This window comes from Cryptomeria japonica, chromosome 6 (genome assembly GCF_030272615.1).
Source record: "Cryptomeria japonica chromosome 6, Sugi_1.0, whole genome shotgun sequence".
NCBI lineage: Eukaryota > Viridiplantae > Streptophyta > Pinopsida > Cupressales > Cupressaceae > Cryptomeria > Cryptomeria japonica.
This window is the reverse complement of record NC_081410.1, coordinates 248,188,121-248,332,299: the sequence shown is the minus strand read 5'-3', so window position 1 is coordinate 248,332,299 and position 144,179 is coordinate 248,188,121. Positions and strand designations below refer to the sequence as shown.

General features: G+C 38.7%; 1 protein-coding gene across 1 annotated transcript; it reads left to right on the top strand.

The window, feature by feature from the left end:
- The first annotated feature begins 53,949 nt into the window (after positions 1-53,949).
- On the top strand, positions 53,950-140,491 carry LOC131079764 (D-glycerate 3-kinase, chloroplastic). Its single transcript, XM_058017807.2, has 11 exons — positions 53,950-54,684; positions 114,822-114,901; positions 115,021-115,072; positions 115,216-115,257; positions 115,464-115,542; positions 115,836-115,867; positions 115,966-116,034; positions 116,493-116,567; positions 139,815-139,931; positions 140,029-140,079; positions 140,169-140,491. Exons 1-11 carry the CDS (start codon positions 54,115-54,117, stop codon positions 140,304-140,306), a joined length of 1,305 nt encoding a protein of 434 aa, XP_057873790.1. The 5' UTR covers positions 53,950-54,114; the 3' UTR covers positions 140,307-140,491.
- Positions 140,492-144,179: the final 3,688 nt, after the last annotated feature.

Here is a 144,179-nt window from a genome sequence, read left to right as displayed (position 1 = left end):
AGCTGCAAGTGCTTCATCCTCCAGACCTACCAAAATTCTTAGTGAAAATTCTTCTAGTGAGGATGAGGATGCCACTATAAAGGTTACAATGAAAACCCCTGTAGCACGAGGGCTTGCGTTCAAAGGTAAAAAGAAGAAAAATCCAACACAAGAAACAATGGCTAAGGGAAAGAAGAAGGGTAAGCTCCCTGGGGTTACCTTGAAAGAGCCAGCATCACAAAAGTCATCTCTAAAAAGAAAAAATGGAAGAAATATAAAACTCATGTTGCAATGTAGAAAATGAAGAAACCAGTTGCAGAAATGATCCAATCTAGCTAGAAAAGGAAGAAACTAGAAAAAACTTCTAAAGGAAAATGACCTACAAGGACCAGTCATTGGTTGACAAAAAAATTTAAGAGAAAAATAGTTGTAGGAGAGGAAATTTATATTTAGAGCTCTGATACTAAAAAGGAAGAATCTCCTCAAAGGCATTCTCCTATAATTCCATCTCCATCTTCCTCCTCTAGTGAGGAAGAAAAACAAGAAATGCCTCATTTAGAGGAATTGTCAGAAGAAGAGTTGAAAAAGGATTCAAGAGAGAAAGAGTCAAGAGATGTGGCATTTTATGAAACAAGAAATGTAGCTCAGATCATGTTAGAAACAGAGACACGAGGTGGTGAAGAAGAAGAAGTCATGAAAGAAGAAGAAGCTACATAAGAAGAAGAAGTTGCAGAAGAAGAAGAAGGTGCAGAAGAAGAATCATTATTTCATTCTAGAGAGATTCAGATTAACCTAAATATAGGATATGCTTCCAACCCTCAACAAATTCACAATGAAAAAACTATTGTTGAGAAGGAAACTATTGCATTTGGGCTAGTGAACTTGGTTGAAGCTGCTAAAAAGGTGAATCAAGAAGAGAAAAGGACAAAGGTTATGGTACATAAGCACAATCCACCCTCATTTTCTTGGGCCTTAATTGCTATTGACTTTTTGAAATTGTTAGAAAAGAGGGAGGAGGAATGGAGAAGGGAGAGAGAAGTGTTAGAAGAAAAACTAAGAAAAAAAGATTAAGAGATAAATAGGTTGGAGGATAGAATATCTAACATATTTCTACTCTATTGCCTCAGGAAATTGAGTGTAGGCCACCTTCTAGGATATATTCCCTTTATTTGAAAGAATTGCATCTTTCTTACAAAATAGGCAGGGAGTTGTCTGGATTAAGTTCATCATTAATGACCCCTAAATAATTCATCAATGCTTATAACACCTCCTCTGCCTAGCAGAGAAATTCGCTTTGTGATTTTTATCTTCACAATTATGCCATTCCATATACTCCACATTGGAATTCATTACTCTCAATTGGAGATATTAACCTAAGGGCATTTATGTCCTATATTCAAAATGAAAACACTAGAGGTGAGCAAGCCAAGGAGTATATGGACATGAAACAAATTGTTCCTTTACCATTAAGGACTAAGGTAGGAGATCCAGATGAAATATATTACAGATGGATTCAACTTACTATTGTACTAGAGGTTAAGAGAAGGATCATTTCATTAAGTGAAGAAGTTTACAATGAATAGAACAGATGGCAGGGACAACAAGTAGAACGGTATATGGACATCTAGCTCGAAGATGGAATTGGCTACCTGAGGATCTGAAAAGAATGGAGCCTCATTCCATCAGAAATTATCATGCAGCACTCAGAAGATCAACTACTTACATTCACTTGGGACAAAATCAGCAAGAAAAATGGATACCCTTGATCTTCCAGCCACCTATGCTATGGTGGCATGTTCCACATTGGGAAGAATTATAGTATTATAATGTGGAACAAGAAAAGGACAGATGGGAGAATTTCAAGAAGGATCAAGGGTTCTATTAGAGCCCTATTGCCAAGACTATAGGAGAAAATTTAGTTGTTGATTTCAAACTACTTACTTGGAAGGAAAATCATAAAACTTCTATCGGTGGACCAGCAAAACCTTCCGTTAGGGGGTGTGATGAGCCTTAGTTTTATGCTCTTATTTGCATACATCTTGATATCTTTTAGGACTTTTTATATTTGTTGATGGACTTTATATCATGCTTTAACTGACCTTATGGACCTATTTTGATAATCATGTCACCTAAATCTTAAGACCTTTATTTTGACAAAACCATGAAAATTATGAATGCAAGTATAAGTATTTATTGTTTTTGTGTGATTAATGAATGTGTGCAATGAATGATCATGAAATGTAGATGGAATGCTTGCTCTAATCCTTGTGGTGTAGCTATGTGGAAACATTCTTTGAGATGAAATGAGGCTTAATTTATAGGAGCATAGTAACGTGAGAAAAGACTCAACAGCAAGGCGAGAAAAGGTCAAGGATTGTTGTAACTTGGGCACTAGCTATCCAAGCTCATTAAGGAATCCGCAAAACAATCATGATTCATTATAGTTTTTCTAATGGTTATGGTGGATGTTAGAGATTATATAGGGAAGATCTATGGATGTTCAAGATCAGGGTAAAGCCCTAATTGTCTTAGTTTTCCTAGATTTTGTAGTTTAATAAAAGCTTCCACCTAGATATTGGGAAGTGGAGCGACTCTTATGGGATTTTTTGTAAGGATGGATGCTATAAATCCTTCATGCATTCATTAGATAGTTAGTTACTATGTTTCTTATCAAGAAATGTTATGTTGTTCACTTGATTTCTAAATAAAGAACATATCTACTTTCTGAACAAGTTTATGATGTTTTAATATGGTTGTGCGAGTTCAATAAGTTAGTTTCTATTATCACTTTCATTCTAGAAGACTCACCCAAGGGGGCCCACTTGGTGAGGATTTTGTCTGGTTATCTTTTATGCATTTTTTCTTTTGAGTTATTTAATTTTGTTATATTGAATTGCTCGATGTCTGCTCCTGCAGCCATAGACTGTTACCTTGTGTCTGTTCTTGCAACCACAATAGAACAGAATAGTTGTTTCTATAGAAGTTAGAAGAATTTATATACTGATAGTAGAAGTTAGTATAATTTTCCTGATTTATGATTTTAAAAGTAATTTTGTTTCCTATAAATATTTATTTAGCATTTTCATTCACTTAGAATAGGATAGACTTGATCTTAGACACTCTTGGTGCATATACCTTGCAGTCCCATTTCAAGTTGTACATCCTCAGATTGATAGATAAATGAGTTAGGGTAATGGGGTTTCCATAACTACTCAGTTAGTAACTTTTGTCTCTAAGTTGAGTACTAAGTTGTGTATAACATCCATTGTTTTGAACCAACAAACCCTACCCACACAAGACCAACTCCTATTAGGACCCCAACTTGTCCATACGCATAACTCACAATGATAAAAATATAATTACCAACCCAAGGGACTTCAAGAAACCCTTGAAGAGACTCTTCAACATAGGCAAATCACTATCCTTCACCCTCGCATCCACCCAAAAGACCATAAAGGAAACTTGTTGGTATATCACTGGTTCACTGTGGCAACCACAACTTTGTTTAGGACAGTCATAATAATTTGAGTCAAATCCTCTCACCAAGGATTCCTATCACCTTAAAAGGTTACTAAGTACCCCCACATACCTTTCCCAAGTGTCCTTCACTCTCCAAACCCTTTCTTTTCATCATATTCAAAAAATCTCAGGTTACCAGTTTATTAGGACAGCAATATACCCAGTTTTAGGACAGTCATAAAAATGATGAGATTTTTTACCAATCAAGGGCCTCAAAGACTTGATAAGGGTCTACACTAACCCCTCACACCCCTATAAACCTTCACCCAACCTTTGGGAATCCAACTTTTCATACACACTAACCTTACACCATTAAATTCGTTGTCTTTTCTGACTGAGACCCAAAAAAATCAGAACTTTGCATTATTTTTGCACATGCTAACTTTATTATGGGGCCCTAAAAGCATAAAAAAATGAAAGAGAATAACAAAATACAACTCCTCACCCATTTTGGGCTTCTTTCATGGGTGAGAAGTAAGTTTTTTACATTTTATTAAGCCATTGTGAACCCTAGGGCAGGGTATGGCAGTTTTTACAAAAATTAATGTATCTCCTTCAAAACGTGATAAAATCAAATGAAACAAAAACTAAATTTTATGGGATTTACTCCTCTTTCATGAAAAAAATGTTTCCAATTCCAAGAGACACATTTTCATAGAGAAATATACAACATATCAGACCGTTACGCCTGAAATTCACAGAGAATTTGTAGGGAACTCCAAATGTTTTATTGATTTTCTCTCCCAATACATTCATATCAACTCTAATCCCTCCTTGGTCAAGGGAAGAGCCTTTTAAAGAGTTTAAAACCTTCCCCAATGGTAACAACTTAAATTTGAACTGGTATTAACAAACTAATACCTAATCACCAATGTGGTGCAAAATCACTTTTGACAACTTTTGCCATTCTTGACAATTTTTATACAACTTGACTCATTGTCAAAAATAGGACCTCTATGGCCTCAAACCATTATCAATATATTCAAATAGGTCCAAATAACCTTTATACATTATTAAATACCACATTTTATTCCTTGACACACTTTCACCCAATAATGACAACTTTGACAATATTGAGACAACACGCCTACAACCTGAAATCAATCATTACAAATTGACTTTCAAGGACCTTATAACATGAATAATGGTCATTCATGACTTTATTACATCTTGACCTGACATGAAACTTGAAATAACTCAACATGGCTAAAAAGAAGCATATGGCCACCTATGTGCTCCTACACCATACACCCCCCCTAAACGAAAACACATGTCCCATGAGTGCCACCCTGCTCCATGCTGCTATGTGACTCCATGAACACCTAAAACACAAGGATACAAAACAGTATACAAACACATATCAGATATAAGGGGGTTAAAAACCATTTCCATATTTGGTTCACACCTAGAGGTATCATTTGGTACTTGCACTTGCACTCTCTCCATGTCATCTTCAGTCCTTCCACCTTGGACCAGACCCTCTAAACCTGCAAACTTGGTTTTTTCAGTGATCTTATCCTCCACAAGTGGACACATCATTATCCCAATTAGTATACCATCATCCAACCTTGCTGTCCTAGTGCACTCAAGCCTTGAAATGGATGTAACTTCTTCACTCTCCAAGGGTTCTCTCTTACCAAATATAACAATCTTGGTTTTACCTTTCCCTTTCTCTTTTTCCTGCAAAGAAGTGAGTCTAAAAGCCTTTCCATCCTTATTGATTAGGTAGGTGTTCTCTCTACCATCATACATTGACTGTATATCAAATTTCCATGGTCTTCCCAATAACAAATGGCAACAATCCATTGGAAATTTCATCACATAATACCCTATATTTGTACTCACCAATCTAAAACGCAACAAATTCTTTCTCATTCACCAATAACGACTGATTATCATTTACCCAAGAGGCTTTATCAGGTGCTTCATAAGGTATCCTATCTAGATTCAACTTATCTACCATCTTCCTAGATACCATGTTATCTTGTGAACCTGAATCAATGACAACTTTGCATACCTTACCTCTACATTTGCATGTAGTCCTGACTAAACTCCTCCTTTGACTTTTGTCTTTCTCTTAAGGTGACTGCAACAAAGTCCTTACCATCAAATCCTCTCCATCATCTTCTGGCATAACTTGGATAGGAGGAGAGTTGACACTCTCACCCTCCTCTTCTTGCACATAATGGACTCTCCTTTCATTTTGTCTCTCACCACCACTTGATGTGGATCCTTTCCTTCCAAGACATTTAAATTATGGGTATCCAAACTATTGACAATTGTAGCATCTACCTATAAAGTTACTTGAGTTCCTTCCTTGTCCAAATCTGTCTCTCGAACATCTTGCATCGACACTTTGTTCCTTACCCTTGCTTGCTTCCTCTTGTTCTCTGCATGGTTGCTTGTGTTGGCATTATGTGAACCAGTATGTGGACATAATGATATTGTATGTTGTCATTGATGTCAATATACTGAAGAAGTGAGAACCAGCATATGAGAGAACTAGTAGAACATTGTGAACCGGCATTAGTGCCAAAGTGAAGCGATGTGTTTGTTCATGATGAACCTGCATATAGTTATGGGAACCGGCATATGGAAGTATTGTATGACTACCGGTTGGTAGTCTCAACTTCAGGGTTTTCGGTTGATGTGCTTCAAGCCTGTGTGGCTCAACCGATGACATTGTGTGATGAGTTAGCATTGTAATGAAGAACAGATCATGTCGCCATGTCAGCCTTGTGTGTGTGAAGGATCTTGCATGAAGGAGATTATTCCTATCTACCTTGGGAATGTGCGAAGTTTGTAAAATGGTGATAACATGTGATGGGTTATTAGCCGCCATGAAATCGGTGAAAATGGACGATGGAGAATGTCTTGAGATTGGATCAAGACTGTTGCAATTAATGGAGTGTTCTCAACGGTCAGGATTGACCAATTTGAATTCCTTAACCTAACAGGTTTAGGGTTTAGGGTTTATGCTACCGACCTATCTGTTTTCCTATAAGGTCGATGTTGTGTCTCTTTCTGAGGTTGTTGGCAAAAGTTTTGTGTGTGTATCCAAGAGAAGGGATACGTGATTCTTGCCAGACCAAAAGAAGAGAAGTGATACTTGCATAGTGTAAGTGCAGAAGGTGAAGAGGAGCTTAAGCTGATCTGCATTGGCAATGAGTGTTGTTACTAGATCATTGTAATACTTGTTGATCTCTAACCACCTCAACAGTTGGAAAATCCCTTAACAGGGTAGCCTTAACCGGCTTGCTGTAAATCCTTTAACAGGGTAATTCAAAGCTATTGAGTTTGAAATCCTTTAGCTATTGAGTTCTTGAAATCCTCTAACAAGGTAACCTTTAATAGGGTTTAACCCTTAACCAAGTATTGTAGCCATCCCTTAACCGAGTGATCTCTAACAGGATCAGTTCCTAGCAGAACCTATTGTAATGTCTCTAACCGAACAAGTCAAAAACAGCTTGTGGGTATTCATCCCCACCGTGGTTTTTCCCAGTTGGGTTTCCATGTGAAAAATATGTGTGTCATGTGTGATGCTTTTATCTTGTGATGCTTTCCTATTGTCTGTCAAGCATATGATGGTTTTGTGTTTTATGCCTATCAATAAAACATGTTGAACTAGCTGTTATTATGATCTGATGATAGATTACCTATTTATGCATAAGGGTGAAATGGTAGTGTAGTCTTGAGTTGAGTGAAAAGCTAAGTGTGTAACTAGTTAATGCTTGTCTCAGTCATTCTTAGCTTTACCGGTTACACTCTATTTCAAACCGGTGTGACTGCTTTCCAGTCATTTGAAGTGTCTGTTGTCAAACTGGTTTAGGACTGTATTTTTGCCTGTACTGATTCACCCCCCCCCCCCCTCTCAATATTGGGTTAGTACTATCAGTGCATCATTGAGTTATCAATTGGTATCAGAGCATACTCCAGGTCCTCTATGCTATAGGCTTAACCGCTTGAGGTAAAGATCCTATTCTAATGATGAAGAGGGAAGGTCCAAAGTTTAACAGAGAAAATTTCAGTATGCTCAACACTGGAGCTATTTTGAGACTGCCTATGTTGCTCCTACCGGTACCCTTACCGATGACCAAAAGAGAGAGATGCAAGAGAATGGGCAAGTCATGGAAGCCATAATTAGTAGTTTATCTGACATTGATTTTATTGATGTTCAGGATAAGGTAAATCCCAAAGAGGTATGGGATACTCTTGAAAATATTTATGGCAGTGATGAGCATGTAAAATAGGCTAAGGAAGAAAGCCTTAGAGGGAAGTTTGAAGATATGCGGATGGTTGAAGGTGAGACCATTCAACATTATGGAATAAGAATCAAAACTGTTGTTGGAGATATCAAGAGTACAGGTGGTAAAATAGAAGATGCCACTATGGTAAGCAAAGTCCTGAGATCCCTATTGTCGGTCTATGTAATAAGGGTTGATGCTATTCAAGAGCTAAGATCAATAGACAAGACTAAGGTATCTCTAGACTCCATCATTGCAAAGTTGATAGCCTATGAGCTAAATAGTTTCGATGGCAGTGTTCAAAAGACTAAATCAACTTTTAAAGCTTCTGCAATACCATCCAGAAAAGGAAAAGAAGCTAGCACTAGTGGTGAACCAAGACAGGGTAGAGAAATGGATGATGAGGAGATTCTGATGGCATTTGAAGCTCTCCTTTCCAAGAAACTTCCTAAAGGAACTAGCAAATACAGAGGTAAGCTACCTTTGAAATGCTTCTCTTGTAACCGGATAGGACATATTGTTGTAAACTGTCCTAATGGCGACAACAAGGACAAACCGGAAAGGTTCAAGAAATTCAAAGGAGGAAACCAGAGAAACTGTTTTGTGGCAGTTGATGAAGGTGTCACGGATGAAGAATCAGAGGATGAAGAAAATGAAGATATTGTGTTTGTTGTTGTCAAGGAAGATGTGTCAGACAAGAAGGCTCTTATCTCTCGGTTTGATCATTCCAATGAGTGGATCATTGACAATGGTTGTTCTCACCATATGACTGGTGACCGGAGCAAGTTTCTATCATTGGAGGAGTATGATGGTGGTGTGGTTCGCTTTGGCAATGATGCACCATGCATGGTCAAAGGCAGAGGGTCCATCTCTCTGAATGGAAAGAGTAGTACTGACAATGTGTATTGGGTTGATGGTCTTAGACACAACCTTCTGAGTGTTGCCCAGCTGAATGACAGTCGCCTCACTCTGGAATTCAAGAATGGAGTTTGCAGAATCAAAGGAAAGAATGGTGAATTGGTGGCCACCGGCATGCAGACCAAAGGTAACCTATTTCATCTAAATGCAAATATAAGTACATGTCTTATGGCTAAATTTGATGATAGTTGGATATGGCATAGGAGACTCTGCCATGTAAACTTTGATAACATTGTGAAGGCTAGCAAGATCAAGGCAGTTAGAGGGTTGCCAGTGCTAAGCAAACCAGATAATACCTTGTGCAGAGAGTGTCAATTGGGTAAATTGTCTTCCTCAACCTTTAAAGGTAAATCTTTCACTGCTAACAACTTGCTTGACCTTGTGCATACTGATTTGTGTGGTCCTATGAAAACTAGAAGTGTGCAGGGTGATAGGTACTTCATGATTCTCACTAATGACTTCTCAAGAATGATGTGGGTCACATTCTTGAAAGACAAGTCTGAAGCCTTTGTAAAGTTTAAAGCTTTCAGAGCATTAGTGGAGAAGGAAAGCGGTAAAAGGATCAAGTGCCTGAGAACTGATCAAGGAGGGGAATTCACTTCCGGTGAATTCAACAAGTACTGTGAAGAACATGGCATCAAGAGGCAATTGTCTGCCCCCCAGACTCCACAGTAGAATGGCCTAGCAGAGAGGAATAACCAGACTATGGTTGAAGCAGCTAGAACCATGTTGATTCAAAGAAAGGTAGCTCACACCTTTTGGAGAGAAGCGATGAGCACTGCAATCTAGACAATGAACCGGGTACTCATCAAGAAAGGTAAGGATAAAACTCCTTATGAGTATTGGACCGGTAAGACACCTATGGTCTGCTACTTTAGAGTGTTTGGTAGCAAATGTTACATCAAGAGGAGTGAACACCAGAGCAAATTTGATGCAAAATGTGATGAGGGAATATTCCTAGGATATTCCACCAAGAGTAAAGCTCTCAAGTGTTTCAACAATAGGACTCAGAGAATTATGGAAAGCATCAATGTAAGAGTTGATGAAACCTCTGAGAAAACTGAGGAAACCGGTAGTGAGCAAGCGGTAGACAAACCTATTGCAACCTTCTGGGAACTAGTTGATAGCCAACCAAGTACCAGTAACAATGTTCCTACACTGACAAATGTAGATGTTGATACTGATGGAGATGAGGATGAAGAAGAAAAGCAAGAGGAATCTATCAAGACCATTCCTTGGTATGTCAAGTTGAATCATGATCCTAAGCAGATCATAGGAGATAAGGATGCAGGAATCCTTACAAGAAGAAAGGTCAGAGAAAACTCATGTATGATCTCTGAATTTGAGCCTAAAACATTCAAAGAGGCACATAAAGATGAAGACTGGATCAAGGCAATGGAAGAGGAACTTGACCAGATAGAGAAAAATGGTACATGGTCTTTGGTACCCAGACTGGAGCATAAAAATCTCATTGGTACCAAATGGGTCTTCAAAAATAAGCTGAATGAGGATGGCACAGTGATTAGAAACAAAGCCAGATTGGTATGCAAAGGATATGCTCAAGAAAAAGGAGAAGACTATGGAGAAACCTTTGCTCCTATAGCGAAATTGGAAGGGGTCCGTATGCTTCTTGCATATGTAGCTTTTAAAGGTTTCAAAGTATATCAAATGGATGTAAAATTTGCATTCCTAAATGGTGTACTTGAAGAGGAGGTGTATATTTTGCAACCAAATGGGTTTGCCCTATCTAAAGATAGTGACATGGTATGTAGGCTACATAAAGCCTTATATGGACTAAAGCAGGCGCCTAGGCATGGTATGAACGTCTGCATTCCCATCTTGTGAAGATTGGATTTGAGAGAACAAGTGAAGATAGCAATATCTACTTGAAGTCTGAAAGAGATCAGATCCTGATCTATGAGGTATTTGTTGATGACATTATCTTTGGTGGAGATGACAAGATGAGTCATGAGTTTGTAGATGAGATGAAGAAAGAGTTTGAAATGTCACTCATAGGGGAGATTAAATTCTTCATTGGACTGCAGATCTAGCAGATGAAGGATGGAATCTTTATCTCTCAGTCCAAGTATGTCAAAGAGGTGTTGAAGACCTTTGGCATGGAAGATAGAAAATCGGTTGGTACACTGATGGTGACTGGTTGTAAACTATCCAAAGAGGATGACTCAGCATTGGTTGATGAGAAGGAATACTGATCAATGATTGGTAAATTGGATTATGTAGTGCATAGCAGACCGGATATTGCACATGCAATTGGCATTACTACAAGATTTCATAAAAGCCCAAGAGAATCTCACTTGGTTGTAGTCAAGCGGATTCTTAGGTATCTAAAGGGAACTATTGACTATGGATTGTGGTATCCTTATAGCAAGGATTTCAACTTGAAAGTATACACAGATGTTGATTGGGCAGGCAATATAGATGACCGAAAAAGCACAACCGGTGGTGCATTCTTTCTTGGTGGTAGACTAGTCTCATGGATGAGTAAGAAGCAGAGTTGTATCTCTTAGTCTACAGCAGAAGCAGAGTACGTTGTAGCTTTTATGAACTGCACTCAAACAATTTGGATGAAGCGTGTATTAAATGGCTTCAAAGTTCCTGTATCTGAACTGGTAAGTATATTTTGTGACAATACTAGTGCAATTAATATCTCCAAGAATCCGATTTTACATTCTAGAACCAAGCACTTTGAGCTTAAGTATCATTTCTTAAGGGAAAAGGTTCAGAACAAAGAGATTGCACTGGAACATGTTTCCAGTAAGGAGCAGTTAGTAGACATATTCACCAAGCCTCTCCCAAAGACTACATTTATGTACTTAAGAGGTGAATTAGGGGTGTTGCCCCTTCAGGAGGTAAACTAAAAGCATATGCTCCACATCAGTCAGGTAGTGCATAGTCAAATTTATTTTGGATTGATGTGTTGAAGGATGCTACTCCTCAGGGGGAGCAACATAATGGAACAAGGAAGCTTTTGCCTCCACTTTAGCATTGTTGTCAAAGGGGGAGAAGATGTGAAGTGGAGAAGATATCTTTGTTTATTGCCATCAATGCCAAAGGGGGAGATTGTTGGCATTATGTGAACCGGTATGTGGACATAATGATATTGTATGTTGTCATTAATGTCAATATGCTGAAGAAGTGAGAACCGGCATATGAGAGAACCGGTAGAACACTATGAACCGACGTTAGTGCCAAAGTGAAGCGGTGTGTTTGTTCATGATGAACTGACATATAGTTATGGGAACCAACATATGGAAGTATTGTATGACTACTGGTTGGTAGTCTCAACTTCAAAGTTTCCGGTTGATGTGCTTCAAGCCTATGTGGCTCAATCGGTGACATTGTGTGATGAGTTAGCATTGTAATGAAGAACAGATCATGTCGCCACGTCAGCCTTGTGCGCATGAAGGATCTTGCATGAAGGAGATTATTCCTATCTATCTCAGGAATGTGCGAAGTCTATAAAACGGTGATAACGTGTGATGGGTTATCAGCCGCCATGAAATCGGTGAAAATGGACGATGGAGAATGTCTTGAGATTGGATCAAGATTGTTGCAATTAATGGAGTGTTCTCAATGGTTAGGATTGAACCTTTTGAATTCCTTAACCTAATAGGTTTAGGGTTTAGGGTTTATGCTACTGACCTATATTTTTTCGTATAAGGTCAATGTTGTGTCTCTTTTTGAGGTTGTTGGCAAAAGTTGTGTGTGTTTATCCAAGAAAAGGGATACGTGATTCTTGCCAGACCAAAAGAAGAGAAGTGATACCTGCAAAGTGTAAGTGCAGAAGGTGAAGAGGAGCTTAAGTGGATTTGCATTGGCATTGAGTGTTGTTACTAGATCATTGTAATACCTGTTGATCTCTAACCAACTCAATGGTTGGAAAATCCCATAACAAGGTAGCCTTAACCGGCTTGCTGTAAATCCTTTAACAGGGTAATTCAAAGCTATTGAGTTCGAAATCATTTAGCTATTGAGTTCTTGAAATCCTCTAACAAGGTAACCTTTAACAAGGTTTAACCCTTAACCGGGTATTGTAGCCATCCCTTAACCGAGTGATCTCTAACAGGATTGGTTCCTAGCAGAACCTATTGTAATGTCTCTAACCAGACAAGGCTCCTAACAGAGTGGACTTCTAAAGAGTTCAAAAACAGCTTGTGGGTATTCATCCCCACTGTGGTTTTTCCCAGTTGGGTTTCCACATGAAAAATATGTGTGTCATGTGTGATGCTTTTATCTTGTGATGCTTTCCTATTGTCTGTCAAGCATATGATGGTTCTGTGTTTTATGCCTGTCAATAAAACATGTTGAACTAGTTGTTATTATAATCTGATGATAGATTACCTATTTATGCATAAGGGTGAAATGGTAGTGTAGTCTTGAGTTGAGTGAAAAGATAAGTGTTTAACCAGTTAATGCTTGTCTCAGTCATTCTTAGCTTTACCGGTTTCACTCTGTTTCAAACCGGTGTCACTGCTTGCTAGTCATTTGAAGTGTTTGTTGTCAAACCGGTTTAGGACTGTATTTTTGCCTGTACTGATTCACCCCGCCCCCCTCTCAGTACCGGGTTAGTACTATCAGTTCATCATTGAGTTATCAACTTGATTGTAGAAAAGGATCCCCTTCCTCTTGTGTTGCTACCTCTTCCTCTATTAGACTTAACTTGCCTTATCTTTATCTTCTCCTCCACCCTAATAGCCAATTGAAAACATTCTTCCACAATTCTTGGCTTAGCAACAACCAATTCATCTTGTATGTTAAACCTAAAGACACCAAGGTATCTAGCCACTTTTTCAACTTCATTTTCATCTCTTCCTACCCTTATTATTAACTTATAAAACTCATCAGTGTATGTCTTCAAATCTAAATCCTTTTGTTTTAAACTTTGCAATTTCTTAAAAAATTGAACTTCATAATCTCTACGAAGGAATTTACCTTTTAGTTTTGCAACCATCCTATCCCAAGATGTTATCTTGGATTTTCCTCTCTTTTTCCTCTTAGATTGTTCATAATTCCATCATAGAATTTCATTTCCCTTTAGTTTGGTCTTTGTCACCTTGATCATTTGATCATCAGGTACATCTTCACTTTCAAAGTAGGTATACATGGCTACAATCCAATCTATTAGTTCCTCCTCATTGAGATTCCCACCATACAAATTTAAATCAACCATTACCTTATATTGGTCACTTCTCATTGCGTTTAGCAACCTGATTGTCAGCTGCTCTTCAAGATCCATCTGCTCTTTCTCCTCTGCCTCTTGGGACTCTTCTTCTTCCTCCCCATCACTCGCATCTCCCATGTCAATATTTCTTCTCTAATTTGACTCCAAGGCTTCAAGCCTTGCCAACACAACATTGTAAGACTCTTGCAACCTGGTATTCTTCTCTCTCAACTCCTTTAACTCTTTGGTAGTACCAACATGCTTAGGAGACATATTGACCCCACAACTGTTAACCTTCCTCAAGCAATGTTTCACCAATCTCCCACAAGAGATCTACTCACTAGATCCGATACCACTTTCATGTAGAGAATCCAACAAACACAACAAACTATGGATATATTTCTCCCAACTCACCTATTCAAATAGGTGTCAACTCTTCACAAACTCTCAAGAGCCCTCACAAGGCTAATAAGTGCTCAATAGGCTTCAATACCCCAAAAGTATACTCATGTCTCCCAAACCTTGTATAGCCACTGGAATTCGTTATATTGGGTTCAAAAATATTTTTAAGGCCAATATGAGTCTCTCCAGCCCCCTGATCACACCAAACCCTTAAACCCTATTCACACAAGACCAACTCCTATTAGGACCCCAACTTGTCCATAATCATAACTCACAATGACAAAAAGATATTCACCAACCCAAGGGACTTCAAGAAAAACTTTAATATACTCTTAAACATAGAAAAATAACCATCCTTCACCCTACCATCCACCCTAAAGACCATAAAGAAAACTTGCTACTATATCATTGGTTCATTGTTGCAGCGACAACTTTGTTTAGGATGGTCATAATAACTTGAGTCAAATCCTCTCACCAAGGCTTCCTATCACCTTCAGAGGTTAATAAGGATCCCTAAGCACCTTTCCCAAGTGTCCTCCACTCTCCAAACCCTTTCTTTACATCATATTCACAAAATCTCGGGTTACCAATTCATTAGGACAACAATATACCCAATTTTAGGAGTCATAAAAATGATGAGAATTTTGACCAATAAAGGGCCTAAAAGACTTGATAAGGGTCTAAAATAACCCCTCAAACCCCTCCAAACCTTTACCCAACCTCTGGGAATCCAAATTTGCAAACACACCACCCTTACACCATTAAATTCATTGTCTTTTCTGACTGAGACTCAGAAAATCAAAAATTTGCACCATTTTTGTACATGCTAAATTCATTATGGGGATCTGAAAGAATAAAAACATGAAAGATAATAAAAAAAAATACAACTCCTCACCCATTTTGGGCTTCTTTCATGGGTGAGAAGTAAGGTTTTTACATTTTATTACTGTGAACCCTAGGGCAGGGTTTGGCAATTTTTACAAAAAATAATGTATCTCCTTCAAAACGTGATGAAATCAAATGAAACAAAAACCAAATTTTATAGGATTCACTCCTCTTTCATGAAAAAAAGGTTTATAATTTCAAGAGACATGTTTTCATAGAGAAATATACAGCAGATCAGACTGTTACGCCTGAAATCACAAAGAATTTGCAGAAAACTCAAAATTCTTTATTGATTTTCTCTTCCAATACATTCATATAATCTCTAACCCCTCATCGGTTGAAAGAAGAGACTTTTAAATATTTTAAAACCTTTCCCAATGGTTACAACTGAAATTTGAATTGTTATTAATAAACTAACACCTAATCACCAATGTGGTGCAAAATTGCTTTTGATAACTTTTGCAATTCTTGACAATTTTTACACAACTTGACTCATTGTCCAAAATAGGACCTCTATGACCTCAAACAATTATGAATACATTAAAATAGGTCCAAATGAACTTTATAAATGATTAAACACCCCATTTTATGCTTTGACACACTTTCACCCAATAATGACAACTTTGATAATATTGAGACAACACACCTACAACCTGAACTCAGTCATTACAAATTGGCCTTCAAGGATCGTATTACATGAAGAATGGTCATTCATGACCTTATTACATCTTGACATGACATGAAACTTGAAATAACTCAATATGGCCAAAAAGAAGCATATGGCCACCTAGGTGCTCCTGCACCATATTTACACCCTACTATCACTGGGGCATACTGGGGCAGAAAATTTTCTAGTTTTCTTTGAAACAACATCATTTTGACATTGTCTCAAAGAGGGGAAAATGTAGGCACCTAAAAATTTCTCATATATTAAGATAATTATTCATCTTATTAATTAAATAATTATGTAATTATTTAATTAAGCTAATTCATATTCTTTTGAATTAATTCTAATCATCACATTTAAATCTTACTAATTATTCAATTTTGGTCTTAATCAATTAATAATCTAATCCCCTTTCATATTATTAATTAAATATTTATTATTTAATTAATTTTGATATTAATACCTTTGTAATGTCCTGAAATTGCACTCCTTGCATTTTTTTACTGCATTTGGGTCTTCGCCTTAGTGTTTGCGCCCCTTGGTTTGATCAGAGACCTGATTATGCTCACACATGTCAAAAAATTCATGCAACTCAATGATGCACCCTGTCTGCACCTTGATCCTACCCCAAATTAGGGAAATACTAGGGCATGGAACCCTGGTCCCCCTTAATGAGGACCTATCTTGGGCCCCTCCCCCTAACCTATCTGAAATTTGAAGCAGAAAAATCCCCTCTATGATAGCTCATGCTGGAAAATTAATCAATTAATCATACCGACAAGTATATAAAAGGGTTTTTACCTCTCATTTTAACATGCATCCATCTATCATGCACACACAAGAGATCAAGCATTCAAGCATTCAAGAGAAATTGAGCATTTTCAGTCTTCCTTCAAGCTTTGGAGCAACAATATAGTTAAGATTTCAGGCATTGAAGAGGAGATCATCATTCTAATTCATGAAATCATAATTCCATGTGGAGGCAAGAAAAAATTCACAAGGAGGTATAAGCATTTCATTTTGATTCAATTCAACATCCCCTCAATGAGGAGGATTTCTACTTTCAGACCTTTCAATTACATTATTTCAACCACTTGGTTAATTCCAAAACTGGAGTTTGACCTAAAGGCAAACCCCTATTCCCAACACATTTCCCTTTCCTTTTGTGTGCAGGAAGCAAGTGCGTAGCTATTCTTCTGGAATTAAGCTTTATTTGCAGAGACAAAAAAACCATATTCGATGCGCGGAAAGTTCAAAGGACGGATAAGAGGGTGACCCGATCCGAACACATGGTCCTTGCAACTTTTGGCAAATTTCACGGATCAGCTCTGAATCATCACAAACTTCTCAGATCCAGGTGCACGATGAAATCTCGAACCTGAAGCTCGTTGTTTTCTCATATTTGTCTTCATTTCCAGCACTTAGTCTTAATTCAACTAGTCAACTTACACAAGAGGGTCAATCACATTCCAAACACAATCAATCTACTCATTATTTAGTCCTTGCATCATTTAGGATTGGATCTAGTAGATTCATCCCCTCTTTTGAATGTAAAGTCCCCCCAAGTGAAAATTGAGCTTAGTGAATTCTCCCTTCCTTGTGGTGAATTTGCTAAGCTTGCAATTTTCCACTTTACAACCTTTAATTAATTAATTTTTATTGTTTAATTAAATTCAATTTATAATAATTAATTAATTTCTTTAAATGATTTAATTAGCTAATTTACTCTTCTAAGTCAGAGTCAAATTCTAATTTCCCCAAATTCTAATTTCAATTAATTTCAATGAATGTGCATTTCAATTTCATGATTTCGAAAATCTAAATGCAAGTCAAATGCAAATCAAATTGAATTTCAAATAAAAAATCATATAGCACATGCTAAAATCCTAACTAATCAATCTATTTTGTCATCTCACCAATTAACTCAGTTAACTCCTCAATCACCTTTTCTAACTCCCAATTATCTGTTTCTAACAATGCAATCAAATCAGTTAACTTAGTTAACTAATCAATCTATCTAGTCATTTGATCAATCGGTTGGTTGTTCCAAGTGATTTTTCAAGTTTCCCTAGGAATTAGCCTTCTTCTTTCAATAAGAACCTAATATCATTGGCCAATTGATGAGGATTCATCAATAGGGTGAATAATCCCACTACACTTTGGGATCTGTAAAATCCAAGCAAGTTGGCCTTTTACAATACCTATGGACCCTCTATCAATTCAACTGGCATTGAATTATAACAAATGATTCTCAACAATGTTGAAGCAGAATGTAAATGATCATATTTAGAATTGGCCCTATTATGTCATTTACATATGATATTTATAACTGAGAACAAAATCATTAAATAAAAATAAACAACTAAACAAATAGAAAGAAATGATTTAAACTTGTCGTGGTTACTAAACATACATATCTCCAGACTAGTGCATTATTCATGGGCACAAATGCATACTTCTGACAAATCAAAATAGGCTACAATCACACTTCTGAATGTATATGTCTTTACAAATATATTTCATTATCATTCACATGAATCATTATTTAACAATCACATAGGTATCCTAAAGCCATTATAATACGTAGTCAGAATTTAGTTTCTTCCTTAAAGAAAACCTAACTACCATATCACACATCAACAAGAAATTTGCAGAGACAATTTTAATCGTCCTTGACAAATGAAATCATATAACCAAAATACAACAGATGTGAGACAATTCAATAGAACATTTATATTAATTCCTTGCACGTGGAACAGTTCAATCTGCCAAAAAACAAACTTTTGTATCAAGAACAAACTTACTATGTCATTTAAAAAATATTTTTAAAACCCCTACAAAATGACCCTAAAATCCCTTTTATAGAAAAACAAGGGAGCGTCAAGCTTTAGGTCAATTTTGCCACTTGTCATTCTCTAAATGAGTGGATGATCTAAAGATATCCCTCAAACCCAAAAATTCCTACTCCTAGGAAATGGAACATGGAATATTGAAAATCGATTAACATCTCATGATTACATTCTTGTTACAATCAAAATCACTATTTAAACACTTAGAGACCAGAAAAAAAGGAAACTGGTAGAAAGGTAAGCAGGAACAACAACTTGTTAAATCAAATGAAAATAACCAACTAGGACTATTGGAAGAAGGATACTAGTATCTTCTTAAGGCTTCCCATGATGACCAGTGATTATTGATCTGGAAAGGTCTTTATTCATACTTCTGGTTGTCCTTATGAGTTTGTTATTTCCTCAATTTCTTTAACAACATGATATTTTTCATGCCAATTGTGCACTTCGAAACTTGCTGGCCAATCAAACTGTCTAATAGCATTAACTTTACTAGGAGAATCCTTGTACCTACTGTCCCCAACTAATCTTACATCCCTAATAAAATTCACATACGTCACATCAATTGAGATGAATTTGTCCATAGCAGTATAATAGATTGACTCAAAAAGATAACCTCCATCTCCCATTTTTTGGACAACTAATTCAACAACAACTTCATACTCCCTTTTCCAATCATGATAAGGTTTTACCTCTGATCTTTCATTGCACAGGCTAGGTATGGTCCAATGTTGTATCTCTTTTAATACTTTTATCTTCTCTTTCATCACCTTCTCCCTTCCTTCAAGATATTGAATTTCTTTAACCATCAGTTCGTAAGTTTTGCACATGTTAACAACTTGTTGAGGGGGCTTAGGCATATATTAGGCAGCTACTCCGAAGTTGTGAATCTTGGGACCTAATGGTCTCTAGGCTTGGTAAAGTTCTTTCAATTCCTTCAAAGTATTTTGTAAATAAGTAACTCCCTCAGAGAGAATAAGGAAGGATTCATACACGTCTTCCAAATTATCTAAAATGGACTTCAAAAGATGAAAGAGTTCTCTCTACTATTGTGATCACTTTATCCTTATCCATTGCATTTACCTAGGATATCTCCTCCTCCTTTATCCTTAATTGATGTTACACATCCTACAACTCTCTCTTCAGAGTAACCAATTCCTCTTGTACAGACGAAGACTCACCTGGCTGGATTATAACAGGAGGTTCAAAAGTTCTTCTTGCAATGGCCTTTCTCAATCGAGCATTTTCTATTAGAACCTTTTTATATGAAGCATGTATTTTTTCTCTCTCTCTTTGGAGGGCAATGATCTCATTTTGTTGCAATTCTATTGCATCCCTAGCTAACATAGTTGAGTGCATTGTTATTGTGGTAGCCTCTACTATGGTCATATCTTGCAATGTTCTAATTATAGCCCCATCCTTTCCCTTTTCCTCTACTCCTGTGAGTAATTGAGGTCTATCAGTGTCTGGTGCTCTTACCCATTGTGTAAGAGCTTTGAGAGTTGGATGTTAATCGAACCCTGTAACATTCCCATATTTACTTAATTCAACTGCAAATAATGGATCTCTTTATTGCCTTCTCTGCTCCAGTAAGAACACATTCTCCAAATTCCATCCTAGGACCAACAACATCCCCCTTTCCTTTACAATTTGTCTTGCTTCATCAGGAGCAAGATGATCCAAATTTATGTCTTCCAAGGTTGCATTCTCTGGTAATCCCTTTTCAAGCCCTCTTACCTTCAACCATAAAACTTTGAACTCTGGTCTTTTAATGAAATCGTCTTCTAGCATAATGGCATGAGCAACAATATCTCACTCATCTTCACATTCTTCAATGGGAATCTCTATTGAGCTCTATGATATGGTCAGGCTCTTCTTTAGGGTCCTCATTCCTTGGAGGTGATCTAAGTGGTGTTGATAGGAATTTTGACACACCTAGCATGCAAGCTTTATGAGATAAAGCTTCTCCTAAAAGAGGACAAGAAACTTAGAAATTCCTAGCCTTCCAAGGTCTCTTTAGTTGGGTCACAGCGGTGCATGGAAACTCAGAGCTCACATATTTTGTGGCAATCAAGGGGTTTGCTGGTAACACAAAATACATAGGTCTTTCTTCTTGATTATATATTTTTTGTGTTTTATGTTTTACTATTTTCACTAAGAAATCAATATCAAAAGATAGATCTATTGGCAACAACAAGGAAAACTGAGAGGGAGGAAGGGGTGAATCAATTTTCACCGGATTAAACCAATTAAGCACAATCTCAAATATAATCAACTGCAGCAAAAAAAAAGATAACAACAGTAATAGCAACATGCATAACACCAATATTTTTGACGTGGAAAACCCGATTAAGGGAAAAACCACAGTGGGAACCTACTGACAATAAGATGATACTCTACAGTAGTATGTGTAAATATTACAATGGGGAATACACATGCATTCAGGAACATTGCCTAGAGCTCACTACTCAAATTACAATGACCCAAAAGGTTCCAACCCTTAGGGAAGGTTCACTAACTTAAAAAAAGATTCGGATTACAATCTGAAAAGAATGAACTGCAAAGATAGCATCTGCTAATACCTAATGACAATTCTGGTTAAGCTCATTTGTCTGTCCTTCACCAATCTCTGCTCAATACACCACAGTGAAGGATGAATTCATTTTATCACACATACACCACTCTCTGATAATGCATACACAACACCAACACCCAAATTACATGAATACTACACCCATTTATACAAATCATCAACCTTGACTACAAGGTCGGCCAAACCCTTACACCTAATTACAAATTTACATCATCCGATACATAAATAAACCACCGGACCAATACAATGACAAACATAAAATGGACCTAAATCAATTCTCCAAACACTCAACACCACCAAAAATCTCGCCAAGACCAATCGCAACACCTTACACCACCAAAATACCGCATAACATGAAGAATGTCACCGAACCAAAAAGATCATCAAGAACTCACACAATAATCAATGCAGATCACCAAGACAAATAGGAAATGATTAGGAAACACCAACAAGAATGCTAGAACCATCCGCAATAGCTGCACCAATATCACTTATTCAAATCTTCATTGATCAATACGCTAACACTCAAGAACACATAACAACAACAACTGGAATAAAAAAGAGATTTCAGAGCACCAAATCATGAACCATCTGAAATAAAGATACACATGAACATCCAAAATACTCTTGCAAATCTACAACCAAAGATATGATCATACCAAAGCACAACGGATCAAATACCAGACTCTGTCAGTCACTAAACAGCAAGACCAAACCTCAAACCAGATCAAATGATATGATCAAGTAAACTTCTGGATCACTGAAACCAATAAGGAAAGTAGAGACACTAGAGATATTTCATATTGAACCACAAATCCAAATCAATTCTTAGCAATCACCGGAACACCAAACAACTCTTTGAAACACAAAACACCAGAATATATTGACATCAATGACAACAACATATCCTAGTAGCACCAATATCCAACAATCTCCCCCTTTGGCATTGATGGAAACATATGAATGTGAAAAATAATCAATGCAAAGGAATAAATCAACATTAGAAAATTCCAACAAACTCCTCCTAAGATCATGCACACAAAGCTCCAAAGATAAGGCAGTTTTTCAAATGTATCTCTCCCCCTTTGACATCAATGCCAAAGATATGAACTAACATAATCTCTCCCTATGATAAATTCATAGCTCTGAACAACTCACTGACTACTCTGGCTGAGTAGCAGCACCAACTCATCAACTCGGATAAAGAAATAAGACTGTGAAGTCCACTGGATTGATGCATCTCAATGCACTTAGTTCTCATTAGGAGGGATAGAGACCCCTAACTTGTCTCTCAAATAAATAAATGTATATGTTGGACAAAGCTTAGTGAAACTATCTGCAATATGATCTTTTGTAGATACATACTCTAGTTTTATTTCTTCATCACTAACGTTTTCCCTCAAGAAATGATAATAAATTGATATATGTTTTGTTTTAGAATCCAATACCATATTCTTGGAAATATTAATAGCACTTGAGTTGTCATAGTAAATAATAGTAGGTTCATCGTACACAACTAATGTCTTTCAGCATCTATTTCATCCAAACTACCTGAGTACAATTGCTACCCGCAGTAATGTACTCAACTTTAGCACTATATAGAGATATAGTATCTTTTTTCTTGCTTGCCCATGGAAACAACTTCTTTCATAGAAAGAAAGCTCCACCGGTAGTGCTCTTCTGGTCATCTACATCACCTGCCCAATAAGCATCAGTATAGGCACATAGCATGAAATCATCATTCTTTGGATACCACAACCCATAATCAATAGTTCCCTTCAAATATCTGAAAAGCCTTTTAACAACAGTAACATGAGTCTCTTTAGGATCAGATTGAAATCTCACACAAAGACAAATAACATGCATAATATTCAATCTAGTTTGAGTTAGGTACAACAGTCCACCAACTATAGATCTATACAAGGTCTGATTCACTTTCTGAGATTCATCATTTTTAGACAGTTTGCATCTAGTCACCATAGGAGTTCCAACAGGTTTAGGATCAGCTAACCCAAATTTCTTTAACAGTTCCTTCACATACTTAGATTGAGAAATGAAAATACCTTTACCAGTCCAAGTAATCTGCAATCCTAAGAAGAATTTCATCACACTAATCATAGACATATCAAACTCCTTTTGTATATCATCAGCAAAATTCATACTCAAATCATCATCTCCCCAAAAATAATGTCATCCACAAATACTTCAACAATCAAAATGTTATCATTCCAAACCTTAAAGTATAAGTTACTGTCAGCAGTACCTTTACAAAATCCCCACTTCATCAAATACTTATCTAGTCTTGCATACTAGGCTCTAGGGGCTTGCTTAAGCCCATACAGTGCTTTCTTCAATCTGCATACCATGTCTTCTTCATTTGATAAATAAAATCCTTTTGGTTTCTCAATGTATACTTCCTCCTCAAGATCACCATTCAAAAAGGTTGACTTGACATCTATCTGATAAACCTTAAAAAAATTTGTCAGCAGCATATGCAAGTAGCAATCTAACAGCTTCAATCCTAGCTACAGGAGAAAAAGTTTCTTCATAATCAATACCTTTCATCTGAGAATATCCCTTGCATACTAATATTGCATTATTTCTTACTACTTCATCGACTTCATTCAATTTATTCTGGATCACCCATTTAGTGCCAATCACATTCTTGTCTTTAGGTCTCAAAACAAGCTCCCAAGTGTTATTCTTCTCACTTTGATTCAACTCTTCTTTCATAGCTTTTATCAAATTCTTATCCTTACATGCTTCAACAACATCTTCAGGTTCAATTTTAGAAATCAGGCATATCTCTTTAGCAGCAAGCCTTCTTCTAGTAATCACACCCTTGTTCTTATCACAAATAATCTGATTCTTAGAATGATTCAATTTCACATACTTTAGACTCTTCAGATTATTCTAACTCTTAGGCTCTTGAACTTCTTCACCGACAACAACAATATCTGGATTAACTGTCTCTACCAGATCATTTTGCTTCAGGATCTCAGTCTATACAGGCTTGAAAACAATATCCTGATCATCAATTTCATATCCACATGCTCTAATTTGCTTTCCAAAAAATTCATCAATATTCACATTTGCAATTTCCACTATCTTCTTCAACCTCTTATTGTAACACCGGTAGGTCTTGCTCGTAGTAGAATATCCCAAGAAGATTCCTTCATCACATCTTGCATCAAACTTTCCTATATCCTCATCTCTTTTGATATAACATTTTCTTACAAAAACTTTGAAATATCTAACTGTAGGAACATGACCAAACCATAGCTCATAAGGATTCTTACCAAAATCACCTTTTATATGCACCCAGTTGAATGTGTAAACAACAGTGCTAACAACTTCCTTCCAAAAGGTTTTCATGACATTCCCTTCAATCAACATCATTCTAGCATCATCCAAGATTGTTTTGTTCTTCCTTTCAACAACTCCATTCTTGTGAGGGGTTCTAGGAGCAGATTATTGTCTTCTAATTCCATTCCTCTCATAGAATGTATCAAACTCTCCTGATGTAAATTATCCTCCTCTGTCAGATCTCAGACACTTTAGCTTCAACCCTGTCCCAGTTTCCACCTTTTCTTTGAATATCTTGAATTTCTCCAATGCTTGTGATTTCTCCCTTAGAAAAGTCACCCACATCATTATAGGGTTGTAATCAATTAGCAACATGAAATACTTGTCACCCTACATGCTTCTCTCTCTTGTAGGACCACATAAGTCAGTATGCACAAGATCTAACAGTCCATTAGATGTATACAACTTGATTTTAAATGATGTTCTTGTTTTCTTTCCCAACTGACATTCTTTACATATCAGATTAGAAGGCTTCACAATCTTAGGAAAATCTCTAATAGCCTAAGTAGAGCTTATCCTTATCATGTAGTCAATATTAAGATGACACATCCTCTTATGCCACAACCAACTTTCTTCTATTTCAGCAATCAAACAACTTCTCTCACCAACATTCCAGTGAAAGATATTACCTTTAGTTTTAGTCTCTGTTGCAATCTCTATATCGGAGGCATTTAGAATCTTGCATTTACCATTCTTGAATTGAAAATCATATCCCTTGTCAACCATCTATCCAACACTCAAAAGATTATGCTTTAAACCTTCAACATATAAGACATCATCAGTATTATTCTTACCATCAAAAGATATAGAACCTTTACCACGAATCACACAAGCTTTATCATCACCAAATATTACTATACCACCATCATACCTTTACATATTCACAAATTTACTTTTATCACCTTTCATATGATGTGAACAACCGTTGTCAATTACCCATTCATCTTTCTCTTAAATCTTAGCAGCCAAAATTTCTCCTCAACAATGCAACTTGTAGGATTCACTGGTACCAGATCATCTTCTTTGATAGCAATAAATACAAATTCATCTCCTAAATTCCCATTGTCTGATTCCTCATTTGTCACACCTTCATCAGTAGCATAATAGCATCTCTACTGATTTTTGTACTTCTAGTGGGGCTTGTAGGGTTTATCATGCTTATCATGCCTCTCATATCTATCATTCTTATCAAATCTATCATGTCTTTCATGCTTATCATACCTAGGCATTCTCTCAGGACACCTAGAAGCAATAATGTCCTATCTTATTACAAGAGAAACATTTCAAAGGTAACTTTCCATCATACTTACCGACTCCCTTAGGTAATCTTCGAGAAATAAGTGTTTCTAGCTCATCCAACTCTTTCTCCTGCTCTTCCATCTCTCTCTCATATCCTGAAACCCTAGAAGAACTCTCTCTTAGATCATATAGTTGCTTCCTGGATACATAGGCTTTAAATGTAGTCTCAGATTTACCATGTGATTATTCATATTCGCTCAACTCAAATGCAACCATCTTATCAACCAACATATCTCTTGTCATAGTAGTCACACTCTGGATCTCATCAATAGCAGCAAATTTAGCTTTATAAGCAAAAGGCAAGGATCTCAACACCTTAGTAACAATCTCATCTTCCTCAAGAGTTCCACTGGCACATTTGATGTTCATAATAAGCTCATTCACTTTAGCCATAAAGGAAGTTATGTTCTCATCTTCTCCCATCTTCAGTGTCATATTTTCCCTTCAAGATCTACAACTTAGAAACTTTAACTTGTGCATCTCCTTCATACAAGACCTCTAGCTTTTTCCATATCTCATGTGTAGTCTGAAGTCCCATCACATTAGTCATCTCTAAATCAGTCAAGGCACTCAACAATGCTTCCTTAGCCCTTATGTTATGTTCAGCTTCCTTGATTTCATCAGCAGTGACCAATCCATTCGAAGGAACATTCTAGACATTCTTTATAATCTTCCAATAATCTTCACCAAGATGAACTTCCATCTGGTCCTTCCATATAGTATAATTGTTTCCATCAAATCTAGGACTCTCCTTCTTAAACACATGGGCTGCCATCCCGGGTCTCCTCAAGCGGTTAAGCTTCTTTCGGAGGATCTAGCTCTGATACCACTAGTTGAAAACAACAAGGAAGGAAAAGTGAGAGGGGGGGTGAATCAGTTTTCATTGTATTAAACCAATTAAGCACAATCTCATATTTGATCAACTGCAGCAAAAAAAAGATAACAAAAATAATAGCAACACACATAACACCAATATATTTGACATGGAAAACCCGGTTAAGGGAAAACCCACAGTGGGAACCTACCCACAATAAGATGGTACTCTATAGTAGTATGTGTAAATATTACAATGGGGAATGCACATGCATTCAGGCACACTGCCTAGAGCTCACTTCTCAAATTACAATGACCCAGAAGGCTCCAACCCTCAAGGAAGGTTCACTACCTTACAAAAACATTCAGACTACAATCCGAAAAGAATGAACTGGAAAGATAGCATCTGCTAATGCCTAATGACAGTTTTGGTTAATCTCATTTGTCTGCCCTTCACCAATATCTTCTCAATACACCACATCGAAGGATGAATTCATTTGATAGCACATACACCACTCTCTGATAATGCAGACACAACACAAACACCCAAATTACATGAATACTACACCCATTTATACAAATCATCAACCTTGACTACAAGGTCGGCCAGACACTTAACACCTAATTATAAATTTACATCACTCGATACATAAATCAACCACCAGACCAATACAATGATAAAGTTAGAATAACATAGACCTAAATCAAATCTTCAAACACTCATCATCACCTGAAATCTTTCCAAGACCAACTGCAACACGTTACACCACCAAAATACTGCATAACACAAAGAATGTCACCAGACCAAAAAGTGTTAGGATTCCCATAGATACTGAGAGGGGGGGTGAATCAGTATCTAACCAATGAATTGAATTTCTTATTTTGAAACATGTAAAACATATTATAACAGTGTACTGGTATGCAAGAAATAATGCAATAAACAGAATTAAAAGTAACCACATGAAAAACACACCATAACACAATGATTTAATGAGGAAACCCGGTGTGGGAAAAACCTCGGTGGGATTTGTGACCCACAATATTCACTTACTAGCCAATAAGAGAATATTACTGCTACAAGAGGGGCCTACACATGCAGGAAGGCCAACTGCCTAGAGCTCACTGCTCAATGGGAAGTCTCACTGGCTTACAATGATGGATTATATAAATCCAATATCTTGTACTGCTTCAAAATAGCATCTATAATGCCAGATCCAGTACCAGTTTCTGCTCTGCTTCTTACATAAACCCTTGACCTATAATTTGCATAATAGGTCTGCCTTATTTCACTTAAATACAATCTTCTTCCTTACTTTTAAATGTTCTACAATGATCTCTCTTATATATGAGTCATTTTACAATGATTCCAAGTCGGCTTACAAATATTTTACAATAATAAATAAAATATAATATAATAAAAATCTTGTCGGCCTCTGTGCCGGTATGCTTCCTTTCTCTGCAGGCACCGGTGGTCTGAGTGTCGGTGTAGAGTCTAATATTGCTAGTGCCGGTGTAATGCCTTGCTGGTGCCATAGGATTGTAAGGTTGCCATCAATGACAAAACCTTCAATCACCTACAATGTCTCATTGGAGTGTGCATATGCCAACAATCTCCCCCTTTGGCATTGATGGCAACACTCATGAGAAAATTCAAAAGTGTATCCAAAACTTGTAATCCAAAAATGTTTCCAAAAATATGCTACCAAAAAATATAAGAGCTCCCCCTGAGCAGATAAGTCTTCTGCTAGTTATTTTCTCATACTACTACTCCCCCTTTGGCATTAATGACAAAGGTTGCCAAGATGTTAGTAGAGTTGTAGTCTTGCTCAACCTTGTAACTAGGTGGTTACAATTTGAAAAAGATCTACCAAAATCAATTTTATACTTTCCATAAACTTCGTGTTGTCCTTTATTGTTGTCTCCGTTCTTTTAACTGTACTGGTGAGGTGCTGCATATGCTCTATCGGTGTTCTCTGTCCCTGTGCTAGTGCCTCAGATATTTCCTTCTGTAATGATGCTAGATAGTCCAATCTTGGACTCAATCTAGTCTCAAATGTTTTGTCTTATTTACTATTCTCTCCTTTTCTCTTTCTAACTTAAGTAATTCTTCCTCAAAACTTGTTATCCTTTGCTCAAAAATTGATAATGTATCAGATGAGTTAACAAAATTGTCTGCAAGTTTATTGATTTCATCCTGTACCTTGCTCATTTTCTTATCTATGTCTACTGTCAAAAATTTTGTCTTGCAAGTATCTTTGTACAAAGTTTTAAATTCCTTTAATAAGTTACATAGTTCCAGTAGAAGTGTGTCAAATTCCCTAGTACACTTCTTTATCTGATCTTCAAAGAATTTTTGCTTTTCAATTTCTACCTTACCCTTCAATGTCTCTTCTTTTATTTGCTCAATAGTCACTGTGTTCTCAGTGATGTATCTACACAAAGTATCAAGTTGTCTTAAAGAATCCTTATTGTCTATGTTACAGTTAGGAGCTATTACCTTCAAAATTGGGATTGTGTCATCTATAGCTTTGTAAGCCTGTGAACTACAATATGTTATCTTTTTGATGGAGTCCAAAAGTACTTCAATTACATTCTAAATTCCGTAGTGGAGGAAGTAACCAAGCTTGCAGTGACCTCTGGTAGGTCAGTCTGTGTTTCCATTTCTTTAAGCAATGGTTTTTTATCTTCTCCTATTGCCGGTGGCACTGTTTCCATGTGAACCTGTTCCTGTTTCGGAGCCTGTTGCTCTACTTGTCTCCCTGTTTTAGTCTCAGTCTGAGTCTCTACGTATTGCTCTGTGTTATCAACTTCAACTTTCCTTTCAATATTGTCAATGTTGTCAGTTGCCGGTGGCTCACTAGCCATATCAGTCTTGCTAGTTGATTCTTTGTCTATCACGATGTGACCTTTGTGTATCAACATCAACTGTGTATAGTACCTCAAGATTAGGATTTGTATCCTCTGTGTCCATACTCTCATCTGTCGATTGATCTTCATTAGTTGTTACCGGTGATGTAATTTGAGGTGGTGGGGATAATTTATCTTTTACTTTGATGCTCGGAGGTCCACCAACCTTTCCTTTTCCCTTGTCTCTCTCCTTCTGGTATACCTTTATTGGTTTGGGGTTCCTGTACTCTTCCTATTTTTCTTTCTCAACAAGAAATATGTCCCATGCATTTTTTGTTTCCTCTGTTACTTCATTCACTCTTCCAACCATTAATGCAATATGTTGGTGTGCAGTAGAGAATACTGACCAGTTGGCTTCTGCAATTAAGTCAACTATCTCCTTAGGTGAGTTTACTGGGTAAACAACAAGTAACTTTTCAATTTTGATTTTCTTATCAAGCTCTACAACGGCTTGTCTTCTTTCTTCCAGTCTTTTGAACAATTCATCTGGTAGATCATCTATTACTTCCATTAAGAACTTCTTATAGATGTCCATGTGTAAAATAACACTGTTTTCAACTTGTTCTTTGTCATCGACTGACAGTGTATCATAGACTTTTCCTATGTTTTTGAGTTTCCCTTCCTCTATGATTTCATATAGAAAATTGTTAAGAGGGGCCATGATTTCTTTAGTCTTCTTCTTCTTTGGTGTCAACTTTTTCTTTGGTGTTGTCTTTTTAACCGGAGACCTTACTGCATGTTGTTTTTGTCTAGTCCTTCTAGGCGAAGGTGTGGATGTTGGTGAAGGATCCCTTTTCCTTACAACTCTTTTGAAAGCTGCAGGCATGTCACTCTCTGAAGAAGTAGCTACTGATGATAGGTGAGTCTCAGGCTATAGAGTTCCTAACTCATCCTCAATGATACCGATATGTTTTAATACATCTTCTTTAATAGCCTTAGCTTGTCTAGAACCTCTTCTCACAACTGCTTCGACCTTTTTCACTCTCTTCTTATATTGAATTTGTTTTTCTATGGTCTCAGCACTACCAAATACTTCTTCCTTTGGTTCATTTGGTGCTTCCAGAAGTGCTTTAGCATAAGTTTCAATTATATGATCATCAGTCTCATAGCCCATCTCTGTTACCCAAATTGTTCTTGGGATGACTGCTTCCATCCAGATCTCATCCTTTTTTATTACAAAACATATATCATCTTTGTATTTGTTGACAATTTTCTGTGATAGTCTGATTCTTTTGTTCATCCTAACCTTTAGTGCTTGAAAATAGTCATGAATGTTCTTTTCTTTGTTCTCACCCATGTTGTTGAATAGGTCTGTTAAATGTTTTCCTACTGGTATATCAAATCCAAGGTTCTTATGGCCAATACCGGGAACCTATTTAGTTATGTGTAGCATCAAGCATACAAGTAGATTTCCAAATCTAAATGTTACTTTCTTATCCTTCTTGATTTTGCCTAAGTTATCAATCAACTCATCTTTTAACCATTCACATACATCAATTTTCACATTGTCTTTAACCATGTCATAAGCACTTTTAATGCATAAACTGGAAAATGAGTTAAGTCTATTTGCATGAGTTTTTTTGTACCCTAAAATCATGTTAACAAATCTCACATTTATATCAATCACATCATTAACCCTCAGAGACCTTCTGTCTGATGTTGCACCAGTTAAGTTCATTACTAGGTCATTGGAGACCTTCTTAGTCTTGTCTGGTCTATTATCGATGGAAGGTAACCCTGTTACTGCTTTCACAGCTTCCTTTGTTATTTTGCATACTGAATCAAGCCAAAAGAATGAACCATGTACCCTACTTAAAATTATCCTAATCACCTCCTTGGGAAATTCAAGAATGCAGAGGATTTCAGTGAATCCTAGGGTTTCAACAATTTTATGTTCAGGTTTTACATTACCAGAATTGTCACATATAACAGTTTTATACATGCTTTTAATTTCTTCATCTCCTAATTCCTCTATGTTGCAATGAATATATATTCGGGGATCTTCTGCGAAAACAACTCCCTTTAGAATTTGGGAAAAAGCACCTACATTAACATCTTTCTTAGCTACCTCGGGAACTAGCTGAAATACGGGCCTAGGGCATTTTATAACCTTGACTACTGTAGGGTTTGCTATGAATTTAGGTGCAGAGGAGGATGCCATGATGATAAATACCTTTTTCTTCCTTTGGATGGATTGATTGCCGAAGTGCTTTGCCTCTTTGCTTGAAATCCCTTAGCTCTGCAAATTTCGCGCTCTTTGAATGTTTGAAATCTCAGTGAAGTGAAATGGAGCCAAAACCACAAATTTATAATGTTTATTTGCCATCTACCACATTTAATGTATGTCGGTTAAGTAGTCACTTAACATTGTCTGCCGGTATAGAAGTAATTTCCAACTTCTCACCATTAACCGAGGGAATTATAGACTTAACTTGAGTTTCTTTTTCATCATTCTCATTTTGCATCTTTTCACAAAGTTCTCTTCTCTTGTTTCTTGAAATGGTAAGATTTTCTTGAAGTGCCTGAATGATATCATGGACTGCCTTTAGATCATCTTCTAGTTTGATTTTTTTTAGTTTCTCTACATCATAGTCTGAAAGAGCTGCTTCTAGTTGCTTCATCAGATTTTCCATATCTACCGATGTCAATATCTTCCTCGAGTTGTTAGGCTTCTTAAAATAGAGGACCAGGCTCTGATACCAATTGTTAGGATTCCCACAGATACTGAGAGGGGGGGGGTGAATCAGTATCTAACCGGTGAATTAAATTTCTTATTTTGAAACATGTATAACATATTATAACACTGTATTGGTATGCAAGAAATAATGCAATAAACATAATTAAAAGTAACCACATGAAAAACACACCATAACACAATGATTTAATGAGGAAACCCGGTGTGGGAAAAACCTCGGTGGGATTTGTGACCCACAATATTCACTTACTGGCCAATAAGAGAATATTACTGCTACAAGAGGGGCCTACACATGCAGGAAGGCCAACTACCTAGAGCTCACTGCTCAATGGGAAGTCTCACTAACTTACAATGATGGATTATATAAATCCAGTATCTTGTACTGCTTCAAAATAGCATCTATAATGCCAGATCCAGTACCAGTTTCTGCTCTGCTTCTTACATAAACCCTTAACCTATAATTCGCATAATAGGTCTGCCTTATTTCGCCTAAATACAATCTTCTTCCTTACTTTTAAATGTTCTACAATGATCTCTCTTATATAAGAGTCATTTTACAATGATGCCAAGTTGGCTTACAAAGATTTTACAATAATAAATAAAATATAATATAATAAAAATCTTGTCGGCCTCTGTGCCGGTATGCTTCCTTTCTCTGCTGGTGTTGGTGGTCTGAGTGTCGGTGTAGAGTCTGATCTTGCTAGTGCTGGTGTAATGCCTTGTCGGTGCCATAGGATTGTAAGGTTGCCATCAATGAAAAAACCTTCAATCACCTACAATGTCTCATTGGAGTGTGCATATGCCAACAAAAAGATCATCAAGAACTCACACAATAATCATTGTGGACCACCAAGACAAATAGGACATGATTAAGAAACACCAACAAGCACATTAGAACCATCCACAATAGCTGCACCAACACCACTTATTCAAATCTTCATCGATTAGCACGCTAACACTCAAGAACACATAGCAACAACAACTCGGATAAGAAAGACAGCTTCCAGAGCACCAAATCATGAACCATCTGAAATAAAGATACACATGAACATCCAAAACACTGTCCCAAATCCACAACCAAAGATATGATCATACCGGAGCACAACAAATCAAATACCAAACTCTGCCAGCCACTAAACAAAAATACCAAACCTAAAACCGGATCAAATGATATGATCAAGTAAACTTTTGGATCACTGAAACCAATACGGAATGAAGTAGAGACACGAGAGATACTTCATACTGAACCACAAATCCAAATCAATTCTCAGCAATCACCAGAACACCAAACAACTCTCTGCAACACAAAACACTAGAATATGTCGACATCAATGAGAACAATATATCCTAGCAACATCAATATCCAACAAGATCAGGGTAACAAGAGATAACAAAGTCAATACAGATAGCTAAGTGAATTATGAAATTGATGCATCTAAGTAAAGTATTATCAATAACATCCAAAACAATAATCAAGTAACTTTTATAATAAGCATGCAAATCTAATCAACTCGCATACATATGGAATGAGATATTGGAGATCATAAAATTACACTATCACCTCATCCTCATACACCATTTACATGCGTGATATGATTCATTAAATGACAAATCTGAAATACTAAATTGTTGATTAAAATGAAAGAAGATACCGGACTATGAGAGACATCAATCACGAAGACACATTTGTAGACCATGCAATCCACAAGTTGATTATATTGATTTGAAAAGTAATAAGGGTGTTACAGTAACACAATAACTATAAGAATAAAGTTGCATCAAAAGTTAAATTTCCTAACTACTAGCCTTGAATCATCAATTCTTGGACCCTCAAAATGGCCTGATTCATTACAATTTATAGTGCCTCAATCCCTATAACCTTGGAGCAACTACAACCTAAAATCTAGTTACAAAATGATGGAGGTTGCAGTTTACATGCAAGTCATTGCTCATGAACCTCAGTTAGATGTCATTACATATAGGATAACAATGAGTCTTCTTCAAGTGTGACATCATTTACATCTCACGCATATGTTGTGCTTTTATGGTAGTGGTGATAAGTGTATTTTGATCTTTCCCTCGAACTACTGTTCTCATCAAGAATTTGCCTCATTCCTTGGGGTATACTAAGGGTTGTCTTTGTGTTTAGTGCTTGTTCTTCCTATAACTATGATAGTTGTCAATGTAGCATTCTACTAAATTGTGAGGTGGATTTTGCACATGCTCAATTTAGAATTTGGAAACTCAGAGATTCTCCCTATGTTCCTCCATTGCATCAACCAAGTTGTCCATTGTTTGTGTAGTATGGTAAGACTGGAGGATCAAGTGCATATACCTATCCATGACAGAGACATAAAACTCCACGGTTGAGGAGAAGTACTATGATACATATGCTTCCCATTGTCAAGTACTTCCTCCTATTTGAGTGACCCTGACGTTTATGTAAGACTGCTTCAATCTACACAAGAGAATATGCATAATTAGTGCCTTAGGAGATTGATTTAACAACAATTGACTTCAAAATCCTGGAGTTCTGGGGTTCCAAGGTCTTAAGAAACCTTCATTCATGATTTTGGGATCCCATGGTTTTGGGGTCCCGAAGCTTGAAGACTCAACAAAGGAGGTCACCTTGGAGAGTCCCGAAACTTCAGGGTGACTTTGGCAAGAAAACTCAGCACTTCAGGATCCTAGAGCTCCGAGGTCCCCAAATAATCAAAGAGGTAAATGGGAGGACTTTGGAATCTTGGGGGTCTGGGGTTCCAAAGTCCTCAAAAAGGCATTGGGGATCTAACTCCAAGACTCTAGAAACCCGAAGTGCTGAAGTGCTCAAGGAACAACTTAGGAACAACCTTCGGGGTTCCAAATTTGGAAGGGAAAAGCTTCAAGGATATCCAAAATTCTGGGAACTGGGGTTCCGAAGTTGGGAGGGCAAAGCTTCAAGGAACTCCGAAATTCTAGGAACCCAGGGTTCCAGAGTAGAAATATGCCAAAGGTCTAGGATCTCGAAGACTCGGGATCTCAGAGCAGGGAAGGATCAAAAGACCCTAATTATCAAAGAAGATCGACTTAATAAAAAAGATGAAACCCTAAACTAAGGAAAAAAAAATGAAAACAAGCACACAAAACCAAGAAAAGGAAAAGGTAGGAGGATAAGATCCTTCTTGAACAAGGAGGAAGCAAAACATGAAATGCGCCATAGGAAAGTTGAATCGCCAGATGGAAGGGAAGAGAGGAACTTGAAAACTTCAGTGCACGAATGAGCTGAAATGACCCCCTTTGCACTATATATACCCCCCGACAATTGCACGACCCAAAGCACAGGAGCCTTTGAGATTTCGGGATTCCAGAGTCTCGGAGGTCAAAAACAAATTGACATCAGAAGTCCAGAGTTTTGTAACTCCAAAGAAAAACAAGTGAAACAAGGAGAACTTGGGTTCCGAAAATCCAGGATCCCGAGGCTCCGACAGGTGAACAAGGAAACACTTCAAGATTCTAGGATTCCAAAGTTCCTGAGGCCAATAAGAAAGCAACCTCGGGATTCTGGAGTCCTAACACTCTGAAAAAACAAACAAACGAAGAGAACCCAGGATTCCACAAATTTGGTATCCTGGGTCTCCAACAAAGGAACAAGACAAGACTTCAGGATTTCGAGGTTCCGGAGTTTTGAAATCTTTCAAAAACAACAAAGGGGACCTTAGAATTTTGGGAACCCAAAATTCTAAAGCCAGACCAAGACTTACCTCGGGATCCCGAGATTTTGAGGTTCTAAAGCAAGAAACAAAAAGACAGAGACATGCTTCGAGGCTTTGAGAACCCGAAACTCCAGAGTGGCAAAACAAGGAAGACAAGGGGGAAAGGGAAAACAATGAGAAAACAAAACAAAATAAGGGGGGACTCGCATTTTCAAACAACAACAACAAAAATGATGGGGAAGAGTATGTAGGGCATAATAAGTGTCTGCTTAACTTCCTCTTCATAAATATTCAGCTTCTTTAGGACACTCGCAGCTTCACTGGTTTCTCCCCTTGAAGAATAATCTTCTTGATGAACCAATGGCACTCCTTCACCTTCAGCCTTTTTTTGTATCTCCTCAAGTAAATGCTTTGTTGATCCTTCAACTGATTTCTCTTGAATTGCTTCTTGTCCCCTCTATTTCTCACTCAATTCATATTTTCCTTCATAAATCAATTGAAAATTATCAAACGTAGCCTCTATTCTCTCTATTTCTCTCCACTTGTTGGGAAAATGGTGTTGTACACCTTGCATAATAATGTTTCATTGATGTATTATTTTGTTATTGTGTGAGGTGGACATGGAATTACATTGTAATATCATATTGTATTGTTGCACCTAGGAGCACCTAGATGGACGTGCAACATGTAGAGACTCATTTGGAATATTCTTGTAACCACTTGATGAATTGTATTGATACATTGGTATTATTATATTATATTTATTTAATATTGGGGAATGTAATTGTGATGAAGTGCCCAATATTAAATGTGGGTCAAGGGTAGGTAGAAAAAATATTATATTTTACTGTCACATGGTTTTGGGTGCATGGTTTTGATGTAATACCACTTGGTGGTTTTGTGGGAGCTTGTGTTTATAAAAGCAACCACAAGGGTAGTTGTTTGGGTTGGTCAGCTAGCCAAGTTAGCATTTGTGAAGAAGGAAACATGGCATGGGATGTGTGGATTCATGTTTGTTCACATGGAGTGCTTGTTGATGGTTGGGTTTCAGAAGTTTTCCATAGTTGTATTGTAATGGATGCATTGTTGATAATACATGGTGGATGATGCTTTTGGAGGCTGGGTTTTTCCCTCACGAGGGTTTTCCCAGGGTATATCTTGTGTCACATTTTCATGGGTATGTTGTCTATTCTTTGCATATGGATTCTATGTGTTGATTTGATTAAGATCTAAATTGGGATATGTGGAAATTGTCATAAAGTTGGCTGCAAGTTTTCTTACAAGTGGTATCAGAGCTATATGGTTTTATGGTGTTATAACTGTAGATGTTGAATGCATGAAATAATCAAAAGACAAGACAAGATCTGAGGGTTTTTTGCAGGTTGTGGGTTGCAGATCTGGTGTTATAAAAATTTGTTTCAAAATGGGTTTCCATTGATTTGTATTTTGGGGGTTTTGGGGGTGGAGTTTCAGATTTGGCCCCATGGGACAAACCAAACCCCATGGTTGTGATCAGAGAGGCTAAGGGAGGAATTTTGATATATAACTCAACCCGTTTTGATGACAATGATTTGAGTTTGAATTTTATTTTTTTAGCCCGACGGTCATACAATCGTATGGACTGGATGTCATCAGAAAAATAAAAAATAAAATATTTCCCTGCATATTAACCCATCGTCTTTTGTTTAATAAAAAAATAAGTTGAAAAATTAAAAAAATTTGATGATTTTTTTTTTGTTGGGGGGGGCGGGGTTGTGCCCACCCCTGTACCCCACTGTTGTGATAATGGTGGTACACCATTGTCCGCAGACAATGGTGGTACCACCACCGCCCGTGGGAGTGGTGGTATCCCCACTATCCGCGTCAGCGGAGGGGGCCCAATCTCGTGGGGAACCCCGGGGTGGGATAAACCCCAAAACAAACTTTTAAAAAAATAAAAATTCCACCAATTGTTTTTATGAGGTTTTTTATTAAAATAAAAACTTTGAATTTTTAAAATGTTGTCAATATATAATGTACATGCCATATATTATATGTCTAATGTATGATCAAGTCTGGGACCTACCATGATTTAGTAAAAACATTGGAAAATATTAGATAAGGCATATTGGGAGAAAACTTTGTAAAATAATTTTTATGGCATATTGGAGATTTTTTTGGAGTCCATGCTTGCATATTTAGCCTTATTAGATGTTTTTCTTCTACAGAGAATAACTTGGGTATATGGTGTCAGTTTTTCAACTTCTTATAGTTGTTGGAAAGGTGATTCAGTGTAATTCATGATTATATGATTAGTTTTTCCATATTTTGTTGTTTGGGTAGTGAAATTTTACCTGGAAGTGGCATTTACCTTTATGGCTTTGAGAGGTCATAACTTGAGCATATGGAGTTGGATTTTTGACTTCGAATAGTCGACGGAAAGCTCTTGGAGAGCACTACACTTTGGTTCAGATTTGGAGCAGGTTTGAGATGATTTATTTGTTGATATTTTGATATGCATTGTTCATGGGTTCTCTTGACAATGCTGACATTATGAGTTTACGACATGCTACACATTGGAGATTTGATTTGATGTCATTGTATACTTAGTGTTGTATCTCATATTGCTCTTATGATGACATGGATATCAATTTGGTTTGGGTATGTATGTTGCATTCGTTGGTCTACAAGTTGTGCAGTTTTGTGAGCGGTCTATACTTACAGGATTGCACCTATCACTTGGATATGGGTTGTCTATGCCCATAAACCTTTCATTGTTGATGCATATTCAGATTGGTGGCTTGGTTTAGTCACATGGTTTGTTGATTTTGTTCTCATGGTGAGGAGGAGAGATGTTGTTACCAGGTACAATCATGATGGGGGACCTACATGGTTGACTATGTGATGCTGATAGGTTGGACACACTGAGTTAGATGCTTGCTTCATGGATGTGATCATGATACTATGGTTGTTCCTTATGTTTAGGGACTTTGGCATGACATGGTTGGATTTGCAGGTGCTTTGATTGATGATTATTTGATTGGATTCCTAATTGATATGGTGATTTATCTTCTTGTTTGAGGATCATGGTTACTTTGAGTTCTTTGATTGTTAGATGCATTTGATTGATTCTCATGTTAGAGGATAGTTTTATCATATTGTCATGGATAGCTTGTATACACTTTTAGTGGGAGCTTTTGACAGTGTGATGTGGCAGTGTAGGATTTGATCCTGATTGTTTGTTTGATGGTTTTGTATCTTCTTGAGAAGGAGTTCATGGTTTACTTGATATGTTGACATTTCAGTTGTATGTGTGTAGACCTGGATGATCTTCATTTAGGAGATGGTTATCTTGATGCTATGGAGAGCTCGGTATAATGGTTTAATGGGAGCTTGTAGCAGTGATGTGTATTCACCATTTGATGGTGGATGATCTTCTTAGTGTACAGATATTTGGAGGATGCCTTAGATCCCGTTGTTGCAGAAGGGTCTTTCACATTTGTGGGTACACTTATCAGAGATGGTGATCTTCATGATATTTGAGGATGTTTACATCTTGAGGGCTTAAGGAGTCCTTGGTTGAGTTGTGGTTTATGCTTTCATTTGACATGTTATCCTTGTTTGATAGGACAGTTGATATTATGTCATGGTGCACTCTTGATTCTAGATTAGATTTTTGGCATGGTATGGTTATTTGACATGTCCGTATGGAGCATGCTATCTCTTTGATTGAGATGGATCGATCATGTTGTCATGTTTATGTTCCTGATTCTACGGTTAGAGATTTGACATTGATCTTGGTGGTTCTCTTTGTATTGGGTACATGATCATTTTCTTGATTACTTCATGGTGGTGCTATGTTGCATTTGGAGTTTGGCATGGATTGATTGGTTACAGGTACTCATGGATACTTGGAGACATAGGTGATGCTAATATTCTCTTGTGATTAGAGATATGTGTTGGAATGGTTGATGGTTTCAATAGGAAGTCCGAGGAGCATTCACCTGGTATGGACTTGAGAAGAGAATGTTCTTAGATGAGTCATGATGACTTGGGTATCTTGGATGAGCATTCTCATTCCCACTCTTGGTCTACTCGGCGGTTTACTACTTGAGAGGTATTTCCCATTGTTCCTTTCAGGTGCATTATGTTATGCTTATCTTTCATAGATATGGATCTTGAGCTATGGAGATGTTTAGTTCTAGAGGGTTCATTTGAGAGATGTATGGCATTGTTTATCTCCTTGTGCAATTGAGTTATTATTATGATGGTGACAGTCATTGATATTAGTTTGGGAGATTGTTTTCATTGGGCATATTCCCTTGGGATTGGGAATTGATATTAGTTTGATTGTCTTTGTTATGAGAGGCTTAGATCCATGTTGATTACATGTTATATATGTTTTTTTGGTCCAAGGGACTGAATGATGTTTGGGTGTTGTTATGCTTTTCATGTGGGGTTTTATGGAGAAGATCATACTTGACATAGTTGGTATTTAGAGGTATGTGTAGAAGGACATGCTACAATTTGCAATGTTTCTCTCTTTGTTTCAGTTATCTTCCTGGATTTTCGTATTCACATTAAATTGGTTTGAGGTTGTTTGGAGCTATGTGTTGATTAGTTTGTATTCATGATATGCCATGTGGGAGATGACATTGCAGTTCCTTTATCTCTTTCTTTTGTTGGTGTGGACAACATGGGAGAATGTTGGAGACCTAGTGTGAGAGTGGTACTTGCAGGTCATCAATTTACATGATGCTCATATTGATGTGGATGTTCTTGATACTACATGGTTACACTTCTATGATATGTTGTTAGTGGATTCATTTCTGATATTGAAATTACCTATGCAGTGGGAGTTCCTTGGTGTACATACATGGCAGGTATTGCACTTGGGGATTATGGTTGCATATGTTGATGAGATGTTATTCACTTGGTTTGTATGCCTTGGAGGCATGTATAGTTGATGTGTTAGCACTTGTTGTGGGTGTTATTTCAGCTATGTAAATAGCTACCTTTGCATTGGATACCTTTGGATTAGTGTTTATGTTCAGATATTAGTTGGTGCAAGACTTATCATGTTGCGACAGATTGGGTGGCTTTCTCTTTGGATGGCCTTTTCATGTCTAGTGGCATTGGCAGTGGCATGATGGAGGGTGGGAGCATTCATGTACGAGATGGTGGTCACTTTATTTCTTGTTTCAGGTATCTTGATTGAGCATGTGGAGCACTTGAATTCCATGATGGTATATGTGCGTTCTGATATCAGTCTCTTGTTCGTGTGACATATTACTTATTGGCCCTTATGCAATGTATACAACAAGTGGGAGAATGTTGGGAAAATGGTGTTGTACACCTTGCATAATAATGTTTCATTGATGTATTATTTCATTATTGTGTGAGATGGACATGGAATTTTGTAATATCATATTGTATTGTTGCACATAGTAGCACCTAGATGGACATGCAACATGTAGAGATTCCTTTGGAATATTCTTGTAACAACTTGATGAGTTGTATTGATACATTGGTATTATTATATTGTATTTATTTAATATTAGGGAATGCAATTGTGATGAAGTACCCAATATTAAATGTGGGTCAAGGGTAGGTAGGAAAAATATTATATTTTATTGTCACATGGTTTTGGGCACATGGTTTTGATGTAATGCCAATTGGTGGTTTTGTGGGAGCTTGTGTTTATAAAAGCAACCACAATGGTAGTTTTTTGGGTTGGTCAGTTAGCCAGATTAGCATTTATGAAGGAGGAATCATGGCATGGGATGTGTGGATTCATGCTTGTTCACATGGAGTGCTTGTTGATGGCTTGTTGATGACTAGGTTTCAGAAGCTTTCTATAGTTGTATTGTAATAGATGCATTGCTGATAATACATGGTGGATGATGCTTTTGGAGGCTGGGTTTTTTCCTCATGAGGGTTTTCCCATGGTATATCTTATGTCACATTTTCATGGGTATGTTGTCTATTCTTTGCATATGGATTCTATGTGTTGATTGATTAAGATCTAAATTGGGCTATATGGAAATTGTCATAAAGTTGGTTGCAAGTTTCCTTACATTATTATTGTAAAACCCATGAAAATTTGAGTATTGTTTCCTCATTTCGTTGTCAATTCTAACTAGGATAGACCATTTCTTCCTTCTCTGGATAACAATAGTAGTATCGACATAACTTCTTATTGCATCTTCATGGTAATCGATCTCATTAACACAATTGCCATCTTTTAAATGCTTACTTTTCAGCCAGTTCATAAGACCCTCAAGGTCATAATTCCTTTGAGTCCTAAACCTCGGAGCATATCTTGCAATGTGTAAGTTTGTAATTTTTCCAAGACCTTGTGACCAATGGAAAAGTCACCAAATTAAGTTGACTATGGGAGGAAGGATCCCTTTCTATGACCAAACATGTATGTCACTTCCATCCATAAGAATTGCCACATGAACTCGAGGAAAGCCAACCTTGGGGAAACATACATTGGCAACTCATGTGGTGGTTGAGGACAACCATATACCCTAATAAGAATATAATATGAGAATAAGAACCAATCACCAAAGTTGAACCTTCCTTCATTATCCATCCTTCTATACATGGGTCTTAGGAAATCCATGACCTTTGCTGGTATCCTATCCATTTCATACCCCATCCAATGCATAATTCTTATCACATAGTGCTGGTGGAAAGTGATGTATTATGCCATATTTGATTTTCAATCCCATATATAACACCACCTTTGGATTGGGTATGGGATACCTTGATTGTCATAAAACCTTAACTGAAGCTCTCCAACCCACTCATACTCATGCTAAAATAGAATAAGATGACAAAACAATGAGGAGAACTTGAATTTGACTTCCCGTAGGGTCTTGTATCATCCTCAACATCCCCTCATGAATTTGCCTAGAAATGTATGGTGAGAAATTAAAATCCCAATTGACATACTTGTGCTAAACTCTCATTGTTATCAACATCATTCACACTGAAATCTTGTCCTTAGCATCCATTCCTAGAATTTGACACTGAGGATAATATGTCTTAATGACATACACCTCAAATTTGTCAACAAAGAAGGGCTCCTTTTCAAAAGGTGGAATGGGAAGAGAATTGAAATGCCAATCCTTAGGCCTAAAAACAGGCACCTCACAATCTTTGTATGTTTTTATCTTCCTTTTATAATCTTCCTCAAGGGTGCCATGGTCAATCTCAACCTGACCTAGTCCAGTCAAACAAAAATAGTTGATGATTGTAAATTCACTTATATCTACTAGGATATGACCCTCTGCATCTCTTACTATTCTTGAAGCCGTATCATACTTAGTAGATAAATACATGATCAAGTCTACTTCATCAAATACATCAGGCACAATCAGTCAAGCCATGTTTAGAAACCATGGGTTGCATTTGAGGGTAGGCTTGTCCCCATTCCTGTAGAAGTAGGAAAACAACTTCCATCCTCTTTTAGGAATATCTACATCTCCACATTGAACACAAATATCTATAAAACTTTCACTGTCACTATTAATCATGGTGGATTGAGGTAAAACCTAAAGAAGGTCTTGGCACAAGACCCCTCTAGTTCTAGTAGGAGATGGCGAAGCCTCCACATTTACTTTAGGCTTCTGGGCATGTTCTTCTAATATCTCCACAGGGACTTTATGCTCGTCATTTAGAACCTCTTCGACCTGGTTTCTTCTCAACGATACTCACATCCTTTTTCTTTCTAGGGGATCTTTTCTTCTTTTCCTTCGGTGTTGATGCTTCTCCTTGCTCTATTTTTCGTTTCCTAGAAGTCCTTGGTTTCACTACTTCTTCATGAACTATAGGCTCAACCTGAATACTTTCTGGTTGTTCGGGATTCTCTTCTATTATCACTATAGGAGGAGCTTTTGGATGTGTATGCATTGTGTCCTTATTTTTCCCCTTTTTTTTACTTGCAGAAGATTTTCCCTTCTTTGGCTTTTTACAAACTAGATAAGACTAGGGTTCTCTAAATTTTTGCTTCAAATTTAGAAAATTCAATCCTTTAAAAGCATGCTTAATTCTTAGTGAAGCAAAGAAGGAGGTTTACTTACTATTATCTAGCTCAACAGTTGCAAGTAACTCGCAATCTCTAGAATTTTGAAATCATGGATATTTGCTTTGTGCTCCTAGTTGGCTCTCTTTGAATTTCTAAGTGCAACACATTAAAGGTCATCTCAAAGGTCATCGCTTAAGGTTTTTTGCAATTAGCTCAATATCACATCCCTTCAACATTAATTGGCATGAGACTGCATATGACTATAGGTGGTCGTGCAAAACTTTAAAACTTGACTGTGGATCTATACCATCTCATCAAATCCAATAGTCAATTCTACTTCGTAACCTTCACCATGGAAATTATCTCCTCAAACCTGCCAAGTGTGCTCATCCATGTGAAAAAATTCATGGGAATATGAGCCTTTTACTATCTCATCTTATCTTTCATGCACCCAAAAAAACTACTTTCAGCAAAATTATCACATCGTGGGAACTCAAGGTCATCAATGCTTAGAATCACTTCACTTTCCTTTCCCCACATACCCGTGCATCACCTTTGGGAGAGGTTGACAACATTGCGAGAACTTAAGACTAACATCTTGCATATATTTGGAACTAGACTGCATCCTGGAAACCCGTTATATGCAATGGGACCATTATAAACCCAGCGCGGGTAACTAGGGTAGCCCTTTGAAAAGGTAAAATGTTTTGGTGTATGAAATCATGGTCATAAGGTTGATCAAGAGGCAACTCACTAGAAAAGCATCCTAAAGATGAAGATAGGGACGGTTACCGCATGAAGAAGAACCCATAAAATGAAACTTAAGTGATAGATAATAAGCCAAATAGGTCAAAGAATGAATATAACCAAAGGTCGCTCAAGAGACATATCTCAAACATTCACTTAGGAAATTCAAAGGTTACATTCCTGGGAACATGGCAATTGAGCAAGGGACACACACTCACTGGTCCTAACATAATCTATTCGGTTGACTCATCAATCTATTGTCACAATCTATTCAGTTCAACTTTCAATCAGTTGTTCAATTCTCTTCAGTTCCATCTCTCAATCGATCTCCAAAAATCTATAAATTGAGCTCAATTCTCCCAATTTTCTTAATCACAAACTTCTAATCTTTGTGCCATTTTGCACATTAATCATTGCAACACTGAGATCTAGCATTACACAAGGAAGAGAAGAACAATGGAAGCCATATTGCAAATAGGGAGTTCTCATTTGATTGATTGTCTAATTTGCATGCTTTTATTGATTTGCATTTAAGATTTGTTAATTAGTTGGGCTTTTCATGATTTCCCTTACCCTAATTAGCATTATCCAATGATGATTTCTGACGTGAAAACAAAATGGTCTCAATCCTCCTAAACTTTCAAGAAGAGAGGAGATAGGTATGATTTAAATAGTAAGAGTGGTAAGGGATTCAAGGGTAATCATCAGGATTCTAGAGGAGATAGAAAAGGGTTCAAGAACTCTAGGGGGTGTTACACTTATGGAGGTGAACACTATGCTAAACAATGCCCAACAAATACTCAAGGAGGGCTACAACAAAGATAATTCTCAGCCAACTCAACAAACAACATTTCAGTAGAGGATTCATGCTACAGTAGATAACTGACAAGCAAAGTACCTGATCACACCGATCGAGACCACATGTATACTCCATGGGAACCCCATAATAGTTCTTATTGATATTGGAGCTACATAAAATTTATCTCTCTTAGGATATTAAGTAAATTTCCTAAAAGAGATGGTTTTATGGCTAGTTCATGGATTGTAGAATATGAAAACCAATCAAGAACTCAAGTAGAGCAGTGCCTATTTGAGGCTAGGGTTGAGCTTCCTAGCTTCAAAATAGAAGCTAACCTTTACATAACACCCTTAGGCTTGTATGATATCATCCTATGAATGAACTGGTTATGGAAGCATAGAGCTAGGGTTGAGTGTTTTGTCAAGACAATAAAGTGCTTAAATGACTTAGGGAATAAGGTGTTCTTGCAAGGCACCCGACATGAGGTCAAATTATGACAACGCAATCCAATTAAAGTGGAGTGAAAGGAAAGGATGCCAAATTTTTGAAGTCAAAATGAAAGAATTAAATGAATACGAGGATGTTAGGTTCCACAATGAAATGATGATTTATGAGACAAATTATCATAGTGGAGTAGACTCTAGGGAGAAAGGAAGACAAGAGGGGTATTTTGAAGATAAATATCCCTGTCTTCAAAATTATGGGAATGTGTATCCCAAATAATTACCTAGATTACCACCTATGAGAGTATTGGATTTCTCTATAGAGTTAGTGCCAAGAGCAGATCCTATATCAAAAGATCCTTATAGAATGACAACTGTTGAACTCATGGAGTTAAAAACACAATTGTAAGAGTTATTGAGTAAGGGGCTGAGTAGACCCAGTGTGTCATCATGGGGGGCACCTATAATATTTGTCAAGAAGAAGAATGGTACCCTTAGCCTATGAATTGACTACAAGATGTTGCAAAAAATAACAATGAGAAACAAGTATCCTTTGCCATGCATTGATGATTTGTTTGATCAAATGCAAGGAGTTGCAATCTTTTCCAAAATACATCTACGGTCAAGGTATCATCAACATAGGCTTAAAGATGAGGATATTTACAAGACGACTTTTAGAACTTGCTATGGACACCACGAGTTCATCATGCTACCTTTTGAGCTTAACAACGCCCCAACCACATTCATGAACTTGATATATAGCACATTCCATTATTGTCTCGACAAATTTGCGTTGGTGTTCTTAGAAGACATTTTAATATACTCTAAAAACAAGGAAGAACACTTGCCACACTTGCAAATAGTCCTACAATACCCATGAGAGCACAAATTGTACCAAAAGTTGTCTAAATACACTTTCTTTCAAGAAGAGGTGTAATATCTAGGGCATATCGTCTTTTCTAAGGGTATAGCTATGGATCTAGCCAAGATAAAAGCTATTTCAGAATGGCCAACCCCTAGAAATGTGAAAGAATTAAGAAGATTTATGGACTTGGTAGGATATTATAGGAAGTTCATAATGAACTTCTTGCGAATAGCCTATTCCATAAGCTCGCTCCAAAGGAAAAGGATATGATTTGAGTGGACCAAAAGGTGCCAGAAGGCTTTTGAATTCCTCAAGGAGAAATTGACCACGAAACCGATATTAAAGGTGCTAGATCCAAAGGGACATTTTATGGTGGTAACTAATGCATCTAGAGAAGGATTGGGCGGAGTCCTAATGCAGGATGGGCAAGTGATAGCCTATGAGTCCCAAAAATTAAAGAACTATGAGTAGAATTATGCGCCACATGATTTAGAACTTGCCACAATTGTTTAAAATTTATAGATGTGGTGTCACTACCTTTTAGGAAATCCTTTTGAACTCTGATTTGATCACCAATGGTTAAAATACATTTTCACTCAACCAAATCCTAATGCTTGTCAGAGGAGGTGGATGGAATTGATTTCAAACTATGATTTTGAGATCAAATACATAAAGGAAAAAGAAAATCGAGTGGCAGATGCTTTGAGCCACATACATCATGTAATTGCCATGGTTTTAGTCCATACAAATTTCAAGAACCGAGTGCTCTAGTAGCTAGAGGGTGACATATATTACCAGTAGGTAAAAAAATGCCCTTCAAGTTAATCGGCAAGACTCTAGATACGAGGGAATCATATTTGAATATGATGGATTACTAATATATCAAGGTAGAAGGTACATGCTAGAATCCATAGAGCTAAGAACCTTAGTATGGAAGGAGGTGAACTCAACACCATACTTGGGACACCTAAGGGTTACTAAACTCCTAGCAGACATTAAACCCCTATATTTTTGGAAGGGTATGAAAAAGGATGTTGCAAGGTTTGTAGCCAGTTACTTCGAATGTTAGAGGGTGAAGGCAGAGCACCAAAACCTAACATATTTGTTACAACCTAATGTTGTGCTAGAATGGAAGTGACAGATAATTAGTATAGACTTCATCCAAGGATTGCCCATGTCCAGAAACAAGCATAATGATATACTAGTAGTGGTTGATAGGCTTATTAAGGTAGCCCATTTTATACCCAGAAATTTAACTAATGGAGCACCCATTATATAGACCATAAATTTGTTCAAGAAATATTTAGACTACGTGGGGTACTAGAAAAAATAATTTTAGATACAGATGCTAGAATGACATCTTGATTTTGGCAAACCTTGTTTGCAGCTTTAGGTACTCAACTAGACATTAGTTTATCCTATCATCCAAAAATAGATGACCAAACAAAAAGGGTCAATCAAGTTCTAAAAGATCTTTTGAGAATAGTACAAATGTGAATATTGCCTACCCTTGGTTAAATTTTCTTATAACAATTTCCACCAGTCGTCCATAAAGATGGCACCATTTGAGGCACTATACGGAAGGAGGTGTAGACCTTTTATCAACTTGGATAAGTTGGAAGATATTATAACCCTTGGTCCTAAAATGCTCTCAGAAATGGAGAACAAGTCAAGTTGATTAGAAAAAGGTTAGCAGAAGCTAACAATTGGTAGAAAGGCTATTCAAATGCAAAACAAACAAGTAGGCAATTTGAGGTGGGTGAGAAAATACTCCTGTGAGTTAACCCTCATAAAAGAGCCATCAAATTTGGGAAATCATCAAAGCTTGCACTCCAATATGTAGGACCATTTGAGGTTCTAGAAGTCATCAACCGAGTCGCATACAAAATTTCTCTACCACAAGCTCTCGCCCATTTTCATGATGTATTTCATGTATCTTACCCTAAAAAGTATATATCGGATTTTGCACATATGATTGATTGGAATTCTTTGTAGACCCAGGAGTGTTCATGATTGAGCCACTTAGGGTGCTCAAGGTAGGTAATCATCACTTATGTAATAGAGAAGTCAAGCAATGTAAGGGCCAATGGGACCAATACTTTGTTGACAGTGCAACCTAGAAGGATTATTATGAAATCCACCAGAGGTTTCCTCACTTGTTTAATGTTTACAATAGTTGAACCATTTTGCAAATGTTTGGATAACAAATATTTCATTTTGATGCTAATGTTGATACTTTAAATCATCGAGGATGATGACTCACAAGGGGAAGGATATGTTACATCCCTCTTGTTCACTATTACTATGCTATGTTTTTAATGCATGAATATGTGATGTTATTTAATATCTTTAAATAGTGGTTCAAAATACTAATGTGAATGATTTCATTTGAAAAATCATTGTTTTATTGAGCTATTAAATCATGTTTATACATGTTAGAACTAATTATGAGATTTTGGACTAACTACATTATTTTGACCTAGTGGTTGTAGGAAATTCATCATCTTCTATGAAGGAGGGAAAGTATCATCGAGTATTGGAAGTAAGTAGGTGAAGGGTCAAGTTGTCATTCGAGTCTCTAAAACCTACAAGTAGTATTGGTCATGTCATGTTTTCACGATAGAGCCTAGAGATGAGGAGTTGTGAACTAGGTACCTTATTTGGTTAACTCTAGATAGTTAGTCGAGTTGTTTGGGTTCCTTCTTACCTTGAACTCATGATGTTGACTTAAGCCATCAAATAACTAAGCTCAACTAAAAAAGGAATTGATAATCATTTCAAATTTAAACTTTAATTTAATTATAATGTATTTGATACATAAATGATTATGAGTGTACAATATAAGGAATACATATATATGTGCGACATGTTAATGTGACACAAGTATATATATACATGTACTTAAATATATTTGTATACCACATATAATATGCGTCATAGTCATGTAAGTGTCAATAATGATACTAGAGAACTTATTAATCAATTGTTACTTAAATATAATGGGCAAAGGCCATGCTCAAAAATATGTGAGCAACTATATTATATCAATCATATTACTTATGAAAAAGTAACTATATGATGACCATATTCTCTTTCAAGTTGGGGATAGACTATATTGATCAACCGCATTCAATATTGTGGAAGTGATAATAAGCCAATACGAGGATAATAGAATCCAAGGCTAAGGCAATGATAGTATAATGAATTAAGCAAAATCATGAGAAGGTGGTGCCAAATACTTATGTTAATCTGTCAACTATTAAAGCCAATGTAAGGAGTTTCTAAAACTCACTATCGTGAGTGAAAGAATCCTTTGTATTTGATTTGAAATTCATTGAAATGAAATTGGAACTCAATGAAATAAAACATAATAACTATAACAACTTTAATCGAGTGGGGATTAGATAAAATGTTGACAAAGCCTTGTTTAATGACACACGTGGGATAAGAATACGAAATTTGGTTCTGCAAAATTGATGGGAGCTAAGTGAATGATACACAATGCCAAAAGAAAATACTAACATAGCTGAGGATAGATTGGAAGAAGGTTGGAGAAGCACACAATCCAATCATGCTTGAAAGCAAGCTTATTGCCAAGTTACACATTATAATTTCATCCATTTAATTTAGATATTTGGAAAGTAGATAACTAAAATGAATGGTTTTGATAGAAGTTCTTTCATGAATAGAGGGAAATAGCTTCAATAAGTTCATGAATCTTTTATTGCAATGCATGATAAAGAATAGCTAAGAAAACCATAGCTTATTTGTTAAATATCAAGGCCATAGCAACATGTTTTCATACCTTGTTGAGCCTTCTAAAAAATGGTAGAGAAAATTAACATAAGTAAACTAATATGAATTTATTAATTTTTATTTCCTAAATGCTGCATTGAGCACGTTTATGTATTCAGAAATTACTCAGAAAGAAGGAAGCTTTATCGCAGTAAATATATGATATCATCTCTATGTTGAGTGAACAATTGAAGGCTCTTTGATAGCTTGAGAAATAAAACAGACACACCTAGAAATGAAAACAAATATTAGAATCAAGCATAAACTTACTTGAACCAATTCATATAAAAAGAAGTATAGATTAACTTAACAAGATTCATGAATCGATTCTGAAATACAAAAGAGAGATCTAACACAAAGTTTCATGTCTGTTGTAAATAAGTATACAACTGTCTCATATTGTAAGTCATGGTGCAATACACATAAGTAAAGATAATGGTAGTGAAGTCCTTGACTGAAGACTCATACTTGTAATCATGAGGAGGTAGATATGCAAATTCATTATCACAAGGATGGAGCCAATAGTACATAACAATAAATAATCATGTTAGTTAATATGAACTTATTATGAATGATAGATGACCGTAATTTACATCACTACAAGTTTGCACCTAGAATGGTATAGAGTGTTAAACTTAGAGCCTAGTGAGTCTTTAGTTATTCCAGTATGCAGTTAGCATAAGAGATAGCGTTAATGGTTAGTAAGACTGGACAAGCCATACATTGGTTATGACTCTCTCATATTGTAAGTCATGGTGCAATACACATAAGTAAAGATAATGGTAGTGAAGTCCTTGACTGGAGACTCATACTCGTAATCATGAGGAGGTAGATATGCAAACTCGTGATCACAAGGATGGAGCCAATAGTACATAACAATAAATAATCAGGTTACTTAATATGAACTTATTATGAATGATAGATGACCATAATTCACATCACTACAAGTTTTCACCTAGAATGGTATAGAGTGGTAAACTTAGAGCCCAATGAGTCTCTATTTATTCCAGTATGCAGTTAGCATAAGAGATAACGTTAATGGTTAGTAAGACTGAACAAGCCATACATTGGTTATGACTCTCTCATATTGTAAGTCATGGTGCAATACACATAAGTAAAGATAATGGTAGTGAAGTCCTTGACTGGAGACTCATACTCGTAATCATGAGGAGGTAGATATGCAAACTCATGATCACAAGGATGGAGCCAATAGTACATAACAATAAATAATCAGGTTACTTAATATGAACTTATTATGAATGATAGATGACCATAATTCACATCACTACAAGTTTTCACCTAGAATGGTATAGAGTGGTAAACTTAGAGCCCAATGAGTCTCTAGTTATTCCAGTATGCAGTTAGCATAAGAGATAACTTTAATGGTTAGTAAGATTGAACAAGCCATACATTGGTTCTAACCAAGTAGGGTGGTGAACGTAGACTATACGTTTAATTATGTTTGCAATTATGAAAACATTTTGCCAAGGTCACGTTGCACTAAGCGAGCATTTGTTAGTTCACATGGTCCAGATTCACCACCTAGTCAAAGGTCATACTAGTTAGGAGGTACCTATGTTGTGTGACTAAATAAAGTTATGTAGGGTCAAAATATTGGTCTCATATGGTATTAGACCAATTAACTTGCTTATACCCTTGTGAAGGGTAAGATTTATTTCAATAGAAAGATGTGCAAAAGATTGCCAGGTCTATGGTTGGGTGGTAAATCGGCCTAATGATACTTTCCCTCTAGTTAATCACTTTGCAAGATAAAGGAAACTGAATGAATTATCAAATGTTGTAAACTCTAAACTCCTTTTGTACTTTATAAGTAATGTACTCAAATTTAGATTAGTTCTTGAATTGTTTATAAGCTCTTTACTTGTCCTTTTATAATAGTTATTACTACTTTCTTGTAGAAAAGTGAATTATTTTTCATGTACTTGTATAACAAAAAAATTATTATAATTCTATGTTGTTCTATGTTCTGCCATTTAAATTGTTATTATTGTTAGATTGCATTATTGTTCAACTCAGTAGATGTCGCTTGTTATAGTGAGATATAATCAACACGAGGCTAACAAGAAAGCAATGTAGCTGGGTCTAATAAAAAAGGGTGAGCATTAACTAGCTGAATGGAGGAGGGATATCTCCATTGAGAATACATCCTCATCTATTATATAAAATATCACAAAAGTGTCGAGGATGGATAGATGATGTGTTACAAAAGAGAGGAAATAATCAAAATTTTAAATATATGGATGCATATTAACCAAGGAATAAGGCCTAAAAGGATCCATTAGGCTAGGGTGGGAGGTTTAGGTAAAAGATATGTCACTATGCAATACCCAAACCTTTAGCAGGGTGCAATAAACATGCGTAAATGAAACACATCCAATAAGATATTTGAAAATGAATGATTGTACCAAATTTTTATTAGATATAAAGATCATAAAAGTGAAGTCATAACTCTAAGGTCAAACCTTAGGGTGCGCAACATGAACTCACAAAAAATATAAAAGCCAAATAACCTTTTCTTTAATGTTAATTTAAGCTAATTAAATAAATACAAGCTTGAATAAGCCATAATTAACCTAGATTAAGATACAAATAGTTGGGAATGATAAAGTGCATAAATTAGTACCATTGTAGGAAATAGAATGCAAAGGGAGGTGTGTGCTTAACTCTTTAACTATGAAGAATCATTTAGCTTGATGCATGTAGATTCCATTACCTCAATATTGAAAATCAATGCTCTTTGTCTAATACACACCTCAAAACTATAATTATTATACACTACTATGATCCAATTCACTTCAAAACTATAATGTTGTTTGTGATTGACTTCACATGCTACATCCTATTCTCTGGTGTAAATTTGCTTTGTAACTTATTTATCTAATCTTAATGACTATACACTCCTATGACCTGATTCATTGAAATTTCTATTCTATGCTCATACATAAAGATAGGTGATATTCAAAAATAGCTTGAGAAATTGTTGTATCACAAGTACCAAGTTATTGTATGTTGACCTCCTTGATTTTGTTGGCTTTATAATTATGGAGAAGATTGAAAACCATTCTTCAATTATTCAAGATGTTCTAAAATTATTTGATGTAGAATTATGTTCCTTTTAATTCTCCAAAAATATATATATATACTTTTAAAATAATTTCTAAATATGAATTGGTTATGAATTAATCCACATTAAATGCATTTAAATAACAACATAATAACATCTTCACTTGTGATGCAGGCCCTTGCGAGATGACGATACCAAATTCCAACGGCTATCGGCAAGACAAAAAACTTGTGGCTTGAAGCTGATAGCACATATTCTCCGATATCTACCTCGCTTGATCATTCAAATATATTCACATGTTAGCCATAGCCAGGCTCTTTAACGTGTGAGTTCCTGATTGCCTTGAGCATAATACAATGCATCTTGAATCAGCATTGCTGGACGCTCACCTCTGCAATTCAGCTCCTAAACTCACGCCAAATGGCTTCAATCAATCAAACCCCAACCTTAAGAATCGGGGGAAGCTTCCCCAATTTTTTTTCGCAAGCGACCGTGCAGCCCCTCGAATAAGGGCCACATTTGCCAATCCACGCGTGAAAAATTTCCACTATTGTAACGTCAGAACCTCAGAGACGTCACAATGTGGTTTTGTAGGAGACAGAGCCTCGAGATCGGACAAGATACTAGCGAGGAGTTTGCCAAGCACAGTGAACGCCGGCGCAATGGCTGACTTGTACACATTTATACGCGGAGGGCCGCTGGTGGAGAAGACAGTGGAGGTGAGCGAAGACAATATTGGGGAGTGGCTCGAGTGCGGAAGCCGTGTTTGCCGGCTTTTAGGGTTTGATGAGCATCTTCTCACCCCCGAGCAGAAGGCGAGGGTTTTTCATTATTACGCGCCTGTCTATCTCTGGTGCCAACGCCAATTGTCGCATCACAGGGACAAGTTTCAACATGATGGTCACTCACACATTCCTCCCTTAGTCGTATGTATTTTCTGCTTCGCTATTGTTTTGTTTTCAATTCGTAAATTCATCACTTCCACTTTGGATAATATTTCATGGCACAAAACATTTTTATCTCTTCATATTATGAAATTCTTTTATATGCTTATTTATTGATGGTAAGGTCATATCTTATTCAAATATTGAAATTGGGACAAATTGAAATTACAAAGATATTTAATTACAAGCAGTTTCGAAATAAAAGCCACAAGCCACAGTCTTATACAATATGATCTGAATTCAGTAAGGAATTCGTTAACAATACAAGGTAAGCAGAAACCTGCAAGTGTTGCTCAACAAGATGGACAATAGCAAGAACTCGAAGAGCCAGAGTTGTATGCATCAAAAGTCCCATTATTTTATCCAAAACTGAGTTTTAAACATCAACATGGAATTCCAATAGTCTTTGAAATCCAACGGATTTGAAATGAAGAGTCTTTGCAAAATAAAATAACAACAAATTACAAATTTTCAAAAAAACTAGGAATTTAGGTACTCCAACTTGGTGGGGCCATAACTTTCAGCTCATAACTCGAAATTTGAAACGGCTTACACCGTTGGAAAGGCCTCAAACAGAACTAATTTCAGTCCCTTAACACTATTACCTTCGGCATATTGAGTTAAAAGATTGACAACACTTTCAACTCCAAGTTTCGCTCCGAAGGTCTTCGAAAATGCGATTTACTAAAATGTAGAAAATACTGAAAAATTAGATTTTTGGTATTTCTCAATTTTATCACCTCCGGTTTGTTCTGGATCACATCCTCAAAAGCCTCCAGATCACGATATCATCTTAGTTGAGGCTATAGCCTTTCCAGTTGAAGTGGCTGTGATGATTCAGCTGTTAGGTTATTTGAAGAGAATAGAGAACATGGAAGGACACCACTGGACCAGAGTAGTAGTAGGAAAAAGTAAAACAGAAGACAAAATATATGGATGAAACAAAATAAGTTTAACAAATGGATGAATAAATAAGGAATTAACATGCAAGAGTGCTCAAATAAATGTGGAAGTCAAAAGGTATGTGAGAGAGAGGAAAATCTGTAATGCGGATAAGACAACTCAGACGTCAAAAGGAATATTATGTTAAGCAATTCAATCCTACAGTTGACCACAAGAAAAAGCACTAAATAGGAGTGGATATAAAATGGAAAATGATAGTGCTTATAGCCCAACTAAGAACTAGCACACACCGTCATAGGTACGAAATGGAGAATAGGAGAACACCCAAAGAGAAGTGGGTTGAGAGGGTTTGTCATCTCTACACATCAGGATCAGTAAAAACAAAATGGCATTACATTATGGAGTGTATGCTTATAAGGACATTTGAATCAATTATGTAATACTCTAACAATAAAGACTTTAATTGCTTTGTTTGAGGAAGAACGGATAACAAAGACGATAGATTACTTGATCAAAATTTATAGTAGAAGAACCATGATTAGCAAGGAAATAGAGGACATTCAAAAATAGGGGCTGTGGTTTGATGGTTGGTGCTTTTTGTTGGTTATTGTATAGTTCAACTCTCAAGTCCCACAAACATCCTAGTCTCGTGGACGTTTTTGAAGACTTTCGTATCATTCATCATTTGTTACAAATAGTTTGACATATGTTAATATTTCGGGTAGGTGAAACCAATCAACAAAATCTACTACAGATTTAGCTATAGTGTTTTTAAGAAATATGAGACATACCGATTTTTTGTAGTGTCATTCACCTTTTTTGTATGTCAAATACAAAAAGCTTGAAGCTTGCTTCCATGGGTGGTGGTTGGTGCTTTTTGTTGGTTATTGCATAGTTCAACTCTCGGGTCCCATAGACTTCCCAGTTTTGTGGATGTCATTAAAAACTTTTGTATCATTCATCATTTGGTACAAATAGTTCTGACATATGTTAATATTTTGTGTAGGTGAAACCAATCAACAAAATCTACTACAGATTTAGCTATAGTGTTTTTAAGAAATATGAGACATACCAATTTTTTGTAGGGTGTGTCATTCACCTTTTTTGTATATCAAATACAAAAAGCTTGAAGCTTGCTTCCATGGGTGTTGCAATTGGGTTGATTTCATTCAATCGTTGTGAACTTCTCAAGTAACTTCTTAGCATACTTTGTTTGAGAGATAAAAAGTAAAACACAACCTTGGGTTTACCATACTTTCAATCGAAGAATTTAATGCAACGAGCCAAGATCAGTCATATCAAATGACTTATTTAGTTCTTTCTTCACTTGAGAAATCACCTTCTCATAACTGCCAGTGATAACAATATCATCGAGATATATGATAGGATTACAATTTCTCTATGCTCTTTTCAGATGTACAAGTTATAATCTCAAAGATTACAATAAAAACTGTGTTCATATATGTTCATCAATCTTGATGTGCCATGCACAAGATGCTTGCTTCAAGTCATACAAAGATTTGACTAATTTATATACCTGATTTTCTTTGTCTTTGACTACAAATCCTTCAAATTGATTCAGGTAGGTTCCTTTTTAAGATCAACATTTAGAAATGCACTTTTGACATCCATCTAATGGTGGTGCTGACTAAACTGTGTGGCAAACTGAAAAACAGGCCCGATTGTTTCTAATATTGTCACTGCAATAAAAGTCAGTCCATAGTCAATGCCTTCCTTTTGTGCATATTTTGCTACTATTTGAGCTTTGTATTTGTCAACAATTCTGTTTACCTTTTACTTTATTTGGAATAACCACTTGCAGCCTATGGTTTTCTTTTTCTGCTAGGAGATCAACAGGCTCCCTTGTGTGGTTTCTCATGAGCGCATTTCTGTTCTTTCAGTTCTGAAGATTGAACCACCGTGCTCATTTAAGCTAAATTTACCTCTTCTTAAGATATGTTTTTGGACTGCTCCATATTTTTCCACACCTTCCAGGTTTGCCTTTGGATTTTGTTGAGCAATGAACGCCAGGATCATTCTGATCACTGGATCTAGCATTTCTTTAATTTAGGTTCTTAGAATCTGTTTCTTCTTCTTCTTCCTCAAGATCATTTTCTTCTCCATCGAAGTCTTCTTTGATGTCTTTCTTCACATTATTTTCCTCCAACAAGATAGCTGCAGGTTCATGTTTAAGATCTTCTTCAAATATCACATCTTTGCTTATGTGCATCTTTTGAGTTGTAGGATCAACTGGATTATAGACCTTAGAATTTTACTATACCGAAGAATGATACATGGAGTTTTTTTTTTATCAAGTTTGTTCTATGTTTGTTTTGGAACATGTACATAACTTTTGCTCCCAAAATATGCAGATGATTTGTCGTTGGTATTCTACTTGACCAAGTTTATTTGGGGGTGACACCATCCAAAGGTTTTGTCGGTACTTCTTTGAGAAAGTACAATGGTGCGTGGTTACAACTTGAGCCCCAAATTACCTCTCTATATTTATGCCATCGAGCATGCAGTGCATCACCCCTTGGATGATTCTATCCTTCATTTAGCAACTCCATTTTGTTGTGCATTACAAGTAGTTGTCAAGCCGGGTGCCTTGTATTGAACAACATTGCACAAACACTTTGGACATGTACTCCCTCTCTTAATCTCCGTGGAGTGTTTTCATGAAATGGCATGCTTCTTTTTCCACTTCAGCCTTGAAACACTTGTTGCAATGTCGTTGCTTGTAGTGTCCCTTTCTTGGATTACCTTGTAATTTTCTCGAAACTTACAAAATCCAAACGAAACAAGGAATTGTTGACGTGTATTTTGTACACAATCATACACAGAATAAAATACCCAAAGGCATCTTATCCTCTCTTGAATAAAGTCGCTAACTGCTGAAGATATCGCAAGAAGGATCAATTAGGATGACTCCAATGTTCTTTTTGGTAGGGTCTCTACGTGTGGATAAGCACCAGTGATCGTTGTGATTTGCTGTGTCCTCAAGGGGCCTTACGTTGCCAAAGATTTTACTAAACTAAAGAAGCTTTTACAAAAAAATAACAAAAGGATAGGGTTTTGCAAGAGGTCTAATCTAGTCTAACCCTAAGAATGACTTCATGTGGACAAGACTTGGCAAGATTCTACCAACTTCAATTTTGCCATAAAGTAACAACTCAATTGAAATTGATGCGATCTTCTAAGGTAACAAATGGTTCTTCAACACATCAAAGATTAAAGACACTACCACGAAGGTACATATCCAAGATACAATAACGATTGAAGGTTAAGTGATTCGAGTATTCTCCAGTCGACCACGCAAGGCGTTCCTACAATCAGCAAGAAGCTAGTGGTTTGGAAAGCGAATCCTACCAAAGATCAAGTCCAACACTTTGTCCTTCGAATTAACACACTACTTTGATTGAGAATGATTCAAGAAAATTGAACAACCATGAAGATAACCAAGAAAATTGCAACAAAACACCATAACTTCAATATTTCATTGATTTCAAAGTCATCATGTACAACAATTGTTTGAATTCTTTCTTCAAAGCTCAATCTTGCTACGAAAGTAAATTGCTTCTAAACTCTAATCTCTCATCAATAATCTAATCTTCTTCTTACATCTAATTCTTATTATGAAAATGAAATGAAATGAGGGTATAAATAGCATCCTCAATTACAATGAATGGTCCAGATCAAAAGCAGATCAACGGTCAAGATCATGACACCTAAACCCTAATTAGGGTTTGTTACAAAAGTTCCCCTTTTATTGCACAACATTAAATGCATAGCCAATTATTAAATTTGGCACGAAAATCTAGGAGACATAAAACCAATGACAACTAAGGTGCCATGTCATCTATAACAACCTCTCATCTAGAATCTTATTCCCTTTCCAATTCTCTTTTTTAGCATATGCAATGAATCTTGACACGATTCCTTCGATCTCAGCAATTGGAATCTCGGGAAGATTCTTCATTCTTTCTTCCAAGTGGATGACCTGATCAAATGCATCTAGAAGAGCTGCGTCCCATGTAAGTTCAAGTTCTTTAGTCTTTTCAATCAGGAGCATGGTAGCAAACATCTGGTCCTGTTGCTCATCTGTGATATTAGCGTCCTTGCAAAAGATGACCTTGATTCTATCCTCCAATTCCTGCAAATCCACATCTGTCTCAACTTCGATCCTCCTGCCAAGAATGATACGTAGTACCTCAAATACTCTGTCCTGGATCGGGTTGATCACCTCCTCAACATGGCTACATCTAGTACTGATGTCCTCAAAGAGAACTTCCTTCATCTGGAGTAAGGTTGACCACTGAAGTAAACTGTGAGGTCCTCCATCCATAATCTTTTCCTGCGCTAAGACCTTCCTCGATGTTTGTCTGATTACCTTCAAGACAGGAATGATAACCTCTTTGGTATGAGCAAAAGCAGCTACTGTTATCATCAAGTCGTGGATAATCTCAAGAACCTGGATAGCCCTATGAATAGTCTTCATCATCCTTGTTGTAAATTCTACGGCAACTGTATGAGATTTGTCCATCCAAGTACTCATACGCTGGACCATACTCTTGAATCTCTCTGCCTCACCAATTGATTGAAGGGGAAGTGCCTGTATGGGTGATCTTGCTGGATCCTGACGTCCTAAAGGTTGATTGAGATGGCTGAAATATGTTCTCCATGCACCAACCTCTCTCTCAAGCTTCCTATTCTTCTCCATTTCTTCCCTAAGTTTGTCTTTCAAGGCCTCAAATGAATCGGTGGCATCATCAAGTGTCTGCTCGGCTGTGGATGGACCTAGCTCAAATGTCTCTATATCATATTCTTCTGCTAAGATCTTGCCTTCATACTTGTCCACTGCCGGTGTAGCTATCTGCAACTTTCTGGATCCAGTTTCATCTCTAATCATCTTGGACATCTTGGTAGCCTTCCTCTTTTCTGTCACTTCCTGGGAATGTCTGACAAGGCTCTCCAAGTCAATTACATTGTCTTCATCTTCAATCACGATCACCTTAGTTAATCTTTCCTTCAACCAATCTGGGATGGCAGATCTTGTCTCTTTAACCTGTATTTCCTTGGGCAATTCTTCTTCTCTGGGAGGAGATGTTACTTCATTATCTTCCCCATCTTCATGCAACTCATTGTCTTGAAGAGATCCACCTGTTGCCTGTCCTTCTTTATCATTCTGTACCATTGACTCCATAGAATCTTCCACTTCAAGTGTCCTCTTCTCAGGTCGAGAAGATGTGCCGGATGAACGATCTCGGTTGGCCCCTTGCTTCTTCTTGGAAGATTCTCTCTTTTCAGGTCTCTCTTTCCTCTTCGAGCCTCTTGGATGGAGATCGCCTTCACTTGCACTTCGAAGGTTGCCTTCATTTGTATTTCTGGGATTAGGATTACCTTCGCTTACACTAGCTCCACCTTCGGCTGGTTTCTCTTCCAAAGTGAAAGTCATAGCTATGCCTTGCTCTCTCAACTTCTGATGCTGCACATCAACCCATTTGCGAGTACAAGACAAGACTGGAGCCATCAAAGCATCTAGATCCACGACCTCGGGCTCATTCCAATCTAACCTTACTGATTTGCTTTCTCGATCATAGGATGACTGGAGATGTCTGCCACTGTCTTGAGCTTGGTCGACCACTCTGTAAATCTTGCATTTCCTGATGAAATCCAAAGGCAATCTAGAATGCATCTTTCTTTTCACTTCAAGATCGTCTAAGAGATTCATCATAAAATCTTCTATCTGAAATTCATGCTTAAACTTCCTACCGACTGTCTCCTCTATATATCCATGTGGATCAAAGCTTTCTCTCAAGGCAAAGGATGAAAAAGAATACAAAGCTAACTCCTTCTCTGCGTCATCCATGGCTAAAGCATTAGGACATACCTCAACTGAATTGCCTAAGATGATAGGTACAGGAACTCCATTTCCATGTCTGTGTCTGAATGCCTTCGCATAAGCTGCCAACTGTCTTGTTACCTCAAGTAACACTATTCTGTCTGTCGGATATCTCGGCAACATGTATGGAGGTGAAGGACATCCATGAACTCTGATATAAGTAAACTTCGGAAATTGGATAAACCAAGCACCGTACCTCTTTACTAGTTCCTGTGCATCCTGTGATAATCTGTTGTGAATCCCACCTTGCAACGTCCTCGTGATGTTCATCGTGAAGGTATCATTAACTAACTTGTAGTTGCTTCCTGGCGGATGATGCAAGTGGACATAGGAATCACAAACTCTGACCTCGCCGGGTCCTCTTCCAATCACTCCTCTGTGAGGTAGTCCTGCATACTCAAAGCTCCTAATCAAAGCATATATGACGTATGAACTCATGTGGAAGGACTTGGTAGCCTTTAGTCTCCTCAACTGTACGTCCAAGCAATGGCTAATCATCCTAGCCCAATGAATTGTTCCTTTTCCCTGAACTATCACCTGGATAAAGTAGAACATCCACCTTTCAAAGTAAAAGGCTTGAGGGGCTCCTGTGACTCGGTTGAGCATTGTAATCAAATCTCTGTACTCCTCCTGGAAATCAATCCTATGTGGTGTGTTCGGGATCTTGCTCAGGCGAGGACGACTCTTGAGTAACCAGTTCTTGTTGATGATGCTTAGGCAAGCATCTGGATCATCTTCGTACATGGACCTGGCTCCTTCGATGCTCTTGTATATCATATCCCTGTGCTCTGGAAGATGGAAAGCCTCACTTATAGCCTCTTCTGAAAGATAAGCTAAAGTGTTTCCTTCCTTGGACACGATTGTTCTGGATTGAGGATCATAATGACGAGCACACTCGATCATCAACTCATGGCATTGTACTGCTGGAGGGAAGCCGGCCGCCTTAATGATGCCACTTTCAATTATTCTCCGGGCGACAGGTGATGGCTTACCAATGTAGGGGACCTCTCGAAACTTCTTCGTGCTGAAGTTGCCCAAGTTGGTATCTCCAATGTTGCTCCATTTAGACACGATCTTGGTCTCCACTTCTTCGGTCTTTTGATCTTCCTTCATGAGAGCTGGACGACTGGTGGATGCTCCCGCCTTCGGGGTCGCCATACCTACACAACATTTCATAATAAGTAACTAGATATTGCAATGCATAACATAGATTAGATTAAAGATTAGGAAACTTCATGATAAGTCCTTGAGTTATCATTTCCTAAAAACGATTGAGCTACTGGAATTCAAAATTTCAAAATTCAAAATTTGAAGCTATGACGATCAAAATTCAAAATTCAAAACAAGGGATCTTCGCCATACCTCACTTGAGAGTTTAACTCTAAAATGCAAAAAAGAAGAAAATCGCCTAGGCAAAACTCGAAATTTGGTGGCTTCAACGTGATCTCTCTCAAGCTAGCAACTTCGCCACCTTTGGGGGTCTTTGACGTAGTCTTGGCAAGTTCGCCTCACTTGAAACTAAGCTCGCACTCCCCTTTGAAGATGATGTTCGCACCTTCCTTTAATGAAATTCGCACTTCTCCTTTATGAAATTCGCTCCTTGTAAATACAAATCGCATACCTCTTTGTCTTCTCCAAATCGCATATGAATGAGAGTGAAATAATGATTTGAAAATGAAATTATCACCTTCCCTTTATAGGCGCTTACCTTATGTATTACCTTAGGCCGACTTTGCCAAAATAAAGAAATTAAAACAATTTTTAAATAAATAACAAGGGCCGACTTTTATAAAATATTTAAATCCAAGCGCTCCAATAATAATTAATTCATTTAATGCCTTTGCAATTAATTAATTCGATTTTTAAAATAGGCAAAATTAATTAATTAAATATCCAAGCGCAATTTTTAAATGCTATCAATTTGATTTATCGATTTTTTTCTAGCATTTAATAAAATTTAAAAAAATTGTTTTAGCGCCAAAAATTAGGAGAAGGGAAAGATACAAACCCCATCGCTCTGGTCCCTGGGAGAGGGACAGGAGCGAATTATCCTTTTGACCTTGATTCTTGTGCCTTTGACGTTCGAAACCTCCATCTTCATGTTGAAACTGGCATTTTTGCTAAGAATTTCAAACTTGATTAACTTGGTTTTGTGGATGAGTGCCTTTTATGACCATTATCGCCCTGGTCCCTTGGTGAGGGACAGGAGCGAACTTTATGCTCTAGCCAACTTTTGCTATCTTTCAACCTTCGCTTCTTGTTCATTGCCTTCCAAACGATATCTTCGACCTTGTGTAACCTGGCTTTGTCACGATGAAAATCGCCCTGGTCCTTGACTGAGGGACAAGAGCGAATTTGTCTCCTTGTTCAAATTGATCACCATTTGACGTTTGGTTTCCTCTCATATCATCTTCTCAAGACGCCTTAGACCTTGTGCAACCTTGTACGTCCTTGACTTGGAGTGATTTGAACTTGAATGGAAGGCAAGATAATCATCATTTCGCCCTGGTCCCTGGCTGAGGGACAGGAGCGAATTTGCATTTTCAAGCTCAACTACACTTTGCCGATTGCCAAATTTATCTTCAATGGTCTCGTTATGTATCCTTTCATTCATCTTTGGCTTGGAATTTATTCAAACTTGGCAAGAAATTGACCTAAGGCAAAAATCGCTCTGGTCCCTGACTGAGGGACAGGAGCGCCTAGGCCAATTTGAGTCTCCTATTGATGTCTTGTAATCTTCAATTTGTATTCAACGGGTTCATTTCATCCTCCTTTCTTGCTTCAAACTCAAAACTTGCTCAATCTTCACCCAAATTTTTCCCTATGAGGAATTTCGCTCTGGTCCCTGGGAGAGGGACGGGAGCTACACTGAATTTCGCCCTGGTCCCTGACTGAGGGACAGGAGCGAACTTTGCATTTTTGGTCCGTTTTCCTTCACGAAGGCACTTAAAGTTATATTCAATTGATAAAACATATCTCCTTTGATCTCTTCAAATCGTCAAGTTGTTCAAATCCTGCAAGGACAAGGCAATGTTTGATTTTGAGCTTCGGTCCTTCACTGAGGGACAGGAGCGATTTTTACTCCTGGGACATTTCCACGCTTGTGAAATTCTTCAAATTATATTCAACGGAAAGATTATGCCTCCCTTTATCACTTCCACTTTGAAATTCGTTTGGATCCTGCAAGGACAGTAAGATTTTTGAAAACGAGCTCCAGTCCTTCACTGAGGGACAGGAGCGATTTTGCTCCTACAGGCCAAAATATCATGATTTCGGGACTACAATCACTTCACAAGGCAAAAACAAGACCTTTCCAATACCCGGGATCAAATATCAAAATTTTCAAAATTTGGTCAAAATCATTCAATTGGACAAAATTCGCAATTTCATCATTCACACTTAGACAAATTTAGACTCTTCATTCAAAATTCCAATTGAAAATAGACCAACTCACTTAGCCTCTGGCGAATTCACTTTATTCAAAATTGCATCCTACGAAAGGAAGCTTGAAAAACTCTCAAGATTGACTGGATTTTGGCCTGAAAACGACAAAACAGAAACCCTAAGGCTTGACCCTTAATCCAGACAACTGACAAACTACCAAAACCCTAAAAAGCAGAGAAAAAGAACAGGCAAAACGAGCAAAAAGAAGGGGCCCCCATTTGCATGGGGCGATGTGTGAAATGGTCACAACAGGAACATAACTTAGTTAGAGAGATAATTGTTACCTAAGAATAGAATGAGGTAAGTCTGTGTTGGAAACCTGCAACCAAGTTAGATAATAATGTAGACATAATACATATAACATATCCATCTCTAGGGTTAAAGGAGAAACACACTTATTGGACATAAATCCAAACAATCTCATAGGCTCAACCATAACGAGGATGGAGATAGGATGGTCATGATGAGGTGCCCTAAATATCTTTGGCCGTAGGCCGAAGAGCTCCCTCTTGGCCTCATAAGGTCCTTAATCATGCTCATGAGGTGGTGTACCTAGCAAAGCCTATGCATTTTTCCCCTCCATCATGCTATTCTTCTCTCCCCTTATGATTGAGGATCCCCTTTCTTGTCTACCTCAATATCTAATCCCTATAGAGTTTGGAGGGAAGATTGCAATAGGGTGCCCTTGATTCAACTCTAGGCCCAAGGTTAGGACCTTATCCTCCTTGGCCTCATGTGGTCCTTAACCATCATCATGAGGCGGTCTTGTGGTCCTTAACCAATGGTCCTTAACGATCTTTACGAGGTGCCATACCTAGTAAGGAAGCTTTCACCATTCCCCCTATCGTGTCCCTTATCCCTCCACCACAATTGGAGACATCAATAACATACAAATTATGCATCACAATACACAAACATTATGCACCATTATCTTTATTATCAATATACATAGAGCATGTTTGCAAGGATACGAAGTGCATGGATATTAGATTATTCCAAGAAAGTAGTTTATAAATGCATAAATATTGTAAGTGCATAAATATTACAAGTGCATGGATATTATAAGTGCATATTATTATATTGTTTTCATCTATTCATACCAAATCGCAAGGGTTAATGTCCTCCGTGTTGGATGCTTGAGATCTGATGTTTCTTCCCTCCCCCACCCTCCCCCTCCTCAAATGAAACCTTCTTCCTTTTATATCTTCCATTGTGAGGGAGAAGTCACACCCCTTCAACATGCTTGCCCTTTGAAAGAGTCACAACCTTTCACAATCACCACCCTTCAAAAGAGTCACAACCTTTCATAATTTGTGTCCTCCCTTGGAAGAGACTTCCTTATTTACTTCCCATTCCTTACCCTTCGAAAGAGTCACAACCTTTCACAATCACCACCCTTCAAAAGAGTCACAACCTTTCATAATTTGTGTCCTCCCTTGGAAGAGACTTCCTTATTTACTTCCCATTCCTTACCCTTCGAAAGAGTCACAACCTTTCACAATCACCACCCTTCAAAAGAGTCACAACCTTTCATAATTTGTGTCCTCCCTCTGAAGAGACTTCCTTATTTACTTCCCATTCCTTCTTCCATTGACTCTTCTTTGATTCACATGCTTCCTTCTTTCTTTTCTCCTCCCTGTCCCCTCTCAAATGAGGTTCTCTTCTACCTTTTATATCTCATGTTCAAGGTAGTCACAACTTTTCATTTCATTCCTTTTGACCATTCATTAACTTAGTGAAATCTTAATTATATTTAATTTTATATTTCAATTTAAATGTCATATTTATTCTTCTATATTTTAATTTTATTATTATTATTTATTGTTAAATCCTATTTAAAAGTGGGGATGTTACAGTCCGCCCTTCCCAAAATTGCTTGTCCTCAAGCAATGTCATATCTTTTTTTGGTTCACTCTAGTTATTCTCATATTCTAGATCAGCCAAAAATAGAAATCTCACGATGATAGGAATATGTTTATAGTAATCATAGATATTCACAAAGTAGACATGCTAGAAACACATCAGGTATGAACCAAACACAAAGCATACACACGGGTATATGCAAATACAAGCATACACACAAATATGCAGGCTGGCAAGATTATGCTTTGATACCATTTGTAATGTCGTTTTTCTAGATTACCTTGTAATTTGCCCTAAATTCACAAAATCCAAACGAAACAAGGAACATAACTTACTTAGAGAGATAATCCTTACCTAAGAATAGAATGAGGTAAGTCTGTCTTGGAAACTTGCAACGAAGTTAGATAATAATGTAGACATAATACATATAATGCATCCATCTCTAGGGTTAGAGGAGAAACACATTTATTGCACATAAATCCAAATGATCTCATTGGCTCAACCATAATTAGGATGGAGATAGGATGATCATGATGAGGTGCCCTAAATATCTCTAGCCCTAGGCCCAAGAGAAGAAACCTTGTCACTCTTGGCCTCATGTGGTCCTGTTGTGACCATTTCACACATCGCCCCATTAAAATGGGGACCCCCTCTTTTTTGCTCGGTTTTTCCTGTTCTCTCTGCTTTTAGGGTTTTGAGTAAGTGAGTGAGTCGTCTAGATTAGGGCTAAGCCTTAGGGTTTCCTTTTTGATATTTTCAAGCCGAAGTCCAGTCAAATTTTGAAAGTTTATTGAGCATTCTCGCATGGATTGCAATTTTGAAATAGGATGAGTCTGTCAGGATGTCAGGTGTGTCTGTCTAGGTCCAGTCGGAATTTTGAAAGCAAGTCCAAATTTTACCTAAGTGTTGATGATGGAATTGTGCAATTTTGTCCGGGTGAAATTTTGACCAAATTTTGGAAAGTTTGATAATTGACCCCTGGCCTTGGAGATGATCTAATTATGCCTTGTGAAGTGACTGAAAGCCTAAATTCTTGATATTTTGGCCTATGGAGGTAAAATCGCTCCTGTCCCTCTCCCAGGGACCAGGGCGAAATTGGTATTTTATGCATCTTGGTTATTGACTTGTTTCATTTGTCTTGTGCGGGGTCGCCAGGAGATGCAATCGAGCATAAATTGAAGGTTTTGAAGATTTTTTGAGACTCAAAATGGCAAATTTTTTAAGGTTTAAGGCCAAATCGCTCCTGTTCCTCTCTCAGGGACCAGGGCGAAATGGTTTACTTAGGGCATTTTGGGCCTTAATTGATCGAACTGGAGCATCAAGAACGCAATAAGGGATGAAATCAACATAATGGAGCACCCAGACTTAGTCGTTTGCAATGAAAAGTTGAACATTTGACCTTAAGGACAAAAATCGCTCCTGTCCCTCACTGAAGGACCGGAGCTTGTTTTCTCAAAATTGCACTGTCCTTGCAGGGCCAAGACAATTTTTGGATTGGAAGAGGTCAAGGAGGGCATGTTTTGTCCATTGAATATAATTTGAAGTAATTTGCAAACGAGGAAATATGCTAAGATGACAAAATCGCTCCTGTCCCTCACTGAAGGACCGGAGCTTGAACACCAAGTTTGCCTTATTCTTGCAAGATTAAATGATTTCATGACTTGGAACAGATCAAGTAGAGTACGTTTTTCCCATTGAATATAACTTGGATGGACCACGAAGGAGAAAATCAACCCAAGAGTCAAGTTCGCTCCTGTCCCTCAGTTAGGGACCAGGGTGAATTTTCAAGATAGCTCCTGTCCCTCTCCAAGGGACCAGAGCGATTTTCTTAAAAGACAAGTTTTTAGCAAGAGCGAAACAAGTTTCAAGTTTGACATGAAGGAAGGAAGGCGTGATCACCCCGTTGAAGATGATTTTGAAAGTTGGCGAAACACAAATAAGCTTATAAATGCAAAATCGCTCCTGTCCCTCTCCAAGGGACCAGGGCGAAATCTTGGTTATCTAGCCTCTCCCTCCGAATTTGAATGGGTCCAAGACAAGACATGAAGTCAAAATGATGTTTGGAATGCTTTAAAGGGGAACGAAGTTGCAAAGGACCACAGAACTTGATGGAATTGCCTAAATCGCTCCTGTCCCTCTCCTAGGGACCAGAGCGAACTCTTCAAGTGTGCCTAATTTTAGAGTATTACTATCGTTTGCAAGACTCAAGAAGGAATAAGACACAACGTTTTTCGCTTAGAAGGCAATTGGAAGTCGATATGATCAAGGGTTTGCACAAAGAACAAAGTGGCGCTCCTGTCCTTCAGTCAAGGACCAAGGCGATTTCTATGAAATCAAACATCTCCCTCCAGAATCACGCCAAGGCAAGAATTGTGCATAGTGAAGAACGCCTTTCGATGATGATAAACAAGGAATTGACCCCAAGGCTCGGCAAATTTTGGCTAAAATGTAAAGTTCGCTCCTGTCCCTCAGTCAAGGACCAGGGCGAAAATCTCCAAAATATCAAGTTTGCTTTGCAAAGGACAAGATTGGCATGCATAGAACAAACAAAGATGATCATTGCCTACCTCGCAAGTTGATTTGGCGATTCAAAAAACAAAGACCAAGGAGTAAAAGCAAAAATCGCTCCTGTCCCTCACCAAGGGACCAGAGCGAAAAGGGTCTAAGAGGCATTCATTTAAAAAATTGAATAGATCAAACTCCAAGTTACAAATGAAGATCCCAGTTTGGACGTAAAGGAAGTGACTTTGAACGTGAAAATCAATCCAAGTTGGCTAAGGCGCTCCTGTCCCTCTCCCAGGGACCAGAGCGATGTGGTTAGTATCCCTTATATCTCTCATGTTTTGGCGCCAATGAATTTTGAAGTACATTAAATGCTAAAATTCGATAAAAACTTTGAATTATTTAATTAAATTGGCATTTAAAATAGCGCATAAGGCATTTAATAATTAATTTGGCCTTTTTCAAAAAAAATCGAAATTATTAATTACAAAGGCATTTAAATTAATTAATTATTAAATTAAATAAAAAGGGAGAGCGCTTGAGGTTATATTTCCATATTTTTTATAAAAGTCGACCTCCATTTTTATTTAAATTTTATTTATTATTTGCCTTATTTCTAAAAGTCGGCCTATGTGAGAATAAGGAGATGAGCGCCTATATAAGAAGGGTACTTTGAAGCATTTTAAAACATCATTCAATCATTATCACATGCGATTTTGGAGAAGCAATAAAGGGAGCGAAATTTCATCCAAGGTGAAGTGCGAACTTTGTTTGTGGTTAGAGTTGGAGCGAATTTTCCTTTGAGGCGTTGAAGACCCCAAGGTGGTGGAGTTAATAAAGGAGGCGCATTTGCTAGGAGAAGCTCACGTTGAAGACTCCAATCTTCATTTTGCCTAGGCGAATTTCCTAATTTTGCATCTTTTTAGAGTTAGTTCTCAAGAAAGGTATGGCAAGATCTCCCTTGTCCAAATTTTGAATTTTGAATCGTCCTAGCCTCAATCTTGAATTTTGAAATTTGAATCTTGAATTCCAAAATTGCGTCGTTATATTTAGGAAATTATAATTCAAGGATTTATCATGAAGTTTCCTAAAATTCAATCTTTAATCTAATCTATATTTCTATATTGCAAAATCCATTACTTATTATGAAATGTTGTGTAGGTGTCACGATGGCGACCCCGAAGGCAGGAGCATCTACCAGTCGTCCAGCCCTCATGAAGGAAGATCAAAAGAATGAAGAATTGGAGACCAAGATCGTGTCTAAGTGGAGCAACATTGGAGATACCAACTTGGGAAACTTCAGTGTGAAGAAGTTTCGAGAGGTCCCTTACATTGGCAAGCCATCACCTGTCGCAAGGAGAATAATTGAAAGTGGCATTATCAAGGCAGCCGGCTTCCCTCCAGCAATCCAGTGCCATGAGTTGATGATCGAGTGTGCTCGCCATTATGATCCACAGTCCAGATCGATCGTGTCCAAGGAAGGAAACACTTTGGCTTATCTTTCAGAGGAGGCTATCAGTGAAGCTCTTCACCTGCCAGAACATAAAGATATGATCTATAAAAGCTTAGAAGGAGCCAGGTCCATGTACGAAGATGATCCAGACACTTGCTTGAGCATCATCGACAAGAATTGGTTACTCAAGAGTCGTCCTCGCCTGAGCAAGATTCCGAACACACCACATAGGATCGACTTCCAGGAGGAGTACAGAGATTTGATAACATTACTCAACCGAGTTACAGGGGCTCCTCAAGCCTTCTATTTTGAGAAGTGGATGTTCTACTTCATCCAAGTGATAGTTCAAGGAAAAGGAACAATTCATTGGGCCAGAATGATTAGCCATTGCTTGGACGTGCAGTTAAGAAGACTGAACGCTACCAAGTCCTTCCACATGAGTTCATACATCATATATGCCTTGATAAGGAGTTTTGAATATGCAGGATTACCTCACAGAGGAGTGATCGGAAGAGGGCCCGGAGAAGTCAGAGTTTGTGATTCCTATGTTCATTTGCATTATCCTCCAGGAAGTGACTACAAGTTAGTCAATGATACCTTCACGATGAACATCACCAGGACATTGCAAGGCGGGATTCACAATCGGCTATCTCAAGATGCACAAGAGCTTGTAAAGAGGTACGGTGCTTGGTTCATCCAATTTCAGAAGTTTACATATATTAGAGTTCATGGATGTCCTTCACCTCCCTACATGTTGCCGAGATATCCGACAGACAGAATAGTGTTACTTGAGGTAACTAGACAGTTGGCAGCTTATGCTAAGGCATTCAAACACATGCATGGAAATGGAGTTCCTGTTCCTATCATACTAGGAAATTCAGTTGAGGTATGTCCTAATGCTCTAGCCATGGATGATGCAGAAAAGGAGTTAGCTTTATATTCATTTTCATTCTTTGCCTTGAGAGAGAGTTTTGATCCTTATGGGTATATAGAAGAGACAGTCTGAAGGAAATATAGACATGAACCTCAGGTAGAGGACTTTGTGATGAATCTCTCAGATGATCTTGAAGTGAAAAGAAAGATGCATTCCAGATTGCCTTTAGACTTCATCAGGAAATGCAAAATTTATAGAGTGGCCGACCAAGCTCAGGACAGTGGCAGACACCTCCAATCATCTTATGATCGAGAAAGCAAAGCAGTGAGGCTAGATTGGAATGAACCTGAAATTTTGGATCTAGATGCCTTGATGGCTCCAGTTTTGTCTTGTACTCGCAGATGGGTTGATGTGCAACATCAAAAGTTGAGAGAGCAGGGCGTATCTATGACTTTTACTTTGGAGGAAAGGCCAGGCGAAGGAGGAGCAAGTGTAAGTGAAGGTAATCCTAATCCCAGAAACACAAGTGAGGGCAATCTTCGAAGCGCAAGTGAAGGTACTCCCCATCCTAGAGGTTCAAAGAGGAAAGAGAGACCTGAAAAAAGAGAATCCTCCAAGAAGAAGCAAGAGGCCAATAGAGATCGTTCATCCGGCACATCTTCTCGACAAGAGAAGAGGACACTTGAAATGGAGGAATCTATGGAATCAATGGTACAGAACGATAAACATGAAGAAGGACAGGCACCTCAACGTTCATCAAGCCGATCTCTCCAAGTCAATGAGCTACATGAAGACAAGAATAATGACGAAGTGACATCTCCTCTCAGAGAAGAAGAAACATTGCCTAAGGAGATACAAGTTAGAGAAACAAGATCTGCCATTCCAGATTGGTTAAAAGAGAGACTAACAAGGGTGATTGTGATCGAGGACGAAGATAATGTGATTGATTTAGAGAGCCTTGTTGGAAATTCTCAGGAAGCGACAGAAAAGAGGAAAGCCACTAAGATGTCCAAGATGATCAGAGATGAGACAGGATCCAGGAAATTGCAGATAGCTACACCAGCAGTGGACAAGTATGAAGGTGAAATCCTTGCAGAAGAGTATGATGTAGAGACATTTGAGCTTGGTCCACTCACAGCCGAGCAGACGTTGGATAATGCCACTGATTCATTTGAGGCACTTAAGGACAAGCTTAGAGAAGAAATGGAAAAGAATAGAAAGCTTGAGCGAGAGGTCAGTGCTTGGAGAGGCTACTTTAGCCATCTCAATCAGCCTTTGAGGCATCAGGATCCAGCAGTATCTCCTGCGCAGGCACTTCCCTTTGAATCAATTGGTGAGGCAGAGAGAGTCAGGAGTTTGGTTCAGCTTATGAGCTCTTGGATTGACAAATCCCATACAGTTGCTATTGAATTTGCAACAAAGATGATGCAGACCATTCACCGAGCTATTCAGGTTCTTGAGATCATCCACAACCTAGTGATAACTGTAGCTGCTTTTGCTCATACTAAGGATGTTATCATTCCTGTCCTGCAAGTAATCAGACAAACATCAAGGAAGGTCCTAGCACAAGAAAAGATAATGGATGGAGGACCTCATAGTTTACTCCAATGGTCAACTTTACTCCAGATGAAGGAAGTTCTTTTTGAGGACATCAGTAACAAATGCAATCAAGTTGAAGAGATTATCCATCCGATCCAGGACAAAGTGTTTGAAGTATTATGTACTATTCTTGGCAGGAGGATTGCAGTTGAGATAGATGTGGATTTGCAAGAATTAGAAGATAGAGTCAAGGTCATCTTTTGCAAAGATGAGAATGTTATTACAGATGAGCAACGGGATCAGATGTTTGCTACCATGCTCTTGATTGAGAAAATCAAAGAACTTGAACCTGGATGGGACGCTGCTCTTCTCAAGGCTTTCGATCAGGTCATCCACTTGGAGGAACGAATGAGGAATCTTCCCGAGATTCCAATTGCTGAGATTGAAGGAATCGTGTCTAGATTCATTGCATATGCTAAGAAAGAGCATTGGAAAGGGAATAAGATTCTAGAAGAAAGGTTGTTATAGATGATGTGGCACCTTAATTATCATTGGTCTATGTCTCCTAGGTTTTTGTGCCAAATTTAATATTTGGCTATGCATTTAATATTGTTCAATAAAAAGGGGGCTATTTGTAATAAACCCTAATTGGGGTTTAGGTGTCATAATCTTGGCCATTGATCTTCTTTTGATCTGGACCGTTTATTGTAATTGAGGATGCTATTTATACCCTCATTCATTTTCATTTTGATATATAGATATAGAGATATAGAATTAAGAGAGAGCAATAAGAAATAGTTAGAGTTTTTGAGAAGCAAGTTATTTTGTAGCAAGATTGAGCTTTGAAGAAGGAATTTCAAACAATTGTTGTTTATGATGGCTTTGAGATCAATAAAATATTGAAGTTATGGTGTTTTATTGCAATTCTTGTGGTTATCTTCATGGTTGTTTACTTTCTTGAATCATTCTTAGTCAAAATAGTATTTAAAGTTCGGAAGACTAAGTGTTGGGCTTGATCTCTGGTGAGATTCGCATTCCAAACCACTAGCTTCTTACTGATTGTAGGAACGCCTTGTGTGGTCAACTGGAAAGACTTGAATTACTTAAACCTTCAATCATCATTGAGCTTTGGATATGTGCCTTCGTGGTAGTGTCCATAATCCTTGATGAGTTGAAAGATCATTTGTTACCTTAGAAGATTGCATCAATTTCAGTTGAGTTGTTATTTCATGGCAATATTGAAGTTGGTAGAATCTTACCAAGTCTTGCCCGCATTGAGTCATTCTTAGGATTAGATTAGAGTTTATCTCTTGCAAACCCTACCCCTTTTGATCTTTTTTGGAATTCATTAGTATTAGGAAATCTTGTTCCTGCAATTCGGATACGTAAGTCCCCTTGATGAAACAACAATCACAACAACCACTGGTGCTTATCCACACGTAGAGACCCTACATAAAAGAACATTGGAGTCACCTTGATTGATCCTTTTTTGCGACATCTTCAGCAATCAGAGACTTTATTCAAGAGAGGATAAGGTACCCTTGGGTATTTTATTCTGTGTATGATTGTGTACAAAATACACGTCAACAGGTCCTTAACCATGCTCATGAGGTGGCATACCTAGTGGAGCCCGTACACCGTTCCTCTCTATCATGCATTCTTCTCTCCCCTTATGATTGAGGATCCCTTTTCTTGTCTACCTCAATAACTAACCCCTATAGAGTTTGGAGGGAAGATTGCAATAGGGTGCCCTTGACTCAACACTAGGCCCAAGGTTAGGACCTTATCCTCCTTGGCCTCATGCAGTCCTTAACTGATGGTCTTTAACCATCATCATGAGGTGGCCTCGTGGTCCTTAACCAATGGTGCTTAACGCTTCATACCTAGTGAGGAATCTTTAACCATTCCCCCTATTGCGTCCCTTATCCATTTATCACAATTGGAGACATCAATAACATACAAATTATGCATCACAATACACAAACATTATGCAACATTATCTTTATTATCGATATACATAAAACATGCTTGCAAAGATATGAAGCGCACGGATATTAGATTATTCCAAAAAAGTAGTTTATAAATGCATAAACATTGTAAGTGTATAAATATTACAAGTGTATGGATATTATAAGTGCATATTATTATATTGTTTTCATCTATTCATACCAAATTGTAAGGGTTAATGTACTCTGTGCTGGATGCCTGAGATCTGATGTTTCTTCCCTTCCCCCCCCTTCTCAAATGAGACCTTCCTCCCTTTATATCTTCCATTGTGAGGGAGAAGTGACACCCCTTCAACATGCCTGCCCTTCGAAAGAGTCACAACCTTTAATAAATTTCTGCCCTCCTTTGGAAGAGTCACTTCCTTATTTACTTCTGATTCCTTCCTTCTTCCATTGACTTTTCCTTGATTCACATGCTTCCTTCTTTGTTTTCTCCTTCCTCTCCCCTCTCAAATGAGGTTCTCTTTGTTAGTTTTTAACACTTTTAGATTAATATAAACTCAGAAAACCAGAATTTAGTTTCTAACTAAATTGATTAGATGAAAGATTTATAGTTTTCCAGATTTAGGCATAACAAAGAAATGAACAAAATAAGAACAAGACACGGTGACCCTGGAAAAACCTCCTAGGAGGAAAAACCCAGCCAGAAAAGATCCTCAGATCTGATTATGAATTATGTTCATATGAGGGTTACAACACTTATCTCAAGTACTTGAAGGTGTGTGTACTTAGGACTGATAATGTCTTCCACAAAACTGCACTTCACAAGCATCAAGTAGTCACATCTGCACCTTTAACCCTTCCAACAGCAATTAGGTACAAACCCTAGGTTGGTAATGTATGAAGTCTTCTCTTTGATGGACAGCAATCTTATCCCTTAGTTCGCTCTCTTCATTAATGAATTTCGCACCACAACTGGCATGTGCAGTTCGCTGATATGACAGGGATAAATCCCTTTAATTGGAGATGTAGTCTTCCTCTTGAATTCGCATTGGTAGGCACATATATTTCGCATGGATGGAAAAACTGAATGAGTGAATGATAGAGTGAAGTTGGAGTTTATTTATATGGGGAATAATAATCTGAATCATGTCGGCTTGCATTATGATTTAATGACTTTAATTTATTTATTTAATCGAAATCATTAGGATAGGGTTGGCCCAATACATGGTGGCGTGTTGGCTTGAGTGTAGCATGGGATCTTCATTTGATGCCGTGAGGTATAGGGCCCAACCCTACACGTTGGGGAAGGCCCCCTTGGGCGGATTCCAATGTTGCCCATGGCAATTGGAATCCGCCATCCCTAATTATAATCAACACTCCCTCTTAATTAGGGAGAAAGATAATCTTACAACCAGGTTACAAGATTAGGGCCAAGCCCTAAGTAATACATACAATGATTAAATTGTAATCCAAACTTAGCTGTCAATTTCAAATACTCCTGAGAGAGTATCACAACAAGTATCCCATAGTATCCATCTTGTACTGCCTGTGGAGGATCACTTCACATGCACACTTGCAAGTCATGAATACATACACAACTTATTCATGCACATCATGTAGTCTTTCCATACTATCGATCACGCATATCCATCATTCATTGTCTTTACCTCAGTCTTCTCCCAAAGAAGAATGTAACACCATAATCTTCCATCTTGCACCCAAGTATAGAGTGGAGATACATAATCATTGCTTTCCATAAGCATAAAATGAAAACATAGTCCTCCATCTTGCACACAAGCATAGAATGGAGTCTAATAAACATAATCCTCCATCTTGCACACAAACATAGAATGGAGTCTAATAAACATAATCCTCCATCTTGCACACAAGCAAGAAATGGAATAGACATAATCAGAATATTGTAGTCTTCCATCTTGCACACAAGCATAGAATGAAACTACATAACATAGTCTTCCAGCTCGCACACAAGCATAGACTGGATCCACCTTACATTGCCCGCAGAGGGTGGAGAGGATCTTTTCTACCATCTTACATTGCCCGTAGAGGATGGTTAACAATTACACTTATCCCTGAGAAGATTACAATACCATCTTACATTGCTCGCAGAGGATGGTTAACAATTACACTTCTCCCTGAGAAGATTACAATACCATCTTACATTGCCCGCAGAGGATGGTTATCAATTACATTTCTCCCTGAGAAGATTACACTACCACCTTACATTGCCCGTAGAGGGTGGTTGATACAACACAATGTATCATAGAGGTTGAGACTCCCTCTCAACCAAGGCGGTGTTCTCCACAGCTCCAAGTCTATCTCAAGCTTCAAAAGACTTGGTGAGAACATCTGCAACACATGATTGTCCTGCCATAAAACACTGAATTGTCAAGTATCTCTATACAACTCTGATAATAATTCAAAACAACATAACAAGAATTTTGAGAAACCACATTGCTTCTCTTGATGCAACACTTGCAACAATGTATTTAACTTCAGCAATACTCAATGCAACTGAGACTGAGGACTGTCCCTATAGGTCCAAGAGATCGTAGCGGGTGAATGCTTGAAGTGTTTTCCTTGTCCGTAACACTTCTTGACCAATTTGAACCTAAGCAGCTTTAGCCTATGATCAATTGCGTCTTGCAAATATCAAAATATGCTTGGCTGCAACAATATGCTTAGCTTTGATTAGCTGAAGCACTCATCAATCAACCTGCCACTATTCAAATGAATCTGCAAGATCATAGTTGGCTGCAGACATACTCAACTTCTTCAAGTTAGTTTCCATATAAGTTTACAATCCATAATTCTAACATAACAATAGAAAACTTGACTTATAATAATTTCATTAGATCCTTGCCACACTTCTAACCTAAAAGTAATGCATTTTAGGTTTAGATCTTCCATCTCAATTCTGAGCTAATTCTTTCTTATATTAAATGAGACTATCTTTATCAGTCAGAGTTAGGTCATCCACATAAGGAATCAAAATTAGCATTTCAAATACTTTAAGGAACATGTTAGAATCTTTACAAAACCCTAGGCTTATCAAGTACTCTTTCATACCAAGAGTTTTATTGAAGATCATAGGGCTCCCTCTTAATCCTCAATATCATATTGATAGCCAGGCATCATAGATCATAAGTATTCATAAACAAGGATGAGAAATGCCAACTTCACCTTTTATGAATTGGACCCATGGCTCAATTATGATCAGGACATATCCTCAACCTTCTTCTAAATGAGTGTGAAGATCCTTATGCCTTATTTCAAAGCTTCCTCTGAAGCCACATCAATCCAAGTTTATGGATTTGTGATGTCAGTATGGCCTTGGCCCTCGACATACATCACCTACCATATGAGGTTATATAAAAATGACCTTGGGTGAGGATCACAACATTCATGATAAGTTAGATGCATCCCTTTAACAATATAACCAATGATACAAAGAATGCCGAGATAATACTTATGTGACACAAATTAAAGGAGCCAGCCAGTAACACACAACCTTGAAAACTTGTACATCACCATACAAGTTATAACAAAAATCTAATTTTCATAAAGAAACTCACAAAGGTTAAGTCATGAACATTTTCTGCCTCACTAGGGTTTCCACAGATTTGAGAGTACATGCATACAACCATTAGTATGACCTAATAGAGTCTACAATTAGCTCACAAAAGTACGAAAGTTATCAGCTAGAATAATTCTAATTCAACAATTGAGGATGTAGTGTATATTATTAATTTCCATAATACTTCACATTTCATGATAGCAAATACTCAACTGAAAAATCAGTTTTCAAAAACTCAATCAGATCATAGGTGAGGAAGTACTAGTAGAATGTTTACAAGGAGAGTGAAGTATATTTACCAATGAAGATACTAACCAAGCAATGATAGTGAGAGCCTATACTTCCATGAATCAATAGCAATTAGTAAGCTGCAGTATATATAATCAAAATAATTTAGATAAAGGATTTCAGATCAAACCTCTAGATATCCAACAGCAAATACACCAAAGGAATTAATCTTCGGATCAAGCATTGTGAACAATAAATTCCTAGCTTACTTATTTATGATATTTATTTAATGAATGCTTCATTTACTCAATTAGCAACGATACTTATGTAACTGGCTTATTTTCCCTTACACACATAGTTAAAGACATACACGCATTAAACGAAGTTCAAAACAGAGAGGAAATATTTAAGTTCGCAATGTCTTTACAAATGTATGAAGTTCAACTTTTCTTCTTTGTTTTGATCTCACTCATTGGAACAATTAAGCACTAGATATTTAATGTGGGCATACATTCCATATTTAATTTTAGTATTTAATTAATCTATTTCAAAATACTTATGACTTCAATTAAATTGATTAGAAGACAAAATCTATCTTAACATGAATCAAATTTGTGATATTCCATAATTCTTAATGCAAGTGTCAACCTACGTTACTACTTCAGTTCTAAGGAAGAAGGGGATGTCTATGTTACCAAAGCGCTCAGAGACCAAAATACAATAGGTTCCCTCAAAGTTTACGGGACGCTGATCCTTATCTTATCTTGGGAATCATCCTATTGATTGGATTTAGACTGCCCCTCTTTGGAAACAACTCCATTCCCAACTTTCTTAAATACTGACAATAGTAACAAGCATTAGGCTATAAGTATACTAACTTGACATGTATTAAGAACACATATGAAATTAAGTATAACAGTCATACATAATGCAGTGCAGAAGAACATTATCAGGTATCATATATTAAGCATACATATCAAGCACATCCCCATGCATACCACCTAGAACAAAGATGTTACTGCCTGTAACTTAATAACAGTTCTGATTCGATCCGATCCGAGGTGATATCACTGGATGCTTTGATTCCTTTCCTTTATGTCTCTCAATATGAGGGAGAGGTCACACCTCCTCATTATGTATGCTCTTTGGCAGGAGACACACCCTTTCACCATTAGCACCTTTTGAAAGAGTGCAACTCTTCATTATTTCTGCCCTATGAAAGGGACACAACCTTTCACAATCAGATCTGCAACTCTTATTTAAATCAGATCTTAACCACTACATAAAGTTGCAGCCCAAACGAAATAATAAGCCCTTAACAACAACTTTAATTAACCAAGCATCCTCTTATAATATTCGGTTTAACAAGGACTAAATAAAAGATGACACCAAAGTCGTCTTATTGAGAGATCCTTATATTTACTAACCTACCACCAAAGAAGGAAGGAACAAGAGACTGAAATTACATGATTAAATCTGGCAGCAAAATTGAGATTCCCATCAAGCCTATCTTCAACTTTCAGCCCCATTGACCTGACCTGTGAATGAGATAAAATCTGGAAATAAAGGAGTCCTAAAATCTGAAATCTGAAAGTTGATCTAGCCTATAGCTCTGATACCATGTTAGTTTTTAACACTTTCAGATTAATATAAACTCAGAAAACCAGAATTTAGTTTCTAACTAAATTGATTAGATGAAAGATTTATAGTTTTCCAGATTTAGGCATAACAAAGAAATGAACAAAATAAGAACAAGACACGGTTACCCTGGGAAAACCTCCTAGGAGGAAAAACCCAGCCAGAAAAGATCCTCAGATCTGATTATGAATTATGTTCATATGAGGGTTACAACACTTATCTCAAATACTTGAAGGTGTGTGTACTTAGGACTGATAATGTCTTCCACAAAATTGCACTTCACAAGCATCAAGTAGTCACATCTGCACCTTTAACCCTTCCAACAGCAATCAGGTCCAAACCCTAGGTTGGTAATGTATAAGTCTGCTCTTTGATGGACAACAACCTTATCCCTTAGTTCGCTCTCTTCATTAATGAATTTCGCACCACAACTGGCATGTGTAGTTCGCTGATATGACAGGGATAAATCCCTTTAATTGCAGATGTAGTCTTCCTCTTGAATTCGCATTAGTAGGCACATATATTTCGCATGGATGGAAAAATTGAATGAGTGAATGATAGAGTGAAGTTGGAGTTTATTTATATGGGGAATAATAATCTTAATCATGTCGGCTTGCATTATGATTTAATGACTTTAATTTATCTATTTAACCGAAATCATTAGGATAGGGTTGGCCCAATACATGGTGGCGTGTTGGCTTGAGTGTAGCGTGGGATCTTCATTTGATGCCATGAGGTATAGGGCCCAGCCCTACACGTTGGGGAAGGGGCTGACCCCCTTGGGCGGATTCCAATGTTGCCCATGCAATTGGAATCCGCCATCCCTAATTATAATCAACACTCTTCTCCATTTTATATCTCATGTTCGAGGGAGTCACAACTTTTCATTTCATGCCTTTTGACCATTCATTAACTTAGTTAAATTTTATTTATATTTAATTTTATATTTTAATTTAAATGTTATTTTTATTCTTTTGTATTTTAATTTTGTTATTAGTATTTATTATTAAATCCTATTTCAAAGTGGGGATATTACATTGCTTTTCTCCTTAAGAGACATATCCACATCTTTTGGGAGCATTCAATAAAGAGAAGAAAATTCCCACTTAAAGATCCTTTAAAAGGTTCACAAGACCATTGTGAACTAAGTGGAGAATATTTATCACTCAAACTGAGTGGCTACTCTTGAGAACCTCTTCCTATGTTGCTTTCCAACATCATATTTAGAGAAAAAACCCATGTTATCCTTAATGCTTGGTAGTGTAAGCACCATCTTTTATTTACTTAATATAGTTAATCATGAACAATTTTAAATGACCAAATGTGGATGTCACAATGAACATGTATTCTCAACAGTTGTAGGAAGAGTAAGCTGTTAAGAAGGAATGATATCAAGAATAAACACCCCTCCTGCTGAACCTTGAGCTACATTCTTGGTAGTATTCTTATCTTTTACAATACAGCTGAACCAAGGGAAAGATTAGGATGAGAGGCAAATGGCTAGTTGAATAGAAATATGCATTAAACATTCAAATAAATACAGCAAACACCATTATACCTTTGTAAGCTTCCACTTGTTCCTCGGATTGAGCTTGATGAAGTGAAGGCACCCCTTTGATGCTTCACTTGATTTGCTCTTTGCTTGTTGTGGATGTGGATTGCTCTCAAATGCTCAATAAGGTAGATGGATTAAGGATTTGGATTTGGATAGATGGATAAATAGATATGGATAACAAGGATTTGATAGAGGACTATGAGAAAGTGATAAGAATGTGATAGAAGGAGATGAGAGGAGAATTTAGCAGCATAAGGATAGAAGAATGGAAGACTCCCTCTTGAAAAGGAAAGATGCTCCAATTTATAGATTGGAGGAGGCCAATGGAGGGCCATGATTGATTTGCTTATAAAAGGCTAAGATTGATTCAAGATAGTGGACATGGATCAAGGATGCATTGGAGAAATAAAAAGGAATATAAAATTCCTTGGGAAGAGGGGGAAAAGAAATTTGAATTTCAAAGTGAGGATGCATAGGGGGATTCAAAGAAATTTGAATTTCTTTGAGAGGTTCAAGATTGATGTGACATGAGTGGGGGAATTTAAAATTGGAGAATAATGACAAGTGGGATTATGAGAGATTCTAGAAGAATTAATTAGGCTGAGTGGGGATTAGGAAAAAGTGATTTGTAGAAATCACATGATTAGATTAATTAATTAAAATTAATTAACTGAGTGGGTTTAGAGGAAATAATTATTGGAGGGATTTTAGAAGAATAGGGAAATAATTTATTTATTTGATGAATTAATTATTGGAATAAAGTGATAAGATTAATTAAATCTGATTTAATAAACCTTAAGAAGAAGAGAATTAACCAAGGGAAAGATTAGGATGAGAGGCAAATGGTTGAATAGAAATATGCATTAAACATTCCAATAAATACAACAAACACCATTATACCTTTGTAAGCTTCCACTTGTTCCTCGGATTGAGCTTGATGAAGTGAAAACGCCTCTTTGATGCTCCACTTGATTTGCTCTTTGCTTGTTGTGGATGTGGATTGCTCTCAAATGCTCAACAAGGCAGATGGATTAAGGATTTGGATTTGGATAGATGGATATAGATAACAAGGATTTGATAGAGGACTATGAGAAAGTGATAAGAATGTGATAGAAAGAGATGAGAGGGGAAATTGACAGTATAAGGATAGAAGAATGGAAGCCCCCCCTTGAGAAGGAAAGATGCTCCAATTTATAGATTGGAGGAGGCCAATGGAGGGCCAAGATTGATTTGCTTATTAAATTAATTAAATATTGATTTAATTAATTTTAGGTGTCTACATTTTGCCCCTCTTTGATATAGCGTCATGAAGTGATTTTATATCAAAGAAGAATAAAACATAGTGGAAGAAAAGGATAAGGACTAGTAGCATGATTCCCCAGTCATAAGATGAGGAAAATGACGAGGAAGGATGACGAGGAAGTAGTTGTATGCCCCCTCGAGAGGACAGGCAGGTTCAAAGAATACGGGTGTGTTCTCAAAATGGATTAGAAGACGAGGTGATAAAAGAATGAGAGTGATGAAGAGGGAAAGATGATGGATTGGAGTCTTGTGAATGAAATGAGATAAAGAAATGATAAATGGTGGGAATTCTTGTTGAGCAAATATAGAGAGCAAACCTCGGTTTGATATTGCCATAGATAGTCTACACCACTGATTATAAGAACCAGGATGATATGAAGATCCGAGGTGTGGACTGACGCTCAGACAAATAGGAATCTCTTGCACACACCCATGCAAGTGTTGACAAACACAAATGCAGGGTTGCTAGTACGTACAAGGGAAACCTTCAAACACAACATACCTCAGAAACAATGCCCCATTATACACCAACCAAGACATGCCGAGATATAGGATAATCAAAGTAGCCCTGAACAGGTATGGTCCTGGGACACAAGATAAAAATCAAAGCAGAAAGATCAACCATGCAAACAACATGCACATGACCAACTGACATCTCTTGCCAAGAGTAGGACATGGATTTGGATAAACTGCCGGACTAGGGAAGGATGCATCCTGATGGGCAGGTGATGGATTTGGATACAAGTTGATGATTGGCAAAATGCAAGTTGGATGTGCAAGGTCTGCAAATGAGAGGATTATTGCTTGGATTTGATTGGATTAGGCACAAGTCAGTGTAAGCTCAGATAGATGGGAAAAGCTCAGTTTGATGGATTGGATAGGATGGAACAAGGATAAATGATTAGATAGGATGAAAAAAAGGGGGATGGATGATTTGAGTAGGATTGGATTGGGGATGGGATTAATGATTGAATTGGAAGAGATGGAGAATATGATTGGATGAGATAGGATTGGATTAAAAATATAATTGGATAGGATGGGGTGGATTAGTGGATATAGGATAAATGGATTGGAACCAATGCCAAGGGAGAACCAAGGTTTGGTAAAAGGATGGATGGATGGAGGGAGATATTGTTTGGATAGGTAACAGATGAATTGAGTGGATGGATATGGATGGGAGATGGAGGAATAAAGAGATGTAGGGTAAGATGATGGAGACTCGAGGACTATGCTGCAAAGGAGTGCAATGCCCCCACACTAGAGGTAGTAGAATTAAGGATGTAAGTTTTGGCATTGATGTCAACCGGTATAACATAAAGCAAAACAATCGTTATGGGAGAATAGTGGATATGCTGTTAGTGCTATCAACCAATAGTGTGGACAATGAAGCCACCAGGTAAAACGGTGGGCTATGCATCTATTCGATCCTCTACATATCAGTATTGGGAAGAAGGAACCCGTTTGTGAGTATGCATGTTGATGTTGAACAAGCATGAAAGAGAAGTGACTGGTAAGTGATGAAAATCGGAAAGCGTGTGACCGGTAGAGCTCACTGCAGTATGATCTAATGAAGGGTTAGCAGTGCAACCGATATGCTAGTGTGAGGTCATCTAGCAAGACTCCCACCAGATGAAATGAAGGTTGACAGAAAGTGTGCTGCTTCAGTGAGCAAAGATGACATATGGAAAAGGTACTGGGACATATGTCAAGTTGGAGATGTATCCTCTCTTCAGTGAAGTCACATTTTTATCGACAAGTGACATAGATCTTCCTCCACCAGTGTTTAGCAGTTGAAGTGCAGTTGTCTATTCCTTCCCTCGGTAAATGGTAATACCTTGCTTATCCCACAACATACATGACATACATCATGACTCTCTGGGATAAGTTAGTCAGAGTAAGCAAAGGCAGGTGATTGGATGCATAGACCAGATGACTAAAGTGAAAGATGAGGATGCCTCCAGAGGATAAGATCTGAGATGAACATCGGATCAGCATGAGAAGTCAAGATGTGCTGCAGGGACAGAGAAGGAAGTGTTGAGACGATGGGTTTGCCATCTTGGCAAACCGATTGAGAAGGGTACCGGTCAGATGAAGATGAATCTTTGTAGTTACACACTTGGAGTTACCAAGGCTCAAGTGGAGATTGTTGTTGCCACCGATGGAGATGGTTGGAGGTTGACAGCATGAAGTTATCTAGTGTCCCAACCGGTAAACAAGGTTACCGACATGCAACTAAGTGAACTGAGAGACAATGTGAAGTGCTCTCAATTTGAAGAAGATGCACATGATGAGTCATCCTAGATTGCTGCTGAGGACCGAAATGGTTGATGTTCGGGTAAATGTGATACACCGACAAGATAGAGATGGTGATGGCAAGAAGGTCAACCGGTAAGGTGAGGCGTACCGGTAGGGTTAGATGTCTGGTAGGCATGCACCGGTTAAGTGTTTGGTCGGTAATCCTGTCGGAACCGACACAAAGGTCTAAGCTGAGATGGATACCGACAGGGATGCCACGTGGAGTTGAAGTGGCAAGCATGCAGAGGTTGGTGAAGTGTCGTGTCGGTGAGGTTGTTGGCGTTTGGTCGACATTTAATGTTGACTGCGACAATCGTGGGGAATTGCAGAAGAGTGTGGCTCAAGGCAAATCAAAGGACGCCCCCTGAGGAGTTGATTGAAGCAGCATATCTGATCAACTTATCATCCTGGGAAAGATATCCGTGAGACCATTTAATGTGATGGATAGACGCGAGTCAGTGATCAGTCTGTCGTATTTGCTAAACATAGAAAATATGCATTGGGAGCCACAAGAATGGCAGCGATGGATGACTTGTTGCAGGTCCACAATATCAGAGAAGAGATTTGATTGGATCTGTAGCGTCCTAAAATTGCGACACTTGCAATTTCGACTTCATTTGGGTCTTCACGATGGCGGCGCAACGTTGAACCTGAATGGAGACCTCGAAACCTATTTATAACACCAAAAACTGCATTTTTCTGCACCCTGGCCTGATCCCTCCTTGCACCCTGCTGTCCCGGGAGGTGGGACCATGGCGCCCAGCGCCCTGGTCCCTGGCCCTATTTTGGGCCCGGTCTCTTTTGGGCATCGGGTCTTTAAGTTTGCAATTCGGGAAATAATGTTTCCTGGTCGGCATATGGTCGGGAAAATCAGTCTATCAGCCCTAATTGACAAGTATATAAACTACATTTCCTCTTCCAAAAAAAGAGGGAGGAAGACATATGTGTGCAAAAGGCGGAAGCGATATTCAAACATTCAAACATTCAAGCATTCAAGCATTCCTTCAAGCAATTGAGCATTCTAAGTCTCCATTCAAGGCTAAGTGTTGCATTCAAGACAAGGATTCAACCATTGAAGGGGAGATCACATACAACATACAACATACTACATACATTACACCTTCGCATGTAAGAATACAAACATTCTTACAACAAGGTATCAGTACTTGTTTACATTACAAACATTTACATTTACAGCATTCTCATTTCTTGGTTAATTCCAAAACCGGGGTTTGACCTAAAGGCAAACCCCTAATCCCTAACCCCCCAATCGTCCTCTCTTTTCTGTGTGTAGGTTGCAGGTACGCGGCTGTAATTGAAGATCTGGAATCCTTGTGCAGAGACGAACAAATCCCCCTTCGTTTCGCGGATTTTTCGGAGGACCGTGTGCACGCCGGGCGCCATCGTCCCGTCAACTTTCGCTCAAATTTACAGAACAGCACCGTCTCGACATTTTACTACTAATTCCAGGTCCGCAGCTTCATCCCATATCCCTATCTTTGTTTATAAGCGAATCTTTCCTACTTTACATGCATTCCTAGTTCAATCTCTCTATCTACATTCTTTACAAAAGAGGGTATCCTTGATGTCACAACCCTTGAAACTCATATAGAATCCAATCTTGCATTGCGTGGGATTGGACCTTGTGGGTTTCAACCCCTCTTTTGAATGTAAAGTCTCCCCTAAGTGAAAACCATCAACCCTAGTGACCTCCCTTCTCTCTCCTCGGAGTTGGGGAGGGGAGAACGATTAGGGATCGATTTTTCCGCTTTACATTTTGGTGAACCCGACGTGAACATCCTCATTCTGATTATTCATGGTTAGATCTGAAAATTTTGCCTTCCTAAATTTCCATGTTTGATCTTTTGCAAATTTTAGAGGTTGATTGCATAAAAAACCCTAAAATTTTCTTTTAAGTAATTAAACTTGTGAAATGTTTAATTGTTAATGCTTGTTTCAGATCTACCCTTCTATTGCAAATTGTCAATTCATATTTGTGCTTTAATTCTGAAAATTAAGTGGTTAAATGTCAAAACCCTAATTTTTAAGACCTTCTTGATTCAACCTTTGACTGATAATTTCACTAATCAAAACACCTCCAAATCGGCTGTAACTTTGGATTCCGCAATAAAATCACATCTTTCATCCCTGAAAATTTGGAAAAAAGTTGCGAGGACCGTGTGCATCCCGAGCGCCATCGTCCCCGACATTTTTTTCGAAATTTCGGGAGCTAGATCTTACTGTATTTTTCTGCTAAAATCCAAAATTTTGGCTGATTTTATCAATTTTAACACTTTCAAAATTAAAGTCAAAGTTGGTCTAGCGATTGCTTGGATTGAGGCTTCTAATCATTCAAAAATTGTCGAAATTAAAATTCATATCAAAATTGTGTTTCTTACAATCCTAAATCTGAAAAGTGTGTTGGCATTCATTCGAAATTTCAGTGTTTTATTCAAATTTTTGTAGTTTGTGACTTTTGAAATCAAGTGTTTAATTGCAACAACTTTGATTTCCACTTTCAAATTCGAATTTTGCATGAAATTGAGTCAACTTTTAAATTTCAAAGCCTGCATTGCTTTCAGTATTCCTTCTAAAATCATAAAATTCAAAATTTCAGTTTCCCCCTCTTTTTCAAGATTCAAAATTTATATTTTTCAACAACCTTGGTAGGATTCAATTTTGAGATTGCAACTTTAATTTGGCCTATCTACAGATCATAAAATCACTCAATTTTTTAAGATTAGTTTTAAAATCATCATAACTGTCATCCCTGAAAATTTCGAAAAAAGTTGCGAGGACCATGTGCACTCTGTTCGCCACGGTCCTGGACATTTTTTCCGAAATTTCGGGAGATTGTCCTGATTGCATTTAACAGCTTAAATCTAGGAGATTGGCTGACTTTATTGAAATTTGCTACCTCTAAAATTCAAAATCTTCTCTCTCTCTTTAGTGCATGAGTTTTACAACAATAAGTCCTACTTACACTATTCCCGTTAGACGGAGCCTTAGAATTAAGTCTTTCCAAGGTTTAATTACTGAGGAGATGGAACCTAATTTGAATGGCCTTTTTAACGAGGACATGGGTAATTCCTCTAATCCTCTTAACGATGAAGAAGCTCTCCATGAGGTTTCTGTAGAACAACTTTCAAAATTGGATAACCAATTTGATGATTTTCGACAATGGATGTCTCAAGAATACCCTGATAGTCAAGCTCTTCCTTTAATTGAGGGTCTAAAACGTATGGTTCAAAATGATAAGAATGGAATTGATATTTTGCGTGGTATTGCACACATTGTGGATTCGAATGTGATGCCTATGAAAAGTTGTGCCGAAACCTTAGGTTATACACAACCTCCTACTCAAGTTAATCATTCTATTCCTTTGACAACTCCTATTGCTAGTATACCTACTTTTACATCAAACATAATGACTACTTCAATACAAGACATTCCACCTATGATCACCAGTCATGGGGGCAATCCCTCTTCTTCAATCAACCCTCTTCCTTCATTCAATCCGACTTCTTCATTCATTCCTTCAATGAGTGTCCCTATTATATCTCCACAAATGAACATGACGCAAGGGGGCAATTCATTTAACCCTTCCATTCCTCCTTGTAGTGTTCCTCCTTTCCAATCATCTCCTATGACTAACTATCATAGTGTCCCACCACCTTACTCTCTACCTTCTTTCAATAACATAACACCTCCATCACAATCTAACACGTCTAATATGAACTCTTCGACTGAAGCGACCATTAACAATCTTGCACAAACTGTCTCTTCTTTACGGCAACAAATTGCCTCTATGAATCAATCTAAGTTTAGTGTGCCCACATTTGATGTTGCGAGCCCACTTTCTCTTGACATTGTTCGAGCTATCCCCCCTAAACATGTTGAAATTCCGCATTTGGAGCTTTATAATGGTAAGGGTGATCCTCTAACACATGTTAAGACCTTTCAAACAATATGTACTGATTTTGCTTATGACCAAAGGTTGCTTGCAAAACTGTGTACTAGAACATTAAGAGATAAAGCCCTACAATGGTATTGCTCGTTGCCTTCGTATTCTATTTCTTCTTTCGAACAACTTGCAAATGCTTTTATTCAACAATTTCAAAACAATATAAGTCCTAAAGTTACTTTGATTGATTTAATGCATTGTAAACAAGGTGTTAAAGAAAAAGTGACTGATTTCATTGGTAGATATAAGCATTTGTATGCTCAAATTTCTTTTCCAGTACCTGACAATGATATTCAAAGAATCTTTATTTCTAATTTACAAAAAGATATTAGAGAAAAACTTCTGTTTTCTGAGTTTACTTCTTTCCAACAGTTGTGCGCAACTCTTCACAATTATCAACTGACTGTGAGTCAAATGGAACAAGCAAATCCTATGGCTCCGAGTGATAAGGGTGATAGTAGTCAACAACCATTTGGGAAGTTTAAACCGAACAGAGAGTCCATTAAATTCAATGAAAACATCATCAACAACAATGTGAATGCAGCATCAGGTGTGCCTCCTATTTCTAAGTTTTTCAAGAAAGAAAGAAAGTTTACTCCTTTGAATGAATCATTGCATAGTATTATGAATAAGTTATTGGAACAAAATGTGCTTACTCTTCCTCCTATAAGGCAAATAGATCCTGCAAAGATTAACTCACCCTATTTTGATAACAAATCTTTTTGTCAATTTCATCGTCATCCTGGGCATGATACTGAAAAATGTTTTGCTTTAAAGGGTAAAATTCAAGATTTGATTGATAATAATACTATCTTTGTTTCTGGTGCGAATGATAAAGGCAACACATCTGTAACTCCTCCTAACCAAAATCTTCAGATTTTTACTGATCCATTACCTTCTCATACCTCTAATGCGATTGATACTAATGATTCCTCTGTCTCACCTGATGATCTTGTGTCTATGACTCCGAATGTGATTAACTTTGTAGAGCAGCAGAAAATCCCTAAAGAACCTTCCATCACCTTTGATTCTAGTGAAACTATCAGGGCACCTGATGGTCCTTTATATATAGTTGCAAAAGTCAAGAATACACCTTGCCGTGGAGTGCTTATTGATCCTTCTTGTACGGTTAATATCATTACTGAAGAATTTCTTTTTACTTTGCAATTGAATCAAGTGATCTATGATGAAACAAATGTGGTTGTGAAACTATTTGATGCATTTTCTTCTCCTGCAATTGGTTCTATTACATTACCTATTGAGGTCCATAACAAATCCCTTGATGTGGACTTTGCTATTATTCCATCATCCGAACAATTTCGTGTGAAGCTAGGCTATCCTTGGCTATCTTCCATGAAAGCTATTGCTTCTCCTATTCACAAGTGTTTGAAATTTCCCCATAATGGTGAAGTTGTTACTGTCAATCATAGCCTCTTTAAACCAGCTGAAAGAACTTCTAGCGTTCCTATTGATTATTTTTGGCCTAAACAATTCCAATCTCTTCCTCCGCGAAGTGATCATCTTTTCAAATCTTATCAAAGGTGGAAAAAAGATATGATCCTATCTCTAAGTGAACCTAGAACACCCAAACTTGATATTCCTATCGTTCTTGAGAAGGAAGTTCTTCCTTTGAAAGATAAAACTAATGTCTTTCCTCAAGAAGATTCCCAACCCATTCCTATGAATGTGACTATGCCTATATCTAATAAACTTCCTAAAAGTAGACCTATCCCTCCTCGTCATGATGGACTTGGTCTCCTTCCTAAACCAAGTATTCCTCCCTTATATGGAGCAGTTCCTCCTCCTTCCTCTTATGGAGAGAAGAGACCTTCCTCTTCTCCTATTGTTCAACCTAAGAGACCACAACCTAAACACCCAAGTGATAAGGATGAGAATATTCCTCCTCCTCAATCTTCTCAACTTCCTACTAAGACTAGACGGAATCGTTCTGCACGTGAACGCCGACGAAAGCGTCGTCTTAGAGCTCAAGCAGCTGCTTCTCAAACTTTGCAATCCCCAAAAACACCTTCAGCCAGTATTATTCCATTTTCTCCTCAGCCGACGATTGAGTCGAAATCTCCTAAACATAAGATGCATGATGGCCTTGATCCTGTGCGAGTTAAAGATCCTATTTTTATAAATCTTGATGATGATATAGATGAAAATGTTATTCATGATGAAAATGTTATTCATGATGAAAATGTTACTCCTGTTCATTCTGATAGTGAATATGAATATGTTGATGTTGATAACCATTTATCTAACGAATTTTCTAAAGCACTTATCCTAGCTCCTAGACAAGAACAACGTGGCTTGGGACATGAACATAGCCCTTGTTTGGATCTTGTGATAGCTCCATCTGCGGTGTTGGATGTTCCTCCTCTAGCGTGTTTCCTACCTTCCCGAAATATTGATCAGCAAGATCGGGGGGTAGATGACGTGCTAGACTAGTTTCACTAGCATAGTAGACTCTCTCCTCCTCTCTTGATCTCTTTTGTTACTTCTTCTATGTGTTATTCTCATTCTTCTATTTGTTGTCCTTAGTGTGGTCTACTTGAGGACGATGCAAAACATTGAGATCTCTTTTGGTCTCTCTCATGTTGACTCAAAAGACACATGTGTTCCCTTCTTCTAGGTGACCTTCCTTGATTGGGGAATGAAGAACAATTATGCATACATACATATGATATACATGAATTATCATACAGCATACTGACCCCGAGGAAAGCGAAGTCGTCTTGTGCTTTGTGTTTTGTGTCTATTATCCTTGGGCTTATCTCACACTTGGGGGCTAAATCCTTGTGATAACGTGCTCCTTTCTCATTTCTTATATGTATCACTACCTTAAAGCAATCACCCCCGGTGAGGCGTGTGCGATCGCTTTAACGTAGGGGGGCATACATCCGGTTCATATCTTTTCAAGATACTTGAAAATTTCTTGACAAATTTAGCTTTGCCTTGAAAATTTTTGATATCTTTCTTGCATGACTCATAGTGAGGGAACCTTACTACTGACAGTCATGGTTCTCCCTCGTGATCTTCTCTTTTACTTTGTCAATCGAAGTCGTAAGATCCTTAGTCCACTGGGGGCTTGGTGTATCTTGCCTCCTTGACGTGGTGAAAGTTTTTCAATGTTGTTTCCTTGTACTTTACCAGAAGTATGAGCGTACGCTTATACTCCCGCTAAAGTGGGGGCTAAATGTAGCGTCCTAAAATTGCGACACTTGCAATTTCGACTGCATTTGGGTCTTCACGATGGCGGCGCAACGTTGAACCTGAATGGAGACCCCGAAACCTGTTTATAACACCAAAAACTGCATTTTTTTGCACCCTGGCCTGATCCCTCCTTGCACCCTGCTGTCCCGGGAGGTGGGACCATGGCGCCCAGTGCCCTGGTCCCTGGTCCTATTTTGGGCCCAATCTCTTTTGGGCATCGAGTCGTTAAGTTTGCAATTCGGGAAATAATGTTTCCTGGTCGGCCTAAGGTCGGGAAAATCAGTCTATCAGCCCTAATTGACAAGTATATAAACTACATTTCCTCTTCCAAAAAAAGAGGGAGGAAGACATATGTGTGCAAAAGGCGGAAGCGATATTCAAACATTCAAACATTCAAGCATTCAAGCATTCCTTCAAGCAATTGAGCATTCTAAGTCTCCATTCAAGGCTAAGTGTTGCATTCAAGACAAGGATTCAACCATTGAAGAGGAGATCAGATACAACATACAACATACTACATACATTACACCTTCGCATGTAAGAATACAAACATTCTTACAACAAGGTATCAGTACTTGTTTACATTACAAACATTTACATTTACAACATTCTCATTTCTTGGTTAATTCCAAAACCGGGTTTTGACCTAAAGGCAAACCCCTAATCCCTAACCCCCCAATCGTCCTCTCTTTTCTGTGTGTAGGTTGCAGGTACGCGGCTATAATTGAAGATCTGGAATCCTTGTGCAGAGACGAACAGATCCCCCTTCGTTTCGCGGATTTTTCGGAGGACCGTGTGCACGCCGGGTGCCATCGTCCCGTCAACTTTCGCTCAAATTTGCAGAACAGCACCGTCTCGACATTTTACTGCTAATTCCAGGTCCGCAGCTTCATCCCGTATCCCTATCTCTGTTTATAAGTGAATCTTTCCTACTTTACATGCATTCCTAGTTCAATCATTCTATCTACATTCTTTACAAAAGAGGGTATCCTTGATGTCTTAACCCTTGAAACTCATTTAGAATCCAATCTTGCATTGCATGGGATTGGATCTTGTGGGTTTCAACCCCTCTTTTGAATGTAAAGTCCCTCCTAAGTGAAAACCATCAACCCTAGTGACTCTCCCTTCTCTCTCCTTGGAGTTGGGGAGGGGAGAACAACTAGGGTTCGATTTTTCCGCTTTACAGGATCTAGTACACAAATTTGGTCGGTGAGCAAACTTTAACACGCCTAAGTTCAAACTCATGTTTTGGCGGGAAATCTCATATACTTATGTGGATCAAAGATTGATGTCTGGGGATGCTGGTTTGTGAAGGAGAGTGATCCAGAGCAGAGAAGATAGTAGATAAGACTGAGAAGAGTCAAGGAACTCAACTTTTGAAGAAAAGAGCTAGCAAGGAAGGTTAAACCGGTGAGAGGGTTTAACAATGGCTTAACTGGCAAGATCAGACAAACCCGCGAACTGCAAAGTCAGTTGCAGAGTTGGGAATCGACAGTGTTCAAGCCAATTGGAAGGTAGTGGAGAGTGAAGCAGTTGCATGAGTGTATGGGTCAGAAGATCCTGTAGGTAGTGAGCAGAGAAAGGATAAACCAGTGAGCAGAGTAATCAACAATAGGTGTATGTTTTGACTGTTCATCCAACAGGCAGAGGTAGAACCGATGTATCAGCAGCAGCAAGTGAAGGTGAACATAAAGATTGAGAAGGAGATAGAAGGAAGAGTAGAAGTCAACTAGTGAGGCAGAGGAGGTGAGAAACCGACAGGGTAAAGTGTATGCAATGGTTACAAGATTCACTTGTAATCAGACTATTACTTTTGTAATTGATCATTTATGAGATAGATCACTGAGTTGGAGCTCGGTGTAGGGGTTGGTGCCCTAAAGCAGGAGTGGTGCTCCTTGGGTTGGTGCCCTAAATGTTGTAACCGAGGTTTTTATTGTGAGGCTGGATTGGAGCAGTAGACTCCAACAACACTTCTCACTGATGTTTTTCCCATCTTGGGTTTTCCTCGTATATACCGGTGTCATGTGATGTGCCTTTGTCTGATTGCATTGTGAAGTCTTGCATTATCTCACCGGTAGGTTTACTTGTGTTTGTTTTACTAACTGGTACTCTCTCTTAGGATCAAAAGGTTTAAGAGTTCTGGAAACCACTGATTCACCCCCCCTCTCAGTGGTACATTGTGTTCAACAGTAAGGATGGTGGATAAAGATGTATGAGATGGAAGGATAATGTGTAATGGATATGGATGGTAGAGGATTCAAGGCTTGTGTTCCAAAGCATGCATATACATTATTTTGCCTCTAACATGATCAAGACCAAAGATAAGAATGGAGGATTGCATTTGGATGGGATGAGGGATATGAGATGGAGGATATGGATAGGATCATAGATGGCACACTCGCCGAAAACTCGGCGAGTGACAAAAACTCGCCGAGTTTTTGGACCTGGCGAGTAGTAATGACTTCTACTCGCCAAGAAAACTCGCCGAGTTTTTGCCAAAAACTCGCCGAGTTTTTGGCGAGTTTTTGTCAAAAACTCGGCGAGTTTTAAAGAAAAACTTGCCTGGGTTAGCATAACAACAAAAAAGGGCCAAAAATACATGCATTTTTTGTTTTTCTATATGGTTTTGGGTTGAGAAGGGGGAAACTCACTTGGAAGGGCCACCCTGAGAGCCCACTATGCCCTCAAGTAATCGCCGAGTTTTTTGGTCTGTCCGTCAGGATTCATATATGGAATATAACATTTAAGTATAAGAAAGAAGAAAGATATAAGGAATCCATATATACTGTCAGGATGTTTGAGAGTGGTTTCGGACCTCCAGGAGTTATAATGCAAAATCTAGTTTTTGGAGGATTCTTCAATTTTCCAGACTTAGTCAAATTTCAGGATCCTTCGGCGATGCCCCTTGACCCCAACTTTGAGTTGAAAGTTTGAAACTATGAGTATGAATGATGAAATTTCAAATATGATGAAAGTTTGAAGGTAGTTTTAGCTAGAGCTGGGGAGAGGAAGTTGTATTTACTTTTGGTTTTACAAAAACTATTTACTATTTTGCTTCCAGCCATCAGCATTTCTCATGAGGATGCGATTTTGTAGACACTTTGCAATCAAATATATCTAGAATCAGCTTGTTTCTTTTGTGTTATCATTTATTGACTCATTGGATGCATCTTCTCATTAAATTTTGCAAAAAAAATGCATTTTTTATTAAAATTAAGCGTGTTTTTACGTTGCCGAGTTTTTCCGAGTTTTTCCCGAGTTTTCGCCGAGTTTTTTTCTCAGGGGCTTGGCGAGTCGAGCCGAGTCGCGAGTAGTTCAACTATGGATAGGATAGTCAAGATCAAAGGTAGGAAAGGAGGATGGACTTAGATAGGATGCAAATAGAAGATAAGGAATGTGGATGGTAGGATTGCATGGATGAAGCTTGCCTCCAAGTGTAGAGTGCAAGATGATGAGGGGATTACACATGATGCTTGTTTACCAAGTTTTCATCATGGTACTTACCCAAGGCACCACAAGAAGTGGTTTTCACCATTGGATGAAATGATTTTTTTTTACTTTTTTGCCTTTTTTCATTTTTTTTTGTATTTTTCTTGATTTTTTGATTTTTTTGATTTTTTGGAATAGTTTGGATGGACAAGGATGAGGATGAGTGGATATGGAAGATAGTGGATGTGTGAAGGAGGAAGGGAGGACTCAAGCATCTAGCTCTGTGGATGGTATCCCTTAGTATTGCTTTGAACTGGAGGTATGCTCATAGATGTTGGTAAAAATAATTGGGGAGATGAAATGGATAGGGAATGGAAGATAAGGATTTGCAAAGGATTGGACTAACAGAATGGGATTGTGAAAAATGGATGGTGGATAATGGATGGGGTTTTGAAAAATTTGTGGAAGATCAACATTGGCACACACCTTGAGGGGTGGTTGAGTAGTGGAGGAGAGGATTTTGAATTAGATGGAGGATAGAGTGTGGATTTTGAGACATGAAGACCCAAAATAGAAGAAGGGGATGATGGAGTTGGGATGGTGGATTTTGGGACATAAGGACCCAAAATGGATTTTGAAGATGGAGGAGTGTTAGGTAGCGATTGGAGGACTTATGAATGGATGGAGCTTTTGGATTAGCACGTTTGGATGCCAATTTTGATTGTTCTGCTTCTAGAAGTATCTTAGGAATCCACATAATTTTTGATTTTTCCTTTTGGAGCCTTTGCGACCTTTTTGATTTTCCTTTTGAGCATGTCGTTTTGAGGGGACATGTTGATCCTTTGATTTTTGTAGATTTTGAGCTTTATGCTTTTTAGATTGGGCATCCAAATTGCTTCCAATAGCAATGGAATGGGTGCATGAGGATAAAGGGTTGATGGATTTTATGGATGGGATGGTGGAGGGAGAGTGTTGGGAGGAATTCAATGATGTGTGCCCTTGTTGATCTTGCTTAAGGATTATTTGAGGTGATGGGGTGGTGGATGGAGGGATGTAAGGACCCAAAATGGATGGAAGGAATGGATGATTTAGCTTTGGAATATAGGGTCCCAAAATGGATGTGGAAGATGAGGAATTGTGGGATTTTGATTTGTGTGGAGGGCTTTTGGATTTAGGAGAAATAGGAGATGTACCAACATCTTGAGCGTTTCTTTTCCCAATAGGATACTTATTATTTTGGAAACAAGATGCGAGTCCATTTTGAGGGGGATGGGATGTGGAAGGAGGATTAAGATCTTTAGTTGGATTGGGATCATGACATGGAGATGAAGGGATACTTTGATCTTGACTAGGGAGGGTAACATGAGATGGAGTGGGAGGGGTGATTGGATCATGAGATGGAAGGAGAGCATTGGATGGAGGAATTATATGATCATGAGAGGAAGTGGAAGGGATGATATCATCAGATGGAGTGGAGTGTAAACATGGATTTTGAGATGGAGAGGTATCATGAGATGGATGGATGCTTTGATCTTGAGGTGAAGAGCAATCTATGGTAGCATGCATCGGAACAAGCTCTTGGCATATTTGGAGTTATGGGGATTGTATGATGGAGGAGGATACAAAAGCTTTGGTGTGAGTAGATGGAGAAATGGGGGTATCGTGAAGTGTGGGGGATTGGGATTTGTTTTGAGGTGGATGGAGGACTTGAGGAGACGAGGCAACTTGATTTCGAGAAGGGGGTTTTGTCTCCTTTGCTAGCATGTCTTGGATAAGATCACGAACGATGGACTTGGAGGATGTGGATAATACGGATTTTGGAGGACTAGGATTAGATGGAGGATTGGGATTAGATGGAGGATAACGATTGGATGGAGGATTGGGATAATGGATTGGGGAATTAGGGGTAGGTTGTGGAGGATTATGGGGTAAAGGATTTGGATGGGGAGTAGAGGTAATGAAGGTGTTGTAAAAGGATGGGGATTGGGATGTGGATGGGAGGGGAGATGAAGGTATATATGCGGATGAGGGATAATATGGAGATACGGATGGTGAATAAGATGGATTTCCCTTGTCAAAGGTAGAGGAAGGATAAGAAATATGATATAGATTGGGATTGGATACAGTGTATTGAGATGGAATGGATGGGGATATGGGATTGACTTGGTAGGCAGGTTGAGGTGGTTCGTGAACTTCCATGAGTATCTACTCATACCAAGCTTTGAAATTCTGGGTAGCCATGTTGAGAATGAGGGACTAGATTGGAATTGGATGAATCTATTTTGGAGGAGAAAGATGATGTTAAATGAAGATGAGGATTATGACTTGGCTTTGAATGATGATGGATTGGATTTGATTGGATTAGATTGGATTAGGATGACACCTTAGCCCCCAGATTAGACTTAGATGGGAATTGATGATATGGACCACAAGCAAGGTGACAACCAAGCTAGGTAAAATTTAGACCTTATGAAGATTGATCAAATCTCTCTCTACTAAGGATAGACTTATGACGCTAAGCAAAGAGGAGATAAAAGGATAGTGGTGTGTGCCGACCACAAAAGGATTGAGCAAATATGCTTGGGGGAGATGATTTCCTTAGCACACAAGCCAAGATGATTGATTTGATTTAAAATAAAGGTCTAAATAAAACTCTCACAAGGTATTGACCTTGGATTAGGGTTGATGATTGGATTAAAGGATTGGACGATTGATCGATGGGTGATTGGATTACTGGATTAGAAAGATGGATTGATTGATTGATTGGAATTTTGGAGATTTGATTGGATTAGGAGAATGATTATGGAAGAATGGATAGATAATAGGAAGAAGAAAGGGGAAAGCTACCCAAAGTCGGATGGATGATTTGGACAAATATGTTGGTTGAGGAAGGATGATTGCTTGGTTGGATGCAAGTGGATTGGGGATTGGAGAATTGCTTGGATAGATAGAAATGGGTTAGGGATTTGATGATGACAAGATGGAATTTGGAAAGAGGGAGGATTGATTTGGTTCAAGGAAGAATGGACTTGACAAGAGATATCAAGCAATGAATACACGTTGACCACACATCGCGCTATCCTAGGAAGTTGGTTGAGGAGGAAAACCTTTGCTTGCTGACTCAGGTACACACCCAATAGCTAATCAAAATACAACTGTTGAGTCTCACACAATGGATTCTCAACGCTGTATTAGCTGATTCCAAACGCTAATGGGGGCACGATATGGCAAGTCTCTTGGGGGAGTTACTATCTCCCTTGCACAAAGATTATCCACCTTTCAGAGGTGAACCAGGTACTTTCTATTCCTAGGGCTCTTAGTAAGGATTTCCGTTCGAAGACTACCCTTTGTAGTCGTGCAAGCGCGATTGAGGCCTATAGCCCTACAAAGTACCAAGCACAATGGTAGTCATGCAAGCATGATTTAGACCTCAACGGCCCTACAAAGTGCCCGATATGAGTATAAACTCAAATAGCTCCGTCCTCTGAGATTTTCATCCTAAGAGGCCTATTTATTATAGTGAGTTGGAATGATTGGGTTTTAGCCGTACTCACTTGGGTCGTTCCCCTCTCACCAAATCGGGAGGGCAGGCTTGCTAAGGGTAAAAAGCGTGCAAGCAAACTAGAAAAGTTTCAATGTCTAGATTTCTGATTGTCTATATAGACAAGAGCATACTCTCCTACCTCTACGCTTTTCTCAAACACATAGTCTCAAAATATGTCTTGGACCACTCGGATAGGACCTGGGAGCAGTCGTGTTGATATGTTGTTGGTCGCGCCAAAAACAGGAAAATAGGTTAGCGGCTATACCTAAATTTGAAAATTTGAATTTTGAAAATGAGCAGGATGTGCTTCAAAGCGCTTGCGCTATTTGCAGCGTGCTTGCGCTTGCGCTAAAGCGGTGCGTTTAGAAAAATAAAGGCTAGAGAAAGAGATTTAATTTTTTTTTTTTTGATTTTTAGATTATTTGGCCTTTTTATGTGTTTTTAAATGACGGATTACAGAACAAAAAGCAGAATGTGTAAAAACAAGAATATGAAAGTGAATAGAAGAATGTTGCAGGCGGACGTGCTATTCCTGAAGTGCTCGCGCTGATCGGGAGACCTGCAAAAAGGCAGGTTAGACAAATTCAAATTCAAATCGCGTGCGCTGAAGCGCATGCGTACGTGCCAAAGACCCTGTTGCTTGCGCTGATCCTGTGTCACTCGCGCTAATCCCGTGGCGCTCGCGCTATTCAGACACGTGCGACTGAAAACTTGCAAAAAACTTCACAAAATCGTCAAATTTAGGGACGTGGGTCCCATCGGGTGTGCCTAAATGAACCAAGGGAAAGATTAGGATGAGAGGCAAATGGTTAGTTGAATAGAAATATGCATTAAACATTCAAATAAATACAACAAACACCATTATACCTTTGTAAGCTTCCACTTGTTCCTCGGATTGAGCTTGATGAAGTGAAGGTGGGGTCCCTTTGATGCTCCGCTTGATTTGCTCTTTGCTTGTTGTGGATGTGGATTGCTCTCAAATGCTCAACAAGGTAGATGGATTAAGGATTTGTATTTGGATAGATGGATAAATGGATATGGATAACAAACATTTGATAGAGGACTATGAGAAAGTGATAAGAATGTGATAGGAGATGAGAGGAGAAATTGGTTGCATAAGGATAGAAGAATGGAAGACCCCCCTTTGAGAAGGAAAGATGCTCCAATTTATAGATTGGAGGAAGCCAATGGAGGGCCATGATTGATTTGTGTATGAAGTGCTAAGATTGATTCAAGATAGTGGACATGGATCAAGGATGCATTGGAGAAATAAAAAGGAATATAAAATTCCTTGGGAAGAGGGGGAAAATAAATTTGAATTTCAAAGTGAGGATAGGATGCCTAGGGGGATTCAAAGAAATTTGAATTTCTTTGAGAGGTTCAAGATTGATGTGACATGAGTGGGGGAATTTAAAACTGGAGAATAATGATAAGTGGGATTATGAGAGATTCTAGAAGAATTAATTAGGCTGAGTGGGGATTAGGAAAAAGTGATTTGTAGGAATCACATGATTAGGTTAATTAATTAAAAATTAATTAACTGAGTGGGTTTAGAGGAAATAATTATTGGAGGGACTTTAGAAGAATAGACAAATAATTAATTTATTTGATGAATTAATTATTGGACTAAAGTGATAAGATTAATTAAATTTGATTTAATAAACCTTAAGAAGAAGGGAATTAACACAATTAAATCAATTAATTATGTTGATAGGCCTAAATTAATTAAATATTGATTTTATTAATTTTAGGTGTCTACAACAAGAAGTCCGTCATTTATCTTTATCAAACTTGACTTCCAAGTTAATTTCAATGAGCTAAATAAGTGAAAGTAATTTGTTCTTTATTTCTGACACAGAAAGAACATGATAAGATATTAGAGAGTTGATGAGGAATAATTCTTTTACCTTTACTTCTAGAGAAGATTTGCCTCCAAGGTGGACAGTGCCACTTTGCTCATTCAACTTTGTGAATCATTCTTTCCTTTCAGTCTTGCGTTTAGTTGCACTTGAGTCATAATGCCAAATATCTTTTCAGCTTTGGTAGTGTGACTGGATGTGCAGCGATCACCTATCACCTCTAATATAACCCGAATAGGATATGCACTATAATTCTGAAAATAATTTCCCGAATTCTGCCCCAATTCTCTGCATTTTAGTTTCTGCTCCAAACCCTAGAATTTTGATTTATATTTCTGGTTACAACAAATGTGGACAGCAAACACATATGCCAATAATGATCCCTTATGATAATATCTTCAATCAAGAACTCATCCAACCATACATACATAAAAAATGCTAACATATATATGGAACAGATCTGATTTCAAGATTATTCAGTCTGTTGCTACAAATCAGAAATTCTGAACATGCAATTACATCCCAATACATAGGCCAAACATACCCAAATACAACTCAGAAATCTGCCATTGCACAAGACCTATCAATAGGTTTGTACATACTAGAATGACATAGAATGATGCTCAAAACCCTTCTGGCAATATTTCAACCTGCAAAGATATAACTCTGAAACTCCATGAATTTCTCCAAACTGAATAATGAAGTGCAACTGTGAATTCTGAGATGAATTCACAAAGTGAGTTGATCTGGGTTTTTGTCCAAACATCCAAAACCTCTAGGGTTTCCATCCCAGAGTTTACTGATGTTATCGGGAAAAAATGTATAGTTTAGTAATGTTAATTATTGATAGTTAGTTAGCCGACGGGTAGGTAGTTGGAGTCGCGACGGTTGTGTCGCACCGCTTCGGCTGTCATATATTGTACCACCTCCGGGTGTTGGAGGACATGTAATGTGGACGACAGATTATAATATGAACATCTTTTGACATTAATGGCAAGCTTATTCTGGTACTTCTTTTGTATTTGCATTGTGCATTGTTGTTCGATTTCTGTATTCTTCCTGTTTACCCAGTGAGGTAAACATTTGGCGCCGTTGCCGAAATTATTTCGGGAGGGACGGGAATATACTACATGGCACAGGAATAATGGGACAACCATTGCCCGAGGGGACGAGCAGTAAACTTGACGAGGATCACCAAGAACTGTTCGAAGGAGAACGAGCACTCACAAAAGATTTCTCTTGCATCCTTCAAGCGGCCATCGAAACACACGTACGGAGGGAAGCCACCATTGAGGCTGTTCCAGAGGATGCTGTGTGGAGCGGGCTTGGTGTAAGTCCGGCGGTGAATCGGTTAATGATCAATTTGCCTAACCTTCTGGCTCAAGCATTTTTGGCTCTTCAAAACCGTAGAGAAGACACCTACCGTGAGAACCGACGACAGCAAATCTTACGAGAATTTCATGAGCGCCAGGATGACGGACGTAGGGAAGACCAACAAAGGACAAATAATCCTTAAATTGTGAAGGGAGAGAAATAAAGAACACTGTTAGAAGCAGAAGAATTATGTTGATTGTATATAAAAGAATGAATTAATAAAGACTTGTTGTGTTTTGATTTATGTGTTGTGAAACATGAAATTGTACCACAATTAATGCCCAATTTATTGAATAAAGACAGAAATAAGAAATTAGAAACCGACGAGTGGGAGGCTGCGCAGAAGGCTTTGATTCTGGAACAACGTGTAGAACGTAGATGGAGGTTGAGGCAACTTGCCGAAGGACGACCTGCCGAAGGGTTGCCCGAAGGGAACCAAGGAGGTGTCACGGAAGGTGCAGAAGCCGAGGGGAATTTCTACGCGTCGCCAGACTACGGTAGAGCAAGAAGCCTTGAAGAGTTTCTGGAGGAAACTAGGTTACGGAGAGAACTAGTTGAAGAGACTCGAGATCGGTTCAAAAACTTATCTCTCACGCCACAAAGGGAGGATCACCGAAAGGAGCCGGGCACAGGTGACGGCGAAGGGGGAGCTAACCGCACGGTAGTCGCTCTCACGCCACAAAGGGAGGATCACCGAAGGGAGCCGGGCACCGGCGAAGGGGAAGCTAACTGCACGGTAGTCGCTCTCACGCCACAAAGGGAGGATCACCGAAGGGAGCCGGGCACGGGTGACGGCGAAGGGGAAGCTAACCGCACGGTAGGTACAAGGCAGAACACCGTACCTTTGGTCACCACCACAAGAGACATCAGCGGCATCGGAGGGAGCAGCGCCGGAGGGCAGACACGGCCACAACCACCTCCAAGTGGACGACTTCCATCAATGGCGACCAAACAGAAGTTGCCCAAATTCAACGGGGATAGCAAAGATGATCCCGCACGGCATTGCCGTACCTGCGAAACCATCTGGACAGCCAACGGGGTGACTGACCAGGATGAATGGATGAAGCAGTTCCCCGCCACACTAAGAGGAGTGGCTATTGACTGGTATTCAGACTTGGATAAAACCGGGGTAACTACGTGGGATGAATTGAAGAAAGCATTCGAGAAGGAATTTCGGCTTCTCCGAGATGATAATGAGATAGTCTCGGAAATCTATGGAACAAAGCAAGGAAAGAAGGAGACCATACGGGCATATGGCCGCCGGCTAAAGGAATTAGTCGGAAAGATGGAAAGCCAACCGGCTGATGGCTTAAAGAAGTGGTGGTTTGTCGAGGGTCTGAACCCTAAGCTACGACGAAAGATGAAAATTGTGCCTCCGACATCCTACGATGATGCATACAACCGGGCCATGGACTTGGAAAGTGAAAATAAGACGGCCAAAAAGAAGAAGAATAGATCTTCGTCATCCTCTGAAGATGATACGTCGGAAGAAGAGAGTAGCAGTGATGAGAAGCCGAAGAAGAAAGTCACGACCCTTCAGAAGGATATGGAACGGATGTTAAAAGAGTTTAAGACAATGAAGGGGGCCACAAGCAAGGATGATGAACTGTGGTGCACGGATTGTAAGGAGAGCGGCCACACAAAGGGTGCCTGTCCCAAGAAGGCATTCTGTGACATCTGCCAGATCATGGGACATTCTACGAAGGAATGCCCATACAATTTGAAGGCACGTAACCAGCAAGTGCTCTTTGCACATGAGCAGCCCTCCACATCGGATTCAAACAATAATGCATCTTCCGGAGGCTACCGAGGAAACCGACGAGGCGGACGGGGGAATAATAATAATTCCACCAGAAACAGGGTCCAATATGATGCGAAGGGGCGCCCGATGATTCAATGTAGGGCCTGCAATCAATGGGGTCATTACACACGAGAGTGTAATAACAAAGACACCGCTCAAAAGCTATGTCGGTGGTGTGGGCCCGGTGACCATGAAGATGCCGATTGTCTGAAGTCTAGCGTAGGGGCCAATCTGATTGATATAGAAGGCAACACACGGGGTAAAGAAGCCATCCTTGCTCTTACCCGAGGGCAGGCAAAGGAAGCCCGATACCCCCATCCCTGCACGGAGAAGCAGAGAATGACGGATGCAAGGGAGGAAATAGAAAGGGCCATGAAAGCCCAACGGGGAGAGACACACGAGTCATCTGGACCCTACTGCACAGACGCGGAGAGGAACATTGTACGGCAGATGCTTCAAATGGAGGTACCTGTGAAACTGGAAGACCTCCTACACACCATACCGCAATTGGGGACAGTGCTGTTGGGCACAAAGATTGATAAACCCAAACCGAGAGACATGGACGCTCCCATACTAGGAAGATCGGCAACAAATCCAGTTGTACTTACCGTCAACAATGGCCGACACCCAGCCGTGGTGGAGATGGGCATCCTGGGCACCATCCTGATGGATACTATAGTAGACGGCGGTTTCGGAGTAAATGTCCTTCCGGAGAACACATGGAAAAAGCTAGGAAAGCCCACTCTGTGGCCACCTACGTTTAATCTGCTAGGTGCAGACCAGCACGGGATTAAACCCCTCGGCATTTTGATGGCACAGCAAGTCACCGTGGGTGCACAACCTTTTGTACTCGACTTCGTGGTCATTCCATTGAAACAGAAAGGGTATGACGCCATACTTGGAAGAGGATGGTTGGTGGCAGCGAAAGCGAACCACAACTGGAAATGAAATACACTCTCGATGGAGAGCGGAGGCAAGAAATTCACTATTGATCTCCGGACGTAGTTGGTGAGCGAGGAACTTGCCTCTTCCTCGGGATCTGAATCCGAGAGGGAAAATGACCCACGAGACGAAGGGAGAGAGGGGATGGATCCAGATGCCGAAGGCATATTAAAATCGGAGGTTGCTGTTCAGAGGATGACACAGATTCACTAAATGGATTGTTCCATTGGCAGCAGGAGGACTATGAGATGTTTTCACCCTCCTGTAACGTCTTAAGCGTCGAAGGAGAAGGAGAGGAGCCAGATCAATATCCTCCAGAATACAGGGAATATAAGGAAGGAGAAGCTACAATGGACACCGTACCCGCACATCAATTTAGAAACAAGGAGGCCATGAAGTATGAAGAACCGACGGTGAAACCTTTGAATCTAGGTACGGAAACGGATAAGAAAATTATTCTGGTAGGAGATGACTGGAACCCAGTGCTGAAAACGGCCGCATTCAAGATTTTCACCGAGTACAAAGATGTATTCGCATGGACTTATAAGGATTTGAAGGGAGTCCCACTGGAGTTATGTGTTCATCGTATTCTGTTGGTACCGGGCGCAGTACCAGTACGGCAGCGACCGTACAGGATGAACAAAAACTATGCTGCGAAAGTACAAAAAGAGATTGAACGAATGCTGGAGGCCAAGATTATCTTTAGGGTGCAGAATAGCGAATGGGTATCCCCCTTCGTAATATCTCTCAAAAAGGATGGTAACGAGATCCGGATTTGTGTTGACTTCCGGCGACTCAATGCAGTTACCATCAAAGATCCATTTCCCATATCGTTCACGGACTCCATTCTTGAAGAGGTGGCCGGCCATGAAATCTATTCATTTATGGATGGATTTTCCGGCTATAATCAGATATCAATAGCGGAGGAAAATACGTTAAAGACGACATTTGTGGTGGAGGACGGAGTATATGCTTACAACTGGATGCCCTTCGGTCTCTGCAATGCTCCGGCAACGTTCCAACGAATAATTCTCCACATTTTTGATAAGATGTCCGTGGGTAACTTCAAGGCGTTCCTAGATGATTGGTCCATCTACAGCGGGGAGGAGACGCATCTGAAGGCACTCGGCGAATGTATGGACAGGTGCCGGAGGGCACGACTCGCACTGAACCCCAAGAAATGCAGATTCATGGTACCTCAGGGTAGACTACTTGGACACATAGTGTGTAAAGCGGGACTTAAAACAGACCCGGATAAAGTTCGGGTGATTGTGGAGATGGAACCCCCACAGGATGTCTCAGGGGTAAAATCTTTTTTGGGACACATCGGATATTACCGAAGGTTTATAAAAAATTTCTCTCAGATATCTTATCCCCTGGATAACCTCACAAGAAAAGGGGAACCGTACGTATGGGGAACGACACAGTCAGAATCTTTCGAAGAATTGAAATCACGACTGTTGGCGGCACCAATATTGGCCTACCCAAACTGGGACAGAGAATTTCATGTGCACGTCGACGCCTCCAACTATGCAATAGGTGCAACATTAGCACAAGTTGGGGATCATGGGTTGGATCACCCGGTCTACTTCGCCAGTAGACTACTCTCGAAAGCTGAGAAGAATTACAGTACAACTGAACGGGAAGCACTCGGCATGGTTTATGCAGTACAGAAGTTCCGGCATTATTTGTTGGCGACACCCTTCACCTTCTATGTAGATCACCAAGCTTTGATGTACTTGGTGAATAAACCTATTATTCAAGGACGGGTGAGTCGGTGGCTGTTATTACTGCAAGAATTCACATTCAACATTATAGTACGGCCAGGGAAGAGCCATGTGATCGCTGACCAACTGTCACGAATCAAGTCGGGAGAACGAGCGGAGGGGGTGAATGATGATTTCCCGGATGCGCACTTATTCCGGATTGCGGTTTTACCATCCTGGTACACTCATATTGGCGAGTACCTATCGACGTCCCAGTTCCCTCGAGACATGCCACCAGGGGAACGACGCAAATTGGTCCTAAGGAGCCGAACGTTCCAACTGATCAATGGACTCCTTTACAAAATGGGGACAGATCAAGTACTCCGCCGATGCGTGATGGAGGAAGAGATACCGGGGACTTTGAAGGAAGCACACGAAGGACCCGCAGGAGGTCATATGGGGCCGGACACGACGGCCAGGAAAGTACTGTTAGCCGGACTATGGTGGCCGACGCTACACAGTGACACCAGAGAATGGGTCGGAAGCTGTGATACATGCCAGAGGGTCGGAAAACCACTAAAACGAGACTTCATGCCATTGAACCCTTCAGCGGCACAAGAATTATTCGAACGTTGGGGGCTTGATTTTGTGGGGCCTTTAAAAGTCAGCAGACCGCGGCGATGTACATACATCATGGTAGCTACGGAATACTTGACAAAATGGGTCGAAGCACGGGCCCTACCTAATAACACCGCTGTGAGTACAGCCAGATTTATTTATGAACAAATTATCACGAGATATGGAATTCTGCTCCAGATAACCAGTGATAGAGGAGGCCATTTTGTGAACCATGTGGTGAGACTCCTCACGACGGAGTTCAAAATTTTTCACTCCTTGTCCAGTCCGTATTATCCGAGGGCCAATGGTCAGGCGGAGGCGACCAACAAGATTCTGGTTTCGGTCATCTATAAGTCGTGCGGGGTGGAAAAGGAAGATTGGGAGGAGCGACTACCGTCGGTGTTATGGGCATACCGCACCACCTACAAAGTAACGACGGGCCAGACACCATTTCAATTAATGTACGGACAGGAAGCGGTAGTACCGATAGAGTTCATGGTGCCAAGTCTCCGAATTGCTATTGAGAATAAACTTGGCGATATGGAGAGCCTGAGGGAGCGCCTGTACGCCCTAAACAAACTCGATGAACGAAGGCTGATGGCACAATGGGTGACAGACGTGGCCTAGCAACGAAGGAAACATTGGCACGACCAACACATTCGGAGGGCGAGGTTCACCCCGGGGCAGTTGGTTTTGAAATATAATGGACGAAACGAAATTAAACCGGGGAAATTCAAAATTCGATGGTTAGGGCCCTTCCGGATACGTGAGGTCAACACGAACGGGGCGATAAAGTTATGGACGCTGGACGGGAAGGAGATAGCAGACGCAGTCAACGGGTCCAAACTGAAGGTCTATCACAAACGGAGGGAATCGGGAACCTCCAGTCAGACGGCCGTAGCTAAAAATTAGAAAATTTGAAAAAAATATATATATATAAAATGGAAAAATATATATATATATACGAAAATTTGGAAAAAAAAAAAAAAAAAGTATATATAAAAGAAAATTGAAAAAAAAAAAAAAAAAAAGAAAGAAGAAAAAAAGACCACCGTACGGTGGACACGTAGTGGCACCACCGTGCGGTGGCACCACTAACGGTGATACCACCGTGCGGTGGCACCACCGAAGGTGGAATCCACCGTGCGGTGGAAGCCACCGAAGGCCCACAAAACCGATATAAACGTCGTCCAAGCTATAAACCAAACGGAGGCAACAAGACACTGCTGAGGATAGAAGAAACAAGGACGCTGCACATGCCGAAGGGAAAAGAAAAGTAGCCGCTGAACCCCGCACCACCATGCCACCACGCAACGCCGCACACCGCCGAGGAGAGGTAGAAGCTACCACGGCGAGGAAGGGAAAGAAGGAGATGCCGCCGGGGGGAACGAAGGAAACGCCACGCAAGTTTAAATCGCCGAAGGGGAAGGGAAACGCCGCACGAAGGAGACACCATTCGCATCGTTGGCCCACACAAAGTCGGCGTTAGCTTGTGCCAGGTAACGCAGTGCTTGAACCCCGCACCACCGTTAACCCCCGCCGAACAGCGCGCAAGGAAGAAGGAAGCCACCATGCAGTGGAAGCGAAGAAGGAAGAAGCCTGTGCGGTCAATAAAACAAAACGCACTGCACACAGGCAGCGCGAAGCCACGAACAAAGTCTACCGTGCGGTGGGCACGTAGACACAAACAAGTCCACAGCGACAAGCTTGGGTTGGCTCCTCTCGGTGTCTACCGCACGCCCAACGCACAGGCACATACAAGGGATCACCTCCGCACAGTCTTAGCGGCCCGGAGGCAGTTAGCCGCTTTTTGCAACGAGACGGCTAAAATCAAGAATCAGTTACAGGAAACTAATGGAGTCTGCAGGAAAAAGGAATTGGAAAAAACGGTTGCAGGAGGGCAGCCACATGAATAAGGATACGCGAGTTCTTCCTTCGGGGGTTCGCATAGCTGGTAACACAATGCACGCCAGGCAGAAGAGAAAGGCACCACAGCAGCATGCCGCACGAGGGAAGAACGCATTGACCCCACAGCATATCACCTTTGAGGGATTGAATGGGTCCGAATGCAGGAAGTGGTGGCAGGATACACCATATGATGATTTGGTGAAGAAGAGCCTTCGGAAAGCAGGAGTAGAGTGGGCCGTCCGAATGCCTGTGTTTGCTATCCGTGAGTATGAGGGAGCATTACGATTCATGGTTGATACCTTTGATAGCCATTCACGGACGAGTACTTTTGAATACCTGGGGAAGGATATCACGGTATCCTTCAAACCGGCAGATTTTACGAGAGTGTTTGGCATTCCAGGAGTACATGGCAAGAAAGTGGAATTGAAAGCTAAGAAAATGACGCGGGAGGAAAAAGAATATTGGATTAAACGAGTATCCCGAGACTTGACCACAGCAGAATTAGAGAGCATTGTTGATGCCACGAAGAGCCGTGGGATGCGTAGGTCTTTTGTTGCAGAGGGCCATTGGTGGTGCATAATGGACGTCATCAAGAGCAGGTTGACAGGGTCTGGTAGGGCATCGGACATCGCTCTTCCACAGATCATATTGATGAATGGACTTCTGAATGGCGTTGTGTATGATTGGGCTACATTGTTATCAGAGCGGATGTGCGAGTTCTTGATGATGGAGCATCGCACGTTTTACATGCCCCACTATGCCATCGGATTGTTTCTGGAGGCCACGCGAGAAGTAGTACCGGAGGCAGAATTAGAGATACAGCCATAGAGACCATTGGCAGACGGTGAGCCTCCTATCATGCATTGGAGACACCTTGACATTGGCCACTCTTCCGCGAAGCGGAAAAAAATATTAGAGACCACCTCAGCAGAACCTGATAGTGGGCGAGAAACTTCTAGCAGTGCAGAGGATTCGGAGGATTCGGAGGATGAGGATGACAGTAGCAGTCGGGCCACAGACGAGGGGAGAATGGAGCCCGCCGGAGAGCGAGTGTTGTTTGCACCACCCACACTCCCACTTGGCACACTTGTGGGGTCGTCAGCGGGCAGTACTTCGATTTCGGCATTTGGGCAGAGCCGCACGCCCGTTACACTCGGGCCCATGCAGCCGGCGGCATCACCTTCCGCCATACCACCGCAGCAGGCTCGTGCACCAGCCGCGGGACCGACTCCCGCAGAGGCATGTACTGACAGCAGGGCGGAGTCGTGTGGTCCACCGCAGGGAGGCGTGGCAGAGGAGATGGTTGAGACGGAGCCTCAGGTGCGACTGGACGTTGTGGGATCCGAGGCAGTGGTGACTGTTGCTGCCTCCTTGTTGGAGGAGCCCATGGCAGGACATGTTTCCGAGGGGGAGAGAGGGTCGGAGGTGTTGAGTGCAGCTCCATCGGTGGCGGCTATGGGGAGTTGGCTGACCCGGAGATTCCAGATGACAGTGATGCCACCCATAGGAGCAACTGTATTCTCACCTCGGCGAGAGCCTCCCACTGAGGTGGTGGATCTGGAGGATTCCTCGGCGGAGACGCAGGCACCAGCAGAGGGACAGGTGACTGGAGAGGGTGTTCCTACCGGCCCAGAGCAGGCCACTGCTACACTTGAGGGGGCGGGGGAGACACCATTGTGCCAGCAGGATGCAGCAGGTGTGGTCCCTGAGGAGACTTTTGAGTTACCACGTGGGCTTCCTGTACCTACATCGGGGCTGGATGGGGAGGATATTGAGGTTTACTTGGCAGATATGGTGACGAGGGGTCGGCGAGTGGTGGCCGCGGCTCAGACACGAGCTCTGCAGCAGGTTGTGGAGGAATTAGAGCAGGTCCTCCAGTTTATGCGAGACGGTTGTCCCGCAGCTTTCACTACATGTTTTGAGGCACGAGGGTGGCCAGTTATCCAGACGGATGCGATGTTGGAGGCTTGGAGTGTGCCTCAGCCCGTCGTGGAGAGTAGGGTGACGACTCTCGTCCGGGAGATTGAGCAGGTTTACCGAGAGGCCTACTATGCCTTACGCCAGACGCAGCATGAGTCTGCGGTTCGCGAGGCTGCTCGAGTTGAGTTAGAGCAGGACATGGCCAGACAACAAGCCTCGTGGGCAGCCGAGAGATCACAGTTGGTAGCACAGCTTGAGACAGCCCGCGCAGAGAAGGTTGCGGTGGACACCCGTCTTTCGGAGGAGCAGAGTGCGCGGAGTCTCGTCCAGCAGGAGTTAGATGTTGTTCAGGCCCAGTTGGTTCGCATGACAGAGTCCGCCGATACCAAGGAGAAGGAGCTACTGGAGGCTGCGCTTATGGTGAAGACAGCCTTAGAGAAGGTATTGGTGGCAGAGCGGGATGTGGCAGCACGCACCCAGTAGGTCTATGAGCTCCGAGCCCGCCTGGCGGCCCAGACACCCGCATCTCAGCCTTCGACTTCAGGGACGCTTCCTCAGCCCCCTCCTTGACTTTGTTTTGGGTGTATATATGCATTGTCTCCATTTTGTTGTTAGTCGTCGGAGATGACTTCTTTTTTGGGGGGGATGATGTTATCGGGAAAAAATGTATAGTTTAGTAATGTTAATTATTGATAGTTAGTTAGCCGACGGGTAGGTAGTTGGAGTCGCGACGGTTGTGTCGCACCCCTTCGGCTGTCATATATTGTACCACCTCCGGGTGTTGGAGGACATGTAATGTGGACGACAGATTATAATATGAACATCTTTTGACATTAATGGCAAGCTTATTCTGGTACTTCTTTTGTATTTGCATTGTGCATTGCTGTTCGATTTCTGTATTCTTCTTGTTTACCCAGTGAGGTAAACAACTGAGCCCGCAAGCTAAGATCTCAAGCTCTCAAAGAAAAGTTTCTTTCAAAATAACAAGTCAAGAATGAATCCTCATTGCACTTTTTCCTCCTTTTATAATACTTTTTCCTTTTGGTAAGTAATACTTTATTTTAGTTCTCTTTTAATTTACTTTTCCCCTCAAAAGTGACTTTACTTTATAATTTGTCATTGACATTATTATAAAGTCCCTTTATAAAATAAAGTATGTCCAGCTGCTAATTAATTAAATTTAGATAATACCATAGGACTTAAGACTATTTAACATTTAATTAATTAATTATCACTCAAAGAAAAGGGGACATTACAACCTCTTCATCACATTTGTCTCTATAATTAAAAACATTATTTTGACGTCACCTTGGTTGGAAGCTTTGTTGATTCCTCTTATTTGATTTTGCTAGCCCATTATACCAACAATCCTTGGTATAATGGGGATTGTTCACAAATCGATTACCATCTTATGTGTGGATGTGTATTTCCCATCGTCGATTGAAAATTAATTTCTCGCAGCCAAACTTCAGGATTTCCATGGCTCTTATACCAAATGATGGTAAGATCATATCTTATTCATTGTTCGGATATGTATTTATACAAATAATTCTGACAATGTGTTTTGGTATTTTGGGCATATAGGTGAAATTAATTCATAAACAAATGTAACCAATCAGCAAACTCTACAGCAGTTTTAGATACGTAACAAATGACAATTGAAATTTGGTAGAAAGTTTCTAATATTAAACAGATTCAAGGTGAATTCATAGCTGCAACAAAAAATCTGCAATGCAATCCAAGAGTTCTATTTGATTATTCATTGTCATTCCTGTGCATCTTCATTCCACACAGAGTTCATGCTCTCCCTGGATGGCATTAAATGAAAGTAACATGAGTAGTGAATTGTAGTGAATTTGAACAATTAAATATTTAAATCCAAATTGGGCTACTTCTCCACATACAATTCCTTCATAGGAATTTATCGGTAAAAGTGATCAAGAGCCCCTGGTTGTAAAGAATTTTGAACTTATAACAGTCACTGACTGCATTCAACAGAAAGACGATATATTTGCAAGACTATCTAGAACCAAACAATTTCACATAGGTCCATCCTTTTTCATGTCGTGCAATATCATCTTCAATAGCATAATTGTTTTGGGATTGGAGTCCTGAACATTAACAACATATTCTCAATGCCTAGCTAGACTGCTTAGAAATTCTGTACTCTGTATCCAGGCCTAATGCAGGTACCTCAAAGGAACTTTATTGTCACATTTCATCTCTTGCAATAGACTGCAAAGGTGTCTTCCCACAAAATCCTCTGATATTTTCCAAGTTAAATTACATAGATCAGAGCTACTAAAATCCATCTGTATTAACACACATTTTACAATGTCTTTTCGTGAAAGATTTAGACCTTTTGGCTTTTTATTTTACAAAGATTTCAGCCTTTGTACAGCCAAGCTTATCTGTCATATCTTCTGCTACATGGTCAACATTATTATCCAGTTGAAATGCTATCGCAGGCTTATGCTCTTGTACCAATTGAAATTATGTATCCTTGCAAAAAAAATATTGATCCTTCAATTTTTTTTAGAAGGGATTACTTGTATCCCAAAATGAACATGTACTGAAAATCCCAGAAATGATGGATTCTAAGAATGAAATTTGGTTTTATTGAAATTATAATAGAAAAAAAAATTACATCTATATCTATAATATATATTTTATTCAAATTCAAAACTGAAAAGAACTGCATATAGGTCTATAACACATACTATAGAGCAAATTAGGTGTACAAACTAGGTTCTAATTGAATGCTAGTTAACTCATTGCCTCTTTTATTCTTTCTAGATTGGTGTTAGTGCACCTCAGGGTAGTGGGAAGACAACACTTGTCTATACTCTCGATCATCTTTTCAACGTTGCAGGCAGGTATCATATAATTTGATTGGGACAACGTATTTCTGTCTATTTGTGAGATGCAGGGTAACTTTTTGACATTTTACATTCACATTTTTCAATGCGTTTGAACATATCATGCATGCTTCCAGGAAAGCTGCCTCAATCTCCATTGATGACTTCTATTTGACAAGAGCTGATCAGGTATGAGCTCTTGTATTTATGGATATATTTGATCATATAATTATGCAGTTCTGCAAGTGCTTGTTTGCACATGAAAAACATGCATACAATACATATGTAACTGCAGTTTCATCAGTTTTTGTCTTGCAATTGTTTGAATTCAGGCAAAGCTTGCAGCTGAAAATGCAGGGAACGCCCTTTTGGAGGTTTGAACCTAAAATCTTCTCGCTTGTTACATCTCCATGCATCTGAGTCACTTTTGTGGAAATCAAATGTTATCATCCTTGGTTTAATGGCAGTCTTTGGGACAAAAAGCATAATGTAAATATTTAGCTTAGGTGATAGTCTTATTTTTCATTTTAAAATTTGATGGAGGCTTGATGAAATTCCTATAAATCATGTATACTTCCAGCTACGGGGTAATGCAGGAAGCCATGATTTAGCATTTGGAACCGATACTCTAAAGACCTTGTGTAGCTTGGTGGAAAAGGGTACGTCTTTTCTTTGTCTTAGCCACTCTGTTATCTTTTCATTTGTTTGTGCTACATTCTATCTTATTCTCTTCTTCACGGTTTCATTTCTATAAGCAGATGAAGGAAATAAAAGGCCCTTTAACAAAATTATTTCCAATTGACGGAGTTTCTATATACGTATCCCGCAGAGAAAGTGGTTTCATAATTTAAAAAATACCATCGTGTGTATTGATGCCATTTATTTATGCTTTAACTTATTTTGAATGCCGGCTAAATAGCAATAATTTATGTTTGAAAGTGGCTTACTTTAGGTACAAAGGCAAAGGTACCTCGTTATGATAAGGTAGATTCTGCAACATTATTGTTTTGCACAATACATGACATGTATTTCACTTTATTTGGTCCTACAAACAATTTTTGACTGGGCTATATCAAGTGCAGTCTGCTTATAATGGGCTGGGTGATAGGGCAGATCCTTCTACATGGCCTGAAATTGAAGGACCTTTGGAGGTAGGGACACAACTTGGAAGTTATTAAGATTTTGGAACTAGCAAGGCTAGTTATTTTAGCTGATTTTTATGCAGATTTAGAAGCAGAAACAATGTCATTTCAAGACCTCTTTAGATATCATATTCTTAAGGCGCTAATCTTCCACCCTAGTAAATAAAAATGGTGAAATAGATACATTTTTGAAAATGTGATTCTTTAATCTTTAGAATATTCTTAAGTTCAAAATTGAATAACTGCATAAGTTGTAAATGGTTTTTGCATACCACTTTAGCTTGCAAATGGACATTATGCTTGTGTTTATGCAGAACTTCTGGAATACTTCTATATGAGTTTGACAATTAAAGTGCAATGCCTATTGATGTATTTCTTATATTTAAATTGGATGCCTACACACTTTATCTTGGAATTGGAATGTAGTTTCATTTTGTTTATTTGATTGCATAATGCAAATCTCGCAGGTAATTTTTCTTGAGGGATGGATGCTTGGATTTAAACCATTACCAGATGACACAGTAAAATCAATTGACCCACAGGTATTACCAAGATTCTGTTTGAACTTTGAAGTTACTGTGTAAATTCAATGCTTAATTAACTTTAGTTTTTTCAATGCTCAAAAGATCAATACAAGATCATAAATTTCTGATTTGAACTATCCTATAAATGGTACCTTTTGGTTACATAAGGTAGATTCTTGCTGACAGAAACTGCATATGAAGAGCAGCCCATTGTAGCATTGATTCTTTGTCATATTTTGCATTTGTAACTATGTTCAAAATATTTGCCTCTCTACATTAACCAAATGGTAACTAGCTCTACACAAATATAGCACTATAAAGACAATGCTTTGCTGGACCAGCATAATAAGGATGTAATCCGGTAGGGAGTTTTAGGTGTAGCCATGGAATCAGTCAACCTATCTGCTACATACCTCAATGTATAATCATTAAGAATTTAAGACTATCTTTGAACCACACTTGTTTCTCTTTGATAAGCTATGACACTAGAGTCTCCTTTCTTTTTACATGATCCAATTTTTGATATTTAATTTATTTCCTACTATACGAGTCTTCTAAATATTATTGATTTCTTAGAGTTGATAAGTTGGCCCTTGTGAGTGTTGTAGAAGCTTTGAAATTGAATTGTGCGTCCTCATGGAGTCACCCAAAGCACCTATGATATCCTCTACCTTTCCCCTTTTCTTGCTATTGTTCTCATCATCATGGGAATAAGATTTGAGTGGGTGCTTGAGGAAAATGGAAGTAATTCTAGTTTCATAAAACGATTTGTGATTCAAGGAGAGAGTCCATAAGATTAGATGAAAATCAATTAGTTAATAATTTAATTAATTAATATTATATGTTCCACCAAGTTTCTGGGATAGGGACAATAGGGGATGGGGGGATTCATTTTAAGACAATTTATTTGAGACCATTTTAGGGGACAGCAAAGGGGGTGGCTATATAAAAAAATAGGGAAAATTTCGAAGCATACAAAATTTTTAAATATTCATATGATAACATTGATAAAGCATTCATCACATACATTATAGATCCTTAATACACAACATGAGAATCGAACAAGTTAACAAATTTCAAAGCCCAAAATTTAATTGCTTTCATAATTCATTGTCAACATGCATATGATATATTAATATATTATATAAAATTGAAAAATACAACAAAATGCCCCAAACTTGTCGTTCCCTCCACCATCTAAGGCCATAAACTAACCCTGCCAAGGGCTGAATGGTCTGAATTGTTTAGATCTGCAGCTATTCAAGTCTGATTTTACAAATTTTATAGTGTTCCACAGGGACGCGTCCCCCCCCTTTTTGGGCACGTCCCCTTGTCAGAAACGTCTCGGGGACGGGCGGACAGGGACGCGACGTCCCCCGCCGTCCCGCCACCACCACCCAAACGCCGCCGGGATGTGGAGACGTCTCCGCGTCTCTGCGTCTCCCAGGGAGACGTGGAGACGTCTCCGCATCTCCCGCGTTCCCACGTCAAAAGCACCCGGAAAAAGCATTTTTTAAAAAACATGTGCCTTTTGGGGGGGTTAAGGGCTGAGGCCAAGAAAGAGCAAGGGAGAAGGGTGAAGGAGATAGTGAAGAGTGATGTGTTTTGGACTGATGCGAAATACATTGTCTCCATCATTTCTCCAGTATTCCAGGTGATCAGATATGGGGATGGGGATGCACCTAACCTTGGAGAGGTGTATGAGTGCATTGACTCTATGCTTGACCAGATGAGGGCTGCTGTGCAAGTGAAGGACCCCTCTTTAGCATTCTACAATGAGCAAATCCAGCCTATCATTCAATGTAGATGGGACAAGTTGAACACTCCTTTGCATATGGCTTCCTTTGCCTTGAATCCTAAGTGGTACAAGGCTAGATCGGGTAGACTGACACCGATTCAGGATGATGAGGTGAAGGCGGGTTTCTTTAGGTGCATAGAGAAGATGTTTGATTCCAGAGATGCCGACACAATGCGCACTGAGTGGGGAAGATTTGCCACTCTTAGAGGTTATTCAGATGCGACAAAGATGGATATAGACACTATGGCACAGGAGGACCCACTTTTATGGTGGAATTGTCATGGCCCGAAATCTTTGACCACCACTCTAGCCATCCGTCTGCTATCCCAGGTTTCCAGTTCTTCAACTGCTGAGAGGAATTGGTCTACATATAGCTTCATCCACTCTCTTAAGAGGAACATACTTACCTCTAAGAGAGCAGAGAAGCTTGTGGCTGTACACAGTGCTTTGCGTCTCATGGACCGCAAGACACTTGTGTGCAAGGAGAGTCCAGCGACACGATGGGATGTAGAGCCAGAGGAGCCTTCACAGATTGATGAGGATGATCCTACTACTTTAGATGCAGGGCTAGTTGGTGTGAGCTTGAGGGATCTTGATCTTCAGGAGTCCAGCAGTTCCAGTGAGGAGGAGTTCACAGATGATTAGAGGCCTCCATTAGCTACATTTTGAGTTTTGTCATTTTGTCTTTGACTCTAGTCTCTTTTGTAATGCTATTGCTACACGTATTTCGGTATTTGTATTTGGCTACTCATTGTAATGATGAATCATGTAATCATCTTTATTATTATAGACTGTGCAATGGCATCAGATGTTCGTATTTTTGTTTTCCTTTTTCGATATTCATATGATAGAAATGAGAAATCTCCAATTTGACAATTTCATTTGTCAAATTTTATTTAGCATTTAGCAATTAGTATTACTAATCTAAGTAATCTTGGTATTTCCTATAGTTTCATTTGAAATCTAATTCTTATACTGTTATACTGTTATACATCTTTTCAAAACTAGTTTTTCAAGTGCTATATGTATATGTATAAGTATATGAACACCACCACCCCGCCACCCCCCCTGCCGCCGTCCCCCCACCGTCCCCAAATTTAGGCCCTTGGTCCCCCCGTCCCGGAAACGTGTCCCCGCGTCCCCCCGTCCCCAACGCCTGTGGAACACTGAAATTGTATCACCCAGAAAGAACAATCAGTGCAACACTGAAACCTTGGCCAAAATGAAATTTCTGATCATTCGTTCAGCTGAAAATACCTTCTCAAGATTCACCAACTCAGTAGTGTATCAGAGCTGGTTTCCTGCCAGCCTATGCTTTTAGCACGTGGTTGCAGTAGAAGTATCATCTATGAGTGAAAGGGAATTAAGGTTTATACCTGTGAATAGAAGAAATCAAAACCACAAGTTCCTTTTGAGAGTCCTTTTGCAGCATTAAATATTTATTTGGGTCTACTTGTAAGGTTGCATGTAACATTGGTTAGATATTTTATGTGAGGGTTGCACATGGGAAAAATATTTCATATTGAGAAACTTAGTATCAAAAAGTAAATACTGGGGTCAATAGTTTTGTGCACTGTTGGTTTTGAGGCACATGGTTTTACCTTACCACTTGGCTGCCTTATGTGAGCTTGATTCTATAAAGAAAAGCACATGTTTAGTGATTGAAGTTGGTTGGTTGGTTAGTGGTTTGGCTTGGTTGTCATTGTACTGAGCTCTCTTTTGAAGGGTGCATATGTGAAGCATGGTGTAGGATGTTTGGACATATGGAGGATGCATTGGAGGAGCTTGATGTTTTAGAGTTATTCATGGAGACTCTGAAGTGTATTGTAATGTTTGCATTGTTCAATTAGGCATTGAATGTGAATGTCTTTGGAAGCTAGGTTTTTTCCCTCATGAGGATTTTTGGTATGTCTCCAATCTTTGCATTATGGTTATTCTAAAAACTGGTATGCATTTTTTTCTCTCATGGGGTTATGTAGGAAATGGTTTGATCACTGGTATATTTTATTAACACTTTGCTTAGGTTATTGGAGATTTTTCAATCCAATTGCTTCCTTTTGTTTCGTCTTAATTGCTCCTCCTTTACCAGGATTTTGGTCTTTCCCATTTAAATTCAATGAGAAATTGAGCATGAATGATCAGCAAAGGTGGATCTTTTCACTTTATCGTGGTGGATATCTGCAGTGTTCTTCAAATCTTTGCTGGAAAGTTCGACTTGTTTCCTCTACATAAGGATAACCACATTAGCAATCTATGGAATTGACATTATTGCTACACTTTGACATGAGGCTTTTTTGTAGATACTAACCATAGTTACTTGGAGCCTCGTACTTTGATCCCTGCTTTTCAACTCCTAAATTGGAAATGCATTCCCATCTTGGAGACACATATGGGGATGGGTGCAAATATCAAGAGACTTCAAGTGAAGTTTCTTCATGTCTTTCTATGTCTCTTAGAAATTTCCCTTGAGAATTGGGAAACTTCCTATAGAAGTGTCGTAGATATATCATGTAATTTACAACGTTAATTTTTTAAGTGCTTGTTATTGGCTGACAAGTGTTAAAAGAATTAAAGAAACACACTAGGACTTGCAATTTTCTGTTTTCTACAAGAAAATATGAGTTTTTTTCCAGCAAAATAGTTCTTATTAAAGTCCAAAGAGAAACAATAAAAAGGATTAAGGTGCCTATGCAGACTTAAGTTTTATTAATTGATTGAAAATAGTCATCTTCAAGTACCCACATACTGTTTATTAAAACAATGGCACTATTGTCCTTGTTCCCATTTGCTGTTTCTAGGTGACTGGTTTAATATTTTACTGTTTATGTCATGACGATGATTATCAAATATCAATATAATTGTCTATGCTTTCGTTGACATTTATTTTTGTATTTCAAAAAGTTAGATATTTAATTTTTAAGCATTTAAATTATTTTGAAGTTGTTTAGCCATTGTGTAGTGTAGTTTTTTTTTCTAAAAATAGTCTTTTATATTTGTCATCTCCAATTATTTTTTGCCATTTAAAAAGAATGACCTATCATTACCTGTTCACATTGCACACACTAATGCGAGTTCACATCTCCTGGTAATTATGATTTTAACATATTTCTGATTTTGTTTTGAGGAAAGAAAATGAAATCTATCTTGTGCTCGCTTGAAATCCTTCCTATCTTGTTTGAAGTCCCCTAAATGTATGGCAGATATGTGCCATAGAGAGGAGAGGTCCTTCTCATCTTCATCATGGCCTGAAGTTGTTCTCTTTCTCTGAGTTTTTGTGTAGATTCTAGAAGTTTCCTTCATATTGCATCTTGCTTTTTCTGAATATCTTCATTTAAAGAACCTTTTCCTCTTCAATATGGTTTTCTTTTGCAATACTAACATCCTTGTTGGTGAGTGTTTTAAGAAGCCCAAATCTTTTGAGGAGAATGATGGTGATCGGGTGGCTGAAGATACAGATCCTATGCAATTTCATTCGGAAAATCTGTTATTAGCAATATGGATTGTGGAAACTTAAATTCTCATAATTTTTTTTTCTAGGTCTTTGCTGCAGACAACAAACATAATATAAGCTATGTGTGCAGATGAAAGAGAGAATGCTTAGATGAAAGAGAAGTTGTAGTCACAGAAAACATACTAGGATAATAATATATTTTTTTTGGTTTTGTAGAAAGAGGCCAGTCTTGATCTGAATATATGAACCTCTGGTGTTAGAGAATATTAATCTTTACTAGTTTTATGAGACCAACCTTTCACAAACACAACTTGTTGGTTGTTGTCAACATGTGCATTCTTTAATGTCAGTGGTCAGGTCATTAGTTTTTTCGATATTCTTCTACTTTGGATAGATATAGAATGGTTGAATCCTCACACAAGAAAACTGGGAGTTTTTTGCAATATGATTGGTAGGAGACATTGTGGAAAAATCCTCCTGTACATCAGTCAAATCTTATGTTATTAGTTTGGGTTTGGGTATTGGTGTTCAGCAAGTTTTTTTGGGGTTTGGGTTCATCCATTCAAAAAACATATAAAAATTATAAATATATACATATTTGCAGCCTAAATACAGGAATTAGGTTCAAAATGCCACATAGGGTCATATGATAAACAAAACCACCATGAAAATTAAAAATTCTACTTCAGGGTCATTTTGTCAAATTTGAATGTCATGATAGCTAACTGAAAATTGCACCTTGGAAGTCCATGAATGATTTTTCTGGGTAAAATCATGCAACCTTTTATTAAACCAAGGACTATAATACAGATGAATAAAATCATATTTAAATTTTTGACCAGTTTATTCAATGTTCTAGGTGGTTTTGAAGCTCATCATGTCACTCAGGAAGAAGAGAATAAGCAAATCAGAAACGGTTTGGGTGCATATAGTTATTGCTAATGCCAAAAAAGCTCTGAAACTTGGAGCAGCCATTCCAGGAAGCAACACACACAGAAACTCTTCCACTAACAACTATCTGATTAATAAAATATCAAATCATCAACCTCTCCCTTATATTCATTCAAAACATTACTTAAACTGGTCCACCAGTGACCAAACAATCATCTTCACTGTTACACTGCTGAGGGGAAAGGCCTTACGTGGCAGCCGAGTCATAAAAAATTAGATTAAAAAAGTGTTAAAAAATGTATCTTTTACCATGGGCTCGCCTGGGTTTGTTGGATGAAATCCAGGCATGTTTAGTAGGACCTTCAATGGTCCTGCAGGTGGACTGTTTCCATACCTGGACCAGGTTCAAGTTGGACCCAGATCTGGGCATGTTTTTCAATGAATCAGTAACATAGGTCAATTCCATATGCAAGTGGGCCAGTGGAGTTATTGAAAGGGGAGATTGAAATAAATTAAAGATGGGTAGACAGCTTTAACAACGGGAAAGGATAGATTAAATGGATGGAAATTTGTTAATTAAACGTTAGTATAGAGTTTTTAGTCTATAAATACAAGTTTCAATCAGGTAAATACAAATATATGAAAAAATAGAGTTTGTGGATTTCAGTTGGCAGCAGAGCTATGATTAGTCCCTTTCCATTGTTGAAGTTTTCTATTTAGTTTTGCATTTCAAATTTTTGCATTCTACCAACATTCTGGGTTTTTTGTTAGTGTATTTGTTATCCCTTTTGTTGTTGAAGTCTCTGATTGTAGATTTCTGCTTTCAAATCTCTGCTTGCAGATTTTGGCTGCAAAAATGTTGATTCCCTTTTAGATTTCAGTTTGTATTTGCTTGTAATCATTTTTTAGTGTGATTGGTAGTTCGATAAGTTCCCCAAGCACCAACCAAAACTCGAATTTGCTGTAGCTTATCACCTGGAGCTCCACAACTAATGCTTACAGTACAATATATTTCAATTCCAACTTATTCAATATTTGATGAATGTGATCTAATTATTGATTAAACTTCATTCATAACCACACAACATGCTCATACTGATTCCACTGAGCAACCTGGTTTTCTGACTTGTCTATACATCTAAAGCTTGCTGTCTGCACTTCCTACATTTGTCAAAAAAATTCAATATTCTCTATCACGGCCATGTCTACAGGTCTCTTGCCATCATAACTGTGAGGCATCAGATACTGCTTAGACGGTTAGCCAAACAACTCATCATGAATATGTTTTGGAAACTTCAACTCTTCTGCAATTGGTTCCACTTCAGATCATCTTTTAATCATCACTCAGCTGTGTTGCTACCTCCTCTAGTGGTTGCATTCAGGGGACAAGGTGATCAACAAGACTTTAGAGTATGCTTTTACGGTTTTACCTATTCCTAGGGCCGATTTGCAATTTATCAAACTAATTATGAACTCAATATTGCTCATCCCCTTTCTCAGTGGACAACAGATCTCGATCTTGAGTGACCTTCCTCATAGGTCCAATTTGGACTCTTCATAGCTTCAATGCCAACATTTTCTTCTCTAAGTTCTCTTGCTTCATTGCTTCACATATGTTCAACTGTTAAGTAGGGAGGACGGCTGGTGCTTTTTCTTTAAGTAACCCCTGTGAATGAGTTTCACCCTAGGATCCAACTCCCCCCCCCATTGCAACACTATTTGCTTAGTACAAAGATCTTCTATGTCAATCATCATCATTTTTTGCTCCATGTGAGGGTGCTTTTGCCATTGAGAAAACGTCTTTATCTCCAGGACATTTCATATTCAAGTGTTTTAACTTGTCTCATTCAACAAGTATATTATATCCATCTAGGGTTTCATTTGTCACTATTTGTCTAAGTTACCGGTTTGGGTTCGGGTACCGGTTCGGGTTCGAAGAACCCGGTACGCCGGTACGGCAAAATTTTGAAAAGGGGTTGGGTTCGTTTGGGTTCGTTAGTACAAAAACATGTAAATTATATATATATGCAACCTATAAGCATGAATTAAGATTAGCATGTCACATAGCATCATATAAACAACAAAACCAACATAAACTTGTAATCGTAGCATCATGATCATACCATAACAGCATCATATACATCAAGTCTAATATCAAAATGATAAAATATTCAAGTATCATTGTTTCAACTTTCAACAATTTAAAGTTTGATCATTAAATGGATTCAAACTAAGAACATCCAAGTTTAATTTTTCAAACTGAGGACCTGGATTTTGCCGGCAACGCCCCCAACGGGGTCAAGGGGCAGTGCCCCTTGTGGGGGTCTGGGGGTAGCGCCCCCAACGGGGTCAAGGGGCAGCGCCCCTTGCGGGGGTCTGGGGGCAGCGCCCCCAGCGGGGTCAAGGGGCAGAGCCCCTTGTGGGGTCGAGGGGCAGCGCCCCTCGCAGGGTCCCGGGCCAACACCAAATCACAACCTTCAAACCCACACGGAACTCCATGGCGTGCATCAGTTTTCTGTTTTTTTAAGACGTCTAATTTTCTGCTTTTTAAGGTTATAACTTTCACTTTTTACAAGGCAGAATTGAAAAAAAAATTAAATTTGCATTGTTTTTTGACTTTACGGGCCGCCCAGCCGCCCAGGTTCGACTGGGTCCGCTCGGGTTCGACTGGGTTCGACCCCAGGTTCGACTGGGTTCGACCAGGGTCGAACCCACTCTGGGTTTTTCGAACCCTGGTCGAACCCAGGTCGAACCGGACCCGTACCACGAACCCGGTCGAACCCAGACCCGTACCAGGGGGGCCCAGAGGCGAACCCGGTAACCTAGCTATTTGTGGTTCACATGCACTTCATACTCTGTTAAGAGCCCATTTTCTTTTGGTTCTGATTCATTCATTTGAATTGGGGTCAACTGCCTCTAACCAGGAATGAATTGATGATTACATCCATTATAATTAGCATGCTAGCTATATTTACATATTCTACATCAATCAAATCCATATGCGAGTTGTTCTGTTGAATTCTTGAAAGCCAGGTAGAGACAAATGAAAAGTAGGTGGACAGTTGGAACAATTGGTAAGGGTAGATAGAAAGAACTTGAAAGGTGAAAGCCACTGCAATATTTTGGATAGGTCATATCAGAAAATGCTGGGTATATTTCTTGTCATTGTCATATATTTAGCCTCTGGTTATGGAAATATGGGTATGTTCTTTGTAAATGAAGTCAGATGGTTTTGAATTCTTCAAATGCTTCAAAGCTGCGGTTGAAAATGAATCCAGTACGAGAATATACATTTTGAATTGACTATACCTTTAAGAAGCTTATGGTTTTTACCATTAAGATGGGACACGTAAGCAATTCAGATCCTCTTATACATCTCAGAAAAATGTTGTGTTGGAGATTGAATCCATCGGTTATGAACATGGTGGGGATTGTGTTAAAAGAAAAAGAAGTCTAGGAAAGTATTGGGTGGAAATATTTCATACTGTTTTTGTGCTCAACAAACATTATTATAAAGCACTTGAAGCCATTACTCTTGGGGAGGCATGTACATGCAAAAAACTCAAGGTAAGATTGCCTATGTCCTTATTCCACGAGAAAATAAATTTGTTGTTTGCTAGTTATAGCGATCATTCAATGACAAATATTGATGAATAATGATGAACAACAAATACCCTAACTGGTACTGAGAGAAGGGGGGGGGGGGGGTGAATCAGTACAGACAAAAACTTCTCCACAACTTATCAAGTTAAAACAATGCTAACCGGTTGTCTTCATCACTGAACTTAACCATGGCAATACCGGTTAAACATAGTAAGACTTCAGACATCTAAACTAGTAAAACTGTATACTTCAAATAACATTCAACACTTGATAACTACTTCACCAATATATATATGCATGTGTTGTATCAATAATACCATAACCATTAGCTTTGCATGCATATTCACCTAAACAAAGACTGCTTAAACATCACATGAAAAATGCACAGCTCATGACACAGATTTTTCACGTGGAAACCCAAATGGGAAAAACCACGGTGGTGATGAATACCCACAAGCTTGTTTTTGAACTCTTTTGAAGCTCGCTCTATTAGGAGCCTAGTTCGGTTAAAGACTTTACAATAAGGTTCTGTTAGGAACCGATCCTGTTAAAGATCACCCAGTTAAGGAATGGCTATATACCCTGTTAAAGGTTACCTTGCTAGAGGATTTGAAGAACTCAATGATCTTGAGTCATCTGGTTAGAGGATTTACAATAAGCCTGTTAAAGCTACCCGGCAAAGGGATTTTCCTACTGTTGAAATGGTTAGAAGACAACAGGTAAAGCTCTGATCTGATAACAACACTACATGCTAAGGCAGATCCCTTTCAGTTCCTCTACTCTGCAATCACACTCTACAGTTTTCCATTCACTGGTTTGGCAAGTATCTCATCACTCGGATACAAAACACAACATTTGCCAACACTTACAATATCAAAACTCATCAACCTTATAAACAACAATTAGGTCGGTAGCATAAACCCTAAACCCTAAACATTTTAGGTGTACAATTATAAGCGGTCCAGTACTGACCGTTCAAACACTTTGCATAGAATAAAACAATCTCAAACAGATCACAAGTCATTTTGCATCGTCCATTCTTCATCGCACATGGAAATCAGTAACCCATCACGCTCTCTTCACATACCGCTAAGAAGAATGTTCATTCCCGAGGTAGACATTTAATGCAATCAATCGTCACATGCAAGATCCTCAAGGAAATCCTTCACATGCACAAAACTGACGTGGCATCTCGATCTCATCCTTATCTCTTAGCTAACTCATCACACAATGTCACCGGTTGCATCATACAAGCTAGATTGCCAAACCAGAAACCCTAGAGCTGAGACTACCAACCGCTAGTCACACTTAGTGAAACCCTGACACCGGTCCACTTCATCTCTTCATACCGGTTCTCCTACTTGAACATCAATAACAACTTCTTCCAATCTTCATACCGGTTCACCTGTACTTATTGCCATCAATGACAACATACATTATCATCATATCATCATATGCCAACAATCTCCCCCTTTGGCATTGATGGCAATACTCAGTGTAGCATTGGAACTATAACAGATATCTTCTCCCATATCATACATCATAAGATATCTTCTCCCCCTTTGATAGCAATGCCAAAATGGAGGCACAAGCTTCCATTCTCCACTATGCTGCTCCCCCTATGGAGTAGCATCCTTCAACACATCAATCCTGAAAGATTTGACACTGTAGTACCTGACTGGTGTGGAGCACAAAATTTTAGTTTACTTCATGAAGGGGCAGAACCCCTAATTCACCTCTCAAATAGGTAAATGTAGTCTTCGGTAAGGGCTTAGTGAATATGTCTGCTAGCTGCTCCTTACTGGAAACATGTTCTAATACAACCTCTTTGTTTGAACCTTTTCTCTCAAGAAATGATACTTGAGCTCAATGTGCTTTGTCCTAGCATGCAATACCGGATTCTTGAAAATATTGATTGCACTTGTGTTATCACAAAATATACTCACCGGTTCAGATATAGGTACTTTGAAACTATCCAATACATGTTTCATCCAGATTGCTTGGGTGCAGTTCATAAATGCTGCCACATACTCCGCTTCAGCTGTAGACTGGGAAGTACAACTCTGCTTCTTACTCGTCCATGAGATTAGTCTTCCACCAAGAAAGAACACTCCACCGATTGTGCTCTTTTGGTCGTCCACATTACCTGCCATTCAATCTGCATCGGTAAATACTTTGAGATTAAAATCACCATTGTATGGATACCACAATCCATAATCAACTGTCCCTTTCAGATATCTAAGAATCCTCTTGACTGCTACCAAGTGGGATTCTCTTGGACTTTTCTGAAAACGGGCCACAATGCCCACTGCATGAGCAATATCTGGTCTGCTGTGTACCACATAGTGCAGCTTACCGATCATTGATCGATACTCCTTCTCATTCACCAACGCTGAATCATCTTCCTTAGTCAATTTACAGTCGGTCACCATCGGTGTACCAACCGGTTTGCTCTCCTCCATGCCAAAGGTCTTCAATACCTCTTCGCCATACTTGGACTGGGTAATAAAGATACCCTCTTTCATCTGCTGAATCTGTAGACCAATGAAGAACTTTATCTCTCCAATCAGAGACATCTCAAACTCTTTCTTCATTTCATCTGCAAATGCATGGCTCATTTCATCATTCCTCCAAAGATTATGTCATCTACAAACACTTCACAGATCAGAATTTGATCACCTTCAGATTTCAGGTAGATGTTGGCTGTCCTCACTTGTTCTCTGAAATCCTATCTTCACAAGATGAGAGTGTAACCATTCATACCATGCCCTTGGTGCTTGTTTCAATCAATACAGGGCCTTGTGTAATCTACACACCATGTTACTATCTTCTGATAAGGCAAACCCATCCGGCTGCTCAATATACACTTCCTCTTCTAGGATTCCATTCAAGAATGTGGACTTCACATCCATCTGGTATACCTTGAATCCCTTAAATGCTGCAAATGCAAGTAGCATTCAAACACCTTCCAGTCTAGCCACTGGGGCAAAATTTTCTCCATAGCCTTCTCCCACTTCTTGAGCATATCCCTTGCATACAAGTTTTGCTTTGTTCCTTACAACTGTGCCTTCTTCATTCAGCTTATTCCTGAAGACCCATTTGGTACCTATGACATTCTTGTGTTCCGGTCTGGGTTCCAAAGACCATGTTGCACTCTTTTCTATCTGGTCCAGCTTCTCTTCCTTTGCCTTAATCCAGTCTTCATTTGTAAGTGCCTCTCTAGAGGTCTTAGGCTCAAATTCAGAAATCATGCAAGAGTTTTCTTTCACCTTTCTTCTTGTGAGCATCCTTGCATCTTTATCTCCTATGATCTGCTTCGGATCATGATGTAGTTTCACATATCTAGGAATGACTCTAGCTGGTTTTGCTTGCTTTTCCTCTTCTTCTCCATCTCTTCTTCACCTACTGCAGCTTCTACCGGTACAGGAACACTGAGGTCTTTGCTTATTTCTTTCTTAACCGGTTCTTAGAAGGCTACACCTGGTTCATCTTCCACTTGCTTGCTGCAGGTTTCCTCAGGCTCCTTAGGGGATTCATCAACCCTGACATTGATACTCTCAACAATTTTCCGAGTCCTATTGTTGTAGCACTTGAGAGCTTTGCTCTTAGTGGAATATTCCATAAATATTCCTTCATCACATTTAGCATCAAACTTGCTTAGATGCTCACCTCTCTTGATAGAACACTTACTGCCAAATACTTTAAAATAACTCACAGTGGGAGTCTTCCCGGTCTAGTACTCGTAAGGGGTTTTAACTTTACCTTTCTTGATGAGTACCCGGTTCATAGTATAGACTGCAGTGCTCACCACTTCTCTCCAAAAAGTGTGAGCAACCTTTCCTTGGATCAGCATTGTTCTGGCCGCTTCAAGTACAATCCTGTTATTCCTTTCTGCTATGCCATTTTGTTGTGGTGTCCTTGGGGCAGACAACTGTTTCTTGATTCCGTTCTCTTCACAATACTTGTTGAATTCATCAGAAGTGAATTCACCTCCTTGATCAGTTTGTAGGCATTTTATCCTTTGACCACTTTCCTTCTCTACTAATGCTCTAAAGGCTTTGAACTTTCCAGATGCCTCAGACTTGTCTTTCAAGAATGCGACCCACATCATTCTTGAGTAGTCATTAGTAAGAATCATGAAATACCTATCTCCCTGAATACTTCTAGTTTTCATTGGACCACACAGATCAATGTGCACAAGATCAAGTAAGTTCTCTACTGAAAAAGACTTACCTTTGAAAGTTGAGGAAGACATCTTCCCAAGTTGACATTCTCTGCACAAAGAATTCTTCGGTTTGTTCAGCAAAGGCAATCCTCTTACTGCCTTGATCTTACTGGCTTTTACAATATTGTCAAAATTCATATGACAAAATCTCCTATGCCTTATCCAACTATCATCAAACTTTGCCATCAAACATTGACTAATCTTGGCATTCAACTGAAACAAGTTACCTCTGGTCTGCTTACCGGTGGCAATAAGTTCACCACTCTTTACAATTATACTGCAGACTCCACCTTTGAACTCCAGAATGAGTCCTTTGTCATTTAGTTGAGAAACACTCAAAAGGATATGCTTAAGACCTTCTACCCAGTAGACATCATCCGCACTGCTCTTTCCATTCAGTGAGATGGATCCTTTACCTTTCACCAAGCATGGTGCATCGTTGCCAAACCTGACAACACCTCCATCATATTCTTCCAGAGACGAAAACTTTCTCCGGTCACCAGTCATGTGGTGAGAACAACCACTATCAATAATCCACTCATTAGAGTTGTCAATGCGAGAGACAAGGGCTTTCTTGTCAGACACTTCTTCCTTTACAGCTACAAACACTATGTCTTCATTCTCTTCATCCTCAGATTCTTCATCAGTAACACCTTCATCAACTGCAACAAGACAATTTCTCCTACTTCCTCCTTTATACTTTCTAAACCTCTCCGGTTTATCCTTATTGTCATTGTTAGGACAGTTAACAGCTATATGTCCTATCTTATTGTAGGAAAAACATTTTAAAGGAAGCTTACCTTTGTATTTTCCGGTGCCTTTTGGAAGTCTCTTGGCAAGAAGAGCTTCAAACTCCATCAGAATCTCTTCATCATCCATGTCTCTGCATTGCCTGGATTCATAACTGGTACTTACTTCTTTTCCTTTTCTGGTTGGTGCAGCAGATGCTCTAAAGGCTGACTCAGTCTTTTGAACACTGCCATCATAGCTATTCAACTCATATGTTGTCAACTTTGCAATGATAGAGTCTAAGGATACCTTGGTTTTGTCGATAGACCTTAGCTCCTGGATAGCATCAACTCTGATTGCATAGACCGGTAACAATGATTTCAAAACTTTACTGACAACGGTGGCATTATCAATTGTTCCACCAATGCTCTTGATATCTCCAACCACAGTCTTGATCCTTATGCCATATTGCTGAATGGTTTCTTCTTCAACCATCCTCATGTCTTCAAATTTTCCTCTAAGACTCTCTTCCTTAGCCTGCTTGACATGCTCATCACCACCATAAATGGTTTCCAATGTGTCCCATACATCCTTAGGAGTGTCCTTATCTTGTACATCAATGAACTCAATATCGGACAGGCTGCTAATAAGGGCTTCCGTGACTTGCCCATTTTCTTGAATCTCTCTTTTCTGATCATCGGTTAGAGTGCTAGTGGGAATTACATAGGCATTCTCAACATAGCTCTAGTGTTGAGCACCCAAACTTTTGATATAAATCTTCATTCTGTCCTTCCATATTTGAAGTTATCTCTATTGAACTTAGGACCTTCCCTCTTCATCATTAAACCAAGATCTTTTACCTCAAGCGGTTAAGCTTATATCACTCAGGACCTGGAGTTGCTCTGATACCAATTGATGAATAATGATGAACAACAAATACCCTAACTGGTACTGAGAGAGGGGGGGGGGGGGGGGGGGGGGCGAATCAGTACAGACAAAAACTTCTCCACAACTTATCAAGTTAAAACAATGCTAACCGTTTGTCTTCATCACTGAACTTAACCATGGCAATACTGGTTAAACACAGTAAGACTTCAAACATCTAAACCAGTAAAATTGTAAACGTCAAATAACATTCACACTTGATAACTACTTCACCAATATATATATGCATGTGTTGTATCAGTAATACCATAACCATTAGCTTTGCATGCATATTCACCTAAACAAAGACTGCTTAAACATCACATGAAAAATGCACAACTCATGACACAAATTTTTCATGTGGAAACCCAAATGGGAAAAACCACGGTGGGGATGAATACCCACAAGCTTGTTTTTGAACTCTTTTGAAGCTCGCTCTGTTAGGAGCCTAGTCCAGTTAAAGACTTTACAATAAGGTTCTGTTAGGAACTGATCTTGTTAAAGATCACCCGGTTAAGGGATGGCTATATACCCTGTTAAAGGTTACCTTGCTAGAGGATTTGAAGAACTCAATGATCTTGAGTCACCTGGTTAGAGGATTTACAATAAGCCTGTTAAAGCTACCTGGCAAAGGGATTTTCCTACTGCTGAAATGGTTAGAAGACAATAGGTAAAGCTCTGATCTGATAACAACAATACATGCTGTTGATTGTAATTAGGGAGTTATGGCGGATTCCAATTGCCTTGGGCAACATTGGAATCCGCCCAAAGGGTTGGCCCCTCCTTCAACGTATAGGGCTGGGCCCTCTCTCACGACACTTCATAAAACCCCACGCTACATGCAAGATAACGTGCTCACATGAATAGGGCCGACCCTATCTAATAAAGCATTTTCGGTTAAAGAGATACAAATAAATTACAGGTTATCAATTTATCATAGGCCGACATAAATGGATCTTGCATCACATATAAATAAAGACACATTCACCTCATTCAACACACAATCAGTACATCCTTCATGCGAAATATACATCTGCTAATGATGCGAAATACACATATGCCTAATGATGCGAAGTATACATTTGGTTAATGCGAAGGTTGGTGAAGGAACTTATGCGAATCATTCTTGCCATTTGAAGAAGCAAACATCAAATTCATACTGTCACAAGGAGGGCGAGCTGTTCCAGAATTAAGGTGCTAGGGTTACTGATCAGTTTCAAGCATAAGTGCAGACGTAAGTACACCAAAAGTGCAGATCTAGGGTTTGAGCCCGAGTGCTGGTTGGTGTGTTTAAGGGGCAGACTTGTTGTTGATTCCATCAGCCCTAAGAGCAAACATTTCAGACATCTTCAAGTACTTGAGATAAGTGTTGTAACTGTTATATGAATATAATCCATAATCAGATTTGAGGATCTTTTCTGGCTAGGTTTTTCCTCCTAGGAGGTTTTCCTAGGGTAATTGTGTTTTTGTTCTTATTTGTTCATTTCTATGCTATGCCTAAATCTAGCAATCTCTAAATTTTACAACAAACAATTTAATTAGAAATTAAATTCTGATTTCTAATTTTTACATTAATCTGAAAGTATAAAATCAACACATGCTAAGGTAGATCCCTTTCAGTTCCTCTACTCTGCAATCACACTTTGCAGTTTTCCACTTACTAGTCTAGCAAGTATCTCATCACTCGGATACAAAACACAACATTTGCCAACACTTACAATATCAAAACTCATCAACCTTATAGACAACAATTAGGTCGGTAGCATAAACCTTAAACCCTAAACATTTTAGGTTTACAATTATAAGCGGTCCAATCATGACCGTTCAAACACTTTGCATAGAATAAAACAATCTCAAACAGATTACAAGTCATTCTGCATCGTCCATTCTTCACTGCACATGGAAATTAGTAACCCATCACGCTCTCTTCACATACCGCTAAGAAGAATGTTCATTCCTGAGGTAGACATTTAATGCAATCGATCTTCACATGCAAGATCCTCAAGGAAATCCTTCACATGCACAAAATTGATGTGGCATCTCGATCTCATCCTTATCTCTTAGCTAACTCATCACAGAATGTCACCGGTTGCATCATACAAGCTAGATTGCCAAACCGGAAACCCTAGAGCTGAGACCACCGACCGGTAGTCACACTTAGTGAAACCCTGACACTGGTCCACTTCATCTCTTCATACCGGTTCTCCTACTTGAACATCAATAACAACTTCTTCCAATCTTCATACCGGTTCACTTGTACTTATTGACATCAATGACAACATACATTATCATAGAAAATTGCAACCAACAAAACACTACAACTATTTTTGTCTTTAAAGTGACAAGAACTTCAAACACAAAACAAATTGCCACTACATAGAAAATTTACACATATAAAGATGCGATAGGAACTACCAAAACTCACCAGAATAATACAACTTATTCTCACATGGTTAGACTTTGACAAACAACACCTAGAGAAACAGGACAATTGAACATAATTTTTTTTCTGCCTTATATAAGAGGATGAATACAATTTATTTACTACAATCTAACTGCCAACTACACAAACCCAAAACACTTCAGTCTAATCTTTCTTCTCCACCATTCTATCACTCCTCTAGGTAACAAATCCCACGTGCATCTATGCTTTGACAAGCATCTCCTTCCACCTCGATCCTCCCTCTTTGTTTGGCATTTGTCTCTTCTTGGTGTTGCTTGTTTAGTCTGATCTCCCATGCTTCTCACCCATTTCAATCTCTCTTCTCCTACTCCATTCACCTTGGATTCTATCCATGCTTCTCAATTGGTTTTCCCAACTTTCTCTCAAATCCTTCTTTTGCCTCTCTTTTCCGTTTATACATCGTTTTCCTTTCTTATGGGAAACTCCAACATCCCCAACCATATCAATCAATTTTGGTAAAGCAAGAGGTTCAAAAGTACGAAAATTAAGTTTCATCACAAACGAGCATGCGGGCCAATGCTCCTGCATCAGGCTCCCCTGGAGACAAACAAAATCATGTGCTCCTGTGCATGATGTCATCAATGGAATGACACAATAGCTTTTTGTCAAGAGAGTCTTTCTCATCGACCCCCTAGGTATGCACAAGCGATTACCTTCCCGTAACACAAAATCAATCCACGATCTTCGGCCTTTGTGGATAGGACTGTTGTAATATGCATATGACTCCTTGGTATCAAGAACATCCACTTTCTGATCCTTTTCACTTTCAAAACCAACATTATGTGCCTGGACATGCGATGTCAAAGCTGTGAGCTCCCACCAATAGGCATGATCTGCATTGCAATAAGCAGGCTCTCTCATGCAAGGATTAGAGTATCCAAGTTTTGTTGAGATATTCCTTTTGTCTTGTTGATTATACCCTTTCCTCTCCAATCTGTTTTTAGAAAACTTGAAATGCTTCACTTGTTGATTACTAGTCATGACATTTCCAAGTAAGTCCTCATCTTCATCATATTTGTCATCTTCAGAAGTGGAAGCATGAACAAGATTTTCTCCATCATCGGACTTTGAATCACTTCGGGCACCATCTTTCATCAAATCATCAAGGTGGCTAAAGGCTTGAGCTTTCTAAACTCTGAGAATTAATATTTTTGTCATTTTCTATCACTTGGTAATCTTTTTCCTTAACATCTGCAAAATGTTCGTAGTCTTCATCATCATCATCATCATTCTTTTCTTGTCCAGTTCCTATAGTTGCAACATAATTAGGAAAATACTTCCTTTCCAAGGCATCCATTCTACTTGCACTCGTTTCCAGTTTTGCACAAAGCTTTCCTTTCTCCACCTCGTCCCAATACTTTTCCCAAGATGGGATTATCACAGGTCTTCTCATGACACATCTCATCTTTCCTGTCAAATTCATCTTTCGTCCTCAAAGATTCACATGTCCCTCACAAACGAACTTTCACTCACAATCTTATGCACTCTCTTGTGTGTCCTTTACCCTCTGCAGTCATATGTCTCCTATCACCTGCAACGAGGTCTTATAGGGTTCAAGCCCTTTGCAGTTACAGATTCCTTCTGCAACAAATCCCTTCCAGGGTATACTTGAGACACCTCCATGCTTCTTCACTCCCAGATCTTGTAGCTTTGATACCAAACTGATTTAAGTCGATCACCAATCCAACAAAACATTGCAACTATTTTTGTCTTCAAAGCGACACGAACTTCAAACTTAAAACAAATTGCCACTACAAGAAAATTTACACTCATATAAAGATATGATAGGAACTACCAAAACTCATCAGAATAATACGACTTATTCTCACATGGTCAGACTTTGACAAACAACACCCAAAGAAACAGGAGAATCGAACACAAGCTTATTTTTGCCTTATATGAGAGGATGAACACATTTTATTTACTACAACCTAACTACCAACTACACAAACCCAAACACTTCGGTCTAATCTTTCTTCTTTGCCATTCTATCACTCCTCCTTCAGGATACAAATCCCACGTGCATTCCTACTCTAACAAGTGTCTCCTTGCACCTCGATCCCCCCTCTTTGCTTGACATCTGTCTCTTCTTGGTGTTGCTTGTTTAGTCTGATCTCCCATGCTCCTCACCCATCTCGATCTCTCTTCTCCTACTTCACTCGGCCTGGATTCTATCCATGCCTCTTGATTGGTTTTCCCAACTTCCTTCCGACCCCTTCTTCTGCCTCTCTCTTCCGTTTATACACCGTTCTCCTTTCTTATGGGAAACTCCAACTTCCCCAACCATATCAACCGATTCCAGTAAAGCAAGAGGTTCGAAAGTACGGAAATTAAGTTTCAGCACCAATGAGCATGTGGGCTGATGCTCTTGCATCACAATGTTTTTCAGTCTAGTTAAGTATCTTCATTGTTATTTGATAATATGTGATGTCCCCTTATGTTAATACTCAAGAATAAGGGAACAATTAACTTGAAAATCAATTGCAAGGGACTTCTTTCAAAGTTGAATGATCTCAGCAGGTAATGCTCATGGGAACTAATCTTAGTTCCGGAATGGGACATTACAGCCCTCCCCACTCAAGATTGCTTGTCCACAAGCAATTGAAAACTTAGCCATTTCCCAAATAAAATACAAAGTATACATGTGAATATATGGAACAACATGAAGTATACACATGAATGTATGAAGACACGGAGAATAAACTTAAAAACACGGAGTATACATATGAAAACACGAAGTAGACACTGAATATATTTGGATACAAGCATACAGATGTAGATATAGTTCACTTGGTCCACAAGAAGTAGGAACATCCAACTAGGACCAGATCCTTCCCTTGGGCCAATCAATCTATCATTTCATCCACGAGAGGTAGGAGCGTCCAACCACGATCTGAACCATCTCTCGGAGTGACCAATCCACAAGAGGCAGGAGTGTCCAACCAGGACTAGAACCATCTCTTGGGCCAAATCAGTTTATTCACAAGAGGCAGGAGCGTCCAATAAGAACCAGAACCATCTCTTGGAGTAACAAATCCACAAGAGGCAGGAGCATCCAACCAGGACCAAAACCATCTCTTGGGCCAAATCACTTTACTCACAAGAGGCAGGAGCATCCAATTAGGACCATAACCATCTCCCGGAGTAACCAATCCACAAGAGGCAGAAGCGTCCAACCAAGACCAGAACCATCTCTTGGGCCAAATTGCTTTACTCACAAGAGGCGGGAGCGTCCAATCAGGACCAAAACCATCTCTCGTAGTAACCAATCCACAAGAGGCAGGAGTGTCCAACCAAGACCAAAACCATCTCTTGGGGTAATCAATTTATCACATAGCCCACAAGAGGTAGGAATGTTCAACCAGGACTAGATCCCTCCCTTGGGGTAATCAATTTTTCTACAATTCACCATAAATCTCTTCCACAAATCTGTTGTAGAGTCTTATAGAATCTAATCATAAGACTGTCATAAAGTATCCACAATCTCTTCTCATAAGTTTGTTACAAACTCTTCATTGACTCTACCTTAGATCTTCATATAATATTCTCTCTCAATCTGGTGTATATATTATATACTTGATTGTCTTTTTCACACACAATACACATGTTCAACAATCTCTCATAGTCTCATTTGGGTTTTGCCATATTTTTGGACTGAGTTATATATTGCTTCTCATTGATTAAAATGCATAATCGATTTATCCTTAACCTGTAGGCTGGCAGGATCATGCTCTGATACCACTTGTAATTGTTTCCTTATTCTCGAGTATTAACATAAGGGGCCATTGCATAATAGAACAGAAGACAAGAGGTTATAGGGTAATGCACAGGATATGATCAGCAGATTCGTTCCTGTAAAGTGTATCCTATTTCTTATCAATGGCGTGGTTCATCTTCTTATGGACATAGACTTTCTCCTCTCTGGCCATCCTCCCCAGCCACGGGCAGATTCACATTACGAGATTTTTCACTAATACAGGGTTTCCTTGGCCTTGGATGTTTGATGTGATCCTTGAGGGATCTGCTTGACCTCTTGGCCCTTGACGCCCCCTAATGAGCTCTGTCAAATCTTGTATTAGTCCCTTCACAGTGATCAATGATGGCACCGGTGGCTTAACCATTTCTATTTCCTCAGCATTTGCTCTTTCGGGTTTGTGTTTACCTTTCTTGGCTATATTGACTAGTTTCTTAACCACTTATGTGGTTGGTCCCTTCTTGTTTCATATTTCTTTGCTTTTGTTCTTCCCCTTTGTGAGGCTTTTCTAGGTTTCTCTTGCTAGAGCTTTCTGTTGTAAACTGCTGTATTCACGAGTTCCATTTACCTACTTTTGGTCATTAACATAATTTCTTCCTTTTCTCTCAAGACAATTCAAGTGTACGGCCAAAGTGATAGGGTAAGAACCTGTATCATATGATTCATGATGCTTAGACTAAATTTTTTTATTAGGTTTAGAGATGAGCTGTATGCTGTACAACGTTTCAGTTTTACGGTTACCATTAAGGGAGGGTATGTAATGGCCATATTACACTTGGTTATGATAGTTATATATTACTTGACAATTAGGATGTAATTGAGAGTTACATAATCCAGTTGGGAAAGAACAGTACAGGCGATAGAGACTCAAGCATAATGTAAATAACTATTCTGTCTTCACTATCTATTATTAATAGTGTCCAATGTTATCCTTTATAGGCTTTTAATGTTAAATTTCTAATGATCGCATTCAGGTCAAGATTTGTTCTCAAGTATGCACCCAACACTCCATGTCAAGACTTCAATTCTATTTGCAAATATTTTATTGCTTTAGCCAGTTGAGTATTTTGCCATGGTTTCTCAGGAACAGTAACCATTTGAAAAATATAATGTTGTAAGACAAATTTTGCTATTTTCATTCTTTTTGAAGTTTTAGTGGGCAGGAGACCCAACATATACTTCTCTTGAAAATGGCATTATGTTCTTTGATTTGTTAATAGATTCACTATCTATTTCTTCAAAATGTAATGGTGTAAGACGAATTTTCCTATTTTCATTTTATTTGAGGTTTTAATGGGCAGGAGACCCAATATATATTTATCTTGAAAATGGCATTATGTTCTTTGGTTTGTTAGTAGATTCATCCTCCATTTTGGCTTATTGTTTTCTAATTATAATTCTAGTCACTGAAATCAGTTTTTCTTAGTTGGAGTCTGTAAACAGAAATCTTGAATCTTACTATGATGCGTGGGAGAAGTTCATTGGCTCATGGATAGTTATCGAAGTTGATGAACCACATTGGGTCTATAAATGGCGTCTACAGGTATATCTTGGATTTCTTGGACAGGTTCTTGTGATAAAAGTTTTTCTTTATATTTGTTGAAGTAGATTGTTTTGAGTTGTATCTTGTATTGTGGCAGGCTGAGATTGCAATGAGAGAAGAAGGAAAGCCTGGAATGTCTGATGAACAGGTATTTTCACACCCTGAATATTTAGATTCAACATTTAATCTTACATGAAATATATATTTTTTTAGAATTAACATGTTTGCATCCTATAGATTGCAGATTTTGTCTCGAGATATATGCCGGCTTATAAAGCATATCTACCTCCTATGTACTCTGATGGACCATGTGGTTCAAAGCCTGAACATACTCTTGTGGTCAAAATTGATGAACATCGAAATCCACTTAGTTGAAGTTGTTTGAAGTTAATGCCATTGGATACATCATTGAAAACCATTGTACAACGTTTCACCCCAGTAAATGCTAATCAGGGTTCATGCTCATGCTTGCCAGTAAAGTACTTGGTATCAAATATCATTGTGCATAATGGAGGCAATAATTTTTTTTAATACATGGAATATTTTTCATTTTTTGAACATTTTTTTAAGGTTCTATGCAATGATAGGCTTTCGTGCATCTGATTTGGCTGTAACGGAAAGGCTAATGTGCATTTGATGCTACATAATTATTTTTTGAGACGTGTTCCATAAATAAAATTAAATCGAAGGCTTGCAAAATTGGCAGAGGTGTGCACTGTGTACAATGAACAGAAGTAGATCCTCCAGAAATGACAGCTACCAAGATCTGCTTCTCGTCTTGGACTATCTCACCTAATTCCAAATGTCTAAAATATTAAAATATAACAACTCTACAAGGCCAATAAGACAAACTTTAGGATTCCCCAATCAACCATTTCCATTAAGCCCACATGCTAAAATTCCTAGCAATAAAAAATTGAATGACACAAAGCAAAATTACAATGGTCAAATCTGTTGATTTTTTTAAAAGATCCAACTTAAACTATTTTTGTAGATATAATCTGAACCGAATATATCAAAGTTACCCCGAGTTTCCGGGACGGGGACAGCAGGGACGGCGGGACGCGTTTCCGGGACGGCAATTTTTTTTGCCAAATTTGGAGACGGTAGGGGATGACAAAGGGGATGGCTATATAAAATATAGGAAAAATTTAAAATATATAGGAAAATTTCAAAATTCTAAATGTTCATATGAAAACATGGATAAAGCATGCATACATACATTATATTCATATGAAAACAATAAAACATGGATATAGCATGTGTATGATACTATGAAAAGTTGAAAACATTTTAGAATGTAAATTCTGAACATACAACATTGTTAATACTCAATAGACAATATGCAATTATGCATTCATAAATCAGAATTTCAATTCATTCACATTGTCAATATGCATATCAATAGACTCGGAGGTTAAATTTTCCCTACTTCTATCGACGCACTTTCCCCCCATATTTTTCAACAGGGGTTTGGGGGCAGCACCCTCAAGGTGGGGTCATTAAAAAACTTATTCTTTAATAAAGGCGTTGGGTGTTATTTTTCTATTGTCTCGCTGAGTTTGGAGATTTTCTAATCTCTGTGTCAAAATGCCCAAAGGCTACACTGCTGCCATATAGTTTCATTGTCAAAATTATGAATTAAATTAATAAATTTAAAATTTAATTAATGTTATCTTTTAATTTTTTTAATTTTTAATAACAATTTGAATTAATAAAGGGCCTCTATTAGAAAATTTAAATAAAAAATTAGAAATACAACTTTTTAAATTTTATTTTTATTTTTTAAGGGCCTTAGAATGGGGGACGTCTGGCCGTCCTCGGGATGGATTGGGGACGTCCCAGCTGTCCCCAGCCGTCCCCGGGATGTATGGACGTCCCCCAAAGCTAGGGTAGGCGTCCCCCTGTTTCGGGGATGTCCCCTAAAAAATAGGGCAATTTGGGGACGGGGGGAAACGTCCCGTGGCCGTCCCCAAGTCCCCGAAACGTCCCTGGGACGGGGACGAGGGTTTTTAGGTCGGGGATGCGTGCCCGGGTAACTCTGGAATATATCAATTACCGACTTCTATCATCTCTAAAATATGTCTATTTTCTCTAGATAAAAATACTATTATCCATTCGCTTTGAAATTAGGAAATTTTGAAAAACAAGTATGAAGAGAGAGAACTTGATACATGACCCAAGATATGAATTGAACAAAACTGGACTCTAGAATAGTAATTTTGGCCAAGACTAATGTAGATGACATTGTATTTCCTTGCTAATTTCCCTTAGAAAACACAATCTCAAAGGTTTTTGGAGGGAATTACAACAAAGGAGAGATCAAATTGAAAACAGTATCATAGATGCTTAATGATTGGAGTATGCAAGGTTTCTTTATTAGCAGGTCCAAGAGAAAGACTCCCCCCCCATAGTTAAAACATCAACAAAGCTCTTCTTGGTAGGAGATATCAAAGACAGAATAAAGTTTTTAGCAAGTGGTGAAGTCCAAGACATAGATGGGCTGCAAGTTGAATTTTAATATGGGAATTGAGACTCATGCTCTATGCATCACTAGAATGTTCAATGACGTTATTCAAGATGGATTCCTAATATAGTGGATGATGAGTGCTCATCTCTCTATAAAATAGGAGTTATCAATAACCCATCTAACTACCACACTATTATGGTCAATCCTCTTCTTGACAAGCTTTTCGGGAGCATGATAGAGCATAGGATCTGTAGACGGGCAAAAAAGGAGGATAAAAGAGCAAAATGATAGGTTTTTGTTAGACCAAGACACTCTACCATTGATCATTGCATCGACCTTAGACACTCAATTGAAAAATATGGAACACACAAGGTGAAGAAGCTTTTTATCCACTTATTGCTTTTGGATTCGATTGTGTATGCCATTTTTTATCATCAACGTTTCAAAACATACTTTGTGATTCATCATCAAGATGAACAAAAATTCCAAGGAGATGAAAGGAGTTCTTGTAAATCTCAATGATGAATCATGGAGTGTGATTCAAAGAGTTGATGATAAAAGTTGGCACACACAATATAATCCAGAAGCAATAAGTGAATATTAGCACGGATTTTGAAAATTTAATAGTATTAAGAAGCTTTTTGTTGCATCGTAGATTAAAAAAAATCCTTTGATATGATGCTTAAAGACAAATTGTGTGGAATAGAATGGAGGAATTGGGTATTCTAGATGAGTATAGAGTTCAAACACAGACGTAATGAGCACGCCATAGCTAAAATTAGAACAAGTAAGAGAATGTTTGAATGTTTTGGTAATGACATTAGGATTAAATAGGGATGTTGTCTATCCCACATTTTATTTGGTCTATACATTGACAAATTGGAAGAATGGTTAAGTAAAATAGTGGAGGGGGTATTCAATTGGTAGGTTACATGGTGAAACTACTCTTATATGTTGACAATCTTATCCTTATTTTAAAAATAACCCTTGAGTTGAGAGAACATTTGGGTACCTTGGAGCTCTTTTGCCAAGAGGTTGGGATGTAAGTGAACATAACCAAGACCAAAGTCGTGTTTGTTTGTCTCTCCTTTGGCACATGCGCATATATCTCACAACCAAAAACTCTAAGATGTCTCAATGAAGGCTTATGACTCGACTATGCCTACAAAGATATTTTATCAATGAGAGCTGATGTAGGAAACTTGTTAATCAAGTTGCAAGCAATGGCAACAACTTCACCCCAAAAATTTTGTTCTAAACCAATATCATTTAGCATATTCCTAGCCTTCTCCATCAATGTCTTGTTCATTCTTTCTGCAACTTCATTATGTTGTGGAAAATCTTCTATCTGTGAATTCCACAAATTAAGGAATCTATCCACACCATTAGATCTAAATTCACTACCATTATCAATCTTTACACATTTAATTTAATTTTTTCAACCTACAACTCAAATATTTCTTTAAATTCGTTAAATTGACTGAAAACTTTAGATTTACTCTTTAGGAAATATACCCATGTTCTACTATAATCATCAATAAATGAAATGTAATATGTGGATTTTCCAATGCAAGGAACACTTATAGGATCAAACACATAAGAATGAATAAGATCAAACACACAATACAATAAGGTTTATGAGAACTTGAGCAAAATTGAATGCAATTTTGTTTTCCATAAATGTAATGCTCATAGATATCAAAATCAAGATTATAATCAGTCAAACCTTCAAGAAGGCTTTTATTTTTTAAGGTCCTTAGGCCCTTCTCTTCAATGTA

Bases quoted from the DNA above. Each gene is read 5' to 3' on its own strand.
- LOC131079764 (XM_058017807.2), top strand. From the start codon at position 54,115: ATGCATCTTGAATCAGCATTGCTGGACGCTCACCTCTGCAATTCAGCT. The intron at 115,073-115,215 runs GTATGAGCTCTT...GTTTGAATTCAG, and splicing joins ATTTGACAAGAGCTGATCAG to GCAAAGCTTGCAGCTGAAAA. The intron at 140,080-140,168 runs GTATTTTCACAC...TGCATCCTATAG, and splicing joins CTGGAATGTCTGATGAACAG to ATTGCAGATTTTGTCTCGAG.